The sequence below is a fragment of the Cydia strobilella genome, chromosome Z (genome assembly GCF_947568885.1).
Source record: "Cydia strobilella chromosome Z, ilCydStro3.1, whole genome shotgun sequence".
NCBI classification, from domain to species: domain Eukaryota; kingdom Metazoa; phylum Arthropoda; class Insecta; order Lepidoptera; family Tortricidae; genus Cydia; species Cydia strobilella.
In genome coordinates, this window is record NC_086068.1 from 24,555,936 (window position 1) to 24,700,114 (window position 144,179).

At 37.2% G+C, this 144,179-nt stretch overlaps 3 protein-coding genes across 3 annotated transcripts; all 3 read left to right on the forward strand.

Moving 5' to 3' along the window:
- The first annotated feature begins 74,223 nt into the window (after positions 1 to 74,223).
- Positions 74,224 to 85,536, forward strand: LOC134754425 (uncharacterized). Its single transcript, XM_063690749.1, has 5 exons — positions 74,224 to 74,361; positions 74,945 to 75,169; positions 75,489 to 75,621; positions 78,775 to 78,902; positions 85,338 to 85,536. Exons 1-5 carry the CDS (start codon positions 74,354 to 74,356, stop codon positions 85,471 to 85,473), a joined length of 630 nt encoding a protein of 209 aa, XP_063546819.1. The 5' UTR covers positions 74,224 to 74,353; the 3' UTR covers positions 85,474 to 85,536.
- Positions 85,537 to 87,349: 1,813 nt separating this feature from the next.
- LOC134753922 (uncharacterized) lies at positions 87,350 to 100,400 on the forward strand. The gene is made up of 3 exons (XM_063689898.1): positions 87,350 to 87,506; positions 95,119 to 95,317; positions 100,116 to 100,400. Exons 1-3 carry the CDS (start codon positions 87,469 to 87,471, stop codon positions 100,353 to 100,355), a joined length of 477 nt encoding a protein of 158 aa, XP_063545968.1. The 5' UTR covers positions 87,350 to 87,468; the 3' UTR covers positions 100,356 to 100,400.
- Positions 100,401 to 139,357: 38,957 nt separating this feature from the next.
- LOC134754124 (uncharacterized) lies at positions 139,358 to 141,420 on the forward strand. Its single transcript, XM_063690203.1, has one exon. It carries the CDS (start codon positions 139,579 to 139,581, stop codon positions 140,818 to 140,820), a length of 1,242 nt encoding a protein of 413 aa, XP_063546273.1. The 5' UTR covers positions 139,358 to 139,578; the 3' UTR covers positions 140,821 to 141,420.
- Positions 141,421 to 144,179: the final 2,759 nt, after the last annotated feature.

Below are 144,179 nucleotides of genomic sequence, written 5' to 3' on the forward strand. Positions count from 1 at the left end.
AAAGAGTCACTTGGTGATTTATAAACAATGAAATCGTTATCAACTGTGTCGTATGCGCTTTGTCAAATACGGTGCGAAATTGCGTTTTCTGTTTACCTTGGGGCCGAAGATAGCGTTGAACAAATATAAAACATTCCGATTATTGATACAGGTGTTATCATAACATTGTTTGAAAATAAATGTTATACATATATGTATATTTGTGTCTCTGTTCGTAGCATTGAGTTTTTGTCGAATTACGAAGCTGCTACTAGCGCGCTTTTTCCCGCGACTTCGTTGACGTATAATAATGATTTCCGTAATATGTTCCTTTCACGGGTCTCAAACTATCTCCATACCAAATTTCATTGTCTCTTTCTCTTTGATCATCCAAGCCCGACTTCAAGGAAGGTATGTAGTCGCGCGCTATAACGCAAGTCATGCTAGGAGATGAGAATCATTTACCCTAGACCGTGACCAGCTTATAAACTTTGAACGCACGGGTGAACGGTCGCACCAAAGGTATGCATAATTAAGTAATTACCTATAATAGGTATCAGTGTATGTGTTTCCTTGTATGTAGGTATCAAATGTAGAAAGTGAAAAATTAAACAAAAGGATTAAATTCTCGTTTTGATGTAGTTGGTTCTGCCATGCTACGCTCGTAGCGCTACATCGTAGCTGATTGCATGATCTTCCCGCTACGAAGCGACAATGCTGCTTATAACGACAGAAGTAATAACGACAAATTGTCGTGATTAGTGTTTCCTTGTTAGGAACAAGAGAATAGTACTCGTATATAGTATATAATAACGCTCTCATTTTAAAACGGCATGTTTAAATTACATGAAACTTTTTATGAACATGTCTGGTACCAGTTTTCGTTGCTAAAAATTGTAAGAAAAAGAAAATAAAGCAAGTTTTGTAAGTATGTAAAACTTCATGTTCAGAATATGGTTTTAAAATGAGAGCGTAACTAGGATTATATGTTGGCGGGTAGGTTCTTGTGATTCTTAATAAAAAAATAAGGAGCATGTTGATGAATTGTTCTCTCTCAATTCGTCTGTTGAATAGTTTAAATAGGCATATCTATTTATATATTACGCGAGGCCGATTTTTGTTCATCCCATCAGATCTACAGTTATGGTCTGATTTTGATAAATGATATGTCATTAGATTCGTCTCATGCTGGAGAGTTGCATAAAACTCCTGGATTTTTTTATTTTTTTCTGAAAAAGTACTGAAAAATTTATTTGAAAAAGTTAATTTGTGAGTTTGACCACGTGACATATGATCCCTATTTTGACTCAAGATGTCAAGATAACCAAATAATAATAAACATGAATTGCACTCAAACCTGTAGTAAGTTGTTCAGCATGATGAAATATTATTTTTGAGGGCAACATAATATCCGCAACACTTAAAACATGTACGAAAATACAAAAACAATTTTACAGTTTGTTGACAATGAATGACAGTAAACATATTGTGGCAACTTTCAAGGGGACTATTATGTCAATACTCTAAATTGCCAGGTTATTTTCATTTTAAAAATGTTGATATATGCAAACTTATTTCGCATACCTATTTAAAATGTGGACAACGGTCAAGTGCGAGTTGGACTCGTGATCGAAAGGTTCCGTGTCACTACATTATGCATATTGACTAAATGTATAAAACCGGCCAAGTGCGAGTCGGACTCGCGCACGTAGGGTGCCGTGCCATTAGCCATATATACATTACGCGGTTGTTATGGCTATCAGATCTACAGTTATGGTTCGATTTTAATAAATTATATGTCATTAGATTCGTCTCATGCTACAGATTTGCAATTAGTTTTTTGATTTTTTCCCGAAAAAGTACTAAAAAGTTAATTTGAAAAAATGTACCACGTGACCTTTGTTCTGACTTGAGATTGAATTGAACTCAAACCCATATCCAATGTATGTAAGGTCTCCAATCCATTCAAATATTTGTTTTGAGACTGTAACATGCATACACCACACTAAAAATTATATTAAAACACCATAAAATTTTATTATTGTGTTTGACAACATGTCAGACATGTGTCATCCACATCGTACTCATCAAAATGACACATGTTTATTTTATTGTTGCTTTGGCACATAGAAGGTAGGATCCTATAGAAGTGGCGTACCGCGTGCGCCCGTGAGGGACAGAATTTGTAGCCCACCAGGCCACCATAAACCATACAAATCGGTGGGGAAAAGCATCTATATTTACTTCAAAAAGCACGTACGGCGAGGTTTGTTCTTATGAGGATGTTAAATGATGTCAGATATTTAAGGTAAACGGTCAGCCAATGGGGTTGGCAACTGTCAAAGGTTTGCAGAGATGGCGCCATCATAGCTTGCCCCTTTTTCTATAAGATTTGGCTTAAAGGGCTGGCATCCAGGGCATTAAAAAAACAAAAAAATTACACAATTCTAGGGATTGACAGGGCAAGCTATGCTGGCGCCCTCTGTTAATTATTTCGACCGGCCAACCACATTTTCCGCATCGGTCCGCGCCCTTGGTGCAGTGCGGCGTATGTGCGATCGTGTGTAAAAGCCGTAACAGACTACCGCACCGCACACCCATAAGTGAGAGCGAGAAAGAGAATATCGCGAAAAGCCGTATTGGTGCGGTCAAAATATATCTTTCTCGCTCTAACTTATAACTGCGTCCTTAACGTATGTACAGTGACAACCTTGCACACTATCGATACGTGCGCCGCACCGTACCAAGGCTGCGGTGAGGTGTGGTAGTCTCTAACGGCTTTTACGATAGTCTGTTAAATACGGCTATAATATTTCTTTCTCGCTCTAACTTATAGCTGCGTCCTTAACGTACGTACGGTGACTACCTTGCACACTATCGATACGTGCGCCGCACCGCACCAAGGCCGCGGTGAGGTGTGGTAGTCTCTAACGGCTTTTACGATAGTCTGTTAAATACGGCTATAATATTTATTTCTCGCTCTAACTTAAAGCTGCGTCCTTAACATACGTACGGTGACCACCTTGCGCACTATCGATACGTGCGCCGCATCGCACCAAGGTCGCGGTGAGGTGTGGTAGTGTCTAACGGCTGTTATATAAGGCTATAAAGCGGCTAACACATTACCGCACCGCACCAAGGTTATTGTGTGACGCACCCATAAGTAAGAGCGAGAAAGCAATATCTCTTTCTCGCTCTTACTTATAGGTGCATCGCACAATGACCAGTGCGGTGCGGTAATGTGTTAGGCACTTAAGGTGGGCTGCCGTACGCCGAGAGCGAGAAAGAGATATTTTGACGGTACCAAGGTCCAGTCGTTGTACATACTTTCAAAAAAGTAAATTTAAAATTAACTAAATTAAGTTCAAGGGCCTGACACTCTTTGATAGAGAAAGATAGTCTTATTGCGATTCCTATAAGAGGAAAGAGAAAATAGTGCCATGCTTTATCTTTATCACCGACCGGGCATTTTTTCATGGTCGGGTTTGCTATGATGGCATAACCCGACCATGAAAAAATGCCGAATGAAATGGAGGCGATGGCGAAATACCGAAATTTATAAGAGTGAAAGAGAAAAAACCGGGCAAGTGCGAGTCGGACTCGCCCACCGAGGGTTCCGTACTTTTTAGTATTTGTTGTTATAGCGGCAACATAAATACATCATCTGTGAAAATTCAACTGTCTAGCTATCACGGTTCGTGAGATACAGCCTGGTGACAGACAGACGGACAGCGGAGTCTTAGTAATAGGGTCCCGTTATTACCCTTTAGGTACGGAACCCTAAAAAGGATTATGCTGCCATACATGAAACTGTCTTTCTCATGAATATGTCTTTCTCTTACCCCTGGTCGCTCGGTTTCATGTCTATAACTACGTGTATATACTATGTCTATTATTAGGTCAGAGGGTCTACCGCGAAAACCGAAATTCGCAAATTGCGGGGATCTTTCTCTTTTACTCCAATGAAGGCGCAATTAGAGTGACAGAGAAAGATGCCCGCAATTTGAACTTCGATTTTCGCGGTATAGCCCAGACACGGAATGTCACGGAATGTTTGTAAATGGTTTTTAAACTTCAGTCTCATGAATAATAGGAAAAAGAGAATTAAATATAAATTATACTCTAGCCCTATGAAATTTTAGGCATGAGAGCCAAATGATAAGAAGGCATCCTATCCACGAAATCTTGATTTACCGTATCATATCGCGGTCGCGTATCATGATTTTTAGTTTAGAAAGATGCGAAAAGATAGACAATAATTATGTCTTTTTTGCATCAAAACTAACGATCACAAAACATGCTGGTAGGTGCTACGCGACCGAAATTAATACGCTAAAATTATACAAACGTGTCGCCATTTTATAAGAAACTAGCTTTTGCTCGCGACTTCGTCTGCGTGGAATTAGTAATTTGGGTATCTTAATTCTTAAACAAATCTGCTTTTTAATCCGTCCTTTTTTCACCCCCAAATTGGTCCACACTATACATTTCCACCCCATTTTTTACACCCTTAAGGGATGATTTCGGAGATAAAAGTTATTTTATATCATTTCCCACAGCTCAAACCATCCCCATACCAAGTTTCATCTAAATCGGTTGAGCGGTTATTGATTCCCCATACAAATTTCCACCCCCCTTTTCACCCCCTTGAGGGGTGACTTCTGGGATAAAATGTATCATATGTCCTTCCCCGGGAATCAAACTATCTGTATACCAAATTTCAACTAAATCGGTTTAGCGGTTTAAGCGTGAAGAGGTAACACACAGACAGACAAACAGACAGACAGACTTTCGCATTTATAATATTACTAGCTTTTGCCCGCGACTTCGCCTGCGTGGACTTAGTAAAAGCAGCTAAAGTAAGTATAGCGCCTGGAAAAATTCTCATAGCAAACATTCAATTTGAGCATACTATGCATACAAATTAGCAGGCACTTCATTAATTATCTCAATTCCACCCCGCTTTATACTTTCTTAAGGGATGATTTTCAGGATAAAAACTATCCTATGTCCTTCTCAGGGACTCAACCTATCTCTATGCCAAATTTCATCTAAATCGATTCAGCGGTTTAAGTGTGAAGAGGGAACACACAGACAGACAGACAGACAGACAGACTTTCGCATTTATAATATTAGTATGGATAGTATGGATAATTATGTATAAGATTTCATATTCTGTGGGTGTAGTCAGCATCAAATAGATAGTGACAGCCAGTGATTCATCTGAAGACGTCACATTTCCTAATTTTATTAAGCGTTCAGTCTTAGGCTGCCTGTTCACAGGAGCGGAGCGAGGTGGCGGAGCGATGAGCGAGGAAAAATCTCCGCTCTGAAATTTTAATGAAATTCTATTGCTGGATTTTTCCCCGCTTAACGCTCCGCTCCAGTGGACAGGCAACCTAACTTTTAGAACCATACTCTAGCGGCGTTTTGACGCCGCAACGGGTCTCTAGTATTATATTATTACTTATTATATAGTGTAGATATCGTTGGACAGGTCATGAACAATGTTGATGCTCAACTTTATCGCTATTGTAACATTCGAGTGGCAGGGACACAGATGGACAATTTTACAATTTCAGTAGGTACGAAAAGAAAGTACCTACACGTCGATGTACCTAGTATGAAGTTACGGGCATAACTAGTTGCTAAATAATATGTATAAGCTACGTTAAACTCAATCACTGATTTGATTTTTCATCACTGACAAATAAATAACAAATCCGAAACCAGCGAAATCCAGTCGAAACAAAAATATTATTGTTCCCAGGGCCGAGTTTGTGACATGATACAGTGAATTGATTGCGAAGGCAAGAACAATAAAGTTAACATCCCACGGGCTGCAATAAACGCAGGCCCTAGCCGGTGTGCAAACACGGGGCGCAGAGGAGCGGCTTATCAATCGCTCGATTTGACGTTTAGTGGCGCGGGCGATGGCGGGAGGCTCACGGGCGCGTGCGCGCCGCGGGCGGCACGCGCCGCACGCCGCCCGATTCCGAAACACCCTTTACAATCTAATATCAATAAGCGGTATAACTGTAACTAGGTATTTAAAGTTTTACAGTATGAATTCATTTCGGGCTTCCTACATGTGAGTAAGTGTGACGCGCCGTCCAAATTCATAAGTTAATTACTTACTACTTAAACTTGAACGTTCGTTACGAGTGAAGCAAAGAACTTTTCTAAAACTGAGAAGCAAATTAAATTGATCTGAACTGAACCATTTGACACATATGATTGAAGTTGCTATGTAATACATACCATCATAGTGGAGTTATAAACTGGCATGGAATTTACAAGCGAGGAATTTGCAATAACTGCACGCAGACCAATTATTAGTCCGTATTATATGGGTAGTCAATTGTTTAATTATGTAAATTTTTAAATATGCGGTTAGTCGCAATGTTGAGTGATATTGCATTTTCCAAGGTTGATTTAAAATATAATAATTTAACTCGGGCAAATCCTAAATGACGGAGATTACTACGCGTGGCGTATTAATTCGGGTAGAGCCGAGACGTCATTATTGGAGGGAGTTGGCACCCGCCGCAAATTAAATAGTACCTATATGCGGGTCTTTCTACGCAGCCATATGAATTTATTACCGAACTATTAAATATGTATGAGTAGCACACCACTATAGGTATGTAGTATATATATATATATATAAATAATTGAGCGTCGAGCTTTTACAGAAACTGCTGCATTTTGAACGTTTGGTAATGGCATGAAAACAAGAGAAAATTCGGCTTGTAGTTTGCGCAGGTTCCCAGATTACACAGAAACATACAAATATTTGCTCAAAATTTTCTCCTATCTGTGCCATCTTCCTCTTCCGAATTGTATAATTGCTCATTTACTTTTCAAGCCATAATGACTCTCTCCCTGTTGATTTAAGACGTTCTTGGGGTGGATTTTAAAATCCGGCGAAAAGTTATGTCTCGGTCTTCATAAAAAAACTAGTAGGTTGTGCGTGTTGCAAGGAAAACGGAAAAATCTAAACCCTTTAGTTTGCAGTGAAAATTATCGCATACCTACCTACATATGTAGTAGGGTGGCCGTACAGGCTTTAGGTTACTTTTCGCTCATGTCGTCTCGGACATGGGTATATTTGGTACCAGTGGTATCAGTGTACATTCAGTATGATGTCCTGAATACAAATATATGAGATGACAAGCGCAAAAGTGGTGAGGGTAGTTGCTGTGACGTCATAAAGTCGGCAGTACATAGTTTTTTACTGTTTTCTTTTAAATATACCATGTGGGATACCAAATGAAAGGGCTTTGTGAGTAGATCACAAACATATAACATACTGTAACATTTTCACTACTTGGTCTAACAAATTATTAGAAAACGTTCAACCATTTCACAATCCACAGTTGATTCTGAACTGCTCTAAATTGAAAATGAGTGAATGGACTATTCTAAAATATATACCAAGTGACTGTGAATATCCTCTTTATAATGTAAAAAATAATTAACCAGATATATCCAAAAATAAAAAATAAACATCATGTTGAGTAACAGTATAATTTTCTGTTACATAAACTGCAACTATTATTAATCCAAATAAAAAACTGACTGTTTACATATATTTTTGAAATGGTCTTTTCACTAGCTTTCATTCGATACCCATATTGCTATAGTAAGAAAAAAAAACCCCTCCCTTTTTTCATTAGCGGGCGCCATTTTCAAAATGTATACAGGATGTCCTTAGCCATTGGACAAAGCCGAAATGTACATATGCATTAGGGTATTTAGAATCAGTATACCAATCCTGTATGTGTTAATAGCTCCTGAGGTAATAAATAGTATGAAACCTTCTTCGACCTTATTGATTCTCTTTTTTATTTATGACATTAATAAGATTCTGACTTATGACAAATGTCATCATTGCCGCATATTTTCGAACAAGTTGTCAAAAACATTGCCAGAGATTAATACAGCATATTACTTTTTGTTGTCGATCATTAGAATTAATTTTTGTTTGAAAATTAATTTTTTCATCTTTTGTTCTAATTAAAAAAATATTAACGTTAGAGCATTCCTGAGAAGTAACCCTACGTGGGATTTCAGGGTTTGTCCAATGGCTAAGGTCACCCTGTATAGCCTATGTCACTACCACAATTCTGACGAATTTAAACACACCTCATATGTCAAAAACCGTTCAGTCGTCTGAGATGTATGCTGAGTGCCAAATAAATACATACCCCACGCTCGAAAACATTCCCCTTCTTCTGATGCAGTTGGGTAAAAGTACATTTCCAGTAAAAACCGGCTAAGTGCGAGTCGGGCTCGCGCACGAAGGGTTCCGTACCATTACGCAAAAAAAAACCGGCCAAGTGCCAGTCGGACTCGCGTTCCAAGGGTTCCGTTCATTACACAATTTTTGACAATGTTGTAAAATATGAGTGAAATGTCTTTAAAAAACCCGTAGGGGTCGGAACAGTAACTAAGTAATTAAATCCGACTCACGCGTGACTGCACATTTCTAATAGGTTTTCCTGTCATATATAAGTAAAGAACTATTTTATGGATTTTTTTTTAAATTTTAGACCCAGTAGTTTCGGAGATAAAAGGGGGGAATGGTCATTTTTTGCCTATTTTCTTGAATTCCTAAAATTGTAAAAAATATATGTTTGAAATTATCACAAGGAGCTCTTTCATTTGATATATAACACGATATAGTTTATAACACTTTTTTTTAATTTTCTCATTTACCCCCCTAAAGTGGCCCCCATGTTTAAAATTCATTTGTTTACGTTACATGTCCGTCTTTGGGTCAGAAACTTACATATGTGTACCAAATTTCAACTTAGCTGGTCCAGTAGTTTCGGAGAGAATAGGCTATGACAGACGGACAGACAGACAGACGGACAGACAGACAGAAGCACGAGTGATCCTATAAGGGTTCCGTTTATTCCTGTTGAGGTACGGAACCCTAAAAACGGCAAAAAGTCACGTTTGTTTATGGGATCCCCACTTAAATATTTATTTTATTCTGTTTTTAGTATTTGTTGTTATAGCGGCAACAGAAATACATCATTTGTGAAAATTGCAACTGTCTAGCTATCACGGTTCGTGAGATACAGCCTGGTGACAGACGGACAGACAGACACACAGGCAGCGGAGTCTTAGTAATAGGGTCCCGTGTTTACCCTTTGGGTACGGAACCCTAAAAAATTGTATGAAATGGTATTTTTACCCGACTGCATCAGAAGGAGGGTAATGTATTTCGAGCGTGGGTATGTATATATGTCGTGGGTATGTATTTTGACCAGGCATCGTAAACTGCGAGCGAAATCCATTGAAGTACTAAGGTTGTAACTGGTTGTCATACGTCATTTCAATGGATTTCGCTCGCAGTTTACGATGCCTGATTTTGACATATGAGGTGTGGTTGAATTCGTTAGAATTATGGTAGTGACAAAGGCTATATAAATTTTAAAAATAGCGCCCGTTAATCACAAAAGGGAGGGGGGGGATTGTTTTTTTCTTACTATAGCAAATTTGGCTACCAAATGAAAACTAGTGAAAAGACCATTTCAAAAATATATGTGAAAAGTCAGGTTTTTTAATTGTTTTAATAATATTTGCAGTTTAATGTAACAGAAAATTATACTGTTATTCAGTCACTTGGTATATATTTCGGAATAATCCATTCAGTCTTTTTAAATGAAATAAATTTTATCTTTTCTTATCTTATCTAGTCTTTCTCAATTTAGAGCAGATACATGCAAATCGTCAATTTACATTCTGCAATTGCATGTTAGTCGTGTTAATATCATTCGTTCCAGGTTTTAAAGCATATTAAACATTAGACAAGTAACATCTATTTACTATCGTGATGGCTTTATGTTTTGTTATATTAATTGATGTATATAATTAGAGCAATTCATAATTATACCATTGGGTAGTCACCGGACCCAATACCTAATATTTTTAACCGACTTTCTAGATTTCAAAAGGAGGAGGTTATCAATTCGGTTGTGTTTTTTTTTTTTAATGTTTGTTACTCCATAACTCCGTCATTTCTGGACCGATTTTGAAAATTCTTATTTTGATTGTAAGTATATACATACAGATTGGTCCCGTTTTGGTCAAAACGCAGTTCTGATGATGGGATCCATGAGGAATCGAGGGAACTCCTCAAATATTAAAGGCATACATATAGTGATTTTAGTATTTTCATCAACAAATCAAGCATTTACATATAAAAAAGTGACATTTGATGAAGTGGAACTGCTGATGATGATCAGAACGGAACTCTTCAATGACGCATAGTTTACGTTTGGCGATTTGTCATCTTCGTTACGTTTGTTAAGCAAGTTAGGTTTTCAAGAAACATTTTTGTCAAGCTCGAGTTCTGATGATGGGATCCATGAGGAACCGAGGGAACTCCTCAAATGTGAAAGGCATACATATAGTGATTTTTGTATTTTTATAAACAAATCCAGCACTTCCATTTTAAAAAGTGACATTTGATGAAGTGCAGCTGCTGATGATGATCAGAAATATCAGAATGGAACTCTTTAACGACGCATAGTTCACGTTTGGCGATTTGTCCTCTTCGTTATGATTGGTAAGCAAGTTAGGTTTTCAAGACACATTTTTGTCAAGCTCGAGTTCTGATGATGGGATCCATGAGGAATCGAGGGAACTCCTCAAATGAGAAAGGCATACATATAGTGATTTTTATATTTTCATCAACAAATCCAGCTTTTACATAAAAAAGTGACATTTGATGAAGTGGAACTGCTGATGATGATCAGAATGGAACTCTTCAACGACACATAGTTCACGTTTGGCGATTTATTCTCTTCGTTATGGACCCAACCCCAAACTTGGACCTGGACTTTTTTTTGAACTGCGATCCTCACAGAACCGAACTGCTATCAGAAAAGTGGGTTAGGTTAGGTTAGAACTGTGACCCTTACAGAAACGAAATGCTATCAGAACATTCGGTTAGGTTAGGTTAGAACTATGACCCTTATAGAAACGAAATGCTACTAGAAACGTGGGTGGTTTTACCTCATTTTAGTTAGGCAAAATATTGAGGTTTATATCAAAAGCAAGGTTTCTTGCTGGCCGCTTTACTTACCTACTATGACATTGACGTGTTCTCTTTGTTACTTACTATTTTTCACTGATTGACATGTGAAATAAATTTTCTGGCTTATTATAAAAATTATATTTAATTACGTAAATCATTATTTATGTGCAACCTAAACGCCGGACTCCTTTGCGCTACTCTGCCGTTACCCTAACAATGGTTATGGGCCCAGAAACCGGTTGCAAAAAGTGATTAAGTGACGACGATAGTAAATACTGCTGAAAATGATGTAATGCATGTACGTGAAAAAAGGAGGACTTGGAACAATTGGAGAGTTAATACTAAGGGAGAGCCAGGGACGTCACGACCACAGGACCACTCGGGGAATGACAGAAACGGTGGATATGAAAGAAGAGTAATGAATTGCTACCGTTGTAATCGAGTCGGCCATAGAGCCGCGGATTGTCGGGAACCAAACCCAAAACCAAAGCAATATAGTAATGTTGTAGATGAGGGACTAATGTCTTTAAACATTTCAGGTATACAAGAATGCAACATTGTTGATGACCTTAAACAACAGTGGGTGCTTGATTCCGGGTGCACGTCCCATCTGTGCAATGACGTTTACTTATTTGGAGATACACTTAAAGAATACAATGGTAAACTGAAGTTGGCTACTAACACGAGCACGGAGGTTCAAGGTAAGGGCTTAGTTAGACTATCGGCATTGACAGAGAGCTCAGCACAACCTATTGAATTTAAAGACACCTTGTATGTGCCAGATTTGAGAACTAACTTGATGTCGGTGGCAAAAGTTACGGATAATGGCTATGATGTATACTTCACACGTAATATGGCCAAGGTATTAGACAAAAGTGGCAACGTTAGGCTGATTGCGAACCGAAGAGGTAACTTATATTGCCTTCAAGAATGTGAATCTGCGAACGCAGTAGCGGATTGCAAGATAGATCTTAGACTTTGGCATGAACGCTTAGGACATCTTAATGCCAAAGATGTTACTAAATTGTTACAGAAAACTGGTCATGAGGTGAGTCAAAGTTCGATTAATATGAATGTACTGCGTGATTGTGATATTTGTGCAAGAGGTAAGTTGTCTGCATTACCGTTTTCTGAATCTAGCGGTCCATGTGATGAGAGACTGCACATTGTTTATTCTGACATAGTAGGTCCCATGAGATGTGAAGCAAAATCTGGTGCTAAATATTTTATCACTTTCATCGACGACTGCTCACGTTGGTGCGACGTATATTTTCTAAAGAATAAAAGTAAGGCTTTGGAAGCCTTTAAACTCTACAAAAGTTATGCTGAAAACTATACGGGATTGAAGATTAAATATTTTCAATCAGATAACGGACTTGAGTATTGTAATTCGGACTTTAATGATTTTTTAAAGCAAGAAGGGATACAGAGGAGGCTAACTGTGCCACGTACGCCACAACAAAATGGAATAGCGGAGAAAATGAATCGTACTCTGATTGAGATGGCCAGATGCATGCTCTTAAGTAGCGAGTTGTCCACAGGTTTTTGGGCCGAAGCGATCGATACAGCATGTTACATTAGGAATCGATGCCCGACATCTAGTCTAGGAGGTGACATACCATATGAGAGATGGACCCAGAAACCAGTAAAGATCCACTATCTACGGAAGTTTGGGGAGAAGGTTCATTTTCTGAATAAAAGCCCAAATAAAGACAAATTTGATGCCCGCGGGATACCTGGAGTATTCACAGGCTATCCAAAGACCAATAAAGGCTTCAGAGTATGGGTGCCACAAGAAAGAAAATTTATAATTTCAAGAGACATCAAATTCAATGAAAATGTGCTCATTGAGACCATGTTGTTAAGAGATGAAAAAGACATTCTTGAAATTGAAGCTCTTCTTCCTACAGATGCTGTAAAGGTTCAAGATACAAACAATATAGATGAAAATTACGGAAAAGTCGAAATTGCCCTCTCTAAAGACACAGAACATGTGAACATGCCAATTACGACAAATAATGTGGGAAGAGAACGAGAACTTGAAACTGATGAACAAGATATTATAGGGTCAGATGAGAGTTTGCCACCTGTGGCAGAAACAGTTGAGAGAGAACAGGAATTCAGCCGAAAAGCAGGAATATCGAATGAAGTTCGCAAAGCTGTATTGAAAAGAGGACCTGGTAGGCCAAAACTATTGCACACCGGACAACCAGGACGACCAAGAAAAGTCTACAATTATATTGAAGTAGAAGAATGTAATAGGGAATTTGAGGAAGAGAACACAACTGAAGAATACAGGGAATGCATGATAGATGAAGAGGACGTAGCTGAAGAATACAGAGACTGCATAGAAAACGAAGAGGACGCAACTGAAGAATACAGCGACTGTATTGAGTTTGCAGGTGTAGCAACGGGAATATCTTTAGATAATGCCCTACGTAGTGAAGAACGATTAGAATGGGAGGGCGCTATACTCTCTGAAATAAGAAGTCTCGTGCAAAAAGGAACCTGGACTATCGTCAAAAGGCCACCAAATACAAATGTCGTTGGCTGTAAATATGTATTGACCACTAAAGTTAATGTAGATAAAACTAGCAAGAAGAAAGCCAGACTAGTGGCTCAAGGATTTAGTCAACGGTTTGGAGTGGATTACGATAAAACATTTGCACCCGTTGCCAGACTAGAAACAGTACGACTTATGATGGCCCTTGCTGCAGAGATGGACTTAGAGGTTCATCAATTGGATATAAACACTGCTTATTTGAACGGTTACCTCGAAGAGGAAATTTATATGCGTGTTCCTCGATTGTTAAAAGAGTGTTTGCTTAAACTGGTGTATGATAATAATGAAGATCCTATGGTAGTGAAGAACGCGAAAGAAATGCTTCAAAATTTGGAAGCAGGTGGCGACACATGTCTATTACAGAAATCTTTATACGGATTAAAGCAGGCAGGCCGGCAATGGAATAAACGATTTGACAAGAAGTTAAAAGACATGGGATTACTACAAAGCCTCAACGAACCATGTCTTTATATGAGAAAACACGAAGGCGAACATTTATTTGTACTAGTTTTTGTTGACGACGTACTGATCGCATCAGAACATGAAGACCGCATTATACAATTTAAGAATGAGTTGAAAAATGAGTTCGATCTCAAAGACTATGGACAGGTTAAATACTTTTTGGGAATTGACATAAGGAGTGATAACAATGGCATTGTGTTATCGCAAGAAGGCTACGTTAAGACTGTGTTGGAAAAATTCAATTTATCTAATTGCAATATTTGCAGAACTCCCAGCGAGTTATCTATTAGTATGCCCAGCAAGGCAATTGAGGGTGAAGTTAAAGAAAAATGGCCGTACCGCGAACTTATAGGGTCACTTATGTATTTATCGGTAGCGACTAGGCCCGATATTACGAATACTGTGATTAAGCTCGCTCAGTTCGTAAATAATCCCGATTCGAGTCACTGGAAGGCTGCTAAAAGAGTTTTAAGATACCTTAAGGGAACGGCAAACTATGGTCTTGTTTACAGTAAGACCGGTAAGTCAATTCAGGCATACTGTGATGCAGATTGGGGAAGTTGCCCAATAGATAGGAAATCTTATTCCGGGTACTCTTTCATTCTAGGAGGGGCTAGCATTTCTTGGTCTTCTAAAAAGCAGAGGACAGTAGCGACTTCAAGCTGTGAAGCTGAATATGTTAGTCTCGCGGAGGCTCTAAAAGAAGGTCTATATCTCCAAAGTTTACTAACTGAGCTAGGTTTACCAAGGTATGCTGATATCTCTATAAATACCGATAGTCAATCTGCTATGTTTCTTGCCCAAGATCCCGTGTTTCATGGTAGAAGCAAACATATAGATATAAAGTACCATTTCATACGGGGGACTTTAAGAGATAACAAAAGCATAGTTCTGGGACATGTATCCACGGAATCAATGCTGGCAGACGTGTTGACGAAACCATTGCCCAGCATAAAACATAACAAATGTATAACTGGTCTGGGTCTCAAACCCTTTTAACGAATAATGTACATTTGGTTAGAATTCGGATTTAATTTTTTTTTTTACGTATTACGTTTTATATTATGTTACTAATAATAATAAATTAATATGCCTTTCGTATTTGGCATATGTTAGACAATAAACTTTGCTTTTGAGGAGGTGTATTGAGGTTTATATCAAAAGCAAGGTTTCTTGCTGGCCGCTTTACTTACCTACTATGACATTGACGTGTTCTCTTTGTTACTTACTATTTTTCACTGATTGACATGTGAAATAAATTTTCTGGCTTATTATAAAAATTATATTTAATTACGTAAATCATTATTTATGTGCAACCTAAACGCCGGACTCCTTTGCGCTACTCTGCCGTTACCCTAACACAAAAGATGCTGTCTTTTTCATTTCATTGTCTGGAGTGCACCATCAACAATAAGTAACCTTTCAACGGCATCCCCCATTGAAGTCGGTTTTTTTTTTCTTAAAAATTATGTAACTTATGATGACATGCATTAAAAGTAGGGATTATGCAACTTATAAAATGTATTGTAAAATAACTTATATACATTGCTATAACGACTTTTTATTCATACATGTTGGTAACAAAGGGTAAAAACGGGACCCTATTACCAAAGATAGATATAACTCCGTAATAGATGGATACAGTCTAAGGAAAAAACGTGCCTCGAAAATCAAGAAAATTTGATTCTCGTTCAGAGGGCGCTACTAGCTTTAGCCTACTGTCGTATAGATGGTGTTGACGATTTCGTTTGTTATTTAACAATTTTAACGCATATCAGTGAAAGAACGTGGGTCAAAATCATAAAAATAATTAATGCAAATAAAAAAAATCATTTATCCATATTTAAATACATTTTATCGTATTTTTATAAATCTTCATTTTTAGTTTTAAAGTGTGTCGACAGATGGCAGTGAATTTACTGGGGTTACAAAATTTACTATGACAGTACCGCTCTAGTATGAGTTACTCTATGCTATTACTAAGACTTCGCTGTCCGTCTGTCCGTCTGTCTGTCACCAGGCTGTATCTCATGAACCGTTATAGCTAGACAGTTGAAATTTTCACAAATGATGTATTTCTGTTGCCGCTATAACAACAAATACTGAAAAGTACCCTCGGTGCGCGAGTCCGACTCGCAAGAGGCCGGTTTTTTTTTTCATTTTGTTCTAATTTTACTACTAGAACCCAATTTCAAGTATCTACTCGGGTTCAGAAAGTTCCCCCTGATTATTTCTACTTGTGCCATGCTTCAACAAAAGTTCAATCGTTGTTTTACTTTCCCAAAATAGATATTTTCTCCCTCGTTGAAAATCAAAGTATACTGAAAAACCAAAATAGTCCGGTCTGTTTTTGTAATTTAAGAATCCCGAAGCCTAGTCTTGGGTTGTGATATACAACTGCAATATACCTACGCATATGTTTACTGAGCGTGGCGTGGTGCAGAATTTATAAATCCGGAATGAATATAAGGACTTGACTTTGTCACGCGATAAACGTTATATGCAGGTGGGCTGGGCTACAAATGTTTAGCTTTTAAAACATAGGTACGGGTATCGTCGAAAAAAATCGTTTAAATATTATCAAATTTTAGCTCGAAATGGAAGTGAATAACAAATTTAGCTCAGAATGCCTGATCAAGTCGCTGGATTTCGTATAGTGCCACTGGTTTTTTTGGATGTCACACCATTTGTTTAAAAAAAATCAATGTTAAATAGAAGTTCTGTACTTTGCATAGGTCCACCCCGTCGGATGTCAAGCTGTGCAGCATAGCATAAGCTGCAGTGGGGTGTCTTTGCCTGGCATGTTACTGGCAGCTCACAGACTGTCACCCTGCTAATCCGATTATGGTTGCATCTGTGCACAACGTTATATCAAAAACAAATCTGTGACTTTAAACATGTATCATTGTCATTGCATTATTGAGTGTAACTTAGGACGGTGTCCTTTATAACCCAGGCAAATTGTTCCGAAAAAAGGGGTCAACCTCGGAATGAGAGATAATAAGCTGTACACTCGTATACACTTTTATTATGGCCTACAGGTTGCCTTAAAAGTAACAGAAAATCTCGTGTGCTCGTCGGAAGTTATTCAAGGTCAAAGTTCACACAAAACGGCTTTTCGCGAATATCAAGGGTAGTTACGAGTAGTAGGTAAAAAATGTAGAGTATAAATTTGTGACAAGTTTGTATTGTATTGTATTGCATACATTGTTTCATACGGTTAACTGTTTTAACAGTTAGACGGCAGCCATATGTACTGCAATGGAAGGTCAACGTGAATCTCGGTGAATAATACTTATATAAAGTTGTTAAATCAACTTTGATTGGTCTTACACAGACTTTGAAACAAATGTTGTCTGCCCGGTGGACAATAGTAAACAGCTTGTGTGCGTAAGTAATGATTTTCGTTAAAAAAAAATTAACGCCGATTATATTTTCTTTCACAGTCATCTACTACAAGTCAAGGTGATTCTAACAAACCTAAACTCAATGAGATTGCGTCGTTACATCACAGAATTCCTATACCCATCTCCGGTCCTCACACGGTCCCGATAATCAGATCAGTTCGATGTCATAATAATATTACATTGTCCTAGATTTATCATAAGAAGTATTATGCCAAGTTTTAGCTCAATCTGAAACCAATAAGTACCTAGTCGAGAAATGGTATGCAAATTTTAAAGACTACTTACATAGCTACATACGAAAATCGCGAGTTAAATAAAAGCTTGTAAAACTTTTATTTGTATTATTTGCACTTAAAATCTACCTCTTTCCAAATACCCAAAGTTAAACCTAAGGGTTAATTTTCTGATTAATGCCGAATAAAGGGTACTCCTTTTATATTAACCTAATGTCATACAATTATACTTACCTAAGTATATGCACACAAGCTGTTAACTAATGTTCACAGGAGGGACAAGTTTGTTTTAAAATCTATGTATCCCACCCACCTATGTGACCCATAATATATAAATGCACGTGTCCTGACTGACTGACTCATCAACGCAGAGGCGAAACCACAAAAGCTAAAGTTGAAATTTGCACACCAGGTTAGATTTATAATGTGTGCAAGAGATAAGAAGCGATTTTGAGAAATTCAACCCCTTCGGGGGTTAAAAAGGGGATGAAAGTTTGTATGGGGTTCAAGTTTTATTTTAAGCTAGGAATTTGAAACTTCAGGAAAAGATATATTATTAAAATACAAGAAAAATAATTTCAGCGTTTTTGACAATTAATCCCCTAAGGTGGTAAAAAAGGGGTTGAAAGTTAGTATGGAGATAAAAAAAATTCAAGTGCGGAACTTGAATTGTTAGAACATAGGAAAAATAATTTCTGCGTTATTTAAAATTCATCCCCTAACAGGGTTAAAAAGTGGCTGAAAGTTTGAATCCATTACAAATGCTTTGAAACTTCTTGGAAAGGCATAATAGCCGTTTACAAAAAAAGGGATTTCGGCGTTTTTGGAAATTCAACCCCTAAGGGGGTTCAAAAGGGGATGAAAGTTTGTCTTGGGGTTCAAATTTTATTTTAAGCTAGGAACTTGAACCTTTGCAAAAAGGTATTCTATTAAAAAACAAGAAAACTAATTTCAGCGTTTTTAAAAATTCATCCCCCAAGGTGGTGAAAAAGGGGTTGAAAGTTTGTATGGAGATCAAATATTTTTGTGAGTGCGGGACTTGAATCTTTGTATAAGGGCATATTAGTAGAATACAAGAAAAGTAATTTCAGCGACTGAATATTCATCCCCTACGGTGGTGAAAAAGGGGTTGAAAGTTTGTATGAAGATCAAAAAAAATTTTCAAGTGCGGGACTTGAAACTTTGTATATGGGCATATTATTAGAATACAAGAAAAGTAATTTCAGCGTTTTTTTAAAATTCATCCCCTAACAGGGTTAAAAAGGGGTTGGACGTTTGTATAGGGTCCTGATTTTATTTTAAGCTAGTTACTTGAAATAATATTTTATGAAAAGAGATGATAACTAATTTCAGCTGTTTGAAAAGTCATCCCCCAAGGTGGTAAAAATGGGTTGAAAGTTTGTATGGAGATCATACCTTTTTTTGAGTGCGGCACTTCAATCTTTGTATAAAGGCATATTATTAGAATACAATTTAAAGGGTTTAAAAGGGGTTGAAAGTTTGAATCTATTACAAATGCTTTAAAACTTATTAGAAAAGCATTGTATAAGATAACAAAAAAAGTTATTTCAACGTTCTTAGAAATTCAAGCCCTAAAGGGGCCCACTGACTATCAGTCCGCCGGACGATATCGGCCTGTCAGTTAGAACAAAAATTTGACAGTTCCGAACAACTAACCACAGAATAATGACTAAAGCATAGAAGTCGGGCAAAAATGCTTCGCAAATATGTATACCCGTACTTTACTTCCTTACGAATTAGATAATGTGCCGAAAAGAGATGCATATATGCTTGTTATTTCTCATTTACGTACGGTGTCATAAGTTTGATAATTTGCTAGGGATGTAACTGTGTCGACTTTTTATATCGATAAATTATGCATAAGTTTATGTGCCGTGTAAAAGAATAATCACGAAATTGGCAAATTGATAATAGACTGGCTAATGAAAGTTGAACCTGAAAAAACGCGGCAATTTCAAGAAATCTATAGCAGGCGGCTCGTTGAAATGAAATGAAATGCGTGGAATACAAGGATTGCATAATTTTTATACTTTTTATAATTTTCATATTCTAAAAATCATTAAAAAGTATAAAAATTATGCAATCCTTGGAATCAAAGAGCCGTCTGATATGAGGATTAATGCATGTACCTAATATAGCTTTTATCTCATTTGCAGTCTACCACTCAGAACCGTCTAACTATACCTCTCGTTTTTTTATCATTAGAAAGAAGGCGAGCGATCTTAACGTGTCATTTTATCGAAAAACACTTTGAAAATAAGTCACAACAAATATAATATACGATCATTTACATACTTTTGCTTTCATAAGTAAAACATTGCTATATTTATAAAAAAACTTGTCAATAAAAAGACACGTGGAAATGGTTTACCGTTTTTTCTAATGCTAAAAGACTAAGTATAGTTTCTAGTCATGTACAGTCAGCTGCAGAGAAAAGGCACCCCCCTGCATACAAAGTTCTGTAAATTAGTATGGACGTGGGGTACCTTTTCTCTGCAGCTGACTGTACCAAATAGGAAATGAAAAAAAAAACGTTCGTGCAATATATTTTTTTAAATTTAATAATAGGGAATGTTACGCGAAACTCGGCGTAGGTGGCGCCACTATCACAATCTGAGGGTCTATCGCGAAACAAGAAAATCGAACTTTCGTTATCTAACATCTCTGTCACTCTTGCGTATTCGAGCGATAAAGAGGCAGCTAGATAACGAAATTTCGGATTCGAGTTTCACGGTAGGTCCCCTGAAAACTTGTCAAAAACCTGTTAAAGGTACAGTATGAATAAGTTACTCTACGGTGCACTAAAAAAGCTAGTGCTGCACTCTGGTGGCAGAACATTGCAGTAATATCCCCTATTCCTCGTCCTTTGGAAATCTGAAATAAAAAGTTGAGTTTTGTGACCAACAATATTAATAAAAGGAACATTCATCAATGATCATTAATGTCTTTTTTATTAGGGTTCCGTACCCAAAGGGTAAAAACGGGACCCTATTACTATACTTCGCTGTCCGTCTGTCTGTCACTGTCTGAACCGTGATAGCTAGACGGTTGAAATTTTCACAGATGATGTATTTCTGTTGCCGCTATAACAACAAATACTAAAAAGTACGGTCCCCTTGGTGCGCGCGTCCGACCCGCACTTGACCGGTTTTTAGTATTAAACTAATCTGGCAAACACAATCTGTCAGTAAGTAAGAACAAAGAAAACTATAGGTACAGTCGAAGGCAAAAATATCGATCCAGACAAATGGCTTAAAAATATGTGAACACGATTTTATTGTCTGAGCGTACACATATTTTTGAGACTTTGGGAATGTATATATATTTATGCCCTTGACTGTACTCATCAATTAAAATGAGACAGTCCTGGGTCAAACTATAAGAAAGCTGTAAATGTCGATAGGTTATTGATCTGAGGTCGATACATCACTATGCCAAAAATATAACCTTTCATACTTAGCAGAAAAGTTCGAAAATATATGCAAAAATCTATATAGACTTGAATGCAAGTAATAATTACATAAACAACATATCGATTTCTATGTTTAGGGTCAGGTCCTATAAATTAATTTCTTCAAAATAGAACAAAACTCACCGATTAAAGGTTATCGGTTCGTGCGTATTTTCTTTTCTTCCTGTATGCGATTTACAGCCCTCGATCACACAAGACATTATCACAAAGGGAACTTCAAACCATTACAAATAAAAACTCAGCACGTTTTCCAACAATCTTTCAGGAATAGCAAAAATATAATTAAAATAAACCAAGATGACCGCTGAAACATCCCGAAATATTTCAACTAAAATAATACGACTATGTCAAGTTGTTACAGTTGACACCTACCTGTGAAATAACGAACATATATTTTATTTGGCTGGATTATATTATAGAACCACATAGGACCATTTGACATTTCCCTCAGTTCATCTTATGACAATACTAAAAAAAACGAAAGAACTTGCGGATTGTTGTCTCACTCACTCATAGACAAAAAGTAATAACGTGTTGTGAATACGATATCTTTTACCAAGCTTTTATTTTTGCCCGGCTTCTTTGCTTTAGTCATTATTCTGAGCAACTAACAGGCAGATGGGCAGCGGACGGGCATCCGGCGGACAAATCTGTGTCTATTTCTCGCCACACATTGACGGATGTGTCCGCCAGACACATCTTTCAGGCAGACCCGACGGGCAAATCCGTGCGTGTATGGCTAGCTATTAACCAATGATTAACCGTCCCTACTGATATCTTTTGCTGCATAATGTTCTATGCTTATGTAAAAGACATTATGTAACCACCAACATACAAATCCACGCGTACGAAGTCGCGGGCAGCAGCTAGTGATTAAATAACTTGATATAGGTAAACATTTTTAGTTTAGCCCTGCTTGCGTATATTTGTGTACAGTTTGCAAAAAAACACATTAGCTTTATATTATAAATTATATAAATGTTTGCTTGGACATTTTGGCCACATTGAGTTATTATTATATTTCATTTTTTTTAAACTGATCGTTTAGGATTATGACCTTTTATAGTCCTTATGATATTGTCGCAGTCGCAATCTGTACCACGCGACCAAAACGTCGTAAGCGCCGTAAAAAATCATGGCGCTTACGCGCTTAGGTCACGAGATTCGCGCTCCGCTTCTATGGTTTGTTGTCAAAAAACCAGCAATTCATGGCGGTTCCATACGTAGTAATAATAGTTCAATGTTTGGCCTTTACCTACTTAGGTTAGCCTTTTGGCACACACATACTAGAGGCCAAAACAAAAATTTTGACCCGCAGTTCGGAAAAAAATTTCGCTGCGGCCCCCCCTAAATTTATTCTAAGCTAAATAGCATCGATCGCAGACGTTTCTGCTTGTTAAAAATTAATTTAAAAAAAATTGCTAATGATATTATTTTCAAAATTGCTTTCTTGGGGTTAGATATGAGGATATCACGTATCATTTGTGGTATATTGTACAAAAAAAAATCAGCCATATCGTGTCTGGAGGAGCCCAAACTTGGTATGTTTCGAAAATTCTTTTTGTTTTAATTAAAAAAAATGCCCGAAATGTAATGATGTGATATATTTTTAGAATCGCCTCAAAAAGCCCTTTCGTATACACACACACACACACACTCGATAGGTTTTGGAAAAAAAATAGTGTTTTACCACTCCCCCCGCAGCGAAATTTTTTTAGGAACTGCTGGTCAAAAATTTTGTTTTGGCCTCTAGTATGTGTGTGCCAAACGGCTAACCTGTACATCGATTTGCGGTATTTTTATACGAACGGGTTAGACTATACGCGTAAAATCAAGAAGCACCTAAACCTACTATGCTTGCTAAAATGCCCAATTAAGTTTCATCTAATCAGGATTAATAAAATTTACTTTGCATGTCCCAAAGACTTCATTTTAATTTCAATCGTCAAATTTAAAAGAAAAAATACTACGTATTAAATCTTGGAAGTTGTATGTACGCGACGTCACCGGCGGGTTATTAAATAAAACCATTTAATTTTATTTCAATAAATTAACTCCAAGGATTAATAAAATGGTAATTGACCACTCACTTTAGGAGCCGCAGCGTTCATTTATTTAATATTCAGAAAAACGGTAGCAGAGACAATTCTCGAGAAATGTTATTAGCTTAAAATCGGATTTGCAATCTTAGCTAATTAGCTACACTATCTATAGTTGCTTTGTATGTAAGTACTAAGTAGTATTCAGTCCTTGCGTCCATACCGTAATCTAATGGGGTTTAGGAGTGTTGTCAATTGTCATAGTGCCTTCTTGATATGTAACTAATAAGACAGTTCCGGACCCGGATATGTCCTTAAAGGACCCGGGTATGTCCTTAAACTGCGTCAGAACCCGGATATGTCCTTAAACTACGTCCAAAAGAGAGGTATGGGCACTGTGAATGACATCTCGCTTTGTGTGGTAGGGCACAGCACAGCGGATGTCATTCCAGATCTAGAGCAGAGCCCAACTGAGGAAGTACCTCCACTTTACAGAAAACCGCAGCCAAATAACACTAGACCCTACTCATAGTGTTGTGTTCCTGCCGGTAAGTAAGGTTGCCAGAGCTCAACGAGGGAGAGGAGTGTTAGGGTCGGCAACGCGCGTGTAATATCTCCGGTGTTGCAGGCGTCCATAGGCTACGGTAACTGCATACCATCAGGCGGGCCGTATGCTTGATTGCCACCGACGTGGTATAAAATAAAAAAAAAGTTGCCGCCAGCATCCTTGGTACAATGCCTCAAGGGCCTATTTTAGATTTAAGCTAGTTATTAATTTCGTTTACGTAGTACCACTGTATATATCTTGTATGTAAATAAAGAAGTTGTCGATAAGACTGTTATATAGTTAATTTTTACCAGGTACCTGCGTGTGCGCGTTATGTCATACGTACCTTTTGCAAATTCCATAATAAAGAATCGTTATTACTTAAATATAAGCAATGTATAAGTACCTATGTCTGTAAAAGCTTCGCTACGCGTACGCGACGTTAGAGGATTCAATCGCCTTGGGACCATTTAAGTAAAAATGTTGCAGTGGTAACTCCGATAGACATGAATATCTATAATGGAGCTAAGCGAGCATATTGTAAAGGCGTTAAGCCCGAGCTTATCCCGCCCGCGATAGTGGTGTGTGTGCGTTATCCAGGGATTTAGGCGGTCTCTGCCAGTCAAATCCGTGGGAAACTTGCTTGAAGCCACTGCTAGAATAGAACACTCGCGTTATTATATACTCGTACGATCAAGTACTTAATCTTTTTCTAAACTTTATATGCATGTAGCTGTACATGTATGTACCTATGTACATACATGTATGTAGTATCTATATACTGCTGCACTGTACCTACGTGCTTATTTTCATTTGCAAGCTCATTAGCCCCTAAAATGGCTTGACAGATTTTTAGACACTAATCAAATGACACCCGTTTGCTTACACATAAGAAAAATGCTCAGTGTATGGTTAGTTACCGTTCTGTCAGAATAGGGTAAACGGGTGCTATTAGGAAGAATCATGTACATTACAAGCATAAGGGAGTACAGTCACCTGCAATAATATGTTACTCTTCGAAGGCCGCAAAAATATGTAACACGCTCTCATGGCTCGCCAAATAACATCGTGTCAGATATTATTGCGTCCTTCGTTGTGTAACATATTTTTTAATACAGTTGCTCAAAAAGTGCTACTTTTCGTGGCTGTTTAGCGTGCGGAAAATTGGTTTTCGCGAACTAGTGCTTTTTACTTTTGCTTTTTTTTTAATTTTTACTTGTTCCAATTCATGACTACTTATTGATGAGTGTTAATATTAGTTTCATTTAAACGTCGTAATCAACATAAAAACCTACTGTTAATGTAAGAATACGAAAAATATGCATATTTCATATTTTATTACTTACCTCTTCATCATTATAAGTATTATAACACGTTTATTTTTTAATGTTGAAAAACCGTTCTTAATAAGTTGTCTGAATGGAACGGAACGCCTGTCAAAGAAGAGGCGTATTTTCTTACTGCAAGAATGTTTTAAGTTTCCAAAGGCAACATTCGATATTGTCTTTATTTATTTATTTATTTTATTTATTTATTTATTTAATACAATTCTGGTTAAACGGCATTACAGCAAACACCAATGCGCCGAGAAACTTAACTTAACACAAAATTTCGTTTCCAGAAAAATATAGTACAAAAGTAGGTACAAGATACAAAATACACAGGAAGAAACAGAAATAACACATCACATAACATAGTATTATACACCGACTGTGGAAGGCCTATCATCGATGGTCTCACAATACTTCAGACATTCACGGTACACAGTGTCCATCTCCATGCAAACAAATCACAATCAGGTGCTGACGTCAGGAGCGCATTGAGTAATGTCAGTGCTCGAGGGAGCGGCGAATTTCTGCGTGACACAGTGCGCGCCGCCGGCACCGCCAACAGTGGGCGCACCCGCGGTCTCAGATTAATCCTAGGGATATCCGGTACGTGCAGTCTAAGTACGCGACACAAGATCAGGGCAGTCTGATTCGCCACGCAGCATGCGACAAACGGTAGCAAGTAAGTTGCAGTTACGCCTTACTTCTAGAGAGTTGTAACCGAGTGTTCCGAGCAAAAACTTGGTTGGATATAAAAATGGGTAATACCCATATATTTTCTTATACAAAAATCTAAGAAAAGCCTTTTGAATCTTCTCTAGAAGTAAGGCGTAAGTCGACTCATACGGGTTTCACACAATTGACGAGGTCTCCAACTTGCTTCTCACCAATGCGTTAAAGACAAGCTTTATGGCCTCAACATCCCGGAAGTCCTTGACGTTGCGGATCACGAAGCCTAGTCTTTTGAAACAACTATCGGCTAGCGCTCGTATATGATCGTGGAACGTAAGACGCGAGTCAAACACCACCCCAAGATCTTTCACAGAAGAGACTCTGTCAATCACATCAGGTCCGAGCGTATACTGCGCAAGCAGAGGTTCTGCAGCTCGGCTGAATGAGCATACACAGCATCTGGCTACATTAAAGAGGAGTTTATTTTCAACGCTCCACCGAATCACAGAATTAATATCATCCTGCAGAGAAATACGGTCTACACTATTTTTTACACCATAAATCAACTTCAGGTCGTCAGCATATAGCAAGCACTTAGTGTTTTTGACTACTGTCTCCAGATCGTTGACCATCAACCCGAACAAAAGAGGGCCGAGTATGGAACCCTGACTGACACCAGATCTCGTGTGATAAGGAGCTGAAACAAAGCATCCATGACGAACGTACTGCTGTCGATCGCGTAGATAACTCGCAAATAGAGCGAGCAACTTAGGCGAAAAGCCTAAACCATTCAGCTTGTGTAAAAGTACATCGTTATCCACGCGATCGAACGCTTTCTTGAAGTCAAAATAAAGTACATCCACCTGGACGCCTTTATCAAGATGCTCAGATATAGTATCAGTCAGGGTCATCAGATTGGTGTTTACGGAGCGCTTCGCTCTAAAACCATGCTGCGATTTACACAAGAACGGTTTTATTTGCCCTGTTATCAGCCTGTGAAGTATCGACTCGAACAATTTTGCCAGTGTTGACAGCACGGCTATAGGCCTGTAGTTGTCGACACTGGCAGTGTCCTTAGATTTTCGAATGGGTCTTACCCGCGTTGTTTTCCACTGATTTGGATACCTGCCAGTAGAAAGAGCCAAATTAAACAAGTGATGTATAGGAACTTTAAAGAAATCCATACATCCCTTGACAACATAAGCCGGTAAGTTGTCGGGCCCTATTGAGCTATTACCCTTTAGATGTTTAATACCAGTCACTACATCCTGCATAGATATGTTATTTATGTTAACGTATTGTGCAGAACTTTTTTGGGTACTACTCTGTAGAGTAGTTAAATCAAGGCGAGGAACGTTAGGCAAAAAGACACTGGAAAAGAATCTGGAGAAGGCCTCCGCTGCTTCCACTCCGACGAATTGTTTCCCTTCCAGGGTAACCTTGGACGCAAACCCTCCCATCGACTTAAGGCTATCAATGTGCTGCCAAAATAAACGTGGATTACATTTAAGCATGCTTTGAATGCGATCAATATGACGAGCACACGCTAAGGAAATCCGCTTTTTTAAGTTCGTCCTGAGATGGGCAAATTGCCTGTAAAGAGCCACATCTTTAGTAGCTTTCCAGTCCCGGTGAATACAAGCTTTTGTTTTTATGTCAGCAATTAAATCCGCCGTGAACCAGACTGGATAACGTCTCGTGGTCCGCGTTGAGCGAATTTTCTTTGGTACAGATGCATCAAATACGCTATATTTAATTTTATAAAACTTGTCAACCGCTTCGTCAACATCATCAGAGTAGAGAACTTCCTTCCAGCTCAATTTGGAGCAAAGTTCATACAAGAGGTCATAATTAGCATTCTGAAAATTCCAGTCCTGTCGTGTGTCAACGTTACCAGGATCGATTCGCTCCGAGACAGGTTTCAACGTGGTAACTAATGGGAGCGAGATGTCTAACGGCGGATGGTATGCGTCACGTTTAGGGACAAGTCCTCCCCCATCTATCTCAAGTACACTGACTCCATCAATGCGCTCGGACACCAGCACCACGTCCAACTTTCCATAAAATGCATTCTTCACTTCATTCATCTCTTGCAAACCACACACGCTTAAGAAATATGAATAATAACATAAAATACTATGAGACGAATACATTGGATTTAGATTCAGATCACCAAATACAAGCACTACACCTTTCAAGCTGTTTATCATTTGTTCCACAGCTATAAACCAATCCATATATCCTTCGTCAGAAACCCTAGGAGGTATATACACAACACATAAAAAATAAACAACATTTTCGAGCTTAAGTGATATCCAGAGGTCCTCTCCCAACGGAGTTTCAAGATCCTGACGTCGCTGTATTTCGAGCCCAGGGCGCGCCAGGAACATCACTCCGCCTCCCCGCGATCCAGTTGCACGGTCTCGACGTACCACACTCCATTCATGCCATACGAGCTCGGAGTCGTTGATAGCATCAGTTAGAAATGTCTCCGTTACTGCCACGATATCACATTCCAAAGAAAGCAAATTATTCCTAAAGAAGTTGATCTTAGTGTTAAGTCCTCTAACATTGTGATAAATAACATTCATAGTTTTAGTTACTTTATTCATCGGCCTTAGTTGATGCTTCTGACTCACGACTGTTCCGAAAGGTGCGAAAATTCAACTCCCAAGGCTTGATGCAAATATCTTCTGCCCAGTTTGCGGGGTCTAGCACACGTTCAACGAACCTCTGAGGCACATCCAATTTAAAAGAAGCATATTTTCCTCTCAGGGGGGTAAGGGGTGAACGGTTATCAACATCTAAACCGACCCTATTGTCAACCTCACCTGCGCGCGCCGGATGGCGGCGGCATGGCGTATACCATGCCGTGGTGCTCCCTGCTAGACAACGGACGAGGCTCTGGCGACCGAGTATGTGGCGGTATAACCACACACCTGACCGGGAAACCGGTCGGAAGAGGCCTAGTCAGCCTTGGGGACTAAATAACCTCAAAAAGGAACAGTGCAGAAAGACTTGGGGCCCTACTGCATAACCAATACCTAAGAACACCATCACGGACTTGAAAAACAATATGAAAAGTAAACCTAACGAAATTAATATGTCGAGCAATCCGGCTAGCGCCCGGCGTCAGGAGGATACCGGGTTCTCTGATGTGAAATATACTACCGGAGAAGATACTGCGATTAAAGAAGCCATGCGTCTAACAAGAAGAAAGAAGAATAATCAACTGAAACTAGCAACGTGGAATGTGAGAAGCCTTATCAAGCCCGGCAAAACTGAAAACACGATACAAGAAATGAAGAGACTAAATCTAGACATCTTGGGTATCAGTGAAGTGAAATGGGCGGATAATGGCATCATCGATAAAGACGACGTAGTTATATATTACTCTGGCAAACCAGCATCTGAGAAGAAACACCACTATGGTGTTGGTATGATGATCAGGAAAAACCTTCTGAAGTATGTGACCAACTTTATCCCATACTCTGATAGATGCATGATGCTACAGTTTAATGCTAAACCATTTAATCTTAATGTTCTACAAGTATATGCACCAACAGCACAAAGCTCGGATGAGGACATGGAAAACTTTTACAAAGAGATAGACGAAGTCATGGACAATATTAAATCTCAAGAAATTGTAGTAATACTTGGTGACATGAATGCAAAAATTGGCAAAGGAGCAGTTGGAAAAACAGTGGGCAACTATGGTCTAGGCGATAGGAATGAAAGGGGAGATAGACTACTACAGTTTTGCGTGGAGAAGGACTTGATTATATCCAACACTTGGCACCAACATCCGCCTAGAAGGCTGTACACGTGGACCTCCCCCCAACATACAACTGGTCATATCGTAAGAAATCAAATAGACTATGTCATGATTCAGGCTCGCTATAGAAATTCAATAGTCAATGTCAAAACATATCCTGGCGCAGATATTGGTTCGGACCACAATCCTCTTGTTGCAAAATTAAATTTGAAACTAAAAATTCTAAAGAAAGCTAATAATAACAGGAAAATTGATATAAACAAGCTGAAATATCTAAACGTAAGAGAAGAAACCAAACAAACTCTTAATGAAAGAATTAGTTCATTTGTAGATACCGACAGTAGTAATAATATCGAGCAGAGATGGGACCATCTAAAAGAAACAATTGTGACAACAGCTACAAATTGCTTGGGGTACTATAAGCGAGAGACAAAAGTTGAATGGATAACGAACGAAATACTTAACCTTATGGAACAAAGAAGACAGTTTAAGGAAACAGATAAAGATAGATACACTCAAATAGACAGACAAATCCGAACCAAGATCAGAGAATCCAGAGATAAGTGTTTGAACGAAGAATGTAATAAGATAGAGATGATGGAAAAGAAGAGAGATAGTTTTAATTTACACAAAAAAGTTAAAGAATTCACAAATACCCATAGAAAAGTAATTACAGGAAAACTTACAAATACCCAAAACAAATTACTCATAGATAAAGAAAAACAATGTCAAGCATGGGAACTGTACATCAAACAGCTATTCGGAGACGAAAGAGGAGAGCTTGTTACGGTAAACACAAATAGACAAGAATTTTTGGAAGGTCCTCCAATCCTAAAAGCTGAAATAGAAAAGGCAATCAATACCATGAAGGACGGAAAAGCTGTTGGACCCGATGGTATATACTCGGAAATGTTAAAGTTATTGGATGAGACAAGCATGCAAATTTTAGTTAGACTTTACAATGACATTTACGACACAGGACAGCTTCCAGAAGATTGGCTCAAATCCACATTCCTCCCATTACCCAAGAAAGTGAACGCAAAAACATGCGGAGATCATAGATTAATAAGCCTTATGAGTCATGCACTAAAAGTATTTCTGAAAATCTTACACATGAGAATTTACAATAAAATAGATAAAAATATATCAGAAACTCAGTTTGGATTCAGAAGCGGGTTGGGAACGCGAGAGGCTTTAGTAGCAGTGCAGGTCTTGATTCAGAACAGCTTGGAATTCAGCAAAGATGTCTACGCATGCTTTATTGACTTTGAAAAGGCATTCGACAACGTGAAACATGACAAACTAATGCAAATACTCAATAAAACGGAAGTAGACGGCAAGGATCAAAGAATCATCAGGAACCTGTACTGGAATCAAACAGCCAACATAAAAGTAGGAACATCAAGCACGAGCGACCTCAATATCCTAAAAGGTGTAAGACAAGGTTGTATTCTGTCACCGCTGTTGTTCAACCTTTATTCAGAATCTATATTTTAAGAAGCTTTCGAAAACGTGAAAACTGGTATCATAGTCAACGGAACGACAGTTAACAACCTCAGATATGCCGATGATACCGTTATTCTTGCCCACTCAATGGACGAACTTCAGCAGCTACTAGATCGTCTCAACTCTGTAGTAGAAGAATACGGCCTCAGAATGAATATAGCGAAGACCAAATGCATGATTGTGGGTAAGAATGTAACTGAACCGACCTCATTGACTATAAACGGTAATATAATAGAAAGAGTTAAATGTTATAAATATTTGGGTAGCTCACTTAATGAGAAATGGGATCCAGAAAAAGAAATACGCATCAGAATAGAAATTGCCAGAAGTACGTTCATGAAAATGAAGAAACTTTACACAAATAAGGATATTAACTTAAAGTTACGATGGCGCATGGTCAAATGCTACGTGCTGTCGATATTTCTCTATGGTGTCGAAGGGTGGACCATTAATAAGATTATGGAGGCTAAGATCAATGCATTCGAAATGTGGTTATACCGAAGAATGTTAAAAATTTCCTGGAGAGACAAAGTTTCAAACATTGAAGTTCTGAATAGAATGAACAAAAAACTTGAACTTTTGACCAAGACAAGAGAAGACAAGGAAAACCTCATATTTTGGACATATCTATAGACACGACAAGTATAACATAATTCGTAACATCTTGGAAGGGAAAATCGACGGCAAAAGGAGCAGAGGAAGGAGAAAGCTAACCTGGATAGACAACATTAAAAGCTGGTCCAATATTAATGACACTGCCAGTTTGTCTAGACTGGCACAGGATAGAACCAAGTTCCGTAAGATGGTCGCCGACATCCGCTGAGGATATGGCACAGCAAGAAGAAGATATTTTCCTCTAGCTTTCAATGCCACAACCGAGCAAACATCTTCTTCACAGATTGTTGCCAAGTAAGAGCCTACCTGATCAGCAGTGGTGCCTATTTTAACATAGAAAAGATGAAATTGACGACTTCGTTCAGCTGCCTCTAGGGGACACGTAGTACCGGGAGCAGCTATGCCGCGCTTTACATCGAGCGGTTTGCGCGGGCGCTGCTGGTTCTTGGATTGACCCTTAGCATCAGAACCCGTTTCTTTAGGCGTAGCCGCCTTGCCAACCATACCTTGCTCCTTAGTGTGCTGCTTGGTGATAGGCTGTGTCTGTATCTGCGCTAAGGTGGATGTTCCAGGAGAAGGTAGTGGTGCGTGATTAAGTACTTTGCTGCTTACCGGTTGCTCCTTTTGCGGTTTCTCAGTAATAGAAGCGTAAGTTTCAAGTGAAGGTTTGCAGGCCGACATCAGATTTAACTTGTCCTCAAGAGCTGTCACCCTTTCTTCGATGGTACTTACTCTGGTTCTCAAATCCGCCCATTTCTGAACGAGCGGGGTAATTTCTCTCGCCACTGCATTGCTGACGCGGTTCGGGACGTATTCATTGAGACAGCTTTGAAGCTCCTCCCTGATCAAAAGCCGATAGCTTTCCAGGTCCACAGAACCCTTACAAACACCATCATTATACAGCTGCGGTTGTGGACGCTGTGGTTGACAGGATGTGACAGCCTTGTTTCGAAATGTTATATGCTGCGGCTTTATAAAAATACGATACACAAATAATCATAAATAACGATATTTAGGTAAGAATAGTACAATGTTTTAATATTTACAATTGTTTCTGTCTTATAGAACATGCATTTGAAAAAAAAACTTTCATTGAAGTGGGTTCAATAATAATAACAAAATCTATTCTAGTCGAATAAAAGCTAGAAAAATACTTCTTCATAATGTCAATGTTAATGATGTCACAGAATTAATAATATGAAAGTTTCGAATTCCGTTCCTTACGTGTTGCTTTTCTTACTTTTTCGCAACTGTATTAAAAAACGTCGTTCGATACACGTGCGGAAATACTTTCCGCACTAGCATCGAAATGTACTATATTATTGCAGGTTGCAGGTGACTGGATCTTCGCAGCGCCTTTACACGTCTTTTTACTAAGAAGAGATTTTTTGCAGGAACTCAAAAACGGCGGACACATGTTTTTTTTCTTTCGAAGCGAATATTTCCGAAAATATTGACTTTATCAAGAAATGGTTGTTGAAGACACTTATTCGTTTTGAAAGACTTATCCAACAATATCCCATACCATTGGGATAAAGCGAAAAAAATATATAAATAAACGTGATTTTGTACGTTACCCTAAAAAAATTTTTTTTTTCACCTCAGCAGCTCGAACAAGCCTACTTTCGTCACTCCCTGGAGTGAGGAAAGTGCGACTTTCCTCACTCCAGGGAGTGAAACAATGTAGCTTTTTAATTTAGTGAAGGCCATGAACTTCATACTTTTATTACATTTTTTTTATGGTACGGTACGGTACGGTACGGTCCGGTCCGGTCCGGTCCGGTCCGGTCTCGTCTCGTCTCGTATCGTATCGTACATATTATTATACTTTTTTTTTGTTTATTCTGTGTAATTCGAAATAAATTTTAACCTTTAATATGTTCTCACTACTGAGGTGAAAAATTATGTGTGCAACACGAGAGCAAAGTTATTTTACATCTCGTGTTTTTGAGTCCCTCGCTACGCTCAAGATTCTACCTTAGGATCACTCGCTTCGCTCGTGATTCAATTATAGAATCTTTCGCTTTCTAGGGACTCAAAATAAACACTCGCAAGAAAAACCAACTTTCCTCTCTTGTTTTTTTTTTTTTTTTTTTATTTTCTTTATTGGAGAAACAACAGAAGTAAGTACTTACAATAATAGCAAATGATAATAAGATACAGTTCAAAACATATGCACCTACCTCCTAAAACGCTCTCCTCCTCCTAAAACGTTGCACAAATAACTATTGTTTTATATTACTGTTCTGACGCCGTGCATCATTTATGTATCCATGCCAAATTGCAGCTTTCTAGCACAAACGATCACGGAGCAAAGCCGCGGACGGACAGACTGACGGACATGGCGAAACTATAAGGGTTCCTAGTTAACTACGGAACCCTAAAAAGATCTAGTTTGGCAATGTAATCATTAATGCCAAATTTCTATGAAAATATGACGTTTAATATGATACCCCCTCACTATTGAAGTCGTTGCAAAGATAGCTTACACGGGCTCTACTCACTTAGTAGTTGGGTAGTATTTTGATGCAAGTTCTTCCGTGGATCATATAATATACTTGCAGGTCGTTCGATACCCGTCATGTAATCTCAAATAAGCTGGTTAGAGGCAACTGAAAGCAGGTCACGGTTTAGGGTGGCAGACAATGCGGCGTGACAGTAATTCGGCGCCGAGTAATTGATGACAGGCGCATTCGCGAGCACGTTCGGTGCACTTGCAGCGCAGCAAGGGTTGTATTATTAATTTCCTGTCACATTTGGCGTTAACCATGCTTTATTGCTATCACGAACGCTCGGGACAAATGAGTCCTCGAATGTGCTTTTATAGAAGGTTATCTAAGCCAATCTATCTCGAATTTATATTACGTTAAATACAAAATTAATCCGCTGTGTCTATTTACAACTACAAGGAAGTTATCGGGATATAAAGAGCATGTCCTTCCTATAGCATCATATCATAATGTGTGATAAGGAACTTTACTTGATCCTAACCGAATTTTCAGTTATCTTATTGCATTTTTTTTGCTCTATACCTATATAGGTAGCACAACCGAGGTTCAACCCACGATCATTGACCACAACCACAACACACTGTACGGAATGTTTTTAAATTATTTAGTCAACTAATTTAGGATTTTAAATTTTAGGAATGTTTATTAGTTAGAATGTTATGTTTTGATACTTGTTGACCTACGTAGAGCTTTGAAAATCCCCAATGCTTTCAAAAACAAGTTAATATATTTAATGAAGTACTTACTTTTTAAGTGTAATTGTAGGCATCCGACAAGTATGTGTCGAAATTAAAACTACCATTTAACACAATTTCTAAATTAAACATGAAAAATAGAGTTGATTGTAACGTATGTGAAAATTAGTTGTTAATGACTTATTTAATTACTTTATACTCTTATCACAAGACGGACATGATAATATTCAGAAACTACTTTTTCTCCTCACTAGCTCGGAAAGCCGTCTTTTATCCTATAAAACAACCGGGGAAAAACGCATTTTATCCACTAGTAGGGAAAGTAATTTGACCTTGGATGGAGCGTGTTTAAGTAGCTTTTGACAGATAACAAAACGTAAAACGCTCATAATAATGGTTCGTTCCATATTAATTATCATTAAATAAATGGTTTGAGAATTTAATAAAAAATACCAAATTTAGCTTTGTTTAATGATTTTACCTTAAATTCCATAAAAAACATTTGTTTTTTTTAAATGATGTTGAATGTAATTCTGAACGCACAAGTTGAGTCGATGCAATTTCAAAACGCATTGTTAGTAATGTCAACATTGTCAACAAAAAAATTCTCACCGACTCCGACACGTAAAAATACACAACTTCCAGAGTTTTTTGTTATAATATCGTATTATCGTAAAAAAATGAGTGATTCCAGTGATGAAGATGATCTAACGCCTGTGGATGTTGCACTTTCCTCGCTATAGTGAGGGGAAAAGTTTTGTGTTACACACGGGTGCAAATGTATTTTTCCCCTCACTAGCTCGGAAAGTTGTCTTTTATCCTTCAATACAAGCGGGGAAAAACGCGTTTTATCCACTAGTGCGGAAAGTAATTTGACCTTGGATGGAGCGTGTTTTAGTAGCTAGACAGATAACAAAACTTAAATCGTTTATGATAATGATTCGTTCGATATTAATTATAATTAAATAAATGGTTTGAGAATCTAATGAAAAATACCAAATTTAGCTTTATTCAATGATTTTAAGTTATAAACCTTAAAATTCCATAAGAAACGTTTGTTTTTTTTATAATGATGTTAAATATAATTCTGAACGCACAAGTTGAGTCGATGCAATTTCAAAACGCATCGTTGACATTTCATACGTCAGAAATGTCAACATTGTCAACAAATTTTTTACTAAAAAACTTTTCTCACCGACTCGCGTAATTTATACACAACTTCCAGAGTTTTCTGTTATAATATCGTAAAGAAATGAGTGATTCCAGTGATGAAGATGATCTAACGCCTGTGGATGTTGCATTTTCCTCGCTATAGTGAGGTGAAAAGTTTTGTGTTATACACGGGCGCAAATGTATTTTACTTCTCGTGTGTTGAAACACTCGCTACGCTCAGGATTCTATTTTAGAACCTCACCTATAAAATCCTTTCGCTTGCTCGTGTTTCAATTCTACACTCGCGGGTAAAATACAACTTTGCACCCTTGTATAACAAATAACTATTACTTCTCGTGTTTCAATTCCACACTCGCCGGTAAAATACAACTTTGAACCCTTGTATAACAAATAACTATTGCTAAATATCACTCCTAACTATAGTCATACTAGGCTGCCAAATCCGAAACAACCATGCTCCCAATGTTCGACGACATCAACCCAACTCTTTAGTCTCGAAGATAATTTTTTTCTATTGTCATATTCAATATGTCAACAAAGCAAGTGCGAACATGCACAAGTGGTGCAGTCAAGTGTTTAAATATCGATACGGACAAAGTGCCAAAAATATGTATCGATATGTGTCCGTGTCGACATTTAAACACTTGGTTGAACCTAAACGTACGGCTGAGTAAAAAAAAGAATGCTTTATTTGTTCAACACATTGTACGGTGTGCGTACCTTGCTAATGAAGTAATGATGCTTTAAATCTTATTAGTAGGATTTAATAAAAATAAACAAATACTGGAATTAGTCAGTATAAGAGTTTGATGCATGTTGTTTGGATTTAGGGTACAATTTTGCCTGTCAGTGAATAATAATATAGCATTGTAAAGCCAATAGGGGTTGTTCTCCGGAGCGTTGTAACAGGTGCTGTAATGCTGGCCGGGACTGATTACCCTTAACGTTTGGGGATGAGTTGTAGTTATGGATTGCATTAATAAATAGGTAGTTAAATTATCTATGCAGATTACATATTGATCTGTATGCGTAAAGATATTCGTATGCTAGGCATTAGAAGGATATAGCCAGTAATTATACAGTCACTATTAGCTTCTGCCCGCCATTTTGTTTGCGTGGGATGATGATTATGATTCATAAAACTATCCTACTCAAACTATCTCCATACCAAATTTCATCTAAATCGGTTCAGATGTTTAACCGTGGAGAGGTAACAGACAGACAGAGTTAGTTTCGCATTTATAATATTATATGGGATCCTACCTTTTCGCCGAAAATTGTATTGCCGAATTTCACTTGCCAACCAACTTTTCGCATGTTTCATTTGGCCGAATAACTTACCAAATAATTATTTCGCAACCATTTCATTTACCAACCCCATAGTTGGGAAATGAAAATGACGTACTAGGTTGGGTTAGGTTAGGTTGGATTATGTACAGTTGGGAAATCTAATTCGGCCAATTGAGACTTCTGCGAAAAGTTGGTTGGTAAATGAAATTCGGCAATACAATTTTCGGCGACAAGGCAGAGAACCATATTATATATTATAGTAGGTATATTTCTTTAAACTAATAAATGCAAGAAACAAGTATAATATGAAAGTATAGTATAGTAGGAAATAGGTATTTCCTATGGGCAGTACTTCTATGTAGTTAAACAAACAGACTATCCATACTAATATTATAAATGCGAAAGTCTGTCTGTCTGTCTGTCTGTGTGTTCCCTCTTCACGCCTAAACCGCTGAATCGATTTAGATGAAATTTGGCATAGAGTTAGGTTGAGTCCCTGAGAAGGACATAGGATAGTTTTTATCCCGAAAATCATCCCTCAAGAGGGTGAAAAGCGGGGTGGAATCATGGTGGAATTGAGATAATAAATGAGTTGCCTAATATTTGTGTGCATATTATGCTCAAATTGAATGATTGCTATAAGACTTTCTCCAGGCGCTATTCTTACTCTAGCTGGGGTTACTAAGTCCACGCAGACGAAGTCGCGGGCAAAAGCTAGTAGTAGGGATAAACACATGTGAGTCAGGACTAAAATGTCGGTCCCTTATTATAGAATGTTTTTGATGTACGATAAAAAAACAGCTTTCGAATAAATAACAACATTTCAAAAACCTTACTTTAAATAAATGCACAAAATGTCAAAATTTAATAGCTTTCAAAACATTGCACTTTGAGGCGAGCGTTTCATTTTGAACACCTTTTCCCTGATTAGGGACAGCTTTGCTGGGCAAAGGACACCCCCCTCTTCTTCCAATCGTCCCGGTTTTGAGCTACAACAGCCAATCTCAAAAAGGAGAGAGAATCTTATGTACATGTAATTTTGGTTTTGCCTTTTTGAGAATCCTTCTGAGATGAGATTTGAGACACCATTCGCATAGACGTGAGTTTGGGCGTTATTTCAAACTACGCAATCTAGTCGCAGCGCATTTCTAGTCAAACGCTAAGGTAAATCAATATAAACGCGCTTTCATAGTTAGGTAGAACGGATCTCGCGGTACACTGGTTCACTGACACGTTCGATTTGCCTTAGCAAAGAGAACAGTCAGCCTAGTTTGTGTTGGTGTGTCCAGGTCACACGCAAGTCGGGCTGCGTCTGTGTGCGCTCCGGCGGCGTATCTATGCGCACGTGGCGCCCGTGTCGTCGTCGCGCGATATTAAACTAGCTGCTGTGGCTCTCAAACTGTAGCATAAATGCTTAAGACATTCGGATCTTCCATGTATAGTTGAGTTGAGTTGATTATGTTTTATTATTCACCTTTTCAAATTTAAACCCGTAGGTTACCAAATTCCTTGACTCTTGCCACAGCCAAAACATGAGTCTCGTATTTTTATCCGTTTTTATTTGCCTAAATAAAAAGTAGCGCTATATTATTATTATTTTCATACAATCTGACAATGGTCAATGATCCCGACTGTCGGTTAACTAAATAATTTGAAACCTTACACATCTCTAAGTATTTATTTATATTATTTTTATTTGATTGTACATCAAATATGTATGTCATTAAAAATATAGGTGTAGGTTACCTACATTTTTAATGATTCTGACACTGAGAGACCTTTCGGTTTAAAGATCTTTATTTCTGAAAAGAATTTATACAATTCACTTATATGAGAAACGAATATAACTTAAAATTAAATATTTACAAAGTGAGCGCTAAAACAAAACATTACATCTACATTTACATTTTGTGCCGCTATACAATTATACACGACGCGGGTAGATCCTAACATGTTACTTAGAGTAGGCGGGGTGCGCGAGCGCACTTGGAAACAGCAACAATACACGGATATAAAGTAAACCGTGATGTCTTACATCCAAGTGCGCTCACTATACACAATAATACATACCAATTTTATTTTATTATATATATATTATATGTGGTTTTTTTAAGGTGTATAATGCGTAGTTTATTTTATTAGTTGAGTAATTAAGTCCCTGGGGTCCCAGCGCGCACAAGTTGTTTGCAGAAATCGCGAATCGTCTGGTTGACGTAACTGGTGACCGAAGAGCTGGCGGCTTCCTCGCACAACGTATCAGCATTGCAATACAGCGAGGAAATGCCGCCAGCATCCTTGGTACAATGCCTCAAGGGCCTATTTTAAATTTAAGCTAGTTATTAATTTCGTACGTACGTAGTACCACTGTATATATCTTGTATGTAAATAAAGAGCTTTAAGTAACGAAGCCAGACGTGGACATTAACCCAGCGTGATAGAGATAGACTAAGCGGTTTTGAAATGTGGACATAGAGAAGAATGGAAGGTATAAGCTGGAAGGAGAGAAAAACGAATGCAGAAGTATTGGATTTGGTAGGTGAGAAGCGATCTCTGCTGAGAATGATTGAAAACAGAAGGGGAAACATGTTGGGGCACCTGATACGGCACGATGCTTACATAAAGTCTATAATAGAAGGAAGAATAAAAAAAAGAGAGGCAGAGGAAGACCGAGACCTGCGTTTTTGGACCAAGCCAAGGAGAAAATCAACGTAGTGACGTATCAGGAGCTCAAAACAGTAACAGAAAGAAGAACGGAGTGGCGGTTACTCCACCCAGGCTCTTAAGAGTTATGATGATGATGAAGTAATTGTTTTTTTTAATATAATTTTATTTTTGTTTATTTTTTATATAATTTAATTATGTATATATATTTTTTAATTTGTTTATTTTAAAAATGTTTAATCGTATTGAGATCATATATTTAATGTCATATGCTCTGGAGCCCCAGATCGCAAGGGATGACGGCAAGCGCCCCGACGGGATGTCGTTGATCCCCTGGCGGATGGGCCGCGCGCTGGTGTGGGACGCCACCTGCGCAGATACGTTGGCGGCGTCCTACATTTCAGCTACCAGCAAACAGGCCGGGGCGGCGGCTGACGTCCGAGAACGCTTCAAGGCGAATAAATATAGTTGTCTCGGCGAACACTACGAGTTTGTAGCTTTTGGCGTCGAGACACTAGGCCCTTGGGGTAAGGGGGCACGGGGGCTCCACAAAGCGCTTAGCAAACGCCTGAGGGAGGCCACAGGTGATATGACCCTCGCGCGGGCGGCTTTCTCGCGCAAAGATTGGCCATAGCAATCCGGCGCGGGAATGCCGCCTGCGTGATGGGCACCTTGCCTAGGGGGCAAAATTTAGAAAGTCATTTTATGTAAGTATTTTTAAGTTTATTTTTACTTTAGTATAATTTAGTATTATTATTTAGTTTGTAATTTGTTTATTGTTTAGGTAAGATTTATGGTTAAACAGCGGTATTGAGATGTTATTCGCTTTATGGTAATATAATGGTTATGTACGAGTATATATGACTAGGTACTAATGACAAAGCAATAATAATGTTCACAATAACTTAAATATGTGTAAGTTTCTCGTGCATTGTTTTTATTTAATTTTATTTATTTTATAGCCTTTTAATATTGTCTTCGGTTACCGCGATAGTTACTCATGAAATAAAACTATGAAAACGGTTTGTTTAATTATTTTCCATTGTTAATTCTGTGTGCCCTTTTGCAAAGGCCTCCTCCAACATTTTCCATTCTTCTCACTTCTGTGCCAGTCTATTCCAGGTTGTCCCAGCTGTCTTTACCAGATCATCCTCCCATCTTCTGAAAGGTTTTCCTCTCTTTCTCTTGCCCTCTCTTGGGTACCATAGTGTTGCTGATTTATTCCATTTGTCTTCTCCTCTAATTACATGGCCAGCCACTTTCCACTTAAGTGTTCTTAGTTTTTGACCCACATCTTGGGTCTTTGTAGCTTTCCTGATTATGTTGTGGTTGATTTTATCTATTTTTCTCTTTCCCATCATGCTTCGTTCCATGCTTCGTTGGCAAGTACGAAGTTTGGTTTGTTGTGATTTGGTGAGCGCCCAAGTTTGGCATCCGTATGTTAAAATAGGGAGTATGCAGGTATTAAATAGTTTTCCTTTAACTGAGATGTTCATTGTTTTGTCTTTCATTATTTCTCTGAATGACCAGTATTTCTTCCAAGCATGACCTATACGTGTCTCAATTTCTTTACTTGACATATTATCTATTTTAATTATTTTGCTTAAATATGTATAGTCATCCACATAGTCAATGGGAATGTTGTTCACTGCGATTAGTTCTTTCTCTCTGTTAGTCATTGCCTTGGTTTTAGATGCGTTCATGTGTAAGCCCACCTCTTTGCTTTGTGTATCAAGGTCTGTTAGCATTTTTTGGAGCTCATGAGAGGATTTTGCTAATAAGATGATGTCGTGTTAAGTTTGTAAGGTACTCGCCATTTATTCTTAGGCCACAGCCTTCCCATTCAAAACGTCTAAAGACATCCTCAAGCACTGCGGTCAATAGTTTCGGTGAGAGTGGATCTCCTTGTCGTACGCCCTTTTCTAGATTGATGATTCCTCCTTCTTTCTCTAGTTTAACCGTAGCTGTACCCCCATTATACATATAATTATGTTCTTTATTATTCTAATGTACTTTTCTTCCACTCCCTGTTTTTTCAAGGCATTCCAGATTGTATTGTAGTCTAAGGAATCAAAGGCCTTGCAATAATCTACGAAGCAGTAGTACACTGGTAGGCGGAATTCCTTATACTTTTCAATTATTTGCCTTACCACATGGTCGACAACTGAGTAATTGCTTCGGAATCCTACCTCTTCCCGTGGTTGGTTCTCGTCAAGCACTTTAGTTATGCGGTTTAAGATGATTTTTGCAAAGATTTTATTTATACCTTATTGGTCTATATGTTCCCACATCGTTTCTGTCTCCCTTTTTGTGTATCAGAGTTATAGTAGAAGTCCATTGATGTGGTATGATTTCGGTTTCTAATACATCATTAAAAGTCGAAGTTAGAGCCGGTATGATAGCATGCTGTGTTGCTAACAGGAGTTCGTTTGTAATGCAATCAGAACCAGGAGCTTTGCCCCTTTTTTGGGTTTTTATAGCCTGTTCAACTTCTCTTTCTAGTATTGATGGGACCTTATTACGGTTTTCTAGTGATACGTCGTCTATTCGCCGTGACTTTGAGTATAAGGCCTGGAAGAACTCTGTTGCTGTTCTGATTATGTCGGGTCTCTTTTTTTTGACTATACCTTTTGTGTTTTTAATGCTTGGTATCCAGTCCTTTTTTGTGGTTAAACATTTTATCGCTTGCTTCGCTCCACCTGATTTTATAATATGTTCTTCAAATACTTTGAGTCTGTGAGCCTGCCTATCTTTCCTCATCATAGTTCGAAGTTGTTTTGAGATATCTTGTATTTTTTGTCTAGTTTCTTTGGTTTTCCTTTTAGCAGTGATGAGTTTCCCTCTTTCTTCCTGTAGCTTTAGTGTTTCATCTGTGTATATTTTGCCTTTACTTCCTTTCGTATTGTTGCTTCTGGGTATTTTTTGAGTCATTAGATTTTGGAGGTAGTCATATTTCTTTTGAAGTTCTAGATGGTCTATGGATATTTTAAAAGTTTTCAGTTGCTCCTGTAGAGTTATTCCAAATAGTTGAAGGTCTTCCTTTTACAGCTCTAATGATGTTCTTAGTTTGCTTCTCGGCTTTTTTGTTGCCTTAATTCTGAGTTTTGCTCTCACCATTCGATGATTGGTATGAAAATTTAAGTTGCTTAGTGTTCCACAGTCTTCAAAGGGTTTCCGATTATTGCAGAGGATATAATCTATCTGATTTTTATATCTTCCACCTGGTGATGTCCAAGTCCATAATTGGCTATTGCTTTTCTTGTATACACTATTCATTATTGTGAGGTTATGTTCAAAACAGAGGTTTACTAGTTTGCTACCATTTCTGTTGCGGTTACCTATGGTATAGGGACCAATGAAGTCATTTTCACTTTCGAATCTACTCCCTATTTGGGCGTTGAAGTCGCCCATGACGATTAAGTTTTTGTATGCATATTTGTTAATGTTCAGGTTTAAGTCATCATAGAATTTGTTTATTTCCTGCTTGGTTGCTGTTTCTGTAGGTGAGTAGATTTGTATAATGGTCCACTTTTCCTTGAGGCAAGGTAGGTTCAAATTCAGTATTGTTATTCTTTCGGAGACTGCTATGATCTCTTTTTAAGTATTTCTTTATTAGGAAATCGACTCCATGCCTGCCTTTAGTTTCCCCTTTGTAGTGTAGGATAAAGTCCTCATATTCTTCTATCCTTTCTCCCATTCTTCTGACTTCACTGAGGCCAATTATGTCCCATTTTATGTGTTTCAGTGACATTAATAGTTCTTGAAGGTTGTCGTCTGATTTTAGTGTAAGCGTGTTCAGAGTGCTGATGTACAAGTATTTCTTCATATCGCCTAAATTATTTGGTTTGTTTGGCTGGCAGTCATTATATGTGGCACTATGTTGGTAGGTTATATCGTTGCGATCTTCTATTCTGGCCGGGGGTAGGAGACATTCCTCTTTAGATAGGGGGTGTTGGTTTAATTCCCCACGATGACCAGTCGGATTGGAGAATGGATGGGTATTGTTGTGGTATAATGTTGTAGTTTTGCTGTTCCGGTGGTTTATTTCTGTTGTAGATTTTTTGGTGTTTGTTAATGAGCCTTTATTTGACGTTGGAGCATTAGAACTTTGTGTGCGTACATTGTTGTTTTCTTGTTGAGATAAATTTTTAGTTGTATTCTTTTGTAGTTGTTGTTTTTGTTGTATAGAAGCATGTTCCAGGTCAGTTGTTGAGGTAGGTGTTTTTGTCAGACATTGAGTAGGCTCGTTCCCGCATGAGCTAAATGCATCCGTTTTATGGATTTTTGTGGTTGAGGTGGTAGGGTTGTTCTTGGGGCTTGGTGTTTCTGAATTTCGCTTCCTTTTTTCCTTCTCACGAAATTTATTTGCTTTTGCTTTGTGTTTTTCTATGGATTCCTTTGAGTAGTCTTGAGTGATGTATGTTGTTTGCTTCATTTTCTTTTTATTCTTAAGTATCTGAATTTTCTTTTGCAGAGTAGTTGTTGCAAGCAGGATAGGTCTTGTTTTTCCATTATCCATTTTCTTGCCGAGACGTTGTGCCCGATTTATATCGATGTTTTCTAGTGTCACATGCATTGTTTATTATTTAATTTATAGTGGTTTGTTTTAACTATATTTCGATGTTATAAGATTCGCGCAGGCAACATACTAATAACGTTAATAATTGTTAACTTGTATAGTTAACATGTGATATAGAATAAAGCTAAATTTTATTAGAACGTAGAAAGCACAAATATTATTTTACATTGGCATAAAACAATAAGTATTTTCTGCTATTAAAATAAAAAATATGGAATATATTAAAATTATGGATCAAAATGATTCGAATTAAATAAATAATTGAATTGAATTGAAAATGTTTTATAAATGCATGCATATGGTGTATATATATAATTATTATTAATGTGTAACTGAAGTGAGTTATTTGTTATTTTATTTCTATACTATTCAAAACATGCTGTCTTAATTTATGTTTAAAACGAATGAAGGACTTAGTTTCTTTTATAGCCTTTGGTAATTTGTTATAGATTCGGGCACCTTCGTTTAAGATATTTTTTCCATAATTAGCATGTTAGCGTAGAGGCATTTTAAGGATCCTGTATTGATAATTATGTCATCATAGGTGTTGGTGACTCGGTGCGTTGTACTGCCGATAGTGAATCCTTGGGTGCTGGCTGTTTTAGATTGAAGTTATTTAGTTGTTCTTTTACAATAGTAGGGATTCCTTTCACGTATTTTATTTTTATATCAGATTCTCCATGAGTAAGTCGACATTCTAATTCCTCTTTTAGATTCTTAAAATATTTTTGTTGGTATGGCAACGGTAATAATCTAACCTTTACATCTCTAAGTAAATTTAGGCTAGTAATTAATTATGTGTAGCCATACCGTCTTTTATGTAACACACGAGCACAAAATGCTGTGTCTCACAGCTACATGTTATTACTATCTATATATATAAATGCACGTGTCCTGACTGACTCATCAACGCAGAGGCGAAACTACAAAAGCTAGAAAGTTGAAATTTGCACACCAGTTTACATTTATAATGTGTACAAGAGATAAGAAGCAATTTTGAGAAATTCAACCCCTAAGGGGGTTAAAAAGGGGATGAAAGTTTGTATGGGGTTCAAGTTTTATTTTAAGCTACGAATTCGAACCTTAGGTAAAAGATATATTATTAAAAAACAAGAAAACTAATTTCAGCGTTTTTGAAAATTCATCCCCTAAGGTGGTGAAAAGGGGTTGAAAGTTTGTTGGAGATCAAAAATTTTATCAAGTGGGGACTTGAAACTTTGTACATGGGCATATTATTAGAATACAAGAAAAGTAATTTCAGCGCTTTTCAAAATTCATCCCCTAAAAGGGTTAAAAAGGGGTTGAAAGTTTGAATCCATTACAAATGGTTTGAAACTTCTTAGAAAGGCATAATAGCCGCTAACAAAAAAAAATTTCGACGTTTTTGGAAATTCAACCCCTAAGTAGGTTAAAAAGGGGATGAAAGTTTGTCTTGGGGTTCAAATTTTATTATAAGCTAGGAACTTAAAACTTTGCAAAAAGGTATTATATTAAAAAACGAGAAAACTAATTTCAGCGTTTTTAAAAATTCATCCCCCAAGGTGGTGAAAAGGGAGTTGAAACTTTGTATGGAGATCAAACATTTTTCTGAGTGCGGGACTTGAATCTTTGTATAAAGGCATATTATTAGAATACGAGAAAAGTAATTTCAGCGTTTTTAAAAATTTATCCCCTAACAGGGTTAATAAGGGGTTGAAAGTTTGAATTAATTAAAAATGCTTTGAAACTTCTTAGAAAGGCATAATAGCCGATTACAAAAAGGGATTTCGACGTTTTTGGAAATTCAACCCCTAAGGGGGTTAAAAATGGCATGAAATTTGTTTTAAGTTTCAGTTTTTATTCTAAGCTAGGAACTTGCAATGAAACTTTACAAAAAGGTTTTATATTAAAAAACAAAAAACTAATTTCAGCGTTTTTTAAAATTCGTCTCCCAGGGTTGTGAAAATAATGACAATATTTCCACTTATGTTTGAAAAAGCTTCATTTGAAATATAAAAATAAAAGTTTTCTAACATGCGCATTGGCCATATTGCCATTTTTACGTTTTTAATAAAGTTCGATTCCTAACCTAACAAAATAATAATTAATTGATTAATATAGGCTATCAATTTACTTAATTTTAATTTAGTATTTTTTTTTTAAATTGTGTTGGGAGATTGGGTAATCTCCCATTGATTGGTGGTGGTTGATGATGAAAACGAACAGTGACAAGTAAGAGTCAATTGGTATTCTTTTATACTTAAGCTAATCATAAATGAAAGTAGGCATAATCCAAATATAAACTATTTATAAATAATGACCCTTACAATTGATTAAGCCGTTTAGTAAAACGACCAAAATGGCCCATCGTATTTTTTTTGGCGAAACTATAAATTATAGCGAAATGAAAAAATCAAACGTACTACTTACTTACCACCGCAACGATAATACGAGTACCTATGCTATAATACAATAGTTAGTTCGTATCTTACAAATGTTTTCTTGTTCAGATACAAATAGACCTTGCATTTCGTGGAGCTGGTAATTTATTACAATGGTAAATAATAGCTCTTTAATTCAGAAACTACTGAATTATTACTGCTACTGTCTAGAGCCTATTTCTTCTTAATGGGTAAACAAGGAAATTATGAAAAAAATATATATGAATCTTCATTTATTGTTCAATAATTTATAGTTTCACCTATTGCGAAAACCGTAAATTTTTAGTTACATCATATAATAAAAAAAAATTTGTACGGAACCCTCGGTGCGCGAGTCCGACTCGCACTTGGCCGCTTTTTTTAAAATATAATTACAGTGAGATGCCTTATTCGGTTCTCGTATGTTTCTTTTCGCTTAATGAATGTGTTAATTATACAGGATTTTGACTCTTGGAGACCCTATACATAGGATAATTTGGTAAACTATATAGTCTTATAGTTCTGACATTTAGAAACATTTACACCTCTAAATATATTTTTTAAATGTAATTTCGACATTAAGAGACCTTATACATCTCTAAGTAATTGTATTACGTTAGTTCGAATTGGTAGTTTCACTTAGTTGTATATTATAAATTATAGTAATTATAATTGCTGATGTATTATAATTTTTTTGCTTCTATGTAAATTCAATGTTGACGTGTAAAAGTACCCTTGTGGCCTATTTGCTGAATAAATGTTGAAGTTTGAATTATGCTACAGCCACTCATAGATATAATATACATGGTGATCAATCCAAATGGGTTAGTATGGAGAAGTCAGAAACTAATGAGAGATAGCGAAATCTGTTCTTAGGAACCATGGCGTCGATTTTAGATTTAATAATAATGACATTCAAACTTTTTTTTAAACTCTCATATATCTCTCATACATAACCGGGGATCGAACCTGGTCAATATTCTTTATGTAATCGCGTGTAGTATTTGTTTGTATATTTGATCCTGAAATTTGAATAAAAAATTAGAAAAAATTTAATGCCATCATCATCTTTCTCGCGTTGTCCCGGCATTTTGCCTCGGCTCATGGGAGCCTGGCGTCCGCTTGGCAACCAATCCCAAGAATTGACGTGGGCACTAGGTTTTACGAAAGCGACTGCCATCTGACCTTCCAACCCAGAAGTGAAACTAGGCCTTATTGGGATTAGTCCGGTTTCCTCACGATGTTTTCCTTCACCGAAAAGCGACTGGTAATTATCAAAGATCATATGCCAAGAAGCCATGGTTCCTAACAACAGATGTCGCTATATCTCATAGTTTCTGACTTCTCCCTACATATACTCATTTGGATTGATCTCCCTGTATATTCGTGCTAAAGAACGCCCAGTTGTGTGTGCATTAAGAGATGTCGTTACATGTACATATATGAAGATTTCTTGACTATTTAGAAGGCAGAATAAATCTTGCCTCAATGTCGACGAACAAAAGCAAGTTTTATGAACCGCTAAATGTCGCACAGTTGCAGCATCTTTGGTCCTCTCCCCCAGCGTAGCTTGGCGTACTCGCTCGGTGAGATCGCGCCAGAAAAATTTAATTGTGAAATACGAGCTCCTCCCCCGACCCGGACCGAAGTGGACCCGAAAATCAGCGGAGTGCCAGGTGGGATAGCATATACTTTAATCACGACCCCGCGAACTCGGATTTAAAATATCATCCTCTGAAGTAGCTGAAAGTTTTGTGACGGACCACACCCATGTGTTGTACCCATATTTTTAAACTTGACTGTATAATAAATGCCTACACTTACTCATAAACTAGTGAGTAGTGATGAATATCATTCCCTACAAAATAATTGAAATCAACAAATCTAGAATTCATCGGATTAAAAGGAATTATTTTAGTAAAGAAACCCAGAGGCGTATTCTGATTGTCATATCAGGTTACGAACTTAATCTGGATTTATTACATTATGGATATTATCTGTTAATGACAAAAGTGACGTTTCAGGTTGAAGAAATATCCAGATCAAATTCATAACCTGTTATTACATTACGCCTCCCGTAAATAGGTAGGTAGCCACATATTTATTTTGTACTTCAAAATGTAGCCCCCCTCTGACTGGTAACCTAAGCAACCAGAGCCTTATATTGGGGAAAGGTTCCGAGGCATTAGGAGCACGTGGCGGCTGTTAGCTTTATTACGTCCTAAGTACTGACTATAAAATAAGCAGTTTTTAAGAAAAAGTTAACTAAAGGATGACTCACGTTAGACCGGGCCGTGTCCGGGCCGGAGCTTCCGGGGCTTCGTTTTCTATGGAAAGCACCACGTTTTCACCTGTCATATCATAGAAAAGTAAGCGCCGGAAGCTCCGGCCCGGACACGGCCCGGTCTAATGTGAGTCATCCTTTATTGTTAGTAGTAAGGCGCGTTACTGCCTTAAGTACAGGCAAATAAGCATACTTATTAAACTGTCCGCTTCGCATCGAGTTATTGGGTCATACACATTTTGTTGTATGCTTAATTCGTTCGGTAGACGTCGCAAATTTAAGAGAATTAAAAGCTAGTTTTTACTCTGCACCTTAACAGGCGCGATATTTTTTTCAGTAGATTCTAATAAGAAAACCTAACCTAATCTTACATTTATTTTCGTCATATCCATTATTCAGGATTTTTTTTTGGGTTTAATCGATTACCAAAAATTGTTTGAACATAATATTTTGTGGTATAAAACTGGTCGTTATCTAACTACGATTATATTTTGAATTATGTTTCTTGTGTTTGCAGTACAATCGTAATTTCTCGTTGGATCACTAGTAGGCACCTAGATTTTAATTATCCGAATTAAAGCAGACAAGGAGACAGGCATATTGTTAGGGACGACCACACGTGTGCCTAGGAATGCATCCGTGGCATACACAGCCACAGCGTAGGGTGCAGCCGTAGGGTGCATAACAATAACCTAAATTCACCCCAGTAACATATTGCGACGCTGCTCGTAATAATAATTCGATCTTAGTCCACGTGATTACAATTTTTCGGTAATTTAATTAAGGTGCCGTGGGTTCAGCCAACAGAGTTTTTGATAAATCGTAGCGCTTTTTAGATCATAAACATAAATCATATTAAAGTTGCCAAAAAGTGAGAATAGCAAACTTGAGGCATTTCTATGTTAACTTCATCGATTCGAAACCTAATTAAACAACATTCGCTCGACAGAAAAAAAAGTCAAAAACGTAGTTCTAAAACGCACCATTCAAAACGTAGGTCTAAAACGCACCATTCAAAACGTAGGTCTAAAACGCACCATTCAAAACGTAGTTCTAAAACGCACCATTCAAAACGTAGGTCTAAAACGCACCATTCAAAACGTAGGTCTAAAACGCACCATTCAAAACGTAGGTCTAAAACGCACCATTCAAAACGTAGGTCTAAAACGCACCATTCAAAACGTAGTTCTAAAACGCACCATTCAAAACGTAGGTCTAAAACGCACCATTCAAAACGTAGGTCTAAAACGCACCATTCAAAACGTAGGTCTAAAACGCACCATTCAAAACGTAGGTCTAAAACGCACCATTCAAAACGTAGGTCTAAAACGCACCATTCAAAACGTAGGTCTAAAACGCACCATTCAAAACGTAGGTCTAAAACGCACCATTCAAAACGTAGGTCTAAAACGCACCATTCAAAACGTAGGTCTAAAACGCACCATTCAAAACGTAGGTCTAAAACGCACCATTCAAAACGTAGTTCTAAAACGCACCATTCAAAACGTAGGTCTAAAACGCACCATTCAAAACGTAGGTCTAAAACGCACCATTCAAAACGTAGGTCTAAAACGCACCATTCAAAACGTAGTTCTAAAACGCACCATTCAAAACGTAGGTCTAAAACGCACCATTCAAAACGTAGGTCTAAAACGCACCATTCAAAACGTAGGTCTAAAACGCACCATTCAAAACGTAGGTCTAAAACGCACCATTCAAAACGTAGGTCTAAAACGCACCATTCAAAACGTAGGTCTAAAACGCACCATTCAAAACGTAGGTCTAAAACGCACCATTCAAATTTGTCACCATTTTTACAAAAAAAATCTAAAAATGCGCAAATATTTTATTTGATGTAAACTTCTATTGCAGACTGACTTTAGACGATTCTAACAAGCCTTAACTCAGTGCGGTTAAGTTCTTAATTTATATTACAGAGCTCCTTTATTTAGTATCATGAATACCTAGAACTAACCATACTCTGAGGTAAGATATGTAGTTCATACTGAACAACTTTTACTATGAGGTCAACCCCAAAAAACGCGAAAAAAATAGGTGGCTTATAACAATACCGATGTTTTATGTGGAAAAATGTTTGTTACAGGTATATAGGCAAACAGACAGAAGGACATGACGAAATTATAAGGATTCTGCATGGTCATTTTGGTTCAAACCCATTAATTAACTAATTAAAAGTAATTAGCGTCTGAATTTTTCAGCTTCCTGAAAAATATATAACAACCCATCCTGAAAAAATAATGTATTGTCGAGATATATGTGACCTCGTCCGTTTCGATACACGAAACTGATGGAGAGTATGGAGAATATGCGGGCCTAAGGTTGCAAGTGCCCATGGTCTTTATTGAGTACACGACCTTATTGGAGACAATTGCTTATTTTGTAGGTAGTATGTAAATCACTACACCTTATAAAACAGTCCCCCGCTGCGTCTGTCTGTCTGTATGTCTGTATGTTCACATTTAACTCAAAAATTACTAAACGGATTTTCTTGCTGTTTTTATCTATCAATAGAGTGATTCTAGAGGAAGGTATAATTTGTTTTGATTGATTGATTGATCATTTATTTGTCAATATGGGTTACAGAGGTCTTAAAACTATTTACAATATGTAATTACATAGGATCTCCACATTGTGCCTACAAACTGGCATACAAATTAGATTAAACTAGCCTAAGTCCATGCATATTATATTAACTTAACTATTAAGGAACTCGCCCACACTGTAGAAACATTTCCCACACAGCCAAGCTTTCATCATTTTCTTAAATGTTGTATTCTTTTCCCTTTTAAATTCATCCGGTAACTTATTATAAATTGTAATGCACATGATGTATGAATTTTTAGATGCTAATTCTAGTTTTGTAGCTGGTTTGTGTAATTTATGTTTATATTGTTGTCTGACATTACGAGAGCTCATCTGTTGTGCTTCTATGAATTCATCTTTATGTTAAGAGGCCGGTGTCGATTTTAGTCGCAAAAATGTAAAATTGATAGATTTTGTCGGTGAAATTGTACACCTTTTGTTACCTAATTGAAATAACAAGTACTTTCTATTAGCACGTCTTCTTATCTTACCTTTTATCAGATCAATCTTTTGAAAACAGACTCATTAAATTAGTAATGTTTGCTTTTCTGTTGGACGTTTAGGTAAACGCGCGTAAAGCACTGATTTTGTCGCTCTTATTTGTAAATTTCGTAAAGTTTGCACGGCTAAACATGGTAATTTTGTATTACACATATCCTGTACTTGACGTTTATCAGACTACATTTTTATTATTATGACTTTGAAGTATTTAGTGTAAATGAAAGTTAGACGAAATCAATTTTCTCTAGAAATTACTTCAAAACAAGTGACAATTTCTCTGAAAATCGACTTAATTTCAGCGTAATTTTTATACTTAAACAATCTACAACATTTGCTGAAAATATTCTTATACATCAATTTGTATAATTTACCACCCTACATTTTTTATGAATTTTTAAAAACTACCTCTTCTTTTCATATATTACCGGTGACGCACGCTCTCGACCCCATTATTAAAAGGCAAGATGAGAAGACGTGCTAATAGAAACCAATACTTGTTATTTAGATATGACGTAACAAAACGTGTATAATTTTAACGACTAAATCTATCAATTTAAAATTTTTGCTCCAAAATCGACTACGGCCTCTTAAGGTTTTGTGTAACCCGTGCGAAGCTAGGACGGGTAGCTAGTAGGAGTATAAATTAGGATATTTGATTTTGATACGACCCGAATTATTATTTATGTTGTACCTACCTACCTACAGGTCTACCGTTTAAATGAGGCGGTTGGTAAGAAGTTATTATGGTGATTTATTAAGTAGTCAAAATGAACAGAAAATTATTATTATTAAAGAAATGTACCATTTTTAGTTCCAAAATTCTTATACTACCAAACCGCGGTCTTCTCTATCAACCGCCTGAGATAAGCGGTAGACCCATAGTAAGTTTACATATGAACCAGTGCCAGTTAGCTGTGCCGCTGTGCAAGTGTTTGTCAAAAATATAAACAAAGTTACGCTTATTATACACATCAACTTATCCAATAGTAGCGTGACGTCACCTTTGAATCGTGTATCGGGTGTCACATTTCGTTTTTATTATGTGTACCTTCAGGGCTCTAAATTAGTCAAGGGCTATCAGTCACGGCGGCGGACAGGGGCGCGGAGGGGTGGTAACTAGGCGTGACGTATTATACGCAATGTCACGGGTTGACAGGCGATTTGCGACGCGCACGCGCACTCGGTGCATGCAACTTGCCACAGCCGGTGCGTGTACAGTCAGTCACGAACTACGTTAGAGCAAGGAACAAGTTGCAAAATAATTCGTAAGCTACGGACATTCTAGTCATACTGGTCATCTATTACATGGTTTTTAAAAACAATGTTAATTTTTTGAGTTACACGAATGGAAACCTAGGTTAGTTCTACAAAAGGCTCATTCTCTGAGAATATATCTGCGGTTGGGTCAAACACAAAACTGTGTTCACGTCTTTCCTGTAGGTACTGTAGACATACCTAAATGTTAAGAGCTAAGTATAAAGGTTAATTTTCTCATTTATACCTTATCCACATGAATCCTTTTATTTGGATAAGTATGATAAAATCATTACTTACATACTTACATGGCCACAAGCTGTTAACTATTATCCACGGAAGAGAAAATTTGTGTGTTCTTCAGAACTGTACAGTTGTCTTGCTTAAACTTCGGAGCGACGTGCGAATCGGATGCAGTGTGCCATGCCCCTAATTGCCACGACTCTTTTCATACATTTTGTATGGGTCGCGGCCGTTAGACCGCAGACATATTTTTTGAGAATGATCCAAAACATGACGCCCTGTTTAAAAAAAAGTCTTATTACCTCAAGGTAAAGTCAGTTAAACTCGATTTTAAGTCTTGATTATGCAGATTTCAATAAGTAGATAGAAGCTAGTAGTAGAACACCCAATCTCCACTATCTCCAGCCAGTATATTGTAAAGCGAAAGTAATCTTGTCTATATGTGTCTGTTACCTCTTAGCATTTCAACCGCTGAACCGATTTGGATGAAATTTCGTATATAGATAGTTTGAATCCCGGGAACCGACATGGAATCTTATATCTACCTTTAAACGAGCAATTCTTGTATATATATTTATAATTTATATATTTCGGAGATCTCGGTCACCGCTCTAACGATTACGACGAAATTTGCTATATGGGGGTTTTCGGGGGCGAAAGATTGATCTAGAGCTAAGTCTTATCTCTGGGAAAACGCGCATGTTTGAGTTTTTATATGTTTTCCGAGCAAAGCTCGGTCTCCCTGATATAATTTTTTTATAACGGAATTCATCATTCTACGTACGCGAGTGATAATTACATGTATAATCCTCACAAACATTCCATTTGTAGTCTTGATCATCATCTTTCTCGCGTTATCCCAGCATTTTGCCACGGCTCATGGTCCGTTTGACAACTAATCCTAAGAATTGGCGTAGGCACTAAGTTTTCACGAACACGACTGCTATCTGACCTTCCAACCCAGAGGGGAAACTGGGCTTTATTGGGATTAGTCCGGTTTCCGCACGATGTTTTCCTTCACCGAAAACTTAGAGGATATAACTAAAACCGAAAAGCTACTGGTAAATATCAAATGATCCATTCGTAGTCCTGATATGTACTAATAAGTTAAAGTGATATATATGTAAGTGAAACTGTTTGGTACTTATACTACTTATATGCGAGGGCATAAGCAATTACGAGATTTACGAGCGCGACTGTATTTGAGGAGTGTCTTTTCAAAAGAGCTTAATTTTGTACCTATGATGTCCATAGAGAAAGAAGCCCTTTTGAAAAAACTACTCATTTATTCTGTTGCACGCAGTATTAGGGAGGGTGTCTGATATATGCGTAGGTACCTATACGACGGCACTTCCAAGCCTAACAGGTCCTGAAAAGGCTTTATTATCTACATCAGTCTCTATACGCACTTCGGAACAGATATTACATGGCATGATGGCACACTAAAGGCAGAAGGATTCCACCAATGTGTGGCACTGTGCGGCACAAGCATTTTTGTACTAAATATGCTTGTGACGCTCAGTGCCGCACACTTGTGGAATCCCGCCTTTACATATTCAAATTACATCGGGGACGTTTTTTATTTTCTAACTTACAGTCGCGAGCAAATACAGAAATACTATATTTTTGCTCCCACGTTCAAAATAAGCACAATACGCATGTAAGTTATAGTATAACGTATGTAGTATGTATAAAATGGGTAGCAAAGTCGTTGTAAGAAACAGAGCGTCAAACTACGCAATATTAATAAAATTAGAATCCTACGTAACGCACGTGTGCCACCCTATATGAGTAGTAGACGCATACTCGTAAATTTACTTCGCCATTGTGTCATGACGTCACGTGTCCCCCATCACCCTCGCTGAAAAGAATATGGCAAACTATTAGGGCATCCGGAAAACAAGGCACAAAGGAATGCATCAAAAATCCAGCTCTTTCAACGGGTTTTAATGAAAGCACGTAGACCTACAGTCTAACGGTAACTTACGGCAGATAGCATTCTAAACGAACTTCGATACATCCTCTTATAAAATTCCTGTTTCAAATCTTGTTAACTGATAATTTAAACAAAACACCCAATTCATCCGGTATTTTCTTTATATTAATTTATCTGAAAAAAACCAACTGTTTAAATACAAGTTTTTAGCGATTTAAGGAACAAGCAATTATTACAAATAGGTATTAGGTAATAAATACATATAATTAAGCAATAAATATATCTAATACTAATAGGGAATATTAGGGGCCATACCATACCATAATCTGAGTCCTGAGAGTCTATCGCGAAACAAGAAAATCACTGTCACGTTTGCATATTCGAGCGATAAAGAGGCATATAGCGAAATTTCGGATTCGCGTTTCCCGGTAGGTCCTCTGTAAACAAACAAATAAATGTCATATTTTATTACATCTGAAAGCTTATCAGAAACCTGTTAAAGGTACAGTTGTGGGATACAGTATGTATAAGCAAAGAGGATACAATAAGATAGAGCGGTACTGTCAGGAAATTTTGTAACCACAGTAAATTCACTATCACACACTTTAAAACTAAAAATGAATATTTATAAAAATACGATAAAATCTATTTAAATATGGATAAATGATTTTTTGTTTTTATGATTTTGACCCATGTTCTTTCACTGATATGCGTTAAAATTGTTAAATAACAAACGAAACGGTCAACGCCCTCTATACGAGAGTAGGCCAAAACTAGTGGCGCCATCTGACCGAGAATAAATATTAGGGATTTTCGAGGCACGTTTTTGGTATAAGTTACTCTATGGTTTACTAAAAAGGCTAGTGCTGCGCTGGTGGCAGAACATTGCAGTAATATCCCCTATTGACATCCCACAGTGATGTTTACATATTTAAGATTTGTAGGCCATCAAAAACGAATATTTTACTACGACGCCTTAAGTACCAAGTACCAAGGCGTCTGTAAAATATTTCACACAAATGCCTCAGTGTTCCGGCAAACTGAAGAACGGGTATTTCTGCTATGAATTCACTTTCCTTTTCACAACTGACCGAGAGTACGCAGGACAATAGTCTCCATAGCGCTAATTGCTTTTGTATCATTCTAAGATTTTGATAATTATGTACGTCAATATGGGGTAAATAATAGCTTATAATGATGTTAATGGAAATGTTGCAGTATCTAAACCTAGTTCTTTCCAATATTAGGTTACGTCTGAAGTCTAAGTATAAAACAGAGTACCTATAGGGAAATTTTAATTATTTATACGATAATGTCAATAAACGCAATAGCAACGATATTTCGTAGTATCAATGGCTAACCAAACTCGATATCGGTGTTTATCTAACTTTATCGCGGGCACTCGAAAGTTGATCGCGATAAAATCGGTCCAATTGATTTTTCCGGCGCAATCGAGCTTTCCACGCGGCCTGATAATCCAATCATGGTTTTGTTTCCGTTAGGTTTCATTGTGCTTTAGTCATTCTGATCGCACTATCCTCTAGTCGCCCAAACACCTATAAAAAAACCTTTTATTCTTATATCATGAAAATCATGGTTAACATCTCGAACCGATTTACCAAAAAAAATCCTAAAATACGAGTATGCTTAATTCGACCTTCGGTAGCTAGTTACCCTCAACTTAATTGTTTTTTTTTTATAGTCATTTACCCTGTAATAGTATTTTATAAGAAGTTAATAAAAGTTTCAGCTGGTAATGTGTCAGTAACCAGTAACGACACTGTCGAAAGAGTTATTGGGCGTCAATAAGCTCCCGCGCGTGAGTGAATAAACATTTGCGTAACGGAGACGTCGTTTCGTTTGACACGTCATCGGTTTCTAAAATTAGTCATTTACTTATATACATTAAATTAATTTGTTTTCGAGTAACATTGCGACATGTCGCAATATCGGACGAATAAACACCACAATGAGAAAAACCGGCCAAGAGCATCTCGCTCGGAATATGCTCAGTTGCTTATAACTCAATAACTAACGGCATCTACTAACTCTGGGTAGTAATAGGTAAGTCTGGGTGGTAGTAGTCTGGGTTGATATATTATAGGTAACTTCGCTATACTTAAATACTGCCAAGGCTTCCAAAAAGGTTTAACTTCCTTTGTAGGTTGTAAGGGCAGGTGGCAATCGCTTTACTGTAGTGCCTGTTTGTAATATTTTTAACCGACTTCCCAAAAGGAGGAGGTTATCAACTCGACTGTATATTTTTTTGTATGTATTTAACCATTTTAACCGACTTCCCAATAGGAAGTGGTTATCAATTCGACCGTATATTTTTTTGTATGTATTTAACCGACTTCCCAAAAGGAGGTGGTTATCAATTCGACCGTATATTTTTTTGTATGTATTTAACCGACTTCCCAAAAGGAAGTGGTTATCAATTCGACCGTATATTTTTTTGATTTTTTTTTGTATGTATGTTACCTCATAACTCCCTCATTGGTGAACCGATATGGAAATAGTTATTTGTTATACAAGGGTGCAAAGTTGTATTTTACCCGCGAGTGTGGAATTGATACACGAGCAAGCGAAAGGATTCTATAATAAAATAGAATCCTGAGCGTAGCGAATGTTTCAACACACGAGAAGTAAAATACATTTGCACCCGTGTGTAACACAAAACTTTTCTCCTCACTATAGCGAGGAAAGTGCAACATCCACAGGCGTTAGATCATCTTCATCACTGGAATCACTAATTTTTTACGATAATACGATATTATAACAGAAAACTCTGGAAGTTATGTATTTTTACGTGTCGGAGTCGCGGTGAGAAAATTGTTGTTGTCAATGTTGACATTTCTGACGATGCGTTTTGAAATTGCATCGACTCAACTTGTGCGTTCGGAATTACATTCAACATCATTAAAAAAAGAAATGTTTCTTATGGAATTTAAGGTTTATGACTTAAGATCATTAAATAAAGCTAAATTTGGTATTGTTAATTAAATTCTCAACTTGTAACTAATAATATTAGCGTAAGTCTCTTTCTTTTATATAGTACTAGCTTAGTCTGCGTGTAATCAGTAATACCGGCTAGAGTAAGTTTAGCGCCTGGAGAGTCTTATAGCAATCATAGAGTAACTTATACTAGAGCGGTACTGTCATAGTAAATTTTGTAACCCCAGTAAATTCACTGCCATCTGTCGACACACTTTAAAACTAAAAATGAAGATTTATAAAAATACGATAAAATGTATTTAAATATGGATAAATGATTTTTTTATTTGCATTAGTTATTTTTATGACTTTGACCCATGTTCTTTCACTGATATGCGTTAAGATTGTTAAATAACAAACGAAACCGTCAACGCCATATATACGACAGTTGGCCAAAGCTAGTAGCGCCCTCTAAACGAGAATCAAATTTTCTTGATTTTCGAGGCACGTTTTTTCCTTAGACTGTATCTATCTATTACGGAGTTATATCTATCTTTGTAGCAATCATTCAATTTGAGCATAATACAAATTACACAAGGCAACTCATTAATTATCTCAATTCCACCATGATTCCACCCCGCTTTTCACCCTCTTATGAGATGATTTTCGGGATAAAAACTATCCTATGTCCTTCCCCGGGAATCAAACTATCTCTTTACCAAATTTCAACTAAATCGGTTCAGCGGTTTAAGCGTGAAGAGGTTACAGACAGACAGACACACTTTCGCATTTATAATATTAGTATGGATACATAATATTATATATTAATATGATAAATGCGAAAATGTGTTTGTCTGTCTGTCTATTTGTTACCTCTTCACGCTTAAACCGCTGAACCGATTTAGTTGAAATTTGGTATAGAGATATTGAGTCCCGGGGAAGGACATAGGGTAGTTTTTATCCCAGAAGTCCTCCTTTAAGGGGATGAAAAGAGGGGGTGGAAGTTTGTATGGGGAATCGATAAAAAGCAGATTGAATAAAAAATAACAAAAGAATAAACAAACAAGTTAAGTACTTTTAAAGTAAATATACCTACATACTCGTGTGAATAAAACTAAATTAAATCTAAGACCCTAAAAAACTTAACCTACTGAAGTTGCCCATCACACTCGATGCGTTACCGCGTTGAAATCGTAATGGACAGTGTAGACTCTAGTTCCTCATAACGTGAAATAAGAATTGAAACGCCGATTTGCAACACAATTATATTATTAATAAATTAAACGCGTATACATGTTATTTCTTTGAAGGATATTGCAAAAATAAAAAGCTTGACAATGGCCGCGCTTATATAGGTCGCAGGAAACCCGTAGCGCGCGATGTGTGCAGCGCAGCGCCATCTACCATGAAATTGAGTATGCTTTCTTGCTTGCCGCAACAGACAGCCTTTGCATCGGGATATATATATGCATAGGTAAATACATAAATATATATGCATACACCGTGGGTATTTTTTTACTCCGTTAATTTCAAGGGTCCGAACAGACTCTACCCCGAATTTACAGGAGTTTAAATAGTCGTTTATAATCTAAGTTATACATAATTAAGTAAGATGTAATGTTGTTATGTATGTAGATGGCATAAGATGGCGCACATGCGGTGCGTACCTTCAGTAACATGAATGGAGCGATGGCTACGAAACCTAAAAATGGGACGCAAAACTTCGGTAACGGACTAGAATTACCTACTGATATTTAAACTGAACTTAAAGATGGCTAAATCTATCGTAATATTTTATTGTATTGTTATTGCCCGGCAATTTACCGGGTATTTTTATTGAATCGCAATTCAAAGTGATTCTAACAGGTGTCAGGACATCCGGCGAATTGTAAACAAATTCTGAAGATACAAACTTTACGTGAGATAACGTACTACCTACTGGTTCATAAAGCGCAACTGGAAGGAACGAATATTTTCACATGTTTTGACATTTATTTAAACATTTCGAATCTTATTAGTGTTTTGGTACAGTCACCTGCAATAATGTTACTCTTTGAAGGCCGCAAAAATATGTGACACGCTCGCCTCTACAAATAAGATCGTGTCAGATATTTTTGCGACCTTCGTTGTGTAACATATAAGGAATGCAACCGAGTAATGAAAAAACCGAGTATCGAGTTTAACCGACGGTTTTTAACCGATGTAAAACCGGGGTCAGTTTCGGTTAAAAACCGCGGTTTCGAGTTTTTAATTTTTCATCGAAAATCAAACTTTTCTTTAAATCTAGGTATCAATAATTTACTATCTCATTTAAGGTAGGTAAGTGTATTATGTGGTAACCTGGTTCTAAAAAGAGACAGGAAAAAGGGTTGTCAAAGTCAAAGCTTGAGATTAAAAACCCAATTATATACGAATACCTAAACCGATTTTGGAAAGATTTTAATTAGTTTTTTTTTATATACGACGTCGGTGGCAAACAAGCATACGGCCCGCCTGATGGTAATCAGTACCTTAGCCTATGGACGCCTGCAACACCAACCAGAGATATAACATACAGATTGGTCCCATTATTATCATAAATCATAATCTTTGGTGTGATGAAATTTTTAGGCATGAGTATAGCGAGTTTTATATTTTCATCAAAAAATCAAACATTTGACCTCAAAAAGCGTCTTTGATGAAGTGGCCCCGTTGATGAAGATCAGAACGGAACTCTTTAACTCCTAACTCCTTGACTTACTTGACTTAATGTCTGGATGGGTCAGAGGGCGTCCACTGTGCGCCTGCGCCGCCATCTTGATCGGTCTTGAGCTTCGTGTTTGAGTTCGCTCCAAGTCTTCCCAATAGCCTACGCCTCTGCAATCATGATCTGTGAGCCATGCTGATGGGCCAGCGTGTAGAGAGGGTAGTGGTGTCGGATGGCTTATGGCGCGGCGGGATGGCGATGGGATGGTCACGGTGTCGGTTTTTCGTCCGCACAACAATGGCCCACTACAGCGATTCCATAGTGCGTGCTCTCAACCATCGCATGGCCATCTCGCTGATTCAGCGCTGGGCCATCATGTAGAGGAGCCTTAGCATTCTGCTTGGGATAGTCGGCTATCATCGCTCAGTCGCACGTGCCAGCAAGCAATTCATATCCATGTTTTCATGCCAAAAGGTCGTCGTATTTTGATCGGTCCGATTTTGCACTGTTTCATCATCATCATGTCAGCCGATAGACGTCCACTGCTGGATATAGGCCTCCCCCAAGGCTCGCTACTCCGACCGATCCTGTGCCGCTCGCATCCACCGAATTCCCGCGACTTTCGAACCAGGTCGTCGCACTGTTTCGTTTGATTTAATCAGTGAGTTTCGGGACTTTCGGGTAAGCGAGTGATTAGCCTACTGTACCCAAGCCCTATGGGGCTGCCACCTTGGAGCCGTTAGGCATACTCAATTTTGTTTCGGGTATCCTCCCTAGTGAGTCAATACTTCTTTACGACGCAGAAAATTCACCTTTCGCCGTGCACCCTCAGCTCTGCTGCAATGCAACACAAATGTAGCGGTCGCGCTCCGGCGCGGTTGCAGCAGTTCCCAGAGGGATTCCCCCCTTGGGACGACGTCCTAACTCCTTAACGACGTGTATGTAACTGTATACATGATTAGCGAACAACCACTCGTGTGATCTTTTTTCTGGAACTCACTTCGTTCATTTCATAAACCTACACTCGTATTTGAATGCTTTTCATAATGTAGCAGTCACATAAACTACTATTAAATGTCTTTCTGTAATGATTTAGTGTCACCAACGTCAGATTGAGATTTAGTGTCAGCAATACTATTAACTTAGCACCATTAATACAAACTTCTATGCAAGGGGAGTACGTTTACTCTGCAGCTGACTGTACACGTACAGTCACGCTTCAGGATTGTTGAGCCATTTAGTTAGTGGTTCTAGCTGAACTGGATATCCATAGCGTTAGTATTGTACAACCACTTTAGTTAGGACCCTAGAGATTACTCGGTTTCTAACCGATTTTCGGTTTCGAGTTCGAGTTTAACTGAAGCAAAACCGATACTCGGTTATCGGTTATTTTGCATTCCCTAGTAACATATTATTGCAGGTGTCTGTACCATTAGGTAGACGTGTTTTTGTTTTTTTAAGAGACATAGTGATAAATAATTAGTATCTACATTATAGTATTGATTTGTGATGTGTCTGTAATGTACTATGATTAAATAAACAAAAATTGTACCTATAGGCGCGGAATTTAGCTATATGCGGTATTGAGTAGCTAATAATTTAAAACGGACGTCCTCAGGTGTCTGTTCAAACACAGAACCTAAGCCTTGTACCATCGCCCACACTGTTAACTGATCATCGGTGTGCGGTGTGTAATAAGGTTCACCGATGTACAGTTAGGAGTGTTGCTATTTGTACAATACATGGGCGGGCGTTATAAATTTTATTTTGGAAAGTTTGTACAGCGCCAAATAATGGAATTTGTATGTAACATGGTCTTTTTTAAAATCATCATGGTCAACCGTCATGGTTTTATTTGTTGGTTTTGGTTTGGTGGTTTTGGCCTTACCAACTATTAACTTCGTCACCTAATTTTGTAACCAACAAAGACCAACTTGAAGGATTTTTTGAGAAAAAGGCTCAGGTACTTATATAAATATCACCAATTTGCAAAAAATCTTAAAAATATAAGATAAGAGCTAAGAATATTGTAATTCTTGTTCCTTATGAAAAATAAACAGTTAAATTTTTTTTTTCAAACGTTTACTAAAAGCAATAGTTTAAATTCGACCAAACACGTTTTAATATTTTTTTATATACTTGCAACTATAGGTACCAAAAAGCAATCGCCTTAACTTTAAAGTAAAGTGACACGTTCTAGTAACTTCTATAGCTTGCGCTAAGCAAGTAGGTACTTGGAAAAGTTTCATTCGGCTGTACCGAGCTCCATTAAATTCGTTCAATTTCCGTCAACAAGAGTTGACAAGGACCGCACTGGAAGGTTCAATATTTGAGGGAAATGCTAAATGGCGTTTCGAACATAGTTAACTGTGCAGAGTATGGTACTTGTATTTTTTCTTATTCGTACTCGCTGACGGCTTGCAATATGCTACTTATCTTTTTTGCGATGTATTCGAGCTGTAAGCGAGCGCGCAATGAGAAAGCCGATGTGTGTAATGACCAATGCACACGCATTTCATACGACGATTTTCAACACACTTGCGAGGAAAAAACAAAACTTATATATTCGTATTTTTTTGTCAAAACAGTAAAAGTACAATTTTCAAAATGGTGGCTTCCAGTTTTACCATCCAATAATTGCACAAAAGCGTACTGGGCAGTGTTGGCCGTAATTGTTAATTTTAATTAACCATTGATCAATTTTATTAACCATTAGTTCCGCCATTAACCAATTGCATTACGCACCAATTGCATTAAAGTTAATTCGGATTAAATTTTTGAGACGTTAATGGCCATTGAAGTTAATGGCCATTAACTTTAATTCGGATTAACTTCAATGGCCATTAAAGTTTCAAAAAATTAATTAGCATTACTCTCAATTGCATTAACGTCTAATAAAATTACATTCGTGATATTTTAAAATGAGACAGCAAAATGACCCTGACTGAACCCTGGCAGTAAGCAGTACCTACCTACTACCTAGTGGAATTCTGGTTTGGTGCAACACAGACATACGCGGTTTTGGTCATTTGAATCGTCTTGATGAGCACTTCGGAGAGCCGTACCCATGATAGAGCTGATGCTGGACCCTGGCAGTACCTAATGGATCTAAGGTTTGATGCAACATAGGCACACGCTGTTTTAGTCATCCGACTCGTCTTGATGGAGAGCAGTACCCATGATAGAGCTGATGCTGAACCCTGACAGTACCTAGTGGAACTTAGTTTTGGTGCATCATAGGCACACGCTGTTTTAGTCATCCGACTCGTTTTGATGAGCACTTAGGAGAGCAGTACCCATGATAGAGCTGATGCTGAACCCTGGCAGTACATAGTGGAACTAAGGTTTGGTGCAACATAGGCACGCGCTGTTTTGGTCATCCGACTCGTCTTGATGAGCACTTAGGAGAGCAGTACCCATGATAGAGCTAATGCTGAACCCTGGCAGTACCTAGTGGAACTTAGTTTTGGTGCATCATAGGCACACGCTGTTTTAGTCACCTGACTCGTCTTGATGAGCACTTAGGAGAGCAGTACCCATAATGGAGCTGATGCTGAACCCTGGCAGTACCTAGCGGAACTAAAGTTTGGTGCAACATAGGCACACGCTGTTTTAGTCATCCGACTCGTCTTGATGAGCACTTGGGAGAGCAGTACCCAAGATAGAGCTGATGCTGAACACTGGCGGTACATAGTGGAAGTACATTTTTTTATATGTAAAGTTGATTGTTGCTTTTTTTTTTATTTACCTGTGTTTAAAGGTTCAGTTGATTGTTAAATTGTCGATCTTTATATATATTTATAATTTTCCTTTGTTTAAAAACAGTGACTAATGATTTTTTTCACTTACATGTAACTAACTAAGATTAAATATTTTCAATTCATAATGTATAAGAGCGTTGATTATTTGTTTCTAATAATCCATTGTCTATTTTTGTAAATTATATTTAAAATGTTTAGTACAGAAATACAGCATTCATATCGTGTTACAAGTAGTAAAGTAAGATCAATACACATGTAGTGCATAATTGTTTGCCATCGTATTTTCACGGAAACGCACGAACGTGTCTTGCTACAATAACTTAAACTATTTCAAAAGGGCCTGATACAATAACTTAGTTTTATAGAAATAGGTTTATACTGTATTAAGGAATTATGCATATTGTGTCATCATGTAAGTTTTTAATTGTAGATTTTACATATGTATTTAGAAATGATTATAAATTATTCATATACGCATTTATATTTTTTTATATGTAAAGTTGATTGTTGATTTTTATATATTTTTTTATTTACCTGTGTTTACAGGTTCAGTTGATTGTTAAATTGTAGATCTTTATATATATTTATAATTTTCCTTTGTTTAAATACAGTGACTAATGATTTTCTTCACTTACATGTAAATAAGATTAAATATTTATAATTTATAATATATAAGAGCGTTGATTATTTGTAATAATTTATTGTCTATTTTTGTTGAATTATATTAAAAATGTTTAGCACAGAAATACAGCATTCATATCATGTTACAAGTAGTAAGGTTAGATCAATACACATGTAGTGCATAATTGTTTACCATCGTATTTTCACGGAAACGCACGAACGTGTCTTGCTATTTCAGTCAGTCTCAGTACAAAAATACTGAGGTTGACAGAAGTAGCATGACAAATACGAACGTTTCCGAGAAAATACGACGACAAACACTTATGCACTACATCTGTATCATTATGTATAAATAAGACTTAATTTTTATAATTGTTAAAATAATTAGTGGTATATTATTTGTAATATATTTTTTTAAATAAATAAATAATGATAAATAAATATGTTATTTTAATTTATCCCTGTAAGGATTCCGATTCAGTTCATAAATACAAACATATTCTTTCATATCTTACATAATATTGCATGACCATGACATTGGTAATCATGATCATTTAACACTTTCAGTGCCAAGAACCCGATAGTCGGGTTCATTTTGTTATTGAAATGGGGCGCTTGGCGCTGAAAGTGTTGAATAATACAAAAATTTACAAAACATTGATTCGGCAGCACTTTTGTTACTATTCCCATCAACTTAATAAAAAAGGATGAACCAAAACAGCGCGTGAATAGATTGGACCATACTTGAGTCCTAGTAAGTACCTAGACCTACTGCTTACTGCCATAAGTATATGTTATTTATCTTATGAGTTATGTATCTTAAATATTGCGCTCCCAAGTGCTCATTAGAACGAGTGAGATGACCATAACAGCGTGTGCCTATGTTGTACCAAACCTTAGTTCCACTAGGTACTGCCAGGGTTCAGCATCAGCTCTATCATGGTTACTGCTCTTCTAAGTGCTCATCAAGACGAGTCGGATGACCAAAACAGCGCGTGCCTATGTTACACCAAACCTTACTTCCACTATGTACTGCCAGGGTTCAGCATCAGCTCTATCATGAGTACTGCTCTCCCAAGTGCTCATCAAGACGAGTCGGATTACCAAAACAGCGTGCGCCTATGTTGCAACAAACCTGAGCACCACTATGTACTGCCAGGGTTCAGCATCAGCTCTATCATGAGTACTGCTCTCCCAAGTGTTCATCAAGACGAGTCGGATGACCAAAACAGCGTGCGCCTATGTTGCACCAAACCTAAGTTCCACTAGGTACTGCCAGGGTTCATAAGGAGGATGAGTAATACATACTCAAAACTTTTACAAGTTCAGTCTTGCAGACCTTTGATCCCTTGGACGCCTTTATAAAATTATGATATTTCTTCTTGATAATTGTTAATTTTTCAATCACATTTTTAATTTTCATTAAAAATTGATTTAATTTGTAATGGTTTGTAAACCATTAACCATTAGTTTGTTTTAATTAACAATTTTTCGAAATAAATTAACATTAATGGCCATTGATGTTAATGGCCATTACTAATTCATTTTCTGTCAATGGTTAATGGCCATTAACCTTTTTAATGGTTAATGGCATTAGCGTTCGGCCAACACTGGTACTGGGCTTGTAGGCACTTATTCGCCAGTTCATTGAAGTAAGCTACCAACACTTTTCCAAGAAAGACTGGGCGTTTTTGCTGTTTTTCCATTGTATAAAAGTTTCATATGCCGCCAATTATTTTTCACCCGAATTTGATGGTAAAAGGCTATCGTTCTCGGCTCTTGATGACATACATAAACATGATAAACATAAACATGCAATACTATTCCAATTTTATGACAAATACGGAAAATGGCTGGCGCGTAATTTTTTTTACGCACGATTACAATGGGCGCGCAAGGCAAAGGCTCGAACGAAATCGACAAACAGCCAATTAAAAAGATGTAAAAAAGCTAATATTTTCGTATTTCTAACTGACGGATGGAGATCAAATCGATAAAATGTCATGACTTCATTAATCTGGGGGCACGGCAGTGCCCCCGCCAAGTCGAGCAAAATAAAGAGGCACGGCCGTACCATCCTTTTCTCGAAGCCATTCAGGCCATTTTCGACGTCCTGTAATTTTGTGCTGGCTAAAGCTAGAGCCCTGAATTTTCAGTGACATATAGGGCATGATATGGCTTACATATATTCCCAAGAACATTCAATTTGAACTTGTAGTTTAAGAATTACGTCAAAGTTCCTTACTTTTGTCTCTGACTCACTCACCGATCATCATAATTCTAAGGTACTTCCAGCCAACCAACAAGCTTCAAATTTTAAACATAAGTAGTTTTAAGCTTAGCAAGCCATAAAAAACGTAAAAATATTCGAATATCAGTCACGTTTTTAAGATTTGGGAACTGCATAAGTAAGTTTGTAGTCCCATATGAATATATGCTATTACAAAGTTACTTTTGCAGTTCCAACGAATAGTAGGTAAAGTAAAGGTCTAAGATGTACGATGTGTGTATAAAGATGTTAGTACGGCGGTTTTTGGTCTAGAAGTCTTCTGGAAATCGATTTTCGCTCATGTCGTCGCGAACATGGACATATTTGGTCTCAGTGCATTCAGTGTGATGTCCTGAACACAAATATATGAGATGACAAGCGCAAAAGTGGTGGGGGTAGTTGCTGTGACGTCAAATAGTCGGCAGTACAAAGTTTTTTACTTTTTTTAATCATACCATGTGGGATATCAAATGAAAGGGCTTTGTGAGTAGATCATAAAAATATAACATACTGTAACATTTTCACTACTTCGTCTAACAAATTATTAGAAAACGTTCAAAAATTTCACAATCTACAGTTGACTTTGAGCTGCTCTAAATTGAAAATAACTGAATGGATCATTCCAAAATACATACAAAGTGACTGTGAATATCCTCTATATAATGTTAAAAAATAATTATGTGTAATGCTCAAGCTGCATGTGATTAACGCTAGCGTTATGTTCAATAAGAATTATTTTTAATAGTTGACGATGATCCTTATGTATGCAGCCGTGCGATGGCCAAGTCATTATACGTATTAAAAATTAAAGATGTCTAATATTGATGCGGTTTTAACACCCCCTGGCACTGACTATAGGTATAATAACCGACTTGGTATCACATCACATTACATCTCTAAACGTTTTTGTACCTAGTAGAACTGCGAGACTGGCATCTTTTTACTCGTACATGTAATGTTTTTGATGGGATGTAATTTACGAGATAATTTATAATATAAAACCTCTTTGAACTAACATTTAAAACCTAATAGTTGGTTAAAAAACCGGCCAAGTGCGAGTCGGACTCGCGTTCCAAGGGTTCCGTACATTACACAATTTAAACAACTAAGTACCTAAGTCCGACTCACGCTTGACTGCACATTTCTAATAGGTTTTCCTGTGATCTATAGATAAAGATCTATTTTGTATATTTTTTTCAAAATTTTTGACCCAGCAGTTTCGAAGATAAAGGGGGGGGGGGATGGTAATTTTTTGCCTATTTTCTTTACTAACTTCTAAACTTCTTATCTTAAAATTATAAAAAAAATTAATTAGATTCTCACAATGAGCTCTTTCATATGATATGTAACACTATATAGTTCGAAAAACTTTATTTTTTAATTTTCTCATTTACCCCCCAAAAGTGGCTTCCGTGTTTAATAGTACATTATGATACAAGTGTGCTAAGTTGGTCATTAAACACGAGGCGATATTGTGCGCGCGAGCTGTAAGCGAGCGCGCAATAAGAAAGCCGATGTGTGTAATGACCAATGCACACGCGTTTCATACGACGTTTTAAAACACACTTGCGAGAAAAAAAAGAAACTTTCATATTAATCAAATTTTAATAGTTAAAACAGTATTGTGTGTTTCATCTGTCATACTCGTACTGCCGGCCGGCCCTCGGCGCGGCGAGCGGGCCGCGCGCCGCGCACTGCGCAGGCGGTCGGGCGCGCCCGTGCCCACCAGTCCGACCAATTAAAGAAGGCTCCCTTTCCATGCATATTATTAGCAATCAGTTAGCTTCTTAACTCAGTCGGATAATATAATCAAAAAGCACGAGTGGAAAAATACACTGAAAAAGCACGCGTGTTTAATATCTAGGATTATGAGACAAAAATCGGTGGAATAAAAACGTCGTTTTGAGCAATTGTGTTGAAAAATTCATTTGTTTACGTTACATTTCCGTCTTTGGGTCCAAACCTACGTAAACGAGTGATCCTATAATGGTTCCGTTTTTTTCTTTTGAGGTACGGAACCCTAAAAAATGTATTTTTCGACTAAATTAAGAAGGCTCCGTTTCCATGCATAAAATTAGCAATCAGTTACCTTCTTAACTCAGTCGGATAATATAATGAGAAAGCACGAGTGTTATAATATACTGCATATACTGAAAAGCAGGCGTGTTTAATAATGAGCCACAAATCGGTGGAATAAAAACGTCTTTTTGAGCAAGTGTGTTGAAAACATAATATACTTACATACGGAAAAAAGCGTTTGATAAATTGTAACTCAACTACGGTTATTTTCGGAATATACCTAACATACCTACACCTCTTCTTTCAAAGCTGGTCAAAAATGTAGCCTACGCTATAATTCTAATTTAATATTTAAAAATTAATGTAACTAAGTAACTCTTCTTTATCGTACTAAAAGTAAAATTATCATTGTCATTATAAAGAGATCTCTTTATAATGATAATTTTGTTCTTGTTCTTATTGATAAAAAGCGACACTGTTACTTATTCCAAAGATCCTGGGGGTATCTAGCATTTAAATTCTTGAAACTGAAACCACACATAGTATTATGTAAGTAAGGGCTTCTGTTGTCCAAGAACCAGCAGTTTATGTGTAATAATATATCATGGTATAGTTCATCATACAAGCACGCACGCGTACACACACGCACACACAGTCACACACACGCACACACACACACACACACACACACACACACACACACACACACACACACACACACACACACACACACACACACACACACACACACACACACACACACAACACACTTTTAAGTAATTATCTTAGCAGTATAATAAATAGTTGTAATAGACAAATAGTATACATATATAATGCAGATGAATATACTATAGTTGATATTGTCATATTTATATCATCTTTGCTAAACTATAAAAATTGTATACGTAACAGCGATCTGACCATCTGTATCTGTTTTTAACTTGTGTACACAACCAACCTTTGCTGCATTGCTAGAACTAGCGGTGGTTTATTCCTATAAGACAGGTTTACCTAGTTTAGGGCTCAGGACACTATTCCTAGGCTGTCTAACAATAGAATACTCCTAAAAATGTAATTCTACTATGTAATAAGCTGCATTTTTGATACATAAATAAATCATTTTTCATTTTCATTTTCATTTTTCATATTAAAAAATAAAAACGATGCTAACAAATAACGTCATTTATAATTATTCTAAATCCGATGAGCGAGAAAGTTTTCTATATTACATAGATGATATGGTATAAATATTAAAAGTCTTGCTGTAATTTACAATTCTACCGTTGTGTAGAGTGCCTTAAACTATCGTCGAGGGGGAGGGGGAAGTAATAAAACCTGCCCTCGGGCATCGGCAATCGTTTAATTTGTCGTCGGCGAATCGTTACTAAACAAACACGATAAATCGACGGTGAAGCTGGGCGGGGGTGTCTCGAAATGTCGCACTATGCCGAAAACCAAGCACCGAGACGAGATTTACATACATCACACTCGCAGAAAGCGTGCCATTTCACGCAAGTGCAGCGAAAGCTAAAGTCCATTTTACTCTTGGGAGTTATAGCTTTTATTTTATTATGTCACTAGCTCATACGTACCAAGTAGGTTCTTAGTAAAATACTTGTTAAATTTTAAGGTATAAAATGAGTTTTACTTTCAAAATACCAAAGATAGATATAACTCCGTAATAGATGGATACAGTCTAAGGAAAAAACGTGCCTCGAAAATCAAGAAAATTTGATTCTCGTTCATAGGGCGCTACTAGCTTTGGCCTACTGTCGTATAGATGGCGTTGACGGTTTCGTTTGTTATTTAACAATTTTAACGCATATCAGTGAAAGAACATGGGTCAAAATCATAAAAATAATAAATTCAAATAAAAAAAAACATTTATCCATATTTAAATACATTTTATCGTATTTTTATAAATCTTCATTTTTAGTTTTAAAGTGTGTCGACAGATGGCAGTGAATTTACTGGGGTTACAAAATTTACTATGACAGTACCGCTCTAGTATAAGTTACTCTATGAAAATACTAACGTTTATAATTTAATTGTTTTGTTTTAAAAATATTTGATTTGATTAATTTAATAGCTGTAACATTGACGTGTAAGGTTGACGGAATATAAAGTGAGCCGATCTCTCGAACAAGTTTGAACAAGGTCGGCTTACTTTACATTTCGTCAACTTTAACTCGGGGGGTAGAAATATTGCCTGCGGCTGTCGTGAATCTATAGACCTCGTTTGCAAAATTTTACTTACCCCCAAAGTTTAAATTACCGGGAATTGCAAGATCCTACTTAGATAACTTGGAATACCTTGAATTCTAGTCCAGTTGGATGTTAAAGGCAAAGAACGAACGCTGACTGAGACACAAAGATGAACAAAGGCAAAAAAGAAGAACAACTCCAAAGAGAATCAGAAGCTGCAAGTTTTTGCACCTAGTCTATTACTATTTTGTATACCGATCAAATTGAAAACAATAAACATACTTGCTTTACTATAAAGTACAGTGTATGTTTTTTATTTATTTTAATTTCATTATTTTTAAACCTTTTCTATACAATATTAGGTCTAGGTACTTGGGTGGCTTATTTATTACAAGTCAATATTTTGTTTGATATCTTGTAAACAAAAAGCTTTCATCCTACATTATATTAGGTCTACTTGGGCGGTTTACAAGTAAATTTTTGTTTGATTTCTTGTAACTAATCAAAGATTTTTGATTACAAGATATCGAACAAAATAAATGACTCGTAAACCGCCCAAGTAGACCTAATATTATGTAGAAAAGGTTTTAAAGAGTGGAATGAATACAACATTCATATCTCTGTTTACGATACAAAAAATTGTTTTATTTATATTTCTCTCTTCTGACATTAAATAACAGTTGCTAGGTAACAACCATGTAACAACTATGGATGGTATAGAAAGGATGCCGATCTCTTATGGCAGAGTTGTTGCAAAAGTGACCGCTTTCAGCTTTAAATAATAGTTCCTAATCTCTCCGGTGGCGCTAGTTAGGTTTTGGGACATGAGTATAACATTAACCATATAAGGCAACAAATAACCCGACCAAATTACGTAGGTTGTTTTTGGTAGTATTTCGGTGTATGGTGGCGCCGCCTAATTACTGTTTTTTGATGGACACTTTTCGTACATAGAGATTTGGCTCCTTGATATAGTCTCCATGGTAACAACATTGTGAATAAAGAAAGGTCTTGACATACGAGGTATATACAACCTTCTTTATGTTGTATTCATGACTTTAAATTGTACCAATTTTATAGTGACATCTGGTGACGTATTTTGCATAATCGGAAGCATGGAGACTATATAAAGGAGCCAAATCTCTATGTATGAAAAGTGTCCATCAAAAAACAGTAATTAGGCGGCGCCACCATACACCGAAATACTACCAAAAACAACCTACGTAATTTAGTCGGGTTATTTGTTGCCTTATATGGTTCATGTTATACTCATGTCCCAGAGCCTAACTAGCGCCACCGGAGAGATTAGGAACTATTATTTAAAGCTGAAAGCGGTCAATTTTGCAACAATTCTGCCATAAGAGATTGGCATCCTTTCTATACCATCCATAATCGGTAGTCAACTTTACGCAAAAGTAAGTTATCTGGATCCAATTAATAGAAATCGCCACCATCTTTACTTTAATACTAATGTTAACCACATTCAGAAGGTAACATAACTTGTCATACAATACCGTTATGAATATGATAAAACCTCAAAGAAGATAATAGTAGAACCAAAGAGGAAAGTAAAAACTAGAAATTAAGTTCAGAGACGGGATTGGACGGGATACCGTTCTAGTCCTGATCAGGTCCTGATATATAACACAATAATTATGCTTTTCGTACGAATACATATTTCTACATGTCAAGATGTGTAAACATGCCTACATGTCATATTTTCTCTTCAATTTACAATCCTTTGTGTTCTACGAGTAAGTAATGGCACTAATGGCTAAGCATAATTGAAAATAAAAACTCATCCTTCACGTCATTTATTTTGTCATTACCTACTAGACAAGTGAGCGGCTAACATTGCTGCATTGTATTTCATTGTTGGGAGCAGCTAACGTTTTTTTTTCACAAAAGACTCCATTGGTTTTTTAAATGAATTATTTTTAAAATATATCTGAAAAACAAAAATGTTAAAAAAACAGAAAAAATATTAAATCCTAGATGCATACGTAGTCGTACTGCATCTCATTATAAGGAAATACCATAGCATATGACCTCAGAAAATGTCAAGGTATGTTCATTAAAATATGTATATAATTTTATGTTTTTTTTTGTCAGAGTGGCTTAATGGTACCTATGTAGCCCATAGCACCTAGTGGTTTGCATTCAAGCATTTGAATTTTGAATGCACATGCACCGATTATGCAGCGACTAAGTGTAGAGTAAAAACGTCATATTTTATCCTGTTTCCTTCGTGTAAATAAGCTTATGCTTAATATAATAACATACGAGTATATTATATTGGTAACTCGTGATGACTTGACCCCCGCCCCCCGCGACGCGATACAGGCCATGCCTACTCTACTCTAGTCTAGTCTAGTAAGGGGTTCACTGCAATGTGCCTTTGTTAAATTACCTTTTATGTTAAATACTTACTTGGTTTTTTTTCATAGGAATTTTACGTTTATGGCGGCACTTTCACACTGTCACTTGCTAAGTTGGTGCATATTTACCTTGGACCGCCTATAGAATCTCTTAAAAAACAACTTCATTATTATATTTATCACCGGCCAGTCAGCCACAGTCTCTCAGCCACTTTTAATGATGCACTCGGTCCACAGTGCCGCCGCACTCTTACGCCGTTTTATGTGCAGTTGCTGCAAGTGCGAGAGTCAGAGCCGCGACGGCAGCGGCGCTGGCAGCCTGCCGCTGATCTGCCTGGTGCCCCGCGATGGCCCCGGCCCCGCCCAGGCCGGTGCCTCCAAACCTCCAACTTCTGGTCCCTCCGGAAACAAAAGCGACTTCCGGTTGCTGGATGAAGATTACATTAAGAAAAACTTTAAACTGCCGCAGAGGGCGCTATATTTGGATCCGTTTAGGTAAAAAGGAGCTATAACTTTCAAACTAATAATAATCCGATTAAGTTAAGATAAAATGACTAGGTAATAAATCTTAAACGACCTTTCTCAAGGATACTGGTACATCGATGTATGAAATAATAATAGTTTTGAAACTAAGTCGTCGTTTTCTAGAAATATGTTTTTTATTATGTTATAAGTAAATAGGTATTTGAGTTCTGTTGAAATCGAAATCTAGAAGTCTTTCACTTACACTGCTTTGAGATTCTCTGTGCAAATATAAAATTAATGTAACATCAATTCATTACACATGATTACACACACTTATGTTATATTTTAGGAAACCTCTTATCACTTTTCCAATGGGAGGGCAGCCCAAGAACTTCAACATGGCACGGAAGACTAAAATCAATCAAATGATTTTGGACGGATTTTTGGATCCATGCGAGGCTATATCGGCTCCTAGTGTATTTGTAAGTACATGCAATGCATTTGGTTAAGCAAATGGAACTCTGGGTTCCATATGGACCATTTGGTTCAAATCATATTAGATTGTCAGACGAGTGATTACAATACGACAGCAGTAGGTACCTAATGGTTCTTCTGAGTTGAACTCACGTCTGTGACCGAGAATCTGGGATCTCGGAGCTTAGATACAGTCGCCATCAGATCTATCGCAGCAGCCGAGGTGCCCAAAAATATCTGAACACGCACTCTAACGCCCTGATGAGCACCTTGGCCGCTCCGTTATATCTGATGGCGACTGTACAACGTGAATGAAATTGAACATAAAAACTTTTATAAAAAAAAGATAAACAGACTTCAAAAAGGATAAAATAAAATATTATCCTTTTTAGGGTTCCGTGTTTAAGTATATGCGTTACCAACTGATATGTTTGAAGTCGGTGCCAAGCCAAATTTTAAACCATATATTCATAGTGATTTTGGTGCAATTCGATAAAGATGCGGCTATATAAGTATGTACGTTGGATTACCTAACGCACCGTACTACGTAGGCGAACAACACGCGAATGCGAAGCGGCGCGGCACGGCGCCTTAATTAATCCTTTGATACCTACCTTTGGGCCGGCCGCGCCGTGCCGCGTCGCTTCGCTTCGCGTTCGCGAGTGTTCGCCTATGTAAGACGCTGCGTTACACGACGACAATAAACGAACTTTCTTTAGACCTCAGAACAGAACACACGGTTGAACCTTCTTGGCGCAGTTCGTACCATGCTTGTCGGCACGTTAGTGTAAATCTAATACGTTTTGTCGTCGTATTTTTTTAAAGAGCATTTCTTACTTGTTCTTAAACAGTCATAGCACGCAAGTGTGGGATTGGGACTGAGTTATTTACTGTCGCTTATCCAGAGGACTACATTTCAAAATATAAAACAATTCAAGGAACCTTCATGCAAAATTTCAGCTAAAGCGGTTCAGTTGTTTAGCCATGAAAAGGTAGCAAAGAGGCAGACATAATTGCTTTCACGTTTATAATATTTGTAGAGTTGTAATGGGATTTATAGACATTAAGCTGATTATTTTTGACTGGTATTGTTACTACTTGGAGTACTTGGCTTGGCACCGACTTCAAACATATCAGTTGGTAACGCATATACTTAAACACGGAACCCGAAAAATTATAATATTTTATTTCATCCTTTTTGAAGTAGGTTTATCTTTTTTTTATAAAAGTTTTTATTTTTCCATTTTTAGTTTTAAGACATTGTTAAGAGCGTGACGCATGAATGAAAAACATAATCATGTTTACCTGTAAATTCGTAAACTTTATTAAATAATCAGAATTTACCTCGAGTCCGTCTGGGAAATCATTCCTGTCACTAAATCCATTCTCCGCCCCGCCACTGAACCAATCCCTCAAACCCCCCGATCACTCAACCTCACAGCACATCAACCCCTGATCACTGAACCCCTCGACTCTAAACCACCAACCCTTCAACCGCCATTCCCCGACCCCTAACCCCAGACCCCTTAACTCCTAACCCTAACCCCCAATCCCTTAACTCCCAACCCCTCAGTCCCCGACCCATCAACTCACCTCCCCTCAACCCCCAACCTCAAACCCCCCAAACACTAATACCCTCTACCTTCACCTCTCAGTCTCTTTGGTTGTTTCCAACACTACCTACTTCAAAAATCATAATACACAAACGAGGGAAGTTATCAGTAGCCTTACCACGAGTTTGACAATGATATATTCGCTATCGTGTGCGTAACTTACTGTTTATGTATCTCGCTCGTACTGGCGTATTAGTGTACAAAGTAAGTTACGAAGAATATTTAGTGCCAAACTCGTGGTTAGGCTACAGTTGCACTACATCAAATTGGTGGTTTTGGTGAGGAAATGCTTGAGTTACTTTAGAAAACACCGAAATTACCATACACGTGCCTTTTTAAATTGAGGAGTTCCCTCAATTCCTCACGGATTCCATCATCAGATCAAAACCAAAAATATTACGAAAACACCTTGGAGAGGTAACTTCTTTCAAACAGAAAAAGAATAACTCAAATCGGATCATGGGTGCCGGAGTAATCGCTGAAATCATTGTCATCAAAACAATCATCATCATCAGCTCCACTTCATCAAATTGGTGGTTTTCGAGAAAAAATGATCAAGTTGCTTAAGAAAACGACCAAATCACCATACATGTACCTTTAAAAATTGAGGAGTTCCCTCAATTCCTCATGTATCCCATCATAAGAACAGCACCAGATTAATTTGGGACCACCTTGGAGGTAGTTCCTTTCAAACAAAAAAAAATTGTTCAAGTCGGACCACGGGTCTCGGAGTAATCGCTGAACATCCTACATTAAAAAATCATCATCACTATCTTCAAAACAATCATCATCATCAGGTCCACTTCATCAAATTGGTCGTTTTCGAGAGAAAATGCTCAAGTTGCTTATGAAAAAACCCAAATCACCATACATGTGCCTTTAAAAATTGAGGAGTTCCCTCAATTCCTCAGGGATCCCATCATCAGATCAGAACCAGATTAATATGGGACCAACTTGGAAGTAGCTCCTTTCGAACAAAAAAAGAATTACTCAAATCGGACCACGGGTCTCGGAATAATCGGTGAACATACATAAAAAAAAAATAGCCACACCCGAATACAGAACCTCCTCCTTCTATGAAATTGAAGTCGGTTAAAAATAAATGACATCAGCTATCATTGTCGTAGTGAAACTGTCACGTCAACCTGAACCTGTAGATTTACAATCATTTATAATCATTTTGTCAGATCGAATTTAAACTATCGTGAGACATATTAACTTAACTAACTTAGCGGTTTCACTCACGTATTTTTAGTCACTCGCGCGACATGCTTCGGAGAGCCTAGGTCTCCACTTTCAAGCACTAGCGGTCACGACGGGTGGGGGCGTCACGTACTGCGGCGCGCCGTCGCGCGCGCGATGAGATAACCGGTTGAGGGAGGTCTTGCGCTGTTGTTGTAGGCGGGCGCGATGGCGGGTTTGGGTCACCCAACACCCGTTGGGTTGTGTTGTGTGCTAAGTTAGTTAAATTTTGTCAGATTTTGACTTATTTTTTGGGCAATTTAAATGGATCGCCAAATTAATGTATAATTTGTATTCGTAACCCAGCCTTACGCAAAATCGGATGCTGAGAAACGCAAAGCAGCAGAAGACGACGAAGAAATCATCTACATCTTGCAATTGCCAGATATGGAATCTCGCTGCCCTGTACATAAACAGACTATACGAACTCCCAGGTAATGTACCTACACATTACCAAAGATAGATATAACTCCGTAATAGATGGATACAGTCTAAGGAAAAAACGTGCCTCGAAAATCAAGAAAATTTGATTCTCGTTCAGAGGGCGCTACTAGCTTTGGCCTACTGTCGTATAGATGGCGTTGACGGTTTCGTTTGTTATTTAACAATTTCAACGCATATCAGTGAAAGAACATGGGTCAAAATCATAAAAATAATAAATGCAAATAAAAAAAAACATTTATCCATATTTAAATACATTTTATCGTATTTTTATAAATCTTCATTTTTAGTTTTAAAGTGTGTCGACAGATGGCAGTGAATTTACTGGGGTTACAAAATTTACTATGACAGTACCGCTCTAGTATAAGTTACTCTATGACATTACGAAAATCCACTCCGATCCTACGTCCAAACACCTTAAGGTTCAACCAGCAGAGTTTTTGAAAAATCGTGGCGGTTTTTAGGGTTCCTTACCTCAAAATTAATAATAAAAAAACGGAACCCTGAATTATAGGATCACTCGTGCGTCTGTCTGTCTGTCACAGCCTATTTTCTCCGAAACTACTAGACCTATTAAATTGAAATTTGGTATAAATATACAAATACAAATACAAATAATTTATTGAAAAAAGTATTGTACAGAGGTTCATCTTAAAGACTAAGAGTTGTTAGTAGAGGAAAGTGGTTTACGAATGCCTGAACTAGGAGTTCCTGTGTTTCAGGCAGCGAAGGACAAAATTAATCAATTTTTAATTATTCACTTAATTATAAATTAATAGTAGTACTTACACAATAGAAGTCTTATCGCCTTAACAAAATGGGTCTTAAGTATTAAATTTCAAAGTACACAATCATGTTACGACTATTAGTAGGTTCTCTGTATCATCGTACGTCATATTTTGAAGGGCGCGTCGTAGAGTATTCTTACAACAAGCATAGCTAAGTGGGTATAGGTCTAGTTTTACATTTAACCTGTTGTACAAAAATGGGACCAAGAAGACAAAAAATCTAGATGAAAATACGTGTTTCCTTTGAACGGTTTGAATACCTATTATATCTTTGCGCCTTTTGTTTCTGTATTCAGGGTTGAAAGGAATTCTGGCGTGCTGCTTTAGTGTTGTGCTTAATATATATAATTGACGAACAGTTAGTACTTCCCATGATTTATAAAGGAGGTCAGTAGGGTATAAAAATGGGCGGGAACCTTTAGTACCGCTCTCTGGGCTCTTTCTAGGGTTAGTAGGGTAGTTTTAGCTGTGCCACCCCAGGAACAAATGCAGTAGGTTAGTATTGATTGACATAGTGCAAAGTATACTTGCTTAACTAAATTTAGATCAGCAATCGAACGAAGTTTTTTGAATAGAAATATTAACTTTCGGACTCTATTGCATAATGATTCTATGTGATTTTTGAAAGTGAGGGTTTCGTCAATCAAGACTCCCAAATTTTTGTCAGTAATAGCTAGAGATGGGCATGAACAGGGATTATTCGATTTTTCCTTACAGTTATGTGCGTAAAGTTTGAGGTTATGTGCGACCGGATCTGTTTTCCGCATGGAAAAACTTATTAAATTCGTTTTGTCAGAGTTCAGTGTTAGTAGATGACGTTTTAGCCAGTCAGTTACAACATTAAATCCGCGTTGTGCGAACTCGTAGACCTCGTTTGTTGACTTTGCGGAAAAAAGTAGGGCAGTGTCATCTGCGTAGGAAATGATTTTGCCACTATCTATTTTTAGATTGCATAGGTCATTAATATAAATTAAAAATAAGGTCGAGGCCAGGACACTTCCTTGTGGCAAGCCAAAAGATGTGTTATCTAAGTCGGAACTGATAATGTTATCTATTTTAACGCATTGAGTTCGTCCGTCTAGGTAGCTCGCGATTAATTTGTGTTGTGTGCCTCTAATGCCTAGTGATTCAAGCTTGTGCAGTAAAATGGAAGTAGAAACGGTGTCAAAAGCTTTTGCGAGGTCCAGGAAGATTCCAATTGTCTTGTTTCCCTTGTCTAGTTCCTGAACTAAATAGTCAGTCAATTCGTGTACAGCATCTGCGGTTGATAACTTGGACCTAAAACCGAACTGCGTCTGCCAAGAAGGCATTTTTCTCCAGATATTGAACAAGTCTATTATTAATAATTTTTTCCAGGATTTTAGATGTCGCTGGTAAAAGAGAAATCGGTCTATAATTTGTTACTTGTATTTTGCTACCAGATTTATAGACAGGGATTACAACGGCTTTTTTCAGACATTTTGGAAATATTCCTTCAGAGATGCACTTTTGAAATATGTGTGTCAGTGGTGGAACCAAGATGTGTCTGAATGTCTTTATTATTTTGTTCGATATCCCATCCCAACCAGCCGCGGAATCGTCTTTTAGGCTCATGATAATTCTTTCCACCTCAGCTTCATCCGTATTTAATAGCACAAATGATTTGGATGAATTATTTGTATCGGAAAGTATTCTTGAAGGGAATGCAGACGGCTCGCCCTGGACTTTTTCTGCCAGGTTTTTGCCTATGTTAACGAAAAATTCATTTGTGCTATACATATGTAAGTTTATGACCCAAAGACGGACATGTAACGTAAACAAATGAATTTTAAACATAGGGGCCACTTTTGGGGGGTAAATGAGAAAATTAAAAAATAAAGTTTTTTTAAATATATCGTGTTACATTTCAGATGAAAGAGCTCATTGTGAACACACCCGTGACTCAGGAACAAATATCCGTGCTCATCACACAAACTAAATTCCCTTAGCGGGATTCGAACCCGGGAAATCGAATTCGTAGGCAGGGTCACTATCCACTAGGCCACAAAGGTCGTCAAAAATATGATATACCTAACAATTCAAAAACTATGATAAATATCCGCGATCCTGGGCACGCGCGGCCGTCCGCTCCGGAGAAGCACCTGAACTCTCGATGCCTTAAAACTGTTACTAAGTAGTGTAGTGGCCCTGTGACCTAGCAAACCCTCGTGACTCCGCCATTTTAAAAATTTCAAAATTCAACAAAATCATCAAAAAAATAAACATTCAATTAGTGAACCTGCTCGCATCATAGTACTATGCCTTATGGGAAACGGTCGAAGAGATAGTTCAGATCCGGAAACCGCTACCAAATTTTAGTATGTTGTTGGGCATGGTACTGGGTCTCCAAAACTGCCGGGAGACAGCGGCGCCGGCCTTCTACTTCAGCGGAATTACGTCATCAAAATGACTCCCGCCTCGTTGCGAATATCGCATTTTGCACCCAAACTATGCATTGCACATACACGTGTGGGGTATTAAACGAAAGCCAATAAAATATTATATATTTCACTTATACACTATGTACGAAAATATACAATAGTTTAAGAGAAATTTTATAAATAAATAAAAATAATGAAAAAAAAAATTCGATTATTTGGGTTTTTCAACCAAACCCAAAGTCGGACGTTAAACCAATGTACTACAAAATTAAAGCTGATGGGTCAAGCCATACAATGATATCAAAATAATCAAAATCAGACCAAAAATGTGAAAATTATGCATCAAAATGTAGGTATCTGCTAGAACAAATGCATTAAAGTATAAAAAATCGAAATTGGTCATTTTCAGGATAATCCGCATAAGCTTCTAGTATGTTATTAGCAATATAAAAAGGATCATAAAACTGCTGGGAGACAATCTCTATACTGCCTGAGTAACAAATAATGGCGTCATACATGTGACCGCTGCCGAAATTTGCAAAATCTAAACGAATCATAATATATTTAATAACCTTTCGTTTGATATAGCACACGTGTATGTATAACTCATGGTATAGTTATAATTTAGATTTTGCAAATTTCGGCAGCGGTCACATGTATGACGCCATTATTTGTTACTCAGGCAGTATAGAGATTGTCTCCCAGCAGTTTTATGATCCTTTTTATATTGCTAATAACATACTAGAAGCTTATGCGGATTATCCTGAAAATGACCAATTTCGAATTTTTTAACTTTAATGCATTTGTTCTAACAAATACCTACATTTTGATGCATAATTTTCACATTTTTGGTCTGATTTTGATTATTTTGATATCATTGTATGGCTTGAGACATCAGCTTTAATTTTGTAGTACATTGCTTTAACGTACGACTTTTGGTTTGGTTGAAAAACCCAAATAATCGAAAAAAAAAATTCATCAATTTTATTTATTTATAAAATTTCTCTTAAACTATTGTATATTTTCGTACATAGTGTATTAGTGAAATATATAATATTTATTGGGTTTCGTTTAATACCCCACACATGTATGTGCAATGCATAGTTTGGGTGCAAAATGCAATATTCGCAACGAGGCGGGAGTCATTTTGATGACGTCATTCCGCTGAAGTAGATGGCCGGCGCCGCCGTCTCCCGGCAGTTTTGGAGACCCAGTACCATGCCCAACAACATACTAAAATTTGGTAGCGTAAATAATAGCAATAATTCAATTTAGGCATAAGCTTAATTGCTTGACATCAATTATCAGGTAACTCATTAAATCTCTCAATTTCACCCCCCGTTTCACCCTCTTTAGGGATGATTTCCGACATAAAAACTATCCTATGACCTGGATTGATGATTATGTATCTCATGGTATCTCTTTATCCTTTTGGATAGTCAGGGTAATCATTGCCATCTAGCCGTAACTTATCAGCAACAAGCAACAATACAGCAAGCTTGCGTGATTCGCGTTGCGCCACGTATTCTACGCAACAGCCATCTACCGGTCGATTTTGATTCTACTACGGCATGCTGTCGCCCTCACCCATTAGGGTATTCACGATTAGAACGCTCTTTAATGATAATAAACGCGCAAAGTTCAACGCAGATGGCACTATAATCGTTTGCTTTCAACTTTCGTGAGTGCAAGTTCTAGGTTTTTTAATAAAGAAAAATATTAATAAAAAACCGGCTAAGTTCGAGTCGGACTCGCATTCCAAGGGTTCCGTACATTACACTATAGAGTAACTTATACTAGAGCGGTACTGTCATAGTAAATTTTGTAACCCCAGTAAATTCACTGCCATCTGTCGACACACTTTAAAACTAAAAATGAAGATTTGTAAAAATACGATAAAATGTATTTAAATATGGATACATGATTTTTTTTATTTGCATTAATTATTTTTATGATTTTGACCCATGTTCTTTCACTGATATGCGTTAAAATTGTTAAATAACAAACGAAACCGTCAACGCCATCTATACGACAGTAGGCCAAAGCTAGTAGCGCCCTCTGATCGAGAATCAAATTTTCTTGATTTTCGAGGCACGTTTTTTCCTTAGACTGTATCCATCTATTACGGAGTTATATCTATCTTTGATTACACAATTTAAACAATGTATTTTAACTTATGTAAAAACCCGTAGGGGTCGGATCAAAAACTAAGTAATTAAGTCCGACTCACGCTTGACTGCACATTTCTAATAGGTTTTACTGTAATCTATAGGTAAAAAGCTATTTTATATAATTTTTTCAAAATTTTAGACCCAGTTGTTTTGGAGATAAAGGGGGGAATGGTCATTTTTTTAGCTATTTTCTTAAATAACTTCTAAACTATTTATTTTAAAATTACAAAAAAATATATACTTGAGATTATCATAACGAGCTCTCTCATTTGATATGTAACACGATGTAGTTATAAAAACTTTAGTTTTTAATTTTCTAATTTACCCCCCAAAAGTGGCCCCCATGTTTAAAATTCATTTGTTTACGTTAGATGTCCGTCTTTGGGTCACAAACATACGTATGTATAGGTATATCAAATTTCAACTTAATTGGTCCATTAGTTTCGGAGAAAATCGGCTGCGACAGACGGACAGACAGACAGACAGACGCACGAGTGATGCTATAAGGTTTCCGTGTTTTTCTTTTGAGGTACGGAACCCTAAAAAACACGTTTGTTGTATGGGAGCCCCAATTAAATATTTATTTTATTCTGTTTTTCAGAAATACATCATCTGTGAAAATTTCAACTGTCTAGCTATCACGGTTCATGAGATACAGCCTGGTGACAGACAGACGGACAGACAGACAGACAGACAGGACACACGCGTTTATAGATATATAGAGTGATAGATTTTAGTGCCTATACATATATTATACACAGTGCGCACGCCCGCCCAACTATGTATTTTATAATTACGAAATAATTAAAGCTTTATCGAAACTAATTATACCTATATCTACCTACCTAAGTTTTCATAATCGTTTATTGGCTTAAGGCTGCATAGCCGGCTGATTATAACTATCCCTTTCCCATCCCAGAGCGTGTCACTCCCCATAAAATTACGTCCCCTGGTATGCCGGCTAGTCCGGAGCAGGCATGTTCCTGGCTGGGTGTGGCGTCTCTTGTCTTGTTGTCTTGTTCGATTTTTGTTTTTGTTCATTCATCGTCATTGATCTTACATTTTTTTAGGTTTATTTGGCATTCCTGCAAGAAATCAAAGAAAGCTGACGACGGTGAGATGAAACCCGGCGGCGGACCTATGAACAAACCAAAGCCTTGGTTACTTAGCAGACACACAGACTTCGATTTACTATCCCAATGGTAGTCATTTGTGAAAAAAATTAAATAAATAAACAATGAGACGTAAACAATGTGTTTTATTATTATTGCAAGTTCATGTATTCTTTGGATTATTCCTACTCAGAATCAAGAGCGCAATTGATTCCATTAATAGTCCAAAGCCGCTCGACCCCAATTTCAAAGAAAAACCGCAATAGTACATTTCGATGCTAGTGCGGAAAGTATGTCATTACTTAACGAGTACCAAGATATCTTGCCACAAGCCGTAGGCGAGTGGCAAGACTCGGGACGAGTGAAGAATGACATTTCCGCACGTGTATCAAACGACGTTTTTTAATACAGTTGCGAAAAAATAAGAAAAGCAACAAGTAAGGAATTCGAAGCATTTATATTATTAATTCTGTGACATCATTGACACTGACATTATGAAGAGGTGTTTTTCTAGCTTTTATTCGACTAGAATAAATTTTGTTATTATTATTGAACCCACTTCAATGAAAGTTTTTTTTTTCAAATGCATGTTCTATATATAACACAGAAACAATTGTAAATATTAAATAATGATGAAGAGGTAAGTACTTAAATATGAAATATGCATATTTTTCGTATTCTTACATTAACAAGTAGGTTTTTATGTTGATTACGACGTTTAAAGGAAACTAATATTAACACTCATCAATAAGTAGTCATGAATTGAAACAAGTAAAAATTAAAAAAATTGGAAAATTACAAAGCACTAGTTCGCGAAAACCAACTTTTCGCACGCTAAACAGCCACGAAAAATAGCACTTTTTGAGCAACTGTATTAAAAATTAATTGATGTACAGGTTAGCCGTTTGACACACGCATACTAGAGGTCAAAACAAAATTTTTGACCCGCAATTTAAAAAAAAAACCGTTGGGATGGGTCAGGATGGGTGCTGAAACATATTTTTTTTTTGTATGGTTTTTTTTAAAACCTATCGTATATTATACGAAAGGGCTTTTTAAGGCAATTCTAAAAATATACCACATCATTACATTTCAGCCATCTTATTCAATTAAAACAAAAAGAATTTTTAAAGCATACCAAGCAAAAAGTAGTATAATATTGATGGCAAGTTGGGCTCCTCGAGATAGATATGGCTGATTTTTTTATGTACAATATACCACAAATGATACGTGATATCCTCATGTCATGTCTATGCTCATGTCTAACCCCAAGAAAGCAATTTTGAAAATATGTAATTTCATTGTTTTTTTTTTCAATTTTACAAAATGAAACAGTTCTACTTCAATACCTATTTTACGGGACTTATGGAAGTGTACTTAACTGCAGATACTTATATAAATTAGAAAATGTTTTTTGATAATTAAATAAAAGTTTTTAAGAGAGGCTGTGTGATTATATGTATGTTTCCTGTAATATTTATGATAATGGGTATTTTTTTCACATTTTCCTTCATAATTCAATTTTTTTCACTATGGAAAACAAATAAAAAATTGTTTTATAATATTCAATTCAAGCTCTTTCAAATGATATCCCACTCGATTTTTTGCCCCCTCTTTATATTGGGCATTTTTCATAATTAATAAAAAAAGAAAATTACACTTCCAATGTGTTAAGGTTAGCGCTGTTCATAACTCAAAACTATTCCAAATTTCAAATCGATCATTCTCGAGATATTTAGCAATGTGACAGACAGACAGACAGACGGACAGAGTCGCACCATAAGGGTTCCTTTTGTACCTTTTTGGTACGGAACCCTAAAAATGGCAAACCAAACCTGATAAAGCTTTTTTAAAGAAAGTTACTAACTTTTTGAATTATCACTGAGGTATGAGATATTCAAACTTTTTGGTTTAATATTCAAATATCACTTGACATCTAGCTTGACACTAAAAAAATTCAGTTGTTAAAGGAAAATGATATAAAAATTTGGAGTTCGTAATAGAAAATTTTCAAAATTTAATTAATTTAAACTAAAAACATATTAATTTAAAACTTTTAAGTAAAAATTCTTTGCTTTTTAACCTCATAATGGCAACAAAAGAACTATTAGCGAGACTTCCAGATATGTAAGTATGAATTTCTTATTTCAATAGGTACTTGCTCAACATTGCATACCATGCCAAACAAAATAAAACCGAACAAGTGCGAGTCGGACTCGCCCACCGAGGGTTCCGTACTTTATAGTATTTGTTGTTTATAGCGGCAACAGACATACATCATCTGTGAAAATTTCAGCTGTCTAAGCTATCACGGTTAAGGTGAGATACAGCCTGGTGACAGACAGACGGACAGACAGACAGATGGACAGAGAGTCTTAGTAATAGGGTCCCGTTTTTACCCTTTGGGTACGAAACCCTAAAAAGAGATTTTCTAAGAACGTGATACATAATCAGTACGGTTTCACTCACTATTATTTTTAGTCGCTTTTGGCGACATGTTTCGGATTCATCGGAAATCCTTCCTCAGGCAGCGCGTAAGATTCGCGAGGCGATTGAGATTGGACGCCGCCCTAATTTCAATCGGGACGGAGGCTGGATGTTGCCACCTGTATGGAAGCCTATAATACCTAAGGTCAAACGGGAAGTGTGTTGTGACGATCGCGGGGACATAGTGAGTGCAGTGTGCTTGACTTCGGTCGATACAGCCGCCCTACCAGACCTTCACTTGACGACTCCATCTGCGGACTGCCCCGCGCCCCCGACCCGCCCCATCAGCGCGCGCGCAACGAGCGACGAGGCGGGCGGCGCGGGCAGTGCACGGCACGACGTACAGCTACAGCCGCCGCGGACAATCGTGCCTGAGGAAGAATTCCCGATGAATCCGAAACATGTCGCCAAAAGCGACTAAAAATAATAGTGAGTGAAACCGTACTGATCTAAATATTTTGAAATATGTCTCACGATAGTTTAACTTCGATCAACGTGATACATGTTTGTTCAAGTCAGGCAGTGTTCGGCATGATGCATCTCATGGCCCCTCTACACGATGGCCCAGCGTAGGCCAGTCCAAGGCACGCGTTTATGCGTTAGATTAGAGGGAGCAAGTGATATTGCTATCTCATTCCACCGCATAGCTACGTCTCTTAGACTGGCCTACGCTGGGCCCAGAGTTGGGCGTTATTTAGATAATTTCTTATCTAGATAATTATTTCAAATAAGATCATTTCAAATAAATTCGTTCAAAGATAAATTCAATCACAAATAGTGCGTTGACAACTTTTTTATATATAAATAAATTATCTAGATTCTAGATGAAGATAACTGACAGTTTGGTTGACATTTTATTATGGATGTATATAGTCTCCATGATTTTATGATGCTTAATTTCTTCTTCTTTTTTCAACATGCAATAAAATAATCACAGGCCAAAACAGGCAGTATACCAATTTCATCTCAGTATCGACACGATCGATCAACAGTAGGCCGAGCACATGATTGGCGCGACAGTATCTCGCCGTCTTCTACTAACTGCATGAATTAAAGGGGGACGGGTAGTCTATGTCGCGGCGAGATACTCTCGCGGTCTCGCGCCAATCATGTGCTAGCCCGGCAGTGTATGTTTCTATCCATAAGTGTGTTGAATAGCTACTACAGAAGACGGACCTTACTCAAGAGTCATGTCCCATCTATTTATATTTCATATATTTAAGTATGTACAAAACATTCATTACTTTTTTTTGTAGGTTATTTTCATTTCATCATGCCCGACCACTTCTAGTTGTACATGACTAGGGGTCACAAACCCGGTTTCACCGAATTCGAAAAAACCGGAAAAACCGGGTTTCTAGCCAATTAGAAAATCCGGGTTTTAATTTGATGAAACCGGCTTTTTCGAGTTTTTCGATTTTACAGTTTTATTACATACTTAGTTTAATTATTTTGATGAGCAACAAGAACTTCAGAGTTTATTATTATATTTAGAACAATACATTATACGCACTAATTGTATAAATATACAGTTTACTATTTTCACTAAATATACCTTAATTTCCCGTACTACGTAGTTTGTTACCAATATTTTTTTTCATTTAACATTGTAGTAGTAATAGTAACGCTCATTGATCTCTAGTTAAAAATGTTTATTGGAAATACCTATAGTTTTCTTCTTTTTTGTCATATCATCATGACTGAAGGACGTGAAGACTAGACACGTTTGGTAGAAGAGCCGGCAGTAAAGTTTCGAACCAACGTGATACCGCGATGAGATGAACAATGGTTTCCCATAAAAGTGATGCTAAGTCCGAATTTGATAGTCTGCCACGGCGGAACTTGCCGAAAGTACAAAAAAGATAGCCACTTCCGATGCGAAAAAGGGGGGGTCATTTAACCCATCTGATACTGCAATAATAGCTATGGCATCAGTTAGAAATTTACTGGTAGATACAGAAAAGCGAAATCTGCCAGTATGATTCCTGCCGGAAGTGCTTGGCATACACTCAAAGGTGACCATCGGGACCCCTAAATTAACCCATCTGATACCAGCATGAAACTAATTCCAGTCGGTAGATATGAACCTTCTCTTCAGGAATATATAAGTCTGCCAGGGCGTTTTCTGCCGAAACACCTTGACATACGAGATTTTGTGGCGCAACATCCGTGGTACCCGTATTTTGGAATTGTAATATTATGGACATTTCAAATACTGCAGGCTTATTAATTTATTACTCTATGCTTATATTTGTACATTATTATGTTATTATTAACATATATTTACAATAAATTAAGTTAAAATAAATTAAATAATGTGATTAATATGATTGATAGTCATTGAATTAGCTATATGAATCGTTTGTCTTTGTGTCATTTTGACTTATGTATTTGTAAGAAAAGGATAAAACATAGTTTAACTAATTCAGGCTCGTAAAGTTTTACGAATAAGGGGGTATTAGTATTCATAGCTAAATCAGGCTTGTAATGCGACATAAAATTATTTTTGGTGGTTTCTTTTACGCTTGAGGCGTTTTTTCACCTATTTGGTGTATCTAATCACTATCTTATGTAGGGGAGAGAGGGGCAAGACGAATAAGACGGGGTAGCGGCTTTATATGGCGACACGACTGACCAACCATCAGAATCCCGTTAGTGCATGACGATGCGTCGCCATCATGGCAATCAGTTCGCACAGTGACCGGCTAGATAACTCGTGTCGTTAATTATTTATTTGCAAAAAAACTGTTTTTGCCATATTCCTTGTTATTTTTAGGGTTCCGTACCCAAAGGGTAAAAACGGGACCCTATAACTAAGACTCCGCTGTCTGTCTGTCTGTCTGTATGTCTGTCTGTCTGTCCGTCTGTCACCAGGCTGTATCTCATCAACCGTGATAGCTAGACAGATGAAATTTTCACAGATGATGTATTTCTGTTGCCGCTATAACAACAAACTATAACTAATTGTTTTTAACACCTGTATTCATTACCTGTAATGCACAATTGATGAATAAATGATTCTAAAAACATAATAAAATAAATATTTAAGTGGGGTTCCCATACAACAAACGTGACTTTTTTGCCGTTTTTTGCGTAATGGTATTATGGTACGGAACCTTACGTGCGCGAGTCCGACTCGCACTTGGCCGATTTTTGTGTTTTACTTGGTTTGCGTTTGTTTCCTTATTATCACCAGCACATATATACTGTTAATTTATTCCTATGGCCCAGCAATCACGCCAACAGCTAAGGACTTGTTTGGTTTGAAGTACGGTTTTTTTTACAAAAAACTCGAATTTCATTAGGCACATGGGGCAAGATGGAGTACATCTTGACGGCCGTAGTTTTAAAGTGATAAACTGATGAAGACTTCTCTTGTAGAACGGTGAAAAAGTATAAAAGAAAGTCAAATAGAGGAGAGTGGTTAGAGGCCAAGAAAAAAGCGGTGGATGCTGTTATAAAGGGAAGATGGGGGTACATGTTAGCTGTAAACACATTTTATGTCCCTCAGACGACTTAAGAAATAAAAGTAAAACAGTTCATGAGAAGTTATCAGACGATGGTTCCAATAGCCAAAAATTGAAGTTTTGTTTAGGCCCTAAATATAATATTTCTATGAATCATTCTTATCTTGTCCCGTAGGGGTTCCTCATCTTACGATACCTAGGGGGCAAGATGGTGAGAAGGGACCTTTGGCCATTTTAATTTATTTGTAATTTAATTATCTAACTAGAGAGTTCCTAGTAAGTGTTGATTATGAAAGGCTGATTACCAAATATAAAAATAACAAAAACTTAAAAAGAATAGCATTTTCAGTTTTATTGGACTTGAAACATTAAGTATCCCGTCATGCCCACCTCTCCCCTACATTTCTTGACGTTGACGCAAAAATTACGTAGTTTAACATTCAGGGTGTTGTTTTATAACACTACAAATTGAGATAACTAATCTATTGACGACCAGTCTGGCCTACTTACTGCCTGCAAAGCCGATGGTCTTGGGTTCGAATTCCGATAAGGGCATATATTTGTGTGATGAAAACATATATTTATTCCTGAGTCATCACAATTGAAAAACTAACAAGGGACTCAAAAAATTATGTAAAATGTTCATATTTGGATTATTGGTAAAAATCGTCCTTGACGTTGAAAATCCTGTCTTTTCACACCCGTTTACAATAAGTATGTAATAATAATAATTTTGTTCATTTTGGTAAATAAAGGATATTTTAATTTGAAATTATTTTATTATTTATATATAAGGTGCTAACAAATTAGCTACAGAAATTTTACGAGATGGTATTTTACACTAGAACAATTAACTTTTAATAGAAATTAAGAAAATTTCTCATAACTTTTTCTTTATTTACCGAACAAAATAAATAAACTATAATTCTATCTAAAAAATAATCATCATGTATTTAACTGCTTGTTTGTCTTAAATGTCATTGTCAACGTGTCATTTGATTTCTCAACGTGAAGTGGCCAGTTAATTTTTATATTTAAAAGAGGTTTTAGAATCTGTTCAATGAGGTCTCATTTAATTATCTCATTAACACAGTTTTTTTACAAAGCAAATTTGTTTTCCAATTTTCTCAAAATAACATCATAAAACCTATAATGTTTCATACTTACATATACTTCAGGAGCCGAGTACTATCAACTGTAAATTCCAAAATAAGGGTTCCACGGATGTTGCTTACATAATCTCGTATGTCAAGGTGTTTCGGCAGAAAACGCCCTGGCAGACTTATATATTCCTGAAGAGAAGGTTCATATCTACCGACTGGAATTGGTTTCATGCTGGTATCAGATGGGTTAATTTAGGGGTCCCGATGGTCACCTTTGAGAGCGTATGCCAAGCACTTCCGGCAGGAATCATACTGGCAGATTTCGCTTTCCTGAATCTACCAGTAAATTTCTAACTGATGCCATAGCTATTATTGCAGTATCAGATGGGTTAAATGACCCCCCCTGTTTCGCACCGGAAGTGGCTATCTTTTTTGTACTATCGGCAACTTCCGCCGTGGCAGACTATCAAATTCGGACTTAGCATCACTTTTATGGGAAACCATTGTGCATCTCATCGCGGTCGCGGTATCGCGTTGGTTCGAAACTTTACTGCCGGCTCTCCAACCAGTTCACCAGTGCTCTCTTAGGCACTCTATCTTACTTAGGCCTGGTGTATGCACTGGCCTGCAATCGGGTTTTAGTCTCCAACGTTATTTTATTCTATATCTATTTTCTCAACACGTGGCCATACGTTCATCCCTATGCTTCCTTCCGGGTCTTTAGTTTTGCAGATAGGCTGCTTAGGTGCTCCTTGTAGACCGCGGGTCAGGAACAGATTTCCATGACCAATCGCCTCCCGGGCGAAAACTCGTATAGTGGTAAATGTCTTTGTATGATGAACCCTCGTGAATGTCAGCTGCCGCTCCGTTGGTGGGTTGAGGTCCTTTTCCAGGGAATTTTGTCTCATTTCCAAGCTGTTTTCTTGTGTCACAAGGGCCAGGTCAGCAGCATATAAGCAAATTTCCTCGAGGTGGTGTTAGGCAGGATACGACTCAACCATCGATATTTTCAGACCTATGACAACTAATACTTGGCGGTGTTGAGTGTGGGAAATCCGCTAGCACGTACCGCTCGGCGGCCACTGGGGTACCGTCCATTGCTCTTGTTGTAAAGACTAGGTCCGGGTTATGGTCACTTCTTCATCGAGCTGATTTGAACGTTCCTTTGCTTTTGTTAGAAACGGCTAAGAAAGTGTTGTTCCTATCTCCCCAGCCCAGTCCATGATCGTCTCCCCGTTGGCATCAGATTTCCTATATCCCCAGCTGGTATGGTGGCTATTGAAGTCTCCACGTATATGTATAATCAAATCCCGGTATTTTACCTCGTGTAGCGAGGTGGGCATCATCAGTATTTCCAGAAGGAGGACTATGTCAACACCGATGTCTAGTAATAGTTTACTTAGGTATTCCGTTTTAGAATTGTTGACCCTGAGGTAATGACCGACATGTTAGTTACCCCTATACATGACTGTGCTAGTGACATTCATTTTTTATTTAAAATCCCAACTAATTTATCTAGCTAAAAACCGGCCAAGTGCGAGTCGGACTCGCGTTCCAAGGTTTCCGTATATTACACAATTTAAACAATGTATTTTTTATGTGAAACGTGAGTGAAATGTGTTTAATTAAAAAACCCGTAGGGGTCGGATCAAAAACTAAGTAATTAAGTCCGACTCACGCTTGACTGCAATTTCTAATAGGTTTTCCTGTAATCTATAGGTAAAGATCTATTGTTTATTTTTTTTTTAATTTTAGACCCAGTAGTTTCGAAGATAAAGGGGGGAATGGTCATTTTTTGCCTATTTTCTTGAAGAACTTCTAAATTGTTTATCCTAAAATTATAAAAAAATTATATTTAAGATTCTCACAATGAGCTCTTTCATTTGATTATAACACGATATAGTTTGAAAAACTTAATTTTTTAACGACGGACAGACAGACAGACGGACACACGAGTGATCCTATAAGGGTTCCGTTTTTTCCTTTTGAGGTACGGAACCCTAAAAATGAAACTGATCTAGGTAAATTCAATATAACAAATGACGAGTTATATTTAGTTATTTCAAATAAAAGATGATTTAGTTATCTTCCCGGTTATTCGTAAATAGATAATTTTTGTCCAACTCTGGCTGGACCATCGTGGAGAGGAGCCATCACATCACACATCACATGCAGCCCGCCCGGCTCGATCCTAAAACGCGTCTAGTCATTAATTCTCAGGAGTGGGGCGTTATTACTCCAGTCATATACCTACCTACCTTGCCTCTCCAGTCTCCTCGCTGTACTCCCTAAATGCCCTATATTTTATTATACCGCCCTATCCGAGAAATTAATAATGTCTAAAATGCGTTTAAATGGAAATGTAACATTATCGATTATTGTGTTTAGTAACTAGGTATGCATTTATAATTTAAATTATTGTAATTCATTTAATTCTTATTTAGAAAGTTAATACTTAAACATAATTTACCTACTATTAGTCCTGGTTTCCTTATAACAAAGAACACCGGCATGTGAGACGCATGGCAGCGCGCGGTGTCGAGAGGTGTGCTGCACTCCACCTGAAGTTACTCGCATCGTTACCTATGGCCTTTAGCACGTCTACTACTACTACTACTACTACTACTACTACTACTATAGCATTCATCAATATTATTAACTGTAACACTTTTTTGGCGGCAGACCATTGGCAAAACCTGGGTTCGAGGCTCTGGATATGACTGCACCAGTGTTAGTATCGTTAAACCCAGATGGCAATTGGCAGAAAAGTAAACCAGAATGTTTAGACGAGGAACAATTGAAAGCTTTAGTGGCACACTTAGTTAAGTCTAATGCTGTATCCGCAGCTCAAAGCTATTGCTGCCAGTGCGCTGCTGAAAAGGTAAGTGATAATTTTTGCTTGGGGCCTATTTCTCAAGACGGTATTAGACTAATACCTAATATTAGTCACGAACTGTCAAGTCGTATAGCTCGCTCCAGAATACGCGGTGTGAAGCCGCGAACGTGAGTGTGGAGTCGACTTCGCTGATTAACGAACTTGACTCCACACTCACTTTCGCAGCTTCGCGCCGCAATTCGCGCACGAGTGTGGAGGGGCCTTATGGATTACCGTCACCATGGCAACACACTAATAATATTAGACTAATACCGCTCGAAAAATAGGCCCCTGGACCCTTTACTCATTTATTAGACAATGAGGGCTATCGTTTTTTTGCTCACCAGTTGGCGCCTCTGTTGATGGTGGTCCAAAAGACTAAAAAACAGCTGTCAGTCATTGAAGTGACAAGTGACATTTGACATTTCGAACTATGGAAAAGACCACCATCTACACTAGCGCCCCTAGCGGCGAATTCATACGCGTTAGCCCTCATTCACAATATGTTTCACGCTAACGTACTAATAGGGGATATTACTGCAATGTTCTGCCACCAGAGTGCAGCACTAGCCTTTTTAGTAAGCCATATAGTAACTTATTCATACTGTACTTTTAACAGGTTTTTGACAAGTTTTCAGAGATAATAAAATATGACATTTAGGCCTCATTCTCACGAGGGCTTTTTCAACGCGCGTTAAAAAAGCGTTTGAATGACACAAATGGAAACATTTGTATTTATTCACACGATGGCGGTAGCGCTTTTTATCAAGTGTTGTTGGATTTTTAACTTTAAGCCTGGGTCTATAAATCGAATTTAGCGTGCGGGCAGATTTAAGCGCTTTTTTAACACGTTCACTGCGAAACAGGTCATTTTAACCCTGTACTGGACTTTCGCCTGGTGCGGCGACCGAAATACGTAACATCCTCCTGGTGCGAAGGCGATAGTGTTGTGATATTTTAATTGTTTTATATAGTCAATTTATGGTTGACATTTAACATTCTACCCGATATAATATAAATTAATTAACAGGTCACGTAAGACCTGTGCGCACCAGATTAAAACTTTTGCTATTCAGTGCGGTACAGGGCCTATATGACCTGTTGTGTACGGCCTTATATAGCACTGTAGATAAGGGTAGTGCGCATTAGTGTTGTTACTCTGTTATCAATACACACGTTTGTAGATTATGATTATAGTGACCAAATGACTGCATATTATTCGATCATAAAAAGAGGATCACAATGATACAGAAAATTAATGATGAGCATTTTATTTGGTACTTGTAAACGCCTGGATTGTATACAATGCAGCCCCTTAGTAAAAAAGGGAATTTGCTTCACTTTATTGAGTCGTTAGTGCAGTCATTGACAAGTTTCCTTCAAATACAAAAACAATGTTATATACAAAAATGCATACACATTCAAATTAGTAAGAATTGCCTTAAAAATATATACCTAATAAAAAAAACAATAAATTGAATCGATATATTTGTTTGTTTATCTTTCCCATCACTACTGAATCATCGACACTTTTACATATGCCCGTCCTGGCTGTGCGTTACAAGTCAATTTTGACCTGTTAATTAATTCGTCTATAAAAGCTCAACCAGTCATCAACTTCGGCGAAGGCAATATAAGGTAGATTAGTTATTAGACTAAACATTCTCATAATTAAATTTAATAAGTATATATTTAGTAAAGATATTTTAGGTAAAATATAAACCCCTTGATACAGGCTGTATTTGACTTGTACCGCACAGCGAGAAAGTTCAATACAGGACTCTCATGGGCTGTAACGCACTGAGAGCGAGTTCACAAAATGCAGCTTCGCAGTGAACGTGTTAACGCGTGTTGAAAAAGCGCTCGTGATAATGAGGCTTTTTGCATCAAGGCGGTTTGTTTACAGAGGACCTACCGGGAAACACTAATACGAAATTTCGCTATCTGCCTCTTTATCGCTCGAATATGCAAGAGTGACAGAGATGTTAGATAAGGAAATTTCGATTTTATTGTTTCGCGATAGACCCTCAGATTATCTCAGATTGTGGTAATGGCGCCACCTGCGCATAGTTTCTCGTAATATTCCGTATTCAGTAAACATATTGAGTCATTAATCGTCATACATATTTCCCAACAATATTCAAAACGACAAGTGGGGCTGCGCTAGAAAAGTTAGAAAACTGTAGAAAATATTGGCTGAATCCAGATTGAGCGCTTCTACTTTTTCATGGGACATTCTTTTGATTTGAAACTTGGATGAGTTTTAATTCCACGTTTGTCTATACATTTAGGGTGTCCTTAGCTTTTGGACAAAGTTGAAATTTACATATGCATTAGGGTATTTAGAATCTGTATACCAAGTATCATAACAACCGGTGTACCGGTGGTTACGAATAAATAAACAAATTACGATTTTTTACTTTGGAGTAGCCTGTATGTGTTAATAGCTGAGGTAATAAATAGTATGAAACCTCCTTCGACCTTATTGATTATCTTTTTAATTTATGACATTAATAAGATTCAACTTATGGAAGGTAGAGGTAAGGAAATGAATCTTCGTGTATCAAAAAGTGACCGTAAAAAACAGTAAATAGGCGGCGCCATCATACACTGAAGTACCTAGACCATACACCTAGTATTTTATATAGATGTGCACCCGTGCGACCGTGAGGGACAGAACATACGCAATGCGACACAATTAAAAACAATAAAAACACGTTTTAACATTCCTGACAACATACCAGAAACAACCTACGTACCCTCAAAATAATAACTAAAGCATAGAAGCCGGGCAAAATTGCTTCGCAAATATGTATTGTCCTTTACTTCCTTACGAATTAGATAATGTGTCGCAAAGAGATGCATATATGCTTGTTATTCCTCATTTGTGTAGGGTGTCACAAGTTTGATAATTTGCTAGGGATGTAACTGCGTCGACTTTTTATATCGATAAATTATGCATAAGTTTGTGCCGTGTAAAAAAATAAACACGAAATTGGCAAATTGATAATAGTCTGGCTAATGAAAGTTCAACCTGAAAAAACGCGGCAATTTCAAGAAATCTGTAGCAGGCGGCTCGTTGAATACAGGGATTTGCATAACTTTTATACTTTTTATAATTTTCATATTCTAAAAATCATAATAAGTATAAAAATTATACAATCCTTGTAATCAAAGAGCCGCCTGATATGAGAATTAATGCATGTACCTAATATAGCTTTTATCTCATTTGCAGTCTACCACTCAGAACCGTCTAACTATACCGCTCGTTTTTTTTATCATTAGAAAAAAGGCGAGCGATCTTAACGTGTCGTTTTATCGAAAAACACTTTGAAAATAAGTCACAATAAATATAATATACGATCATTTACATACTTTTGCTTTCATAACCCCTCGAGCGGCAAGCTACCTCGAATGAGACGCTCTCTGACAACCGCGCGTGCGGCGGGCCGCCATTTGTAATATGGAAACACGCCGCATTGCAACTGCGCGCCGCACGGCGCGAAAATTTAAAATATTGCTTTGCCGCTCGAGGGGATAAGTCAAATATTGCTATATTTATAAAAAAAACTTGTCAATAAAAAGACACGTGGAAATGGTTTACCTTTTTTACCAATGCTAAAAGACTAAGTACTTATAGTTTCTAGTCATGTACCAAATAGGAAATGAAAAAAATAAACGTTCGTGTAATATTTTTTTTATATTTAATAATAGGGAATATTACGCGAAACTCGGCGTAGGTGGCGCCACTACCACAATCTGAGGGTCTATCGCGAAACAAGAAAATCGAACTTTCGTTATCTAAGATCTCTGTCACTCTTGAGTATTCGAGCGATAAAGAGGCAGCTAGATAACGCAATTTCGGATTCGAGTTTTCCGGTAGGTCCCCTGAAAACTTGTCAAAAACCTGTTAAAGGTACAGTATGAATAAGTTACTCTACGGTGCACTAAAAAAGCTAGTGCTGCACTCTGGTGGCAGAACATTGCAGTAATATCCCCTATTCCTCGTCCTTTGGAAATCTGAAATAAAATGTTGAGTTTTGTGAGATAGGTAAACCAACAATATTAATAAAAGGAACATTCATCAATGATCATTAATGTCTTTTTTATTAGGGTTCCGTACCCAAAGGCTAAAAACGGGACCCTATTACTAATACTTCGCTGTCCGTCTGTCCGTCTGTCCGTCTGTCTGTCACCAGGCTGTATCTCATGAACCGTGATAGCTAGACAGTTGAAAATTTCACAGATGATGTATTTCTGTTGCCGCTATAACAACAAATACTAAAAAGTACGGAACCCTTGGTGCGCGCGTCCGACCTGAACTTGACCGGTTTTTAGTATTATACTATAGTCTGGCAAACACAATCTGTCAGTAAGTAAGAACAAAGAAAACTATAGGTACAGTCGAAGGCAAAAATATCGATCCAGACTAATGGCTCAAAAATATGTGAACACGATTTTATTGTCTGAGCGTACACATATTTTTGAGACTGGGAATGTATATATATTTATGCCCTTGACTGTACTCATCAATTAAAATGAGACAGTCCTGGGCCAAATTATAAGTAAGCTGTAAATGTCGATAGGTTATTGATCTGAGGTCGATACATCACTATGCCAAAAATATAACCTTTCATACTTAGCAGAAAAGTTCGAAAATATATGCAAAAATCTATAAAGACTTGAATGCAAGTAATAATTACATAAACAACATATCGATTTCAATGTTTAGGATCAGGTCCTATCACAGAATACACACTATTAGGTATTTTTATAATTTCTACCTTTCAATTTTAATATATAGAAAGACGGAGGTGCATCTAACTACGTGCCGGTTATAATGATGCCACTCTATCCAGCTGACCAATGTCCATTCGATATGGATTGTGAAATCCAGAAAATGAAAGAATCAGAACCTAAGAAAAAAACGAAAGCTAAGGCTGTCGCTGAAGCGGAAAAGGATGACAAAGAGGGCAAAAAGAAAAAGAAACGGGGATTTGTAATGCAGCGACTCAATGATTTCGATTTGCTATCACAGTGGTAATTTTTGTATGGTGTTGTCATGTAGGTATGTCATGTGAAAATGTTCAGAAGTTACAAAATAAAGTTGATGTTTCATCTTTTCAATGCTTCCTATACTCATCTTCTTCCTAGGACTATCCCGGAATTTTGCCAAGGCTCAGTTTACGAGCTTTGGGATTCCACGTTATACACCGCAACGTGGGAACGAGTAACCCGACAGATCTTAAAGTAACTAATTTAGACTAGTGGCTTTGTGAGCTGTGGACCTCGCGATAAGCTTCATATTTTTTTACAAGCAAACCCTTGAGTGATCACTAGTATATACAGCCTGGCGCAACTAGGAACAAAAATACAACATGTATGTAAAAACTATAATACTTGACATTTTGCCGAAATCGACTTTTTGTGATATTCGTAATGTACGGATTAAGCTGCATCGTCCACTTTGGCCCGTTTTCCGATATGTGGCGTAGTTTTCGAGAAAAAAAACGTAAATAGGACGTATTTGCACTAATTTTCTAAGCATTCCTAGTCTAAAAAGCGGCTATTTGACAAAACCAGGCTAAATCAACGTATATGCAGCTATACGTTTTTTTACGCTCTGGTTTGCTTGAAATCTTATCCACCATGTCTAGCCTAAAAGTACGTATAAGACAAAAACTAAGCAAAAAACACGTAAAAGACGCTATACGTACTTTAAGACTAGGATCTTTAGCAAAGTTTTAGATCTGATTCTAGTCAAAAAAACCGTATAATATCTTTTTCTGTTTAAACGTTCAGTACGTCATTTAAGCTTAGTATTATATGAAAACAACAATGGATGAAAGTGCGTCTAACTAGTTTATAACGCAGTATACGCTCAAACCGTTGTCGTTCCCCCCGCGCGCGCCAAGAGGCACCTTACGCTAAATAAAAGCCGTCAGCAGTGAGCGGCGAGCACCGGCGCACCTTGTGGCTGCCGGTACGAGAGCGGGAGGTGGTTTTTTGCGCGCGAAATATTGACCGAACCATCTGTTATCAATAGTATGTAGTGTTTACAATTAGTACCTTCGAATATTATCATTTTTATCAAGGTAATTACTTTAAAATTGCCTTGCAAATACTTTCGCTCGACAGCAAATATGTCTTTCTAGCGTAGTTCGAAATGGGAAAATTGTTGATACGTATTTCTCTACAGCAAACTTTGTTTAAGTTTTATCTCTTAATTTGACGGTTTAACTGTTTTTGTCTAAATAAAATCAAATTGATATTAGAGCTAATCGTCTTGGGTTTAATTCCCAGTAAGGCAAGTGGGTAATTGACATTATGAAGAGTCTAAATTCTATTATAAAATGTTTTAAAAGGAAATTTAATGAGAATGCTTATAAGCATGATAACATTTTCCGCCTAAGCGTTTAGATAACCAGCTCAAGGGACTATGGGCTTCTTTGTATGGAACCTGTTGTAGTTGGCCCCAAGCGGAAATGAATTGTACCTATTTGTACCTATTTTTTTGTTTATTTATTTCCTTTAAGTACAATTTTAAGTTTACATCATGTTGTTCATAAGAGCAGGAAACGATTCCTCCGTACTAGTAAAAACTGTATGACGGCAGGAAGCACCACCTCTCCCGGATCACATTTACTCTTATCTAGTAGGTATACATGTATTTGCACAGTACTAGATATATATATATATATATATGTAATATTGTATATAGATGACAAGAAAATGAAAAAAATTAAACAGGGTGCAACAAGAAAAGAACAAAGCAAATAGCATTGGAAATAAGTGTTTGTGTATGTGCGCGCGTGTGAGTGTATGTGTGTGTGTGTGTGTGTGTGTGTGTGTGTGTGTGTGTGTGTGTGTGTGTGTGTGTGTGTGTGTGTGTGTGTGTGTGTGTGTGTGTGTGTGTGTGTGTGTGTGTGTGTGTGTGTGTGTGTGTGTGTGTGTGTGTGTGTGTGTGTGTGTGTGTGTGTGTGTGTGTGTGTGTGTGTGTGTGTGTGTGTGTGTGTGTGTGTGTGTGTGTGTGTGTGTGTGTGTGTGTGTGTGTGTGTGTGTGTGTGTGTTGTATGTGTGTGTTTGTGTGTGTGTAGTTGTCATCACTAGTGAGATTCTAAAGATCATGAGAAGCATAGCATGTATGGAAGCATATATGGATATTTAATATGTGAGGGAAGCACAACGTATATAGAAAAAAATAGATATCAAGATTATCAAGCATTGCGTGACTGATGGTTCATTTTAAGTGGAGGGTAATTCTTTAAAAGTCCAGGTTTTATTAAGTTAGGTAACCTTTTTGTATTAATTGTATTTAGTTAAGTTTAGACAGTGATTTTTAGGAGTTTTTCAGTGTCATCGTAGTCGTATAGTTTCAAAAAAGACTATTTTTTGTTTGTCAATATCTAACCACTCACTTGCTTCTGGTAGCCTGGTAAGTCACCCGACGTCACTCTTATTATCTAGGAAATAGACTTCGATAAGAAATATCGGCTAGGTACGTAAGTGAATTAATTACTGCAGATTATATTACGTTTTATTTATCATAGTATGTATGTAGCAATAAACAGAGGTATTACAGTAACTGTACAAGAGGTATTAAAGTATTATTACGTTTTATAACAAAAGCAATTTATGTATCTTAAAATAGGTAGTATGTATTAAGTAAAAATTGTATGTTAAAATAGTAAAAGCTATGACTTTGTAATCTAATAGATAAATAATTTTACTATAATTTGAATTCGATATTTAATTACGATCTTTAAAAGACATTTTCGAATTAAATAAATGAATGAGTATATGTAGGAATGAATAAGAGTTTAATTTTATTGTTAATTTCGACTCCATAGCTCGCTAACGTCTTACCATGCGATGAAAACTCTCGATGACTCGATGTCTATTGATAAGAAAATAAAATAACTATTAGAGATGCCACAAATCCGGTAAAACAAATATATTATTTTGAGTTACATTTTTGTGAAAACTGCTCGCTTACAAAGTTAAATGTTTGCAAGCTAGGTTCTCCATACAAACGTAGTTACGCTCTTATTTTAAAACAATTAGCTAGATTGCTCTAAACTAAAACTTTGTACTTATAATAGGATAAGGTATAGCTAATATATCTATGTCTGTAATGAGTGTATGTAGCTTCAGATACCATAGTTAAAAAAATACAACGAATTTAAGTTTCCATACAAAACTAGTTTTTAATTTTATTTTAATCACTTTTAAGGCAGTTTACTAAAACACTCATCGAGTTTTAATTATTTACTAAAGAAATCTACAATACTATTTATACTGTATTGAACTCTAACAAGTTTTTTGTGTTGATTTTGTATGGTAATTAAGATTATAATCGTTGGATCTCGTTTTTTTAAATAATTAAGAGGCCTTATTCCTACAAACGAGCGTATTTTGCAAAATGCTTCCTTTTTCATTCAACATTACGACGTAACTATTAGTATTTATTCAAAAACTGTTAACGTTCTTAAATAATCATTTCCTAAACTAGCGGCTGAAATAATTAAAGTTTGCATTTTCTCTTTTTAAACCTAAAATAAATGAGTTTTCCTGGGAGTATGTTTCAAAATTTGCAGTGAAAGGTGTCGTTTCGGTTGCCAATTTTGCAGTAAACAAGAATCATTACAATAATTCAATTCACCATATCTTGGACGAGGGGCTAAAATGATTGAAAATCAAAGATTCAATTAAAAAAATTGATAAAATACCTTCCGAGTTTTCTTCATTTTTGCGGTGAAATCAGGGTCACATTATATTTTTTTATCGCAAATTGTACTTATATTTTGCCCTCAAAATAATATTATAGCAAACTCTAACTTTATGTGAACCCATAAAAAAATAATCATAACTATAGGACCTATTTTACCGTAAATTTAAATATTTTTAAAAGACGTATAAATCACGCTGCACCGACACTGCGCGCTCAGTCTCCGCCGGGCGCGCTTAGGGGACGGACCTGTGCTCGATCGTCAGGCGTTTGTTTCGTTCGTAATCAACGAGCTAGTTCCGAGAAGTGGTGTATACTGCGATTAGAAAATCTTGATCCTTAGGTGATCAATGTAATCATAGGTACATTTTATAGCACAAATATTAAATTTTTTCGCCTAGGTGATCGGGTCTGTTCAGGGTGCCTAGCCAAGATGCCAACCGTTTAGGTACCTATAGTTTACATTAAAACCAAATCTGTAGCTGGCCTCTGAATGGGTAGTAGAAACGGGTTCCGTATGTGTTTCCCTTTCCAGATGACCAAGGTGCCTAGCCAAGATGACAACCGTTTAGGTACCTAGAATATAGTTTACATTAAAACCAAATCTGTAGCTGGCCTCTAAAATGGGTCGTAGAAACGCGTTCCGTGTATCTTTGGCTTTCTAGATGACCAGGGTGCCTAGCCAAGATGCCAACCGTTTAGGTACCTATAGTTTACATTAAAACCAAATCTGTAGCTGGCCTCTGAATGGGTAGTAGGAACGGGTTCCGTATGTCTTTCCCTTTCCAGATGACCAAGGTGCCTAGCCAAGATGCCAACCGTTTAGGTACCTAGAATATAATTTACATTAAAACCAAATCTGTAGCTGGCCTCTAAAATGGGTCGTAGAAACGCATTCCTTGTATCTTTCGCTTTCTAGATGACCAGGGTGCCTAGCCAAGATGCCAACCGTTTAGGTACCTATAGTTTACATTAAAACCAAATCTGTAGCTGGCCTCTGGATGGGTAGTAGAAACGGGTTCCGTATGTCTTTCCCTTTCCAGATGACCAAGGTGCCTAGCCAAGATGCCAACCGTTTAGGTACCTATAGTTTACATTAAAACCTAATCTGTAGCTGGCCTCTGGATGGGTAGTAGAAACGGGTTCCGTATGTCTTTCCCTTTCCAGATGACCAAGGTGCCTAGCCAAGATGCCAACCGTTTAGGTATCTATAATATAATTTACATTAAAACCAAATCTGTAGCTGGCCTCTAAAATGGGTAGTAGAAACGCGTTCCTTATGTCTTTCGCTTTCCAGATGACCAGGGTGCCTAGCCAAAATGCCAACCGTTTAGGTACCTATAGTCTACATTAAAACCAAATCTGTAGCTGGCCTCTGAATGGGTAGTAGAAACGCGTTCCGTATGTGTTTCGCTTTGCAGATGACCAGGGTGCCTAGCCAAGATGCCAACTGTTTACGCTCCGTAGCGAACGAAACGCATCCGTCTCTGTCGCACTAATATGCAAGAGTGATAGAGAGCGATTACCCTATCGTTCGCTGCGGAACGAACGACTGGCATCTTGGCTAGGCACCCAGGTTAAGGTACCTATAGTTTACATTAAAACCAAATCTATAGCTGGCCACTGTAATGGGTAATAGAAACGCGTTCCGTATGTGTTTCGTTTTGCAGATGACCAGGGTGCCTAGCCAAGATGCCAACCGTTTACGCTCCGTAGCGAACGAATCGCAACCGTCTCTGTCGCACTAATATGGAAGAGTGATAGAGAGAGATTACCCTATCGTTCGCTGCGGAACGAACGACTGGCATCTTGGCTAGGCACCCAGGTTTAGGTACCTATTATAGTTTACGTTAAAACCAAATCTATAGCTGGCCACTGTAATGGGTAATAGAAACGCTTTCCGTATGTGTTTCGTTTTGCAGATGACCAGGGTGCCTAGCCAAGATGCCAACCGTTTACGCTCCGTAGCGAACGAATCGCAACCGTCTCTGTCGCACTAATATGGAAGAGGGATAGAGAGAAATTACCCTATCGTTCGCTACGGAACGAACGACTGGCATCTTGGCTAGGTACTCTGATTATCTGGAAAGCAAAACACATGCGGAATGCGTTTCTATTACCCATTTCAGTGGCCAGCTACAGATTTGGTTTTAAGTGGTTTTAACGTAAACTGTAGGTACTAAACCCGAGTGCCTAGCCAAGATTCCAGTCGTTCGTTCCGAAGCGAACAATAGCGTAATCTCTCTCTATCACTCTTCAATATTAGTGCGGCAGAGACAGTTACGTTTCGTTTGCTACGGAGCATAAACGGTTGGCATCTTGGCTAGGCACCCTGGTCATTTGGAAAATGAAAGACATACGGATCGCGTTTCTATTACCCATTTCAGAGGCCAGCTGCAGATTTGGTTTTAATGTAAACTATAAGTACCTAAACGGTTGGCATCTTGGCTAGGCACCCTGGTCATCTCTGGGTACAAGTATGTATATGTTCTTAACATAATAAACTGAAATTACTACTACCATGCATATAAAATAAAATAAAAGAGTGGCTATAACAATATAAATAATGGTACTTGCTGTTCAAAACGCGTTATAGTTGCCGGCGCTCGCGTACCGCGCGTCAACGCCATCTATTGAGTGTTATTTCGTGAAATCGATGAACGCTCCAGGGAATAAGGGCTCTTAACTAGTAGGATGGCGTTTTTTGTTCATATAATAAATAAACATTTGAACCACGTTACTGTTTTTTATTCCCTTTTCTATAATAAATACTAATCTATAAAGCCGTATATTCGGTGTTTTTGAAGTTATACGTACTTTTACACTAGGACGCTGGTGGAAAATCGTAAATTTTACCAGGATACTGACCAAAAAGGCCGAATAACTGCAATAAGGTCTTTTAACTTAGGATCTCAAGTGAAAATTACTCATTGTTGCTAAGCTAAAAGGCAGTATGGGACATATACGGCATTATTACCTAGTTTCTACTAATATCCTAAATTAGAACGCCGTATAACGCATGTTTACCGCCTTGACTAGTACGACCTACACAATTTTAAGCTTAATACTAATCTAAAGTGGTTTTTACAAAATAAAATGAAAACCAAGCTGTTTAGAAACATACTATAAATGCCTAAAATAAGTACATACCTATACCTACTACATACAAAAAGAAATATTGGAATAAGCCTTTCCGTTTCGTATAAATTCAAAAAAAGGTTTTTTGCGATTATCTCGAAACGAAAACCTGCTTTTACACTATGGTAGAAGAGCCGGCAGTAAAGTTTCGAACCAACGTGATACCGCGATGAGATGCACAATGGTTTCCCATAAAAGTGATGCTAAGTCCGAATTTGATAGTCTGCCACGGCGGAACTTGCCGAAAGTACAAAAAAGATAGCCACTTCCGCTGCGAAAAAGTGGGGGTCAGTTAACCCATCTGATACTGCAATAATAGCTATGGAATCAGTTAGAAATTTACTGGTAGATACAGAAAAGCGAAATCTGCCAGTATGATTCCTGCCGTAAGTGCTTGGCATACGCTCTCAAAGGTGACCATCGGGACCCCTAAATTAACCCATCTGATACCAGCATGAAACCAATTCCAGTCGGTAGATATGAACCTTCTCTTCAGGAATATATAAGTCTGCCAGGGCGTTTTCTGCCGAAACACCTTGACATACGAGATTTTGTGGCGCAACATCCGTGGTACCTGTATTTTGGAATTGTACATATTACGGACATTTCAAATACTGCAGGCTTATTAATTTATTACTCTATGCTTATATTTGTATATTATTACGTTATTAATAACATATATTTACAATAAATTAAGTTAAAATAAATTAAATAATGTGATTAATATGATTGATAGTCATTGAATTAGCTGTATGAATCGTTTGTCTTTGTCTGTCATTTTGACTTATGTATTTGTAAGAAAAGGATAAAACGTAGTTTAACTAATTCAGGCTCGTAAAGTTTTACGAATAAGGGGGTATTAGTATTCATAGCTAAATCAGGCTTGTAATGCGACATAAAATGATTTTTGGTGGTTTCTTTTACGCTTGAGGCGTTTTTTCACCTATTTGGTGTATCTAATCACTATCTTATGTAGGGGAGAGAGGGGCAAGACGAGTAAGACGGGGTAGCGGCTTTATATGGCGACACGACTGACCAACCATCAGAATCCCGTTAGTGCATGACGATGCGTCGCCATCATGGCAATCAGTTCGCACAGTGACCGACTAGATAACTGGTGTCGTTAATTATTTATTTGCAAAAAAACTGTTTTTGCCATATTTCTTGTTATTTTTAGGGTTCCGTACCCAAAGGGTAAAAACGGGACCCTATAACTAAGACTCCGCTGTCTGTATGTCTGTCTGTCTGTCTGTCTGTCTGTCTGTCTGTCTGTCTGTCTGTCTGTCTGTCTGTCTGTCTGTCTGTCTGTCTGTCTGTCTGTCTGTCTGTCTGTCTGTCTGTCTGTCTGTCTGTCTGTCTGTCTGTCCGTCTGTCACCGGGCTGTATCTCATCAACCGTGATAGCTAGACAGATGAAATTTTCACAGATGATGTATTTCTGTTCCCGCTATAACAAAAAACTATAACTATGTAAGCTTCTTTATAATTAATAGTCATATTTTGACTAAGTAAACTCGAGTGAAATCCCCTAGTGTGCAAATATGGTACTAAAGTGTTGTCCAATGGTTAAAAGTTATGTGTGTTAAATAGCAAATCTACATTATCATAAATATAATTAGATCAATTTAGACATATTCTATAAACGAATAAAATGATTTGATTCCTCCAATTATAATAAAGTACTGTAATTGACTTGGAATTGGTTAGCGGTTTCCGTTCGCGCTCTTTTATTAAAACGAAGTAGGAGGGATGTTTTTTACCGGTAACCGATACCACAGAATAACTAATAGTACTACCGTACAGAAAATTCACTCCTTCACAAAAGCCAGATTTAGGTATAAAATTATACCTACACTCGTCGCCTGCAAGCAAAATTGAAACTTATAACCGCGCACGAACCGTGAATCTTCTTTGCGCGCCGCAGTTTTATGACCGAGCTGCGAGTGTCGGCACGGGGTTGTCACTTGACAAGTTTTTGTACCTATACCTACTGATTTATTATTTTTAAGATAAATATGTAGGAATTACAAACGTTGATTCTGTAAACATAAATTTTTTAGCCGGAAATAGTATGTCTGATTCTCACGGAAGTAGGTATGCCACAGAAGTATGTATGTATGTAAACACTTTATTGTACATAAGACAGATTACAAACACAATAAAATAACAAAAACATATACAATGTACAAAGGCGGACTTATACCTATAAGGGATCCCTAAAAGTACTTATTCCTTTGAAAATATGTCGGTCAATATAGTCAGGAATTTAAAAAAAATGTTTTTTCTGCTTCCTTGTTCTTCCGTTTATTCAGACATCCGTAAACAGAACATTATCTTTTATACAGATTAGATCGCGATTTAGGTTTCGAAGCCATTGCGTATTTACAATTTTGCGCGAGCGCCACGTGACACGACTATCGTGCGAGCCGAGCGGCAGCCCACTGCCATACACCGTCCCGGGCGGTGCGCCGGCCAAATATACCTAAACTGCGCAGTGACACCCCCCTGCCGATACCAAGTCCGAGCGCCATTCTGTTATGGGATTGCAAACTGTGAACAAATGATCGTAAAGTAAGGTGACCGAAATATTATCTAGTTATTTAAAGTGAAACCGTTGTTTGATTTATCTATCTAGCGGCATTGGGTTAGTGTGTGTGGTAATGGTTTTACAAATTTCAGAAGTGGTGATACGTTAAGGGTACGTGATTCTTTTTTCTAAATACATATTAGAATTTTGTGCTTTATAAATTGACCCAGTTGAAAAGTGATTTCTGGTTAATAATTCTATTCGATTTCTACGAACGATTACATTAATAATTTAAGTAAATTTACTGAAATTAAATCTGAATGCAGTGCCAAAAATAATTGTTGTTGAAATTATAACCTTCAAAACCACGTGTAAAAAAAAGCGTTCAAATTTTAACGGTTACAGTTAAAAGGAGTAATGAGTAATTGTTTGACTCAATTATAGACTTGTAATATCTTACTTTTTAATATTTGTAACATTAGTGTGATTAGTGCATTATTTTATTTTCTCTATAAACAATGTTAACATGTTTTGTTGTAAAGTAAATGTAAACCTAAACAATACTAAAATGTAAACAATAGTAAAATGTACAGTAGTAAAATGTAAACAGTAGTAAGATGTAAACAATAGTAAGATGTAAACAATAGTAAAATGTAAACAATAGTAAAATGTAAATAATGGGAAAATGTAAACAATAGTAAAATGTAAACAATAGTAAAATGTAAACAAAATATGATAATGTAAGTGAAATAAAGTGGCTATGAGCATATTAGTGTTGCCGTGTATTTTGTTTACAGCTACAAATGAGTGACGGAGATGAGGCGCCACTGCCGGCTGAACTCCAAGCCGAAGCAGTCGATGACAACCTGGGTATCGACAATGCTCGAAGACGTAACATACTACGAACTCGACGAAGACGAGCGTTGCGAAGCCCTTCACCACGGAGGGTGCTACGGCAGCGTTCACCGTCAGTGAGGTCACGCTCACATGTACACAGAAGTCTTACTCGAAGCCGGAGCTGTTCCTACGTCAATGAGCGGTGGAGCGGACACTACAACGATCAACGGGAATCTCGGCCAGGGGGGTGTCACTGCGCAGTTTAGGTATATTTGGCCGGCGCACCGCCCGGGACGGTGTATGGCAGTGGGCTGCCGCTCGGCTCGCACGATAGTCGTGTCACGTGGCGCTCGCGCAAAATTGTAAATACGCAATGGCTTCGAAACCTAAATCGCGATCTAATCTGTATAAAAGATAATGTTCTGTTTACGGATGTCTGAATAAACGGAAGAACAAGGAAGCAGAAAAAACATTTTTTTTAAATTCCTGACTATATTGACCGACATATTTTCAAAGGAATAAGTACTTTTAGGGATCCCTTATAGGTATAAGTCCGCCTTTGTACATTGTATATGTTTTTGTTATTTTATTGTGTTTGTAATCTGTCTTATGTACAATAAAGTGTTTACATACATACATACTTCTGTGGCATACCTACTTCCGTGAGAATCAGACATACTATTTCCGGCTAAAAAATTTATGTTTACAGAATCAACGTTTGTAATTCCTACATATTTATCTTAAAAATAATAAATCAGTAGGTATAGGTACAAAAACTTGTCAAGTGACAACCCCGTGCCGACACTCGCAGCTCGGTCATAAAACTGCGGCGCGCAAAGAAGATTCACGGTTCGTGCGCGGTTATAAGTTTCAATTTTGCTTGCAGGCGACGAGTGTAGGTATAATTTTATACCTAAATCTGGCTTTTGTGAAGGAGTGAATTTTCTGTACGGTAGTACTATTAGTTATTCTGTGTCTCGGCGTCGCAGCAGATCCAGGGAACCACTGCGACGCTACGACCGATCTAGGGAAGCCTCTCGAAGACAACTGCAATCATCGGCTACAAAAGATACTTTACGTGAGTTTTTATCTCAATTTACAAAGCTGTTAGACAATCTTGGATCCTCTCATAAAAGTAACAAGGAAACTTTTTCGAATATCGTGGGCGTTCCCATGTATTGTACATATTGTCGTGGTCGACTCTCTTTATGCACAGACTATGATCAGTAGTTTTGTTGACTACATACTTGAATGACGTTCATGTGACATACGTGTCACATGCAAATAAACATACGTGTTTATAGGTATGTAACAAAATATGGTTTATTCAATTTAAAATGCCGTATTGTGTGCCGAAATAATAGCTATATAATAATTTTTTCACACGTAGGTATTTTCTATAACCAGAAAATATTGTTTTAGAATGTTACCTGATAAAAACAAAAATACAGTTTCTGTTGCATTATTTACGTAATACGTTAATCGTAGGTATTTTCTATAACCAGAAAATATTATTTTAAAATGTTACCTGATAAACAAAAATACAGTTTCTGTTGCATTATTTACGTAATACGTTAATTTTATTTCTAAGAACTTGAGTTCATATTCTATTATTTATGTATTTATTGGAGAAACAAACAGTCTTTCATAGTTATACATAACACTGGAAATTTTCTTAAAGCTAGACTTACAGTTTCCTTAATGAAAATATTTTAACATCATGTTTAATAAAGTTTCTACAGAGTAAAACAGAGATTTGTGCAAACAAGAACAAAAACAATAACAACAATAATGAAAATAAAATGCAAGAGTATCAGTGTTAAAATTAAATTGTATATAAACTGAATACTAAAAAGGTTTTGTCATTATTCTTTATATTTGTCTAGAATATTCGATATTCTAAATGTCAAATAACACGCTACTCAAATGCTACTGCGAGTGCCAAGTAGTCTTATCATAATGGGAAGCTGACCTTTTGTTTTCGGACGTCACTGCCGTCACTGGTGTGTCGGTCAGGTCTCAACAGCTGACTACTCGTAGGCCTGTAGATATCTCGGACTCCCCAGTGAGACGTGACCGTAAGCTCCGTAACAAAATATGCGTAATCGGAGAGCTTACTTATACCGGTTTCTTTAGCCCTTCACTTGCGTATGATAAGTAAGCGATTTTAATATTTTGATTGAAGTTTATTGAAGCGTCATCTAGTGTTGAGTAGCTGCATTAGCTTAGTGTTAGGCGAGGTTTTGTGAAATAATTAAAGAACAGATTATGGTTCATAACCATGACGTTATATTTTAAACCGTGTTATATGTTACCTACAGTTGATATTCATTCTAAAAATGTCAACCGGTAAAACCCTATTGGAATGGAAAGTTGCTATTAATGTATGCCGTGTTGTACTTAACTATGAATGTGTGCGTGGCGACACTGGTTTTCATACTAAAAAGCTGTCATTTCATATCCACTAGTTTATTAATTCGTGATAATTGCAAACGAGATGGGCATACTTCGTCAAGGTGTCCCAAGCCCTTAAAAAAATGCACAAGTGTTCCTTAATTGGTCATGTCGCGTCAGAATGTTTTCGTTTAAGCCCAGACGATAAAAAAAAAGATGATTAGTGATTGGCCAATTACGAAACAATTAAGTACCTAATAAATACATACAATAATAGCTTTTCGTTGGGGGACGAAATATGCTTCTTTAATCTTGGGAGCAACCTAAGCTCATATCGAAATAGCGAAGTTTAATTGGTACACTTAACGACAAAGCTAAAGTTAGTTGTTTAATCTCTAGGTTCATGTATAACTAACATATACTATAAATTGTATACGTTGTTTGTGTGTCCAAATGAAATGAATTGATTATAACTCTTATAAGATCCTATAGGCTTAATGGAATTAGTAGCAGTAACAGTAAGAAATCACACAAACCATTCAGATGGGAACTGTCAGGAACAGATAGAGGACAAAAAAACCAATGCGCTCAAAAAATAAGGGTTTTAAGAGACAGTACCATGCAATGTAAGCGAGACAGGGTAACCTGGCAATATCCCGCGCTGTGCGGGCCCGCAGTTTCTTCTTTTGATCGTCTTTCTTCTCGGTCTCACTGTTTAAGTCTGACATTGTCTAATCTTGATTGAAATGTATACAGGAATTAAGGTGGACGTTGATACATATGTATATGTATGTACAGTCAAGGTTATAAATATATATGCATTACCAGGGTTTCATAAATATGTGTACGCTCTTACACCTTAGACACTAAAGTCGTGTTCACATATTTTTGAGCCATTTGTCTGAGTCGATAATTTTGCCCTAAAAAAAAAGTACTACAAATCAATTTGATAAATGTCGCTACAAATTAAAATGTTATTATGTTATGTTAAAATGTTATTGTGCATTCCGTAAGTTTGTCTACCTAATTTGAATTCTCCCCTCATCTACTCGAAGGTTAGCTGGAAGGGATTCCTTAGAGGGATAACTACGCCTTTGTACTTACCTCTATTTTTGTAAATTTTGTGTAAACATGTGTAAACATGTGTGTGATTACTGCTACTACTAGTACTACTACAAATCACATAAATTCTATATAGGGAATTTGGTTAGTGAAAGATCGTGTGTCTGGAAAGAATAAGATACGACATAACCGAAATTCGGTACAAAATAACATATACAGTATGTATATTCAGTAGAAATGATACAAGTTCTGAAGAGATAGAGGATGGTGATTTTAGTAATAGTAACTGTAGGTAGCAAAGACATACGCGTGATGGATGTAAGGTTAAGAATTAAGCATTACGGATCCAAGAGAACATCGTCTAAAGATAAACAGCTGTAAAATGAGATAAAACTACGAAAATTTAATAAAAAAAGGAATGATGGATATATTATGGATATATAGAAGGATGTTAACCTTTTTATTTCAGAGGGATGATGGATATATTATGGATATATGGAAGGATGTTAACCTTTTTATTTCAGAGGGATGATGGATATATTATGGATATATGGAAGGATGTTAACCTTTTTATTTCAGAGGGATGATGGATATATTATGGATATATGGAAGGATGTTAACATTTTTATATCAGAGGGATGATGGATATATTATGGATATATGGAAGGATGTTAACCTTTTTATTTCAGAGGGGTGATGGATATATTATGGATATATAGAAGGATGTTAACCTTTTTATTTCAGAAGGATGATATTATGGATATACGGATATATGGATATATTATGGATATATGGAAAGATGTTAACCTTTTTATATCAGAGGGATGATGGATATATTATGGATATATGGAAGGATGTTAACCTTTTTATTTCAGAGGGATGATGGATATATTATGGATAAATAGAAGGATGTAAACCTTTTTATTTCAGAAGGATGATATTATGGATATACGGATATATGGATGTTAACCTTTTTTCTTTCAGAGAGATTATATGGATGATAGGATGTCATAAGGATAAAATGGATATACAGTGTATATTATGTTTCTTATAGAAATAGACATACACGTTATTATCGATAATATGCTGGATTATAGATGATATGGATAAATATGTATACTATGGATAAAATGATGAATAAAAGATGCAATGGATAGTTATTTTGTGGTGTGGTACAGACGTAATTGAGAGATGGGTCTACTATGAATAATGTGACCGAATATAGATACAATAGGTATAAACATGTATTTTCATAATATATAGAGATGGTATGATATGGAAAATGACTCTAAGAGATAGAAAGCGAATAGAAGGCATTAGTTGGAGAGACAGGATAACAAATGAGGAGGTGCTAAGAAGAGTGAGTGAAAGAAGAGCTATTCTGAACACTATTGCAAATAGACGCGGGAAAATGATTGGACACTTAATACGACACGACTACTTCTTTAAAACTATCCTGGAGGGGCGGATAGGAAGGAAGCGGGGTAGAGGAAAACCCAGACGCAGCTTTTTAGATCAAGTGGAAGAAAAAGTAGGGGTCGTGTCGTATTAAAAAAGTCAAAGAGCTGGCGCAGGATAGGGAAAGCTGGAAGATACCCCACCGACAAGAGAATAACTCTTAAGTTAATGATGATGATGATGGATAAATATGGTTATTATGGATAATATTATGGGAATGTGGATGTAATGAATATATGTTTATTACAGATAAAATGATGGAATATAAAAATGTTATAAACATATATGCTTATTGTGGTATTAATGATAATTACTAGCAGTCTATTTATTTGCAAGACTTTGTTTGATTAAAAAAAGAAATAGGGAACTGAGTTTATATAGAGATATAAGGGATTTAAAAATTAATCTACATGCAGGATGATTTAAAATTGTTTGTAATGCACGTAAGTAGCAAGTATATAAATAAAATAAATACATTAAAACTTTGCGAAAGTTGAAGAAATAATTTATTATGTGATAGGTATAGTATATTGAATTGAATATTTTGTTGTAAATTTAGCAATAATTATATTTATTAAAAACATTTTCTCTCTTGGGGGCTTTCATGAGGTCGTGACATGATTTGTCAGGATGGACGGATATGTAAGCTTCTTTATAATTAATAGTCATATTTTGACTAAGTAAACTCGAGTGAAATCCCGTAGTGTGCAAATATGGTACTAAAGTGTTGTCCAATGGTTAAAAGTTATGTGTGTTAAATAGCAAATCTACATTATCATAAATATAATTAGATCAATTTAGACATATTCTATAAACGAATAAAATGATTTGATTCCTCCAATTATAATAAAGTACTGTAATTGACTTGGAATTGGTTAGCGGTTTCCGTTCGCGCTCTTTTATTAAAACGAAGTAGGAGGGATGTTTTTTACCGGTAACCGACACGGTGGGCTGGATGGCTCGAAAAGAGGACATTCGCACTTTTTTCAGAAAATCATTTTTTGAAAAATGCTATCCAATAGAGAATTATATGAGGAACAATAAATGTGGTATACATTTTTGCGAAATAAGGCATATTGACAGCAGAAAAAAATAAAGTCTGTTTTTTTGTATGGGACCCAAAAATAGGTATCTTGTTTCTCAGAAACTATTAGAGGTCCCGTCTTCTACCTTTCAAGACTTTGTTTTTCTACTTTTATAGAGTAAGAAACGATAAGCAGATTTTCTATTCAGGTGCTGTTTTTTTTTTTAGTCCAGTAAAAGTTAACACATTTTCGATTTTTTCGTTTATGTCTTTTTTGGGTTTTTACATTATATTTCGATAGTTAAAAGTAAAAATGATAATAACACATAGTATATGTAACGTTTATTAAGTTATAAAAAAATCCTAAGTACATTTTTTACATTTTTCATACAACTAAAAAGAAATAATCTAATGTTTTACAATAGACACATGTCATTTAAAATAAACAATAAACAACAAAAAGTAATATGGTTATGGTATAATAATTACGATACATAAATAACATTTCTTAAAAAAATACATATACCTAAATACAAAAATTACTACACTTAGTGAAAAAGTTATTCATTGGTATTTTCTAACATTTCAAAAAGATTATATTCATGGTCGTCGCTCGTATTATTTTCTATAATTAGTAATTCTAAAGCTTCGGGTGAGAGTTTTTTAGCTTTCTTAGTTAGTCGTGGCCTTAGAAGAGTTATTTGTGGATCAGAAGATATAAGAAAGTTGTGCAAAATATCTTCATTCGTCATGGTTCTGCTACATTTTCTAGCATGGTGTTCTCTCACATTGCGAAAATCTTTGTTCCTCGCTTCTGATGCTTCTTCTGATAATTTTCCAATTGGAAACATGCCGAAATGCTTAATTATGTCAGCCCCATGTATTAAAAGCTTGTGTACGCTAGATGGCATATAATACCACGCGTATAACTCTTCACTTGTACACAAAACTGCAGTTTCACGACAATAGTCAGAAAATTTTGTTATATTTACATGTTCTCCAGAAGCAATCACTTGCAAAATTACATGAAATCGTTGAATCACATTGACATCGATTCCCGTAATACGGGCTGTGATTTCAGGGTTGGAGAAGAAGCGTCTGGCAGTGTTACCATCGTTTGTTGTTCCAGCTCCTTGCTTAACGACATCAATTAGTAATCCCAGTTCAGATTTAAATTCGTCTTGAATCCGTTTCTTCGCTTGTTCCTTCAAATGAAAATGAGAGAAAATGTAGCAGAACCATGACGAATGAAGATATTTTGCACAACTTTCTTATATCTTCTGATCCACAAATAACTCTTCTAAGGCCACGACTAACTAAGAAAGCTAAAAAACTCTCACCCGAAGCTTTAGAATTACTAATTATAGAAAATAATACGAGCGACGACCATGAATATAATCTTTTTGAAATGTTAGAAAATAGCAATGAATAACTTTTTCACTAAGTGTAGTAATTTTTGTATTTAGGTATATGTATTTTTTTAAGAAATGTTATTTATGTATCGTAATTATTATACCATAACCATATTACTTTTTGTTGTTTATTGTTTATTTTAAATGACATGTGTCTATTGTAAAACATTAGATTATTTCTTTTTAGTTGTATGAAAAATGTAAAAAATGTACTTAGGATTTTTTTATAACTTAATAAACGTTACATATACTATGTGTTATTATCATTTTTACTTTTAACTATCGAAATATAATGTAAAAACCCAAAAAAGACATAAACGAAAAAATCAAAAATGTGTTAACTTTTACTGGACTAAAAAAAAAACAGCACCTGAATAGAAAATCTGCTTATCGTTTCTTACTCTATAAAAGTAGAAAAACAAAGTCTTGAAAGGTAGAAGACGGGACCTCTAATAGTTTCTGAGAAACAAGATACCTATTTTTGGGTCCCATACAAAAAAAAACAGACTTTATTTTTTTCTGCTGTCAATATGCCTTATTTCGCAAAAATGTATACCACATTTATTGTTCCTCATATAATTCTCTATTGGATAGCATGTTTCAAAAAATGATTTTCTGAAAAAAGTGCGAATGTTCTCTTTTCGAGCCATCCAGCCCACCGTGCGACACCAAGTCCGAGCGCCATTCTGTTATTGGATTGCAAACTGTGAACAAATGATCGTAAAGTAAGGTGACCGAAATATAATCTAGTTATTTAAAGTAAAACCGTGGTTTGATTTATCTATCTAGCGGCATTGGGTTAGTGTGTGTGGTAATGGTTTTACACTAATTGTTTTTAACACCTGTATTCATTACCTGTAATGCACAATTGATGAATAAATGATTCTAAAAACATAATAAAATAAATATTTAAGTGGGGTTCCCATACAACAAACGTGACTTTTTTGCGTAATGGTATTATGGTACGGAACCTTACGTGCGCGAGTCCGACTCGCACTTGGCCGGTTTTTGTGTTTTTTTTGGTTTGCGTTTGTTTCCTTATTATCACCAGCACATATATACTGTTAATTTATTCCTATGGCCCAGCAATCACGCCAACAGCTAAGGACTTGTTTGGTTTCAAGTACGGTTTTTTTTTACAAAAAACTTTCGAATTTCATTAGGCACATGGGGCAAGATGAAGTACATCTTGACGGCCGTAGTTTTAAAGTGATAAACTGATGAAGAATTGCCGATTTAAATTTATTTATTCTTCTCTTGTAGAACGGTGAAAAAGTATAAAATAATTTTGTGGCCCAACATCCGTGGTACCTGTATTTTGGAATTGTACATATTACGGACATTTCAAATACTGCAGGCTTATTAATTTATTACTCTATGCTTATATTTGTATATTATTACGTTATTAATAACATATATTTACAATAAATTAAGTTAAAATAAATTAAATAATGTGATTAATATGATTGATAGTCATTGAATTAGCTGTATGAATCGTTTGTCTTTGTCTGTCATTTTGACTTATGTATTTGTAAGAAAAGGATAAAACATAGTTTAACTAATTCAGGCTCGTAAAGTTTTACGAATAAGGGGGTATTAGTCTTCATAGCTAAATCAGGCTTGTAATGCGACATAAAATGATTTTTGGTGGTTTCTTTTACGCTTGAGGCGTTTTTTCACCTATTTGGTGTATCTAATCACTATCTTATGTAGGGGAGAGAGGGGCAAGACGAGTAAGACGGGGTAGCGGCTTTATATGGCGACACGACTGACCAACCATCAGAATCCCGTTAGTGCATGACGATGCGTCGCCATCATGGCAATCAGTTCGCACAGTGACCGGCTAGATAACTGGTGTCGTTAATTATTTATTTGCAAAAAAACTGTTTTTGCCATATTCCTTGTTATTTTTAGGGTTCCGTACCCAAAGGGTAAAAAACGGGACCCTATAACTAAGACTCCGCTGTCTGTCTGTCTGTCTGTCAGTCTGTCTGTCTGTCTGTCTGTCCGTCTGTCTGTCCGTCTGTCACCGGGCTGTATCTCATCAACTGTGATAGCTAGACAGATGAAATTTTCACAGATGATGTATTTCTGTTGCCGCTATAACAAAAAACTATAACTTATTGTTTTTAACACCTGTATTCATTACCTGTAATGCGCAAATGATGAATAAATGATTCTAAAAACATAATAAAATAAATATTTAAGTGGGGTTCCCATACAACAAACGTGACTTTTTTGCCGTTTTTTGCGTAATGGTATTATGGTACGGAACCTTACGTGCGCGAGTCCGTCTCGCACTTGGCCGGTTTTTGTGTTTTATTTGGTTTGCGTTTGTTTCCTTATTATCACCAGCACATATATACTGTTAATTTATTCCTATGGCCCAGCAATCACGCCAACAGCTAAGGACTTGTTTGGTTTCAAGTACGGTTTTTTTTTACAAAAAATTTTCGTATTTCATTAGGCACATGGGGCAAGATGGAGTACATCTTGACGGCCGTAGTTTTAAAGTGATAAACTGATGAAGAATTGCCGATTTAAATTTATTTATTCTTCTCTTGTAGAATGGTGAAAAAGTATAAAAGAAAGTCAAATAGAGGAGAGTGGTTAGAGGCCAAGAAAAAAGCGGTGGATGCTGTTATAAAGGGAAGATGGGGGTACATGTTAGCTGTAAACACATTTTATGTCCCTCAGACGACTTAAGAAATAAAAGTAAAACAGTTCGTGAGAAGTTATCAGACGATGGTTCCAATAGCCAAAAATTGAAGTTTTGTTTAGGCCCTAAATATAATATTTCTATGAATCATTCTTATCTTGTCCCGTAGGCGTTCCCCATCTTACGATACCTAGGGGGCAAGATGGAGCGAAGGGACCTTTGGCCATTTTAATTTATTTGTAATTTAATTATCTAACTAGAGAGTTCCTTGTAAGTGTTGATTATGAAAGGCTGATTACCAAATATAAAAATAACAAAAACATAAAAAGAACAGCATTTTCAGTTTTATTGGACTTGAAACATTAAGTATCCCGTCATGCCCACCTCTCCCCTACATTTCTTGACGTTGACGCAAAAATTACGTAGTTTAACATTCAGGGTGTTGTTTTATAACACTACAAATTGAGATAACTAATCTATTGACGACCAGTCTGGCCTACTTACTGCCTGCAAAGCCGATGGTCTTGGGTTCGAATTCCGATAAGGGCATATATTTGTGTGATGAAAACATATATTTATTCCTGAGTCACACGAAACAATTGAAAAACTAACAAGGGACTCAAAAAATTATGTAAAATGTTCATATTTGGATTATTGGTAAAAATCGTCCTTGACGTTGAAAATCCTGTCTTTTCACACCCGTTTACAATAAGTATGTAATAATAATAATTTTGTTCATTTTGGTAAATAAAGGATACTAGAGGCCCGTTGCGGCGTCAACACGCCGCTAGAGTATGGTTCTAAAAGTTAGGTTGCCTGTCCACTGGAGCGGAGGGGTAAGCGGGAAAAAAATCCAGCAATAGAATTTCATTAAAATTTCAGAGCGGAGATTTTTCCTCGCTCATCGCTCCGCCACCTCGCTCCGCTCCTGAGGACAGGCAGCCTAAGACTGAACGCTTAATGAAATCAGGAAATGTGACGTCTTCAGATGAATCACTGGCTGTCACTATCTATTTGATGCTGACTATACCCACAGAATATGAAATCTTATACATAATTATCCATACTAATATTATAAATGGGAAAGTCTGTCTGTCTGTCTGTCTGTGTGTGTGTGTTACCTCTTCACGCTTAAACCGCTAAACCGATTTAGTTGAAATTTGGTATACAGATAGATTGAGTCCCGGGGAAGGACATAGGATACATTCTATCCCAGAAGTCACCCCTCAAGGGGGTAAAAAGGGGGGTGGAAATTTGTATGGGGAATCAATAACCGCTCAACCGATTTAGATGAAACTTGGTATGGGGATGGTTTGAGCTGTGGGAAATTTTATAAAATAACTTTTTTCCCCGAAATCTTCCCTTAAGGGTGTAAAAAATGGGGTGGAAATGTATAGTGTGGACCAATTTGGGGGTGAAAAAAGGATGGTTTAAAAAGCAGATTTGTTTAAGAATTAAGATACCCAAATTACTAATTCCACGCAGACGAAGTCGCGGGCAAAAGCTAGTTTCTTATAAGATGGCGACACTTTTGTATAATTTTAGCGTATTATATTTCGGTCGCGTAGCACCTACCAGCATGTTTTGTGATCGTTAGTTTTGATGCAAAAAAGACATAATTATTGTCTATCTTTTCGCATCTTTCTAAACTAAAAATCATGATACGCGATCGCGATATGATACGGTAAATCAAGATTTCGTGGATAGGATGCCTTCTTGTCATTTGGCTCTCATGCCTAAAATTTCATAGGGCTAGAGTATAATTTATATTTAATTTTCTTTTTCCTATTATTCATGAGACTGAAGTTTACAAACATTCCGTGACATTCCGTGTCTGGGCTATACCGCGAAAATCGTAGTTCAAATTGCGGGCATCTTTCTCTGTCACTCTAATTACGCCTTCATTGGAGTAAAAGAGAAAGATCCCCGCAATTTGCGAATTTCGGTTTTCGCGGTAGACCCTCTGACCTAATAATAGACTTAGTATATACACGTAGTTATAGACATGAAACCGAGCGACCAGGGGTAAGAGAAAGACATATTCATGTATTGACAGTTTCATGTATGGCAGCATAATCCTTTTTAGGGTTCCGTACCCAAAGGGTAATAACGGGACTCTATTACTAAACTCCGCTGCCCGTCTGTCTGTCACCAAGCTGTATCTCACGAACCGTGATAGCTAGACAGTTGATTTTCACAGATGATGTATTTATGTTGCCGCTATAACAACAAATACTAAAAAGTACGGAACCCTCGGTGGGCGAGTCCGACTCGCACTTGGCCGGTTTTTTCTCTTTCACTCTTATAAATTTCGGTATTTCGCCATCGCCTCCATTTCATTCGGCATTTTTTCATGGTCGGGTTATGCCATCATAGCAAACCCGACCATGAAAAAATGCCCGGTCGGTGATAAAGATAAAGCATGGCACTCTCTTTCATTTCTCTTTCCTCTTATAGGAATCGCAATAAGACTATCTTTCTCTATCAAAGAGTGTCAGGCCCTTGAACCTAATTTAGTTTTTTTTTTTAATTTACTTTTTTGAAAGTATGTACAACGACTGGACCGCGACCTTGGTACCGTCAAAATATCTCTTTCTCGCTCTCGGCGTACGGCAGCCCACCTTAAGCGCCTAACACATTACCGCACCGCACTGGTCATTGTGCGATGCACCTATAAGTAAGAGCGAGAAAGAGATATTGCTTTCTCGCTCTTACTTATGGTTGCGTCACACAATGACCTTGGTGCGGTGCGGTAATGTGTTAGCCGAATTATTGCCGTATTTAACAGACTATCTTAAAAGCCATTAGAGACTACCACACCTCACCGCGACCTTGGTGCGATGCGGCGCACGTATCGATAGTGCGCAAGGTGGTCACCGTACGTACATTAAGGACGCAACTATAAGTTAGAGCGAGAAAGAAATATTATAGCCGTATGTAACAGACTATCGTAAAAGCCGTTAGAGACTACCACACCTCACCGCAGCCTTGGTGCGGTGCGGCGCACGTATCGATAGTGTGCAAGGTTGTCACTGTACATACGTTAAGGACGCAGCTATAAGTTAGAGCGAGAAAGAAATATTATAGCCGTATGTAACAGACTATCGTAAAAGCCGTTAGAGACTACCACACCTCACCGCAGCCTTGGTGCGGTGCGGCTCACGTATCGATAGTGTGCAAGGTTGTCACTGTACATACGTTAAGGACGAGAAAGAGATATTTTGACCGCACCAATACGGCTTTTCGAGATATTCTCTTTCTCGCTCTCACTTATGGGTGTGGCGCACCAAGATCGCGGTGCAGTGCGGTAGTCTGTTACGGCTTTTACACACGATCGCACATACGCCGCACTGCACCAAGGGCGCGGACCGATGCGGAAAATGGGGTTGGCCGGTCGAAATAATTAACAGAGGGCGAAGGTACAAAGGCGCTGATTAGCGAAATAGACTCCACACTTGCGTTCGCGTCTTCGCGCCGTGAATCGCGCACAAGTGTGGAGGGCCCTTTACATGCGCGTCCGGCTGTAATGAGGGCTAACGCGTATGAATTCGCCGCTAGGGGCGCTAGTGTAGATGGTGGTCTTTTCCATAGTTCGAAATGTTAATTAATAATTAACATTATTTTTTTTGTTTTTTTAATGCCCTGGATGCCAGCCCTTTAAGCCAAATCTTATAGAAAAAGGGGCAAGCTAAGATGGCGCCATCTCTGCAAACCTTTGACAGTTGCCAACTCCATTGGCTGACCGTTTACCTTAAAGATCCGACATCATTTGGACGTAGTTACGCGAAAACGTTCCAACCCACAAGTCACTCGAAAATGAGTTACCATAACCAGGGTACTATATTTGACATATTACATCATGTGCACACAAAGATGCTAGTATTTTTAGGTTAGTTTCATCAATAAAGTTTGACCCAAATGTTCCAACCCACCATTATGCCAAGGACGTGTACTCAAAATAAAGTAAAAACATTACATGCATACTGAAACATATTGTTAAAAACTCTTAATAGAATAACATATCGTTATAATGTTCCACTTGTCTTGGAACATTATACTAAATTCATAAAACGCACATTTAATTGTTTCTTAAATGATCCATGTGGGTTGGAACGTTTTTGCAAAATCTTTATACATTTTTTATTCCTGCAAAAATGTTCCATGTAATTTGAAACCTTTTAGATTAATCCGTACTGTTTTTTTAAGCTGCGAAGACTGTTCTAAATAAATTGGAACGTTTTATTATAATATATTATTTTCTAATTTTTTGCTATAAACGATCCACATATACTTGATCCATTTTAGCTATTAAATATGTTCAAGAGAAAAAAATATTTTTTACCAAAATAAATAACTATGGTATATTTAAGTTTATGTATATAGTCAAAAGAATCAATGGACTATTTACAATAAAGGTGGCAACATTATTACTCTTTGCTCCCGTAAAATGACAGCACCAACGAAACGCACATGTGAAACGAAACGCCGCCGCGGACCTACTTGTCATCGTAGTGTGAAAACAAATGCCGACAAAGTAAGACGTGCTGCCGTGTTGTCTTCTTTTGTTAAATTGGACGTAGTTACGCGAAAACGTTCCCACCCACAGCGACCCCATTTTGAGATAAACGCAATTTTGTGTTTTAGTGGTACACTTTTTCCCTGTAATTATTTCAGGCAAATACTATTGGTTTTACTGTGGAATGCCAAACTGGTTATTGAATGATATGCATATTTTTTGTAAATACATAATACAAGGGGCATATAAATAGGTAAAACGAGTTTGAAACGTTTTTGCTAAATTTAATTTTGTATGAACCTTGTTAAATAGCAATTATGCATAAACGTTCCAAAACGAATTTAAGTGTATTATTTTATAAATATATCTAAAATAAATTTAATATGTAAAATAATAAATAACAATGAGGAACATACAAAAACAAAAAAAAAAATGAAAATGTATTACAAAAAAAATAGGACGTGATCTTTTGAGCTTAGAACCTATGCCAAAAATTAGCTGATATGGTTCCAAAAGTTATCAAAAACTTATATTAAACATTCAATCATCATCGTATTCTATGATCTCGAAGTCCGGAACTCCACCAAACCCATCAACATTTTTTTGTAATACATTTTTAATTTTTTTTTGTTGTTTTTGTATGTTCCTCATTGTTATTTATTATTTTACATATTAAATTTATTTTAGATATATATATTTATAAAATAATACACTTAAATTCGTTTTGCAACGTTTATGCATAATTGCTATTTAACAAGGTTCATACAAAATTAAATTTAGCGAAAACGTTTCAAACTCGTTTTACCTATTTATATGCCCCTTGTATTATGTATTTACAAAAAATATGCATATCATTCAATAACCAGTTTGGCATTCCACAGTAAAACCAATAGTATTTGCCTGAAATAATTACAGGGAAAAAGTGTACCGCTAAAACACAAAATTGCGTTTATCTCAAAATGGGGTCGCTGTGGGTTGGAACGTTTTCGCGTAACTACGTCCATTTAACATCCTCATAAGAACAAACCTCGCCGTACGTGTTTTTTGAAGTAAATATAGATGCTTTTCCCCACCGATTTGTATGGTTTATGGTGGTCTGGTGGGCTACAAATTCTGTCCCTCACGGGCGCACGCGGTACGTTACTTCTATAGGATCCTACCTTCTATGTGCCAAAGCAACAATAAAATAAACATGTGTCATTTTGATGAGTACGATGTGGATAACGTAGTGATTATATGCTCTTTGATGTGGATGACACATGTCTGACATGTTGTCAAGCACAATAATAAAATTTTATGGTGTTTTAATATAATTTTTACTGTGGTATATGCATGTTACAGTCTCAAAACAAATATTTGAATGGATTGGATACCTTACATACATTGGATATAGGTTTGAGTTCAATTCAATCTCAAGTCAGAACAAAGGTCACGTGGTACATTTTTTCAAATTAACTTTTTAGTACTTTTTCGGGAAAAAATAAAAAAACTAAAAGCTTATTGCAAATCTGTAGCATGAAACGAATCTAATGACATATAATTTATTAAAATCGAACCATAACTGTAGATCTGATAGGATGAACAAAAATCGGCCTCGCGTAATATATATATAGATTGTAATTTGAAATTATTTTATTATTTATATATAAGGTGCTAACAAATTAGCTACAGAAATTTTACGAGATGGTACTTTACACTAGAACAATTAACTTTTAATAGAAATTAAGAAAATTACTCATAATTTTTATTTATTTACCGAACAAAATAAATAAACTATAATTCTATCTAAAAAATAATCATCATACTGTATTTAACTGCTTGTTTTATGGCTGGTATAGAAAGGATCGCAATCTCTTATGGCAGAATTGTTGTAAAAGTGACCGCGTTAAGCTTTAAATAATAGTTCCTAATCTCTCCGGTGGCGCTAGTTAGGCTCTGGGACATGAGTATAACATGAACCATATAAGGCAACAAATAACCCGACCAAATTACGTAGGTTGTTTTTGGTAGTATTTCGGTGTATGGTGGCGCCGCCTAATTACTGTATTTTGATGGACACTTTTCATACATAGAGATTTGGCTCCTTTATACAGCAAAGAGTAGTATATGTTATACAGTCTCCATGGCTTGTTTGTCTTAAATGTCATTGTCAACGTGTCATTTGATTTATCAACGTGAAGTGGCCAGTTAAGTTTTATATTTAAAAGAGGTTTTAGAATCTGTTCAATGAGGTCTCATTTAATTATCTCATAAACAGAGTTTTTTACAAAGCAAATTTGTTTTCCAATTTTCTCAAAATAACATCATAAAACCTATAATGGTACTTACTTACATATACTTCAGGAGCCGAGTACTATCAACCTGTAAAGATATCGGTAGCTAATTTGTTAGCACCTTTACACCAAACAAAGAAGTACAAAGCCGTAAGCAGGTATTAAATTAATGCCCAAATTATATTGTGTATATCAATAAATTTGAAATATATGTTATTAATGACATAAAAATATACAAATATAAGCCTAAATATATTTAGGTAATAAATCATAAGCCTGCAATAATTAAAATGTCTGTAATCTGTACAATTCCAAAATAAGGGTTCCACGGATGTTGCTTACATAATCTCGTATGTCAAGGTGTTTCGGCAGAAAACGCCCTGGCAGACTTATATATTCCTGAAGAGAAGGTTCATATCTACCGACTGGAATTGGTTTCATGCTGGTATCAGATGGGTTAATTTAGGGGTCCCGATGGTCACCTTTGAGAGCGTATGCCAAGCACTTCCGGCAGGAATCATACTGGCAGATTTCGCTTTTCTGTATTTACCAGTAAATTTCTAACTGATGCCATAGCTATTATTGCAGTATCAGATGGGTTAAATGACCCCCCCTTTTTTGCACCGGAAGTGGCTATCTTTTTTGTACTTTCGGCAAGTTCCGCCCTCAGAATAATGACTAAAGCAAAGAAGCCGGGCAAAAATAAAAGCTTGGTAAAAGATATCGTATTCACAACACGTTATTACTTTTTGTCTATGAGTGAGTGAGACAACAATCCGCAAGTTCTTTAGTTTTTTTCAGTATTGTCATAAGATGAACTGAGGGAAATGTCAAATGGTCCTATGTGGTTCTATAATATAATCCAGCCAAATAAAATATAAGTTCGTTATTTCACAGGTAGGTGTCAACTGTAACAACTTGACATAGTCGTATTATTTTAGTTGAAATATTTCGGGATGTTTCAGCGGTCATCTTGGTTTATTTTAATTATATTCTTGCTATTCCTGAAAGATTGTTGGAAAACGTGTTGAGTTTTTATTTGTAATGGTTTGAAGTTGAAGTTCCCTTTGTGATAATGTCTTGTGTGATCGAGGGCTGTAAATCGCATACAGGAAGAAAAGAAAATACGCACGAACCGATAACCTTTAATCGGTGAGTTTTGTTCAATTTTGAAGAAATTAATTTATAGGACCTAACCCTAAACATAGAAATCGATATATTGTTTATGTAATTATTACTTGCATTCAAGTCTATATAGATTTTTGCATACATTTTCGAACTTTTCTGCTAAGTATGAAAGGTTATATTTTTGGCATAGTGATGTATCGACCTCAGATCAATAACCTATCGACATTAACAGCTTTCTTATAGTTTGGCCCAGGACTGTCTCATTTTAATTGATGAGTACAGTCAAGGGCATAAAATAAATATATATACATTCCCAAAGTCTCAAAAATATGTGTACGCTCAGACAATAAAATCGTGTTCACATATTTTTAAGCCATTTGTCTGGATCGATATTTCTGCCTTCGACTGTACCTATAGTTTTCTTTGTTCTTACTTACTGACAGATTGTGTTTGCCAGACTATAGTTTAATACTAAAAACCGGTCAAGTGCGGGTCGGACGCGCGCACCAAGGGGACCGTACTTTTTAGTATTTGTTGTTATAGCGGCAACAGAAATACATCATCTGTGAAAATTTCAACTGTCTAGCTATCACGGTTCATGAGATACAGCCTGGTGACAGACAGACGGACAGCGAAGTATTAGTAATAGGGTCCCGTCTTTACCCTTTGGGTACGGAACCCTAATAAAAAAGACATTAATGATCATTGATGAATGTTCCTTTTATTAATATTGTTGGTCACAAAACTCAACTTTTTATTTCAGATTTCCAAAGGACGAGGAATAGGGGATATTACTGCAATGTTCTGCCACCAGAGTGCAGCACCAGCTTTTTTAGTGCACCGTATCGTAACTTATTCATACTGTACCTTTAACAGGTTTTTGACAAGTTTTCAGGGGACCTACCGGAAAACTCGAATTCGAAATTTCGTTATCTAGCTGCCTCTTTATCGCTCGAATACGCAAGAGTGACAGAGATGTTAGATAACGAAAGTTCGATTTTCTTCTTTCGCGATAGACCCTCAGATTGTGATAGTGGCGCCACCTACGCCGAGTTTCGCGTAATATTCCCTATTATTAAATAAAAAAAATATATTACACGAACGTTTTTTTTTTTCATTTCCTATTTGGTACAGTCAGCTGCACAGAAAAGGTACCCCACGTCCATACTAATTTACAGAACTTTGTATGCAGGGGGGGGTGCCTTTTCTCTGCAGCTGACTGTACATGACTAGAAACTATACTTAGTCTTTTAGCATTAGAAAAAACGGTAAACCATTTCCACGTGTCTTTTTATTGACAAGTTTTTTTATAAATATAGCAATATTTTACTTATGAAAGCAAAAGTATGTAAATGATCGTATATTATATTTGTTGTGACTTATTTTCAGTGTTTTTCGATAAAACGACACGTTAAGATCGCTCGCCTTCTTTCTATAGGTAATGATAAAAAAACGAGAGGTATAGTTAGACGGTTCTGAGTGGTAGACTGCAAATGAGATAAAAGCTATATTAGGTACATGCATTAATCCTCATATCAGGCGGCTCTTTGATTCCAAGGATTGCATAATTTTTATACTTTTTAATGATTTTTAGAATATGAAAATTATAAAAAGTATAAAAGTTATGCAATCCTTGTATTCCACGCATTTCATTTCATTTCAACGAGCCGCCTGCTACAGATTTCTTGAAATTGCCGCGTTTTTTCAGGTTCAACTTTCATTAGCCAGATCAATTTGCCAATTTCGTGATTATTCTTTTACACGGCACATAAACTTATGCATAATTTATCGATATAAAAAGTCGACACAGTCACATCCCTAGCAAATTATCAAACTTATGACACCGTACGTAAATGAGAAATAACAAGCATATATGCATCTCTTTTCGGCACATTATCTAATTGGTAAGGAATTAAAGCACGGGTATACATATTTGCGAAGCATTTTTGCCCGACTTCTATGCTTTAGTCATTATTCTGAGACCAGTGCCCTGTTTATCAAAAACTTCTAGCTTGTAATACAAGTGGAAGTCCCTTTCTAACAAAAGCTATCAAAAGAGGACTTCCACTTGTATCACAAGCTACAAGCTGTTGATAAACGGGCCCCAGACCTATAGTAAATTGATTCCATTGGCCAGTAAGGAAGTCCCGTCTCGGAACTTCCGGTTCGAACGCCATCTTGATAGTAGCCTCGTGATTAATTCCTTTGTTTTTTGCTCATTAATATTGTTTAAAGTGTAATATCGATAGCTTTATTATACAATAATCTAATGTGGTAGTGTGCAGTGAATGGAGAATTAATCTCAAAGCTTGTTTAACCACCATTTTGGAGTCAACGGCCGGTAGTCCACGTGCTTCTCGTAAAATCCAGCTATCGGTTTTACGAGACAACTACAACAACCACCGAACAGCGTCGTGCTCTAAGAGCATTTATTTTGTTCCTACCCTTTTACGTGACATTGGCTACGGGCAACACCGCCCTCAAGTCCATCAAGAAAAGAAAAGAACTCCCGTCTCTTAAAACGTAGTGGTTATATATATACTCTGCGAGTGTATATATATATATATATATATATATATATATATATATATATAGAACTAGCATCGATAGTTGAGTTTATCAATATACGAAGTTACGAACTCCCTACTTGTCAAACAATTTAGCCTCGCGGATCCCTATGTCTGGCAATAATCTTTTTAATGTAATTTCTTACTTTAATCCTACAGCAAATTAATTTATTAAACAAGATTGTAAAATTGTCGACTCAGAAAATACTCGATGGTCGATTCAAGTGGTGTTGGATATACCAAAGAGCATATAATCACTACGTTCTAAGAGACGGAACTCCATAGTACGTATTTGTCAAACGTTTTAGTTTGACCATGATATTAGTTTCCTACCAACATAAAGAAACTCGTTTATAGCACAGATAAAGCTTTATACTATCTATATATTTGTCTATGGTTTATAGAAAGCAGTGCTGCGAAAAATCGATAATAGTGAGTTCTCGAAACGATAATAACCGACATGATAGAAAGTAGTGCTGCGAAAAATCGATAATAGTGACTTCCTTAACCGATAAAAACCATCTGTGTGTGATGATGATTCTAAACTGATATTTTTTTATCCTAGAAAATAAAACACCAGTGATTTTATAACAAACTTTATTAATTTCTTAAGTTGGTATATACATATTTGTTGTTATTGCACAATTTTAATACTGAATGTAAGTATATGCTGTACCTACCTATATTTTTACACACTGAACTGTACAAAAGATATTCTGGTAGAATTTACAAACGGATACACTGTACTCTTTAGAAAATCTAATAAAGGTTTTTTCAAAAAACTATTCTTAGAATTAATATATTTAAACAGGTTCTGGTAAACACAAATATAACTGTAGGAAGGAAGTAGGAATTAAATTAAATGAGGGCTAGCGCGTTTAATTTCGCCGCTTGGGGCGCTAGTGTAGATGGAGGTCTTTCAAAATGTCAAATGCATAGAAGTTTTGGGGGTTTTAAACTTTTGTATCGGTAATATTCACTCCTTATTCATCTTTGTCCACCTTTGATTAATCATGGTAAACAATAGATATAGCTCAATAAATGTTAGTGGTTTAAAAAAAGTGCCAACTAAAATATATGCAAAATTAAACAGGTTGAAAAAATGGCACATACGTTAAAATACCTTTGTAATTATTAGAACGTATTGATTTTATAAAAATAACCATAGAAGAAATTTGAGATCTGTTTTTCTGGACCTACATCTACAGTGGCGCCAACTGGTGACCTCAAAAACGGTAGCCCTCATTACGATCACACTTAACAGTCGAACTTAGGTACTACCTACTACAGGTAACAAGCTTTAAGCAGGATCTGCTGTGGGCTGTGTGTGTACTGTTATTACGCTATGATCTGATCCTTATTAACCCCTGATGCAGAATGGCTACACAGAATCACAATCTCCAAGTTAATACGAATAAAACAAAACTCCATTTAGTTTAGATCCTACCAAAAAGAGCCCATAGATCTAACTTTAATGAAAAGACTTCTCATCTAACTTAAATGTTGAAAAAAATCTCTATTGTGGGGGCCGAAATCTAGTTTTTTTTTTTGGTCAATAATTTATTTATTCAATAAATCTTACAGCTATCCTTACAGTTTCCCAATGCGATAGTGTAGACAGGCTATTAACATTAAAAAATAATTAATTACTACTATAACTATACTACTACTAGGTATATACATACTATAACTAAGAATAACACAACACGAACAATGTAACTTTTACAAATTCACTCCCGGAACAATAAAATACGTCAGTTCGATTGGCAACTTGGTTAAATTTGCGCAGGGCTCTCTTCCAAGGGGCCGTGCGCATCAACCCGGTGCGCGCGTGCGGCTCGGCCAGCAGGGGCGGCCTGCGCCTCCGCCACACGTACCGTGGAGGCGCGTAAAAACCTATTGACTTTAGTAACTCTGGGTTACTGACCGCCCCACGCACTAACCTAAATATATAAGAGGCTAGTGCCAATTCCCTTCTAACCTCTAGCTGGTTATATCCCTGGTTATATTGTGGGGGCCCTCTTTTGTGGGGGCCCGGGGCAACTGCCCCGGTTGCCCTCCCCTAAATTCGGCCCTGTCATTTGTTTACGGTTTGAGAATACTAAAATCCAAAACCCAGGATGTAAAATGTACATTGTCTGTTTACTATGCATACGAGCAAGCCTGGTTAAGATGTGGTGTAATGCAGTGTGTATGGGCGTATGGTATAGACCTATGGGGTGACGCCGCGGAGCGCGAGAGAGTATTCAAACTACAGAAGCGCGCAATTCGTGTAGTCGCCGGTGTCAAATGGGACCATCCTGCCAAAGAACTGTTCACTAGTAACAAAATACTAACACTACCCTGCCTTTATATCCTAGAGGTAGATAAACAGGTAAGGTTTAATTACGAACAGTTCCAGTCTAACGCTGCGGAACCCAAATACAACTTAAGGCACCGCCACGAACTTCGTCCACCCCGCACACGGCTAGCTAAATCTAAAAAATGTCTGCACACAATTGGCCCTAAAATTTATAACCGAGTCTGAAGACATAAAAACTGCGAATAGCTACAATTCTTTCGTACTCAAGACTTAAAAAATACCTAGTCTCTGCTGCCTTTTACTCGTTAAACGAATTCTTCTGATAGGAATAGAATGTCACATGAGTCCTGCATATTTAAAACATTATAATATTATATACCTATATAATAAACATTTGGTTAACAATTGTGTACCGAATTTATAATAATGCATTGTAATTTTAATAATTTAATGTATGTGAATAATAATGTAATTTAGAATAGCATTGTAAATTACTATGTGTAAAATTTTAATTTTATTAATAAAATAATATAGGACAAACGCAAACGACCTCTTTATACTCCAGAAAAAGTGTATCCGTATAATAGCCAACATACCTCAAACTAAAAGCTGCAGACATCACTTTGTTTAGCTAAAAAATGTAACCCTATTACCTTCTTTATGCATTTTCGAGGTTGTAATGTTTCGGTTTAAAGATCTTTATTTCTCATAAGAATAACAATTTTTCACTTACATGAGAAAAAACACAACAATCAGTTACAAAACAAAATTAATAAGTTAGTGAGAAAAATAATAAATATAATCGTGCCGCGCTAGTAAGTAAATACCCAGTGGAAATACAATTTACATCAAAAGTGGTGTGTGTCAGCTAAAACAGAAACATGCAAAACAAGTTCAGTGTGGTTGCTAGGAGCGCATCGCGCTGTGCGATACAAGCGCAGGTACAGTCGCCATCAGATATATCGGAGCGGGCGTGGTGTTCACAATACCTGAACACGCACTCTAACGCTCTGAACGCTGTTGCTGTGTTGCTGAGGGGCTATAAATTGTCCCCAAACTCCTCCTTGGTAAACTGCACGGAGAATATGTTTACGTAGCGCATCTTCCATTGGAGGCAGATTCTCTAACTGGAGATTTCTTGCTGTAAAAAGTACTCTTCGGCACTCATTTACACTCGTACCTCGTACTTGTACTTGATCTGAAATCAGTAACAAAATGCATAGTGTTAAAAGAATGTCTAGGGACCAATTCACACCTCGTAATTCAAATCTGTTCAGACTTAATATCTCTTACTTGTGATACAAGATAATAACATTTTTTTCCAATATTGGCAACGCCTGCTCAATATTGCCTTGTTTGCCGTATTTAAATCCCTCCGTTACTGCAGCATATGCCTGCCTGAGTCCTACCGCGAACACCGAAGTTCGCAAATTGCGGACATAGTGGAGAGTTAATAGGTATCTCATAGGTAAGCGTGCTCCACCGTAGACCGCATCATCACTTACCATCAGGTGGGATCGTGGTCAAACGCCTGCCTATTTCATCATATAAAAAAAAATCTTTCTCTTTTACTCAAATTAAGGCGTAATTAGAGAGTGACAGAAAAGATGCCTGCAATTTGCAAACTTCGGTGTTCGCGGCGGTAGGCCCCTTTGTTTCGAAACGCCCCCCACGTACACGTTAGTACGCGTGGCAGACGGAGCCCCACTGCGACCTACGCTGTCCACGCTAAGGACGAATGCCGAGGGAGCGGGGGAAGATGAGAATCATGCGCCTTGTAGGCGAGTCATGGCCGTATGCTTGTTTGCCACCGACGTGGTATAAAGGCTACGGTGACTGCTTACCATCGGGCGGGCCGTATGCTTGTTTGCCACCGACGTGGTATTAAAAAAAACCGGACAAGTGCCGAGTCGGACTCGCCCATCGAGGGTTCCGTGCTTTTAGTATTTGTTGTTATAGCGGCAACAGAAATCATAATCATAATCATTCTTTATTGCATTCATGTACAACATTATAATTAAGTAACTACAAAGTTACATATATGTGAAACATGAACCCTGACAGGGTGTAGCAAATAAGTTATTTTGATATTAAGTACTAAAGTCTTTAGTAAATATTTGAACATACTTAATAAGAAAGAATAACAAAGAATAGAATTAAATGTAACATTAAGACAATGGCAACTAATTATATCTATATTATTATATCTACTCCTATAATTATATATACTTACAGAATAATAATAATATATCATCTGTGAAAATTTCAACTGTTCGGTTCATGATATACAGCCTGGTGACAGACGGACAGACAGACAGACAGACGGACGGATTAGTAATAGGGTCCCGTTTTTACCCTTTGAGTAGGGAACCCTAAAAAACCATAGGCTACGATGTCTGCTTGACATAAGGCGGGCCGTATGCTTGTTTGCTACCGCCGAAGTATTAAAAATTACATAGGCTATGAAGCTTGTTTACCATCGGGCGGGCCGTATGCTTGTTTGCCACCGTCGAAGTATTAAAAAAAAAACATAGGCTATGATGAATGTTTACCATAGGGCGGGCCGTATGCTTGTTTGCCACCGACGTGGTATTAAAAAAACCGGCCAAGTGCGAGTCGGACTCGCGCACGAAGAGTTCCGTACCATTACGCAAAAACGGCAAAAAATCACGTTTGTTGTATGGGAGCCCCACTTAAATATTAATGTTATTCTGTTTTTAGTATTTGTTGTTATAGCGGCAACAGAAATACATCATCTGTGAGAATTTCAACTGCCTAGCTATCACGGTTCAAGATATACAGCCTGGTGACAGACGGACAGACAGACAGACAGACGGACGGATTAGTAATAGGGTCCCGTTTTTACCCTTTGAGTAGGGAACCCTAAAAAACCATAGGCTACGATGACTGCTTGACATAAGGCGGGCCGCATGCTTGTTTGCTACCGTCGAAGTATTAAAAAAAAACATAGGCTATGGAAGATTGTTTGCCATCGGGCGGGCCGCATACTTGTTTGCCACCGTCGAAGTATTTAAAAAAAACATAGGCTATGATGAATGTTTACCATAGGGCGGGCCGTATGCTTGTTTGCCACCGACGTGGTATTAAAAAAACCGGCCAAGTGCGAGTCGGACTCGCGCACGAAGAGTTCCGTACCATTACGCAAAAACGGCAAAAAAATCACGTTTGTTGTATGGGAGCCCCACTTAAATATTAATGTTATTCTGTTTTTAGTATTTGTTGTTATAGCGGCAACAGAAATACATCATCTGTGAAAATTTCAACTGCCTAGCTATCACGGTGCATGAGATACAGCCTGGTGACAGACGGACAGACAGACAGACAGACGTACAGACGGACAGAGGAGTCTTAGTAATAGGGTCCCGTTTTTATTTTTACCCTTTGGGTACGGAACCCTAAAAAGGTACCTTTATCCGGTTGAATGCTTATGATTCCAGTTTGCAGACAAGCTTGGCTAGTACTCTCAGATGCAGCAGCTGAAGTATGTGCTGAAACCCAAAAAATACATAACTACATAATCTAAAGACATTTCACACGTTAAAATAAGTTTCAAAAATAAATTGCAAACATAGGTACATAATACATCAGTTAGCACCATCACTTATTTTTATTTGTCAGTCGTAGTCGGCTGTTAACCAAGTAGGTACTTAGACCGTTTAAATATCTTACTTTGAACTTTTTATCTGTTTTATACCGATCTAGTAAATACCTACTAATGACCTGCTTGAAGGCATGCATATCGGCGTCCGCGTGAGAGCAAATCTCGCATATCTAATACTACCCAATACCTAGTAAAGAGTCCTCAACTATTAAAGAGCATGCGAACTCGCGACGACCATCAACTATGTGTTTCTCCAGAAACGTCCTGGTCCTGCCTTGCACAGACAAACTGTGGAATGAACTGTCGCGTGCGGTATTTCCGGACCATTACGGCCTTCAAACCTTCAAGAAAAGAGGCCGGCAAAGAAATTACAAGTTTACAACCCCTATAGTGTTGCGGGTATCTATGGGCGACGGTAATCTCTTACCATCAGGTGATTCGTGTGCTCCTTTGCCTAATTACAACCTCTATAGTGTTCCGGGTATCTATGGGCGACGGTAATCTCTTACCATCAGGTGATTCGTGTGCTCCTTTGCCTAATTACAACCTCTATGGTGTTCCGGGTATCTATGGGCGACGGTAATCTCTTACCATCAGGTGATTCGTGTGCTCCTTTGCCTAATTACAACCTCTATGGTGTTCCGGGTATCTATGGGCGACGGTAATCTCTTACCATCAGGTGATTCGTGTGCTCCTTTGCCTCCTGTATCATATTTAAAAAAACAGGCCAAGTGCGAGTCAGACTCGCCCACCGAGGGTTCCGTACTTTTTAGTAGGTATTTGCTGTTATAGCGGCAACAGAAATACATCATCTGTGAACATTTCAACTGTTTAGCTATCACGGTTCATGAGATACAGCCTGGTCACAGACAGACGGACAGACAGACAGACGGACAGCTGAGTTGTATTTGTATTGTAAAATGACTGTGACATACGGACGAACAGACGGACATGATGAAACTATAAGGGTTTCTTTTTTGCCATTTTGGGTATGGTACCCTAAAAACGTTTACAAATTGGACGGTTTCGAAGAGATAAACTATCTTGAGATCTGTGTGAAAAGACTTAAAACAAAACTAGTATAGTAATCTATGTCAGCATCATTAGTTAAGTTTAAATTAAGCGTTTTTGAATAAAGCATCTTCTATTCTATAAATACCTTTTTCACTGTTTGATGCCGACACAGGTACTCTGGCATGTATAGATCTAATCTGAATCTGGTTTGCAGCTGAAATTTTAAAATATTGTAAAAAATGAAGTAACCATTTTTAGATTACTGTTACCTAAGTAACTATATATGTATTGAGCAAGTTACTCAGTAAAATTGTTGAATGCATAGCACCACCTCTTTAGACGGTAGGTAGGTGTATGCCGCCGTTTAATACATGTTTAATTGTGTAGGTACCTACTGTAAACATAACATTGAGGGGCACAAGTGATGCAAATGAAATCAATAAGAATCGCAAACATAAGAGGAAGATAGTAGTAGTAAGTAAGTACTTTAAAGTGATTGGGACAGTGTGGCACATCCTGGTTGTAGGTAGATCTACATTTGATTCTCATCTGAGTGAACTGCGTTGTGGATATTCAGCGGCCAATTGTCTAAAGCACGTGCCTTTCTAAACCTTGACGTTGGCGGAATCATCAACAATATCGATGGAGCCAAAAACACCCAAAAATTGATTGATTGATTGATTGAGATGATGATGAATAATGTGTTGTGTCGGTTTATAAGTACCCTGTACCCTAACTATTAAGCAAACAGCAAATTCAAATTTCTAATAACACACCGCATAAATAGCAAATAACATTTTTTTAGGAACTTATAAATTGTAATAGACGTCATCTTTAAATGCCTAGGAAGTCTTTGACCGACACTAAGGGCGAGCAGTACGTGCTTGTCCTCCTATTACGGTATTAGGGAGAGATGGACACCGGATTTGAATCGGCGTCTCGGTCGACCTTCAGCTTACGCGGCTAAAAAATCAAAATGTTTAATGAAATAACTTGTTCCCTAGTTGTATTTTGGAACTTTTTGACTTACCGCTGTTCATGCTTGGGAAATCTGGCAAAGAATCCTCCTCGAGTGATTTCTCTGACACCGCATATTTCACAATATCGGTTTTTGCCGGCCATTTTCACTATTTTATAATAGTACGGGTTTCTTTTTCAAAAACACAAAATTCAAAGTACACACAATAATATAAAAGAGAAGCAAATGTGCTCAACTCAATTTTAGAAAACTGATATTATTTTGCAGTTTTTGCACACGAATTTTATATTTCAAAATGGTTGCCGCTCGTATATACGCATTAATGTCAAGTTGGCATTTCATTTCAGCAGTGCTGCCAACGCCACGCCACTGACAAGTAATGACAAATATCTTTGCCATACATTTGTTCATAACAGGAGAGTTTCCAACCACTGGGATATACTACGCTAGTGACAGCTGACAGTTGTGTCCATTGATCGATATTTTCTTGCTTCACCTTCAGTACATCCTGTTCCAGTTTTGACAAAAAATGATTTAAAATCCCACAAAAACCAAGAAAAATGTATGACATGTATGTATAAACGATCCTAAAGCAGTGTTCAACCCCGCTAATTCACAAATCAGCAAAATGACATACGACATCGAATGCTACATAGGCAACTTGCCTACAGAAGTGTTGCAGTTTATTTTCTCGTTACTAAGTGCGCAAGACTTTACGGCATGCCGCCGAGTATGCTCAAGGTGGAAGATGATAGTCGACAGGATGTCCCGAAGCGACCATTTATGGCAATCGCACTGCAGACGGGACTTTAGGAACATCTATAAGATAGCCCGAATCAAAGCGCGACCTGGTGTCTTATGGTTCCATATTTACCGATCGTTGTCTCTTTGGTCGAAGCTCTCGCAGGCCAAAGAGCAGCGAGATGAGTTCGCAGCAGCTTCCGGTATTAGTGAGGAAATACAAAATTTCAAAATACTTCGAGACGGCATCATTGGAGTTCACAAAAAGGGAGCCATAGTGTACTATGATATTGATACTTTGGAGAAATCGAAACGCTCAAGCATTACCGGTGATTATTTAAGATATACGGAAAACGAAGATTATATTATCATACTCAGCTACCATCTGCATTTGTTTATTATCAGGAAAGCAATCCAAAAACCTAAATATGAAACAAATGTCACATTTGACAATGTGAAGTCATTTATATTGGCAAAAAACAAAGTATACTATGTCACATTAGAAGACCAGCTATATGTATGCCCGTTAGAGGATGGTGATCTTAGAGAGCAGTATATAACCAACTCAACGGACGAAGTCATGTGCCTAGGTTTTACAGATATGCTCCATGTATTAACGTTCCAACGAAACATTTACACTGTAGTTAACGATAATGACCTCCACTTCAGCTGTAGTATTGATTCCGACTCGAACCTGCTGCACCAACTAAGGGGATACAACTTTTTAGAACATATGGATTGGCGAGTCTACATCCAGTGGATGTACGTCCTGAACCACACCATTCCTGAAGGCCCGTTGCGTGACATAGTAGTTGTCCGGGTATATGGTGATGTCGCATTTGTTGGTTGCAACTGGGGTGTGCTACGTATCTACTATGCACCATACACTGGTGACGGAGAATTTGATTTGTTCAACTCAGAACCGGTGAAACAGTATAACTTCATGGAGAGATACGACTGCCCAGTGTTATCAATGTGTCCGATCATACAGATTGACATTATGGAAGGAGAAGCTGGACATACGGTGATTGTGGCAATGCCGAAGAAGATTGCAGTGTTGGAGTTTACACACGGTTTCAAACGAACCGCCTCAGTGGCTATGCTTGTGGGTCAAAAAAATACACTTTAATTTTCTTTAAGGTTGTCACGGAAGGCTTGACTAGCCAAGCTGAGCTAGTTAGCTAAACACTGTTTGAAACTATGTTTTAAGTTTGATTTCTCATCCACTATTGTTTGACTAGTATAACTTTATATCCATAAAGTAATACAGGGTGTCTCAGAAACAGTGAAAGAAGAACTGAAGCGCCATTCTAATGCCATCTACACAAGTATAGGCCAAAGGTGTGGCACCATCTATTTTGAGCATAACTTTTTCTTGATTTCCGAGGCATGTTACGTATTATGTCTTTGGCGACACCAAGTATAATGTGCAGACATAGGGATCTGTCGTACAAAATATCCATAAAATCGAATATTTATTATTTATTTATTTATTATAGCCCTTTATTCCATAAGAAGTTTTATATGGTTTTTGTATTTGTAATTTAAATGTTATCTTCTATATGGATCCCTCTTTGGGTGTAGGCCTCCTCCAATTTTATCCAATCATCTCTCTGCTTCGCTTTCTCCATCCATTGTTTTCCAGCTGTATGGATCGAATATTTAGTATTCAGGAATATTTTTAGGCAAGCAAAATTTAAAAAAATTAAAAAGCTTTGAAATCTTTAAATGATGTTTTGTTCATTTTCAAAAATAAAATAATGTTTCCCTTAACCTTTTGGACGCCAATGACGGATATATCGGCACCGCAGGTCCAACGCCAAAGATAGATTAATCGGTCACAGGCCACAGAGCAACATAGACCTACGTGATTGTGCATAAAGTTCAATTTCAGTTTTGACACTTCGGTGACGTGGCGCCCGAGTGACAGCTTTTGTTATTGACACTGCGTCGAAAAGGTTAAGCACAGTCTCCATGCACAATAAGCTAACTTACAGTCCGTTAACCAAAGAGTAGTATAAGCCGTTAACCAAAGAGTAGTATTGCCGTTAACTCTCAGAATGACATTCGTTTTTCGGGTAAAATCGGACATAATCGCGTAATAGAAAATGAGAGAAAATGACAGTCTCTTACTGATTTAGTTGCAATCCAACACACAAAGAGTGTGGTCGTCTTTTCAACCTTAAACTATATAGAGTAATTAATACCACCATAACAATAATATTACAATTTTCCATTGGGGTTGGCGTGAGTATCAGGATGGCGGGTGTACACCAACAAATGGAGCTGCGGTATACGTCAGGAGTTAGTGCTAGCAATGTGTCAAATGTGCGCCAAAATTGGAGCAATGTGCTCTTTAAACTCCAGAGATATTTAAGATATTCTGATACAATCTCAACAATCCTGATTCTATTTTATTTAGATCAAATCGCAATATGTGACGTTTTCAATCAAAAGGTACCACATTGTCACTTACCATAAGAACGAAATTAGATTGTATCTTTATACGAATAACCTGTCAGAGCGTCCTTATGGCAAGCGACAATGTGGTACCTTTTGATTGAAAACGACACATATAGTCATCTACCGAATATTAAGCATAATGTCATTAAATTAGGGCTTATTTTATATTGAGACAATAGGTATCCCTAACTTTTTGCGGTAAATTTAAAACTTTTTGTGAGTTAATAAGAAAGCAGAACAGCAGTATCACCTTCGCGTGTTACCGCCGATATCCGATGTATCTTTCTAAAATCCGAAGGTCATTCTGAAAGTTAACGGACTGTAAGGTTTTGAGGTACTTTCCCTCCAGGGCCCATTCATTCTTTCCACTGTATAGTACATATAATAATTAGGTAGGTAATTGAAAAACTAAGGAAATAAAGTTTAATTGAAACCACTGTCCTCGGTCCACGGGTTTTTATAAGCCTCTTCGATGGTGATAATGGGACAGACGTTGTTGAAGATCTGTTGCGTTCACCACAATCTTCAACATCTTCTTCGTTCTGCTACTCAGCACCATCGATTTCTCTAAGTACCTACCTATGCAGAGAACTTCTGGGGTCTCTATGGGTCTCTGACACCCCCCCATCGTAATTAGCATCGTAGGAAGCTTACGATGTGTGTGGAAGTATTTTTTAAAGGCGGAAGATTCTCAGTGCTAGATGTAAGTTGTGTAAAGCAATCATAAAACTACGGGAAGTATTTTATACGAGTAATGTCTAATAATTAAATATTCTTTAAGAAGTTCAATAAATAACTATTCATCACACTTGCTCGTTAAAGTTGTTATTACACGGTAGGCGATGCGGTCCGTAAATCGTAAATTTCGACCCAGGGTTGTAATATATTTTTTCGGTACACTTGCTAGGCGATGCGGTCCATAAATCCTAAATTTAGACCCAGGGCTGTAATGTACGTCCGAAATTTGGCAGGTTTTATTTTTTTCTCCTTTTTTTCTCACAACACAATTGTGATGAAAAACAAATTGTGTGTGCCACGGTACAGGTATTAGGAACTCGTGTTGATTAAGCCTTCAGTTCACACTCGTTCGTGAATTATTGTTTACCCGGTAAATTTAAAATTTACCGCCCTTAATACAATTTCTAAATTTTGTTTAGGTACTTTTTGTTTTAAATTACTATACATGAGAATAAACAGCGCCCGCTTGACAATGATCATATATTACTGGTCAGCAACTGGTCAGGCTTTACATTATTTGCAAGTTCTATTGACGACGACTTTAGTTAGGGTGCCTGGTTTTTATTTGAAGCTCATTTTGTTTATGCTTTCATCATAGACCAATAGGGCCCTCCACATTCGTGTGCGAATCGCGGCGCGAAGCCGCGAACGCGAGTGTTGAGTCTAGTTCGCTAATCAGCGAAACTGACTCCACACTCGCGTTCGCGGCTTCGCGCCGCGTAGTCTGGAGCGCCCTTATATAGATCTCAGAATAATGACTAGAAGTCGGGCAAAAATGCTTCGCAAATATGTATACCCGTACTTTACTTCCTTACGAATTAGATAATGTGCCGAAAAGAGATGCATATATGCTTGTTATTTCTCATTTACGTACGGTGTCATAAGTTTGATAATTTGCTAAGGATGTGACTGTGTCGACTTTTTATATCGATAAGCATAAGCATAAGTTTATGTGCCGTGTAAAAGAATAATCACGAAATTGGCAAATTGATAAATGTCTGGCTAATGAAAGTTGAACCTGAAAAAACGCGGCAATTTCAAGAAATCTGTAGCAGGCGGCTCGTTGAAATGAAATGAAATGAAATGCGTGGAATTTATACTTTTTATAATTTTCATATTCTAAAAATCATTAAAGAGTATAAAAAATATGCAATCCTTGGAATCAAAGAGCCGCCTGATATGAGGATTAATGCATGTACCTAATATAGCTTTTATCTCATTTGCAGTCTACCACTCAGAACCGTCTAACTATACCTCTCGTTTTTTTATCATTAGAAAGAAGGCGAG

Excerpts from the sequence above, each read along its gene's own strand:
- LOC134754425 (XM_063690749.1), top strand. Across the intron at positions 75,170-75,488 it reads CTATATTTGGATCCGTTTAG|GAAACCTCTTATCACTTTTC; the intron begins GTAAAAAGGAGC and ends GTTATATTTTAG. Across the intron at positions 78,903-85,337 it reads CAGACTATACGAACTCCCAG|GTTTATTTGGCATTCCTGCA; the intron begins GTAATGTACCTA and ends ACATTTTTTTAG.
- LOC134753922 (XM_063689898.1), top strand. The coding sequence starts at position 87,469 with ATGGCAACAAAAGAACTATTAGCGAGACTTCCAGATAT. Across the intron at positions 87,507-95,118 it reads TTAGCGAGACTTCCAGATAT|ACCATTGGCAAAACCTGGGT; the intron begins GTAAGTATGAAT and ends TTTTGGCGGCAG. Across the intron at positions 95,318-100,115 it reads GCCAGTGCGCTGCTGAAAAG|AAAGACGGAGGTGCATCTAA; the intron begins GTAAGTGATAAT and ends TTTAATATATAG.
- LOC134754124 (XM_063690203.1), top strand. The coding sequence starts at position 139,579 with ATGACATACGACATCGAATGCTACATAGGCAACTTGCCTACAGAAGTG.